A 121,115-nucleotide genomic window follows, 5' to 3' on the forward strand; every position below is an offset into this window, starting at 1 on the left:
TAGATAACCAATGAGTATCAAGCCAAAAAGGAAAAGATGAAAGCCTACCTGCAAAAAGCCTAAGAATTGATCAGGAAATTCTCGAAGTGCAACATCAACCTAATCCATAGGTCGAAAAACTCTAAGGTAGACATACTAGGAAAGCTCGCCACAATAGCAGAGGAAGATATCCTGAAGTCAACCCCAATCGAGTTCCTAACCAAACCAAGTATCAATGAGACTGACCCAAACGCAATCCTTCCAGTTAATTTGGGGCCGACTTGAATAGACCCCAATAATCCATTATCTCAAAGAAGGGAAATTGCCTGAAGATCGACTAGAAGCACGCACACTTCGGTCCAGCGTAGCTCAGTATACCATGGTTGAAAACATTTTGTACAAAAATTGATACTCCCTGCCCTACCTTAGATGCCTCCAACCTGATAAAGCTAATTACGTCCTGAGAGAAACCCATGAAGGCATCTATGGCAACCACTCTGGCAGTCGGGCCCTCGCTCATGAAGTTACCCGACATTTATATTACAGGCCAACCATTCAGATAGATGTTAGACAGTACCTAGAAATGTGACAAGTGTCAGCGATTCGTGGCAATACCATGTTAACCCCTCGAGCAGCTAACTCCTATGACTAGGCCATGACCCTTTACTCTGTGGGGGATCGACGTCATTGGCCCTCTATATGACCCGTATCTTAGTCCGTACTGTTCCTTCGAATTCTGCGATCCTTCCCGATGAATTCCGGTAACCTGCGACTTATAATCGACGTTTGCGCACGACCCTAAGTCATATCCTGTAAATTTGAGTCAGATTAATCCGAGACTTGTACCATTCCGATCGCATCGTCGCCGCGTCTTGCATACCAATCCGATACCCTGGCAGGGAGATATGGGCCAACATTTATTTCGAAGAAAACACCGCGTGTTTACAATCCCAAGAGAATCTTTACAACATGTCTCATCAATCAATCACTCAAATCAATCAATCAATCACCTCATGTCAAGTACAAAAGCAACCCAAGCTTTCTTTCTTCACAAGTCAAGCAAACCCCAAAAGTCAACAAGTCTCTCACCTCAACCATCACTCACCTCACATCCATTACTCACCTCACATCCATCACCCATCACTCTCTCTCCCTTACAACCCTCTCTCTCTCATTTCACAAACACATTTTCCAAGCACCCAAAGGAGTGCATGTCCAGGCCTTTCCCAAGAGAGAAGAGTGAGATTATGTGGCCCACTTCTCACCCCAAAATCCTTCATCCTAGTCATTCAACTCTCATCACCTTACATCAAAGTGAAGCACAAGGAGACCGGCATTCCATCAGACTAAGAAGATCGAACGGTGGGTGCTTTATAGGCTAGATTTTTCATATTTTGATGATGGGCTAAGTGAGGCCTACCAATTGATGGTATGGATCTCACTTTGGACCCTAGATGTGGCCGATGGCCCACCTTGATTCTCATGATCATTCCATGATGGGGCCATTCTCCATGGACCTCATCATGATGTTTATTTTCCTTGCATGAAAAGAGGTCATCTAAATCGTCCATTTTGGGTGAAGAATAAATCTCCACCGTTGATCTTTAATTTGGTGGGCCCACAAGTATTGGGACCCACTTGATGTATGATTGAATGCAAGGGAGGGCTCATAGTGGCGGAGCCGTCCATCACACGTGTCCCTCTTCTCTCTCTCTCTCCCTCTCTTTCATTTTTTTCCTATTATATGTGATGATGTGGCCGTGTGGCCCACCCGGATGGACCCCACCATGAAGCATGTATTTAATCCAAGCCATTTGTAGGTGGGGCTCACTTTATATATGTGTTGCATCCACACCATCCATCATTTAGTGGCCCACCTAAGCAGGGCCCACCTTCCATACTTGAAATGCCCAAACCATCTAGCGTCCCTAGACGCTGGACATTAATTAAAAATACAAATATTAGCTTTGGTTCAAAGCTATTTGGGTGGACCACTTGTGTAGGCCCTGCCTTAATGTATGGACTTAATCTCAAAGAGGATTGGCAGACTACTGGTCAGGTGGATAGTGAGGTCTATTCTACTCGCTGGGCTGCGCGGCTAGGGAGGCGGCAGTCAGTGTGGAGTGTACTAACCCCGGTGATATCCCAGAAAGGAACTGTACTAATATGTGTACTTGATGAGTACTGGCATGCTTACTTTGCATCTCGCATATGACATTTGGCTACATAGGCCTCGCATCGCATGGCCTTGGTATGGCCGATAGCATTCATGCTTTGCATCACATAGCTTTGGTACAGGTGATAACATTCATGGACTTACCGCATATTTCTGTATTACTCTGATATTGTATACTTGGCACTTGCCATGCGCACACACTTACACCACCCTCTAAGCTTTTTTAAGCTTATGCACGACCGTTGCGTGCAGGTGTCGTTAGATCGCAACAGCGCTAAGGCAGGAGTGCGTATAAGATTATTTTGGAGCTTTTTGATCACCTTGTATTTCCCTTTCCGCATTGTACTTAAAGTTTTTGATATAGTGGATATGTGGTGATGTTGTTTTGTGACTTGGTTATACTTATGGTTATGCTCCATTACAAAAAAAAAAATCATACTGAAAATCCTCCTTGTTGGATCCCATGATCGGAATCTGGCATGTGAGTGACAGGATCCGAGATTGGGGCACTACGGAGGCTATCGACACCGGATTTGGCGATCAGGAATTTTGTAAGCCTGTTTTCCCAGCTTGGGGTGTGACACCCTCGGCCAACCGGTAAAAGGCAGACCACATTGGTAGTCATCGCAGTCGATTATTTCACTAAATGGGCCGAGGCCGAGCCCCTGGCCATATTTACCGAGTAGAAGAACACCTACTTCGTCTGGAAGAACATTATATGCCTATACGAAATTCCCCACACGATCATTTCAGACAATGAGAAACAGTTGGATAACAACCGATTCCGAGACATATGTGAAAACCTCAAAATCTGAAATATCTACTCATCACCTCGGCACCCCCAGGCCAACGGATAAGTCGAGGTAGTCAACAAGATCATCAAGGGTCATCTCCGAACAAAGCTTAAAAAGCCAAAGGATCATGGGCAGAAGAACTCTATGTCGTCCTCTGGGCATACCATACTACTGCCCGAACAGCCACGGGAGAAACCCCTTTTTCCATGGCCTTCAGCACTGAAGTCGTTGTCCTAGTCGAGATCGGACTCCGAACTGTTCGAACTGGCTCCTACAACGAACAGCAGAACATCGAGCAGATGGCGTTAGACATGGACCTTATCAAAGAAAAAAGGGAGTAAGCCCAACTTAGATTTGTATCTCGGCAACAGCAAGTCACGCATTTCTACAACTCTAGAGTAAAGGTGAGGAGATTCCGAGCTGGGGACCTAGTCCTCCATAGGACCTTATAGAATACCAAGGAGCTCGGTTTAGGAACCCTAGGACCAAATTAGGAAGGCCCATGCACAATGACGAGCACGAGCCGACCAAGAACATACCTCGAGGACATTGAGGGATGACCCTTACTGCATCCATGGAATGCCGAGCACCTAAAGATCTACCATGCGTGACTGACTGGGCTCGAGCTCAAAACCACTTTTTATACTACATTGAATTTACGATATTAATATCTACATACTTCTTTAAGAAATTACAATAAGAATTCCAAGTCAATGGAAATTTACACTACATTCTTGTACTCGATCTACGAAATCTACCAAGGGCTCTCCTTTTTACAAGGGAAAAGACGCCCTTATCAACAGCCCGACCCTTAAAGAAGAGTTCGGGCCAACAATCAAGTCTACCAAACACAAAGGATCCCCCTTTAATAAAAGGGAAAAGTAGTCCCCGACCAGTCAAGCAACCCGTAAAGGGAGGTCAGGTCTCCGAATATCATTACTACAACAACGCGGCCTGAAAAGGATCAACCCGACCATTAACAATATGTTAAACCAATTAGCATACTTAGGAAATTTGCACAAGCAATCGTCACAATAAAAAGTTTTTCATTGATATGATTGATGAAGTACAAAAATAAGTACACAAAAAATGGCAAAGCCGACCCTCAAGGAACATCCCCAGCCCTAGGCCCAGCAGTGGTGGGAGCTTCGGCACAAGCAGGAGTCTCAACGGCATCCTCAGTCAAGTCGTCCAGATCTATGCTTGGATGCTTCAGCTTGACCAACTCCTCACACTGAAGTAAAACCCAGATTAAAATAATCCTCGAGCTCCTTAGATGCCTTAAAAGCTTTCACCACAGCCAACCTTATGCCGAGGATAGAGGCTTCAACCTCGGCCAATCGAGCTGAGGTCTCCGTCGACTTAGAGACCGCCTCCACAAGAGCAGCCTCCAACCTCAACTTCTCGGCTTCCAAGGTAGCATCCGACCTCGGCTTTCAGGTCCTCCAGAGCAAACTGACTCAAGACACTCTCCAGGAGGGCCTCATCCAACTGAGTCCTCAAGATCCTCCAGTCCTCCCCCAGCACCTGCAGGGCTCCTTGTAGAGTCTCCAACTGGGCCATGGTGGCGTCCCTAGCACTCTCCAAGACCTTGTGCTCGGATGTCATTGTTTGAAGATTGGCCTCTAGCTTCTCATAACTGAAGCCGACTTCCTTGAAAATCAGCTGGGTTAACAAGAGAGTGGAAGCCACCTAAAAATGAAAATAAAGTTTAAAAAGAAAAATACTACGCGAATAAAATTCAAAGGACTGTCCGGAGACATACCTTCAGGAGAGAAATGGTTGCCTCACGTAGTGCATCCATCGGGTGTTAGGCGGACAAAGCAACAATCTCCTGCTCATCCACGTGGTGAGAGGCCCACTCGGTAAGCTTTGCCAACAGGCCCAACTCAGAAGTACACTCACTGCCCTCTGCCTCATGGGCGGGAGCCCTAACATCAGGAGCAGAGCAAGCTCCTCCCTCTGCCTCGGGAGCAACAAGGATCGCCCCCTCGAGCTCCTGAGCAAGAGCTTCCTCCATGGGAATATGCTCCAATTCAGGAGTAGCAATAGCGGTGGGATCCCAGGCGAAGGGTGGGTCACAACCCGAGCCTGACCCTTAGCCCGACGAGGGGCTCCCTCCTTCATCCACTTCCTAAGCCGATCTACCTCGGCCGGGGAAGGGAGCTTTAACTTCTTTGGAGGACAGGAGTTGCTAGACATATCTATAAAGATAAAAACATCATTAAGGAACCAGAACTCGGTAAAAAAAAAAAAAAAAGGAATAGTATGACCATGGACCATATCATACCTAGCAGCTCAGGAGCAACCTCGGAGATCCCAGCCTAGAAGAAAGAATGAGGGGTGATAAGCACCTTCTAACTCCGTAGGGCGGGCTTCACTAGCCATGCACGTGCAATGCATTGAAGCTGTGTAGAGGAGAGCTTGGGTTTTACACGGGAAGAGCCCATTACACAAATAAAAAGGAGAAAGATTAGCATAAATCCGAACTATACCCAACCTAGTTGCAACTCGACAATTCTCGACCTAGAATCGTGAATTTAGCGGGGATACTGATCGCCATATCCGCCCATTCCCCAAACACGAAGAACCACTTGTCTTTCCACCCTTTGTTAGATGAATGGTTGTCAGTGATGAGAGCCTAACTTTGATTGGCCGAGGCAAAAAAGTAATACCACCTTAAGTTCACATAGTTAACCTTCACTTTCTAAAAATACAAAAATTCAAATACAGATATCTCAGGAAAGTCAATCTGCTACCAAAGGACGCAAGTCCTGATCAACGCCCTCCAGGAATTTGGGGCCAATTGACTCGGAGCCAACCTCACAGTCGCAAGGACTCTCTAAACCATAGGATGCAGGGGTAAACGAAGCCCGCACTGCATAGCTACGACATAGACAGCTAGCTCCCCACGCGAGGCTAGCCCGATACCTCCCCCAATTCAGGAGCTCAGAGTACCATCGACTCAGGGATCTGATAATTCCCCCTCACCCAAACTAGGTTGGCCTCCGTCATGGTAAACCCGAAGGTGCCGACCTCTCTAACTTCAGTGGCAGGACCCCCTAACCCTGGCCGAACTCCCTCATCGCTCAATCCCTGGAACTCCACCTCTTCATCCCCCAGTTCAGAAGAGGAAGGGATAAGCCTATTTGCTCGGGTGTCCTCAGGGGAATGATATGAATCATTGTGGAAAGCCCCTGACACCAACCTAACCATCAACCAGTCCGACATCCCGGCTAAGCAAAAAGGAAAAAAACAGGCTAAAAAAAGAAAAAAAACATACTAGAAAAGGGAAAACAACCGGAAAGAGGGAAATAAAAAGGATTTCCAAAAATGCCTAGTTCAGTGGAGAGTAAAAGAAATGAAGCAAGTGAGGGTCTCTGGGCGCTCCTCCCCCATCTATAGCCACATCCAAGTCAACGCATTTATGGTCCTAATCAATGCATCAGCACGAGGAGCTGCAACATCGCACGCTACTGTCATCCCTAAGGACCATGTCGCAGGCTCTTGACCCGAGAGTGATCTCGAATACTGGCCCATAGCCAGTTGGTGCCCAACTGTACACTAAGCAATCAAATGATGAGGTCTCTTTAACTGAGCCAGAAATGTTATCGCCACTAATTTTGCTTCGAGTCCCGCGCTAGCCGCCTCCCATCATCTGTAATGACTAATGACTAATCCACCTTCCTTGACCTCCCGACTTGCTCAACGGTGAAGCTCAGTCCGATCTCAAGTTTGATTCCAACCACAGTCTGACCTGGTTAAATTCAATATACTTATCAAGTTCGTTACATGGACTAGAAAGTAGGGGGTTTGCTGTTATGGGAAAAATGGACCGACCAAACTATATGCAGACCAAGTCAGCACTTCAAACAGTAGCAGGCACGACCCAATGATCTCAACCTTGTCTATTCATGAGCCAGGGTCTTCCTCGTTTATTCTTTGCGCAGGTTAGTATGATGTTGGAAGGGATAGTACCCGATTAACAATTCTAAGGGGATAGTACCTGATTAATGATTCGAATTTAGATTCTACAAAATAGAAGAAACAGTGTTAATATTTAAAAATCTTAGAAAAACCTAATCTGGAAATGCAATGAAAACTAACCATAATCCTACGCTATTTCTTATACTAAGGTGTATACAGCCGAAGTCCCCGACAACGGTGCCAAAAACTTGATCGAATAAACCCAACATGTATGGTTGTGATGTGGTAATAATTCAGTTAGACTAAGGTCATACCCACAGGGACTTATGATTGTGCGATTTCTTGAATACTTTTAGAACTAGATTTGGTCTAAGCTAATTTATAAAATCTGAATTAAAGAGTAATGATGTGATTGTGAAGGAAATTAATAGGAATAAAGTACTAGAGCACAAAGGATCCACTTATAACTATTCCTTAATGTTCAATTCACTTGATTCAATTGGATTACTCAACTAGAATTGAAGTCTTATCATATCCACCTGGGTAACGGAGCAGTTAAATCATCATTCTCATATCAAAATAGATTTGAACTTCACTTGAATTAGTTCCCACATAAAGCATCAACGTTTTGATTGCAAGGACTTTAAAGCACCTATTATGCCCTTAGTCTATGATAGATTGATGGATTTTATAGATCAATCCTTATAAAACAAGTAAGTGATTACTCTTAACTTTCCTGAGCATCCAATTTGAATAGAGTCGACAATGGATAGTAAACCGAAAATAAACCTTCATTCAAACCAATATCAATGAAATTGTTTAATAATTAAACCAATTACTTGAATCAAAGTAAACTAAGACATTAAAAATAACTACAAACTCAACCTTTTAGCCCTATTTAAGAGATTAACAAATCAAAGACATGATTGAACTAAAACTCAAAAAAAATTTAAAATTGAAATAGAACTGAAGGATTTGAGAAGGAGGACTCCGTAGAATCTCCATAACTCCTTGTTTTATCTCTTCTACCCTAACTCGTATTTAGGAAAGCTAAAATCACCCCTTTGTATAGGAAAAATCTGCACCAACTTGGAACCAACTTCAAATTTACGCACTTTTGTTACGCATTGGTCTCACCAAATTCCACTTCGGTCTCGCCAAATTAGCCTCTCGATTATAGCTGAATTTCTTTAAAATACATCTAAAATCTTTGTCTCCCTCAGGTCGCACCAACTTTCCATTTGGTGGCATCAAACATGGCTTTAGTCGCACCTAAGTGTCGAGCCAAATTTCCTCTCAAAATCACAATTTATTGTTGTACTGTTTTGTGCACATTCAGACAGACCGAACCAACCTCAGGTGGGACTAAATAGTCTATTATTTCTGTTAATGGACTTTGTGATTTTTCAATCTTTTTTCTCTTTTGCACTTAGTTTTCTTGAATTTTTGGTACTTGAAATCTTCATTAATCACATCCAAATATCCAAATCTTAGTTATTCTTTGAGTATTAAATCTTATTTTTAATCATTATTTTCATATTAGCTCTCCAAATCATCTCGCATAGAAAAACATATGTAATTAGATCAATTAAGCACGTTTATACTTATAAAACCAGTGCATAATAATGGGAAAATATACAATATTTTACACTCAACATAAAACCATTAAACTAAGTTCTTTTTCATCAATCAATATTAATAGAATACCCTCGAACATCAAGTTCTTAGTATGCTCAGAGAATTCAAACTTATAATTCATAAAAGTCAGCCTGCCCTCCATAATGTTAATTATGATGATTACTTCGAAGTTGTCAGATCAACACAAGTCACTGATTCTGAACCCATCTCTCTTTTTACTTATTTTTTCAGTTTTTATTTTTCATCGATGGCTTTCACCTATCACTTTTCTTCTCTTTTCTTCTCATTTTTTTCATTTAAGCACATGTAATAGGTAGCCCTTTTCGATTCCACTTTTTTAGTTAGTCATTTTCTTGTTTTTATATCAAGTTAAATAAGGATATTTAGGCTTGCTTCCTAACACTTTTAAGTAATCATAAAGCTAAACTAAAAGTTCAAGTTAACCTTAAAGAATATGAGTTGTATGTGAATTGTGAACTGGACTCAATTGATGTTTAAATCTTCCCATCAATCAATTCATTAAAAGAATTTTATTCAACATTCTACTAATCAACTAGACTCTAGAATTTCAAAGATTACCTTATATCTCGTCATCCTACACTTACACATACCCAAGTATACAGAAAATCAATCTTCAAAAAGAGTTTTGAAATCTGAGAATTAAAATTTAAAAAAAAAAAAGGGGTAAAAAATCGAGAAAAATACTGATGATTCCATCATCGAATCTCACCCCCTAACTAAAATCTACATTGTCATCAATGTAAAAAGATATACAATACATCATAACACAAGACAAAGAAAATAAAAGATGAGTGAGTAAGAGAGAGTACTTGAGAAAGACGACATCATATAAGTGTCAGTGCGAACTTCCTATCAATTAGTGTTTCAACAACCAAAGTAAATTAATCCTAAGAAAGCAATAGACTCCTAATATACGTAAGCAATGGAAAAACTACTCAATCTGGATAGACGGTTTCCTCCTCTGGCCAAAATCTTGATAAATTTCTCAGCAAGTTTCTTAACAAGATCATCCAAAAGCCTATTTTTCCATAGGCTTGGATGTTCTGGAGCTTGCATGTCTAGAAAAATTTATAAACCTCAGTAAAATATGTCAGATCAAAATTTTGAGGTATCCAGAGAATATACGATTCACCTGTGGCCTAAATTTTTTTAATGTCAGTACACCATAGTGAATTAGAGACTATAATTAACTGTAATTCAATAAAGTTATCTTTTATTATTGTAGTCTCACTAACTTTTGAAGTTTTAGTCTTGGGTTTAGATTCTAACACCTCCACCTCTAATGGTAAACATTCAAGATTGGTGGAGGAAAGCACTTCAGAACAATTTCCCCCCCAGTTAGTTCAACTACTGAGGTAGAGTTCAACAAGGCATTCACTATATCTTTAATCATGCCATCGTCATAATCTTCAAAGTGTGCTAAGATAACTTCTAGAGAGCCAGAACATTCAGAGAAGAGGGACTTATTCTCCACGATGGAATCATGCCTGTTAAGTAGGTGGATTGTATTAGTATTACTATGTCTGAAACTTTTTAGTATTTCTTGATCATTAACAAGAGTCTTAATTGAGATCAACCTTTAGGGGAACTAGACCATCGGCTCATGAACACACTCTGACTCATCATCAAGTTGAACATAACTAATTCCATCATCACCCTCAGACTCAATATGCTCAACAAATAATTTGAGAGAACTGAGATCACTCTCCACGCATTATGCTTCTGGGTTAGCCTGAGGTTGACTCATAAAGGTCTTGTCCTCATTAATTAGGCGTGTCTGTAAACTTTTAATGGAGGATTAACCACTCCTAATGATGTCTTGATGTCTTATAACGTTTGCATGTGTTGAGACTTAAATATTGCATATTCATCCTCTCAACCACATTTGCTTTCCACGAATTTGAGTGTTAATTTGATATACTTATGTGTGTTTCATGTATACTAAGTGATTCGAGACTAAATGATGAAAATATGCTTAAAGTGATGGACTTAAAGCTCAAAAGAAGACACAATGAAGAATTGATGATTCCAAGGTCACGAAGAAGGATTTGAAGTGCCAAAGGATTAAGGAAATCAAGTGCAAAAAAGAAAAAATAAAATCAAAGACTTCAAGTAAAGTTGCAAATGGAAGAAGTTCAGACACATTCGATCCCATCGAGTGACCTTAGATGCCATCGAGTGGACTTCGATGGGAGATCGATTCTATCGAGCATAAATCAAGAAATTCTGGATAGTTGTTGGACAAAAACTTGTGTTATTACTCGATATTATTGAAGGAGCTTCGATGTCATCATCAGACTTTTGAAATTTCAAAAACCATTGTTTGACAATTTTCATGTTCCTACTCGATCCCTTGATGAGATCTTCGATGCATCGACGAGTGTTCAAGGGGAGTTTAATGCCATCAAAGACCCATCAATTGTGCATGCAATTGCGTAAATTTAAAGTCGGTGTGAATCAAGTTTAATGAGGTGATTTAGGCTCTTCTAAGTACTATTTAGGGTTTGGGAGAGGAAAGAAGGAGTTGCGGAGCATCTACGGAGCTGTTCTTCTTTGCCAATCTTTCGGTTCTAAGTTATTTTTCATGTTTTTCTTAGAGTTTAGTTCAATCATCTATGGTTGACTAAATCTTTTAGTTATGGCTAATAGTTGAAGATTTTAGTGGTTTTAAATGTTATAGTTTACTTTAATTTATGTATTTAGTTTAAACGTTGAACAATTCATTGATATTCGGTTTGAATGAAGATTTACTTTTAGTTTACTTTGATCCATTATTGATTTCTGACACTATAGATGCTTGGGAATGATAAGAATGTGTGCTTATCAGTTTTACAAGGAATTGATATGTAAACTTCATTGATCTATCGTAGACTAAGAGCACAATAAATGCTTTAAACTCCTTACAATTAATACTTTGGTACCTTATGTGGGAACTAGATCAATTAAAGTTCAAATTTATTTTGGTTTATAAATTATAATTTAATCGCTCTATTATCCGACTAGATAGGATAAGACTTCAATTTCAATTGAGTTATCTAATTGAATTAAGTAAATTAGACATTAATAATGATTATAAGTGAATCTTTGGCGCTCTAGTGCTTTGCTCTATTGATTTTTTTTTTAATTATCTTAGTTTCAATTATATTACTTTTTAAAACTCAATCTTATAATTAATTTTAGTTCTAAGTTCTAGTTTTAAAGTATTATAGAAAACACACAAATATGAGTCCATGTGAATTCGACTTTGGTTTCACTGAGTAAAACTACATCATAGCCTTACACTTAGCGTTTGCTTAACAGCATGACATCTAGATTGAATTGTTATTGAGCGTTCATGAACCTCTGAACTTGATCCTCTTGGGTCTTCTTCAATGAGATCATATAAGTAGAGGGCCTAAAGGGTTAGTTGTCAGCATCTATAGTTGGTCCACCTCTCCAACTTAAATTATGATGGTTCCTCTAATCAAGAGCATACATGTCATATATGGGTGTACTCAATGATTGTTAATAAGTATTCTCACCTATATAATAATCACGTATTGTCTTTTTAACTGGTGGAACATCATCTACTTTGTTTTCATTGTAAACAGGTTGGTTCTCAATTGTAGTTCCACTTAATTTTCAAGATAATGGTGTTTCCTAATATAGTGAACTGATAGCTCTCAAACTAATATCCTGTCTCTTATAAGTTGATTATAGTAGTCCCTTGTTCACTCAGGCATGAACATGATAAAACCTTAATTCCAAGCCTAAACTTAAGAACAAAATAAAAATTCTACAAAAAAATAAAATTCCTACAACAATTAAGAAAGCAAGTAGAGGGGAATGGTGTTACCAGAAAATGAACTAGAACTAGATGACTCTATAAAACCGGAACAAGTAAACAATGTTATCGATGTTAGAAAATCTGAAATAAAACAAACCCCTTAAAAATTTGAAATTCTAAGAAAACCCTTAAAAAACAAAACCCTAGGTTAGATAATTTTGTAGAAAAATAAAAACCATAATATAAAATACAGAGAAAACTAATACTAATACTAAACAAATTCTAAGCCCGGGGTATTTCAAAAAAATACAGTTAAAGTCCCCGACAACAGTGCCAAAAACTTGATCGATCCAAAAATATAATAACCCTAAATGTAAGGTTGCTATGTAGTTTTAACTCGGTGAGATCGAGATCGAATCCATAAGGACTTATATTTGCGTGTTCTCTAAAATACTTTAGAACTATAACTAGATCTAAAGCTAACTATAGAATTGGATTAGAAGAAGTAAAGAAAAAAAAATCAATAAAGCAAAGCACTAGATCACTAAGGATCTACTTATAGCCATTCTAAATGCGTAATTCATTGGATTCAATTAGATAACTCAACTGGAATTCAAGGCCTATCCTATTCAGCCGGTTAATAGAGCGGTTAATTCATCATTCACAAACCAAAATAGATTTGAAACTTCAATTGATTCAATTCCCATATGAAGTATCAAAGTATTAATCATATGAAATTTAAAGCATCTATCGTGCCCTTAATATGTGATAAATCAATGAATTTTATATATCAATCCCTTGTAAAAGAGATAAGCAATCAATTTTAACCTTTATAAACTTTCAAAGTGTCCGAAGTTAACAATGGATCAAAGTAAACTAAAACTAAGGAGTCATTCAAACCAATATTAATGATTTGTTTAACAATCAAACCAATAACTTGAATAAAAGTAAACCAGAATATTAAAAACTACCACAAGCTTCACCTCTTATTCCTAACTAAGAGATTTAGCTAACCATAATCAAGATTGAACTAAACTCAAACAAAAACATGAAAAATAACTTAGAACCGAAAGATTGTTGAATAAGAACGACTTCGTATACGCTCCACAACTCATTGCTCTCTCTCTCTCTCCCAAACCCTAAATCTTACTTAAAAGAGCCTAAATCACCCCCTTACATAAGAAAATCATGCACCGACTTTGCATTGACTTCAAAATTTTCGCACTTTTGTTATGCTTCAATCACATTGACTGTAGCCTTCGGTTGCATCGAATTAGCCCTCGGCTGCAGCTGAATTTTCTTAAAATTCTTCTTAAGTCTCTGTCTCCCTCAGGTCAAACCAAACCCTCATTCAGTCGCACTAAAGAGTCGAATCGATTTAAGTTCGGTTGCAATCGAATTAGGACTGAAAATTACAATTCTTTGTTGGACTGTTCTGTGCACTTTTGGTCTGTCGAACCAACCTTGGGTAGGACCAAACAGTCTGTTATTTCTGTTAATGGACTGTGCAATTTTTCAGTATTTTCTCTCTTTGGTACTTGGTTTTTGTAGATCTTTGACACTTTTAGATTCTTTAATATTAACCTCAATGGATTCGATCCATCACTTGGTCATTCTTTGAGCATTAAATAATCACTTTAATCATCTTTTTTCTCTTAGTCATTTAAATCACCTTGCATAGCAAAACACACATAATTAGATCAATTTAACACATCTATATGTATAAAACTAATGCACAATAAGGAAGAAATATGCAATATTTCACACTCGATAGATGCTCCATTAAGGCGACCAGGGTGATAGGAGGTTATGTGAATCTCCTATACCATATGAGCATGCTTTAATTTCCTAGGGGATTCACATATGTGGGTGTTGTAGACAGTTTAGATAAGGATTTGACTATTGGTTTGAGTCTAATCTCCAAAACAATGTGGTGATTAAGTTCATCTTCTTCATTGAGGTTGGAATTCTCTTTCAAGTAATGAATCATAAGGAAGATGACTTAAATCTTATGGTTTTAGAGGCTTAGAATGTGGGATATGAATGAAGAATCTCTTAAGATTCTATTGTACTAAAAAACCTATCCTTTTACCCAAGAACCGGATGTCATTTTATAAGAAGCTGATTTGCAATGACTATAAAACGAATTTGTCGATGTGACCAAAATGGACTTTGATAGGATCGAATCCTTCGTCGATCCATCGAGAAAATTGAGAATTTTATATGATGGTTGTTGGACTCATTTTTCGATCAGATCAAGTGGTCATTCGATTCCACCAAGTCCCATTGACAACTTGTAAATGAGATCGAGAACCACTCGAAAGCTGATGTTTTGGGCATATGATTTTATAACAGTTTAACACATTTACTAGCTTCACTTATCATGTTCCAATTATACTCTTAAGGCTAATAGATAATCAAACAAGATTTACCTATTAAGCCATGATCATCTAAAGGTTTAAAGGGTTCTTTTGGGTCAATGTTTAGGGTTACCAAGACACCTTATTTATCTGTTCTTTGCTCCTAGATGCTCCATGTCCTATTGCGTCTTCGGTCTTCAGCCTTCAAAGGCTCAACTGACTACATGACATATGGACTCACGTGATTGACAAATAGGGTACACAAATCGATGCACTAATAAAGCTAAGATATGATTCAAGCTAATATAAGATAAGTAGTATTGCACCGTAGAGTTACATTGTGTGGGGTTGGCAAGGGCTTGAGCTTTTTGATATTCCTCTTATTTATAGAAAATTTAAGTTGTATGTGAAGAGAGATTTTATAGTCACTCCTCAAGTTGGTTGATGTGAAAATAACCATCTGGGCCCATAGACAATTGTGGCTTATTATGCAATGCCACGTGTGCTAGTTGTTTGTCGTGGGTTGCCTATTGGTTGCGCCCACATCCTACATACATTTTGTGAATAAGAGCTATTTTCATGATGCCATGTGTTGATGATGATTATCATTTTCTTCACTCAAACATGTGTTATGCGTTATGAAGATTGATTAACTTAGTGTTGCTATTACATTGCTTTATAGCTCTTCAAAACGGTTCTGGCTATAAGGGTTTCTTTTATGTGATGCTATAGTGCATCAGATGAACTCATGACTAGTTATGACTATACTTCAGTTGATATGTATTATTGGTCATGAGGTCACTATGGTGAGTAGTCGACTTTACTATGTAAGTAAGACACGTGACACACATCTCACGACATTAACCAGCGGCTGGATGTATTTTTATTTTTATTTTGACTATTCATGCTTTTCAATTTTCATCAAATTTATTTATAAGAGCAACTGAAAAGATCATTCATTTATTTCTTATCAAATCTTGTTGCCCAGTCGCATGATCTGATATGTAAAACCACTTGTCATACAGCTTGTTATATGAAAAGTGACTTTTAATAGGGATCAACAGTCATGCCCCACATGATGGGCGGCTTAGATCACTGATCCAAATAGTAGCCAATCCAATCACTGATGTTGATTGCCAATCTCTTATTCATTGATCAGAACATTAGATTAGAGTGGATTTTTGGATAAATGGGAAATTGGCAATAGCAATAGATATTAGCTGCACACGTAGATGTTCTGCTTGTAATTAAATTTAAAAATACCATAATTAATGTTAAAATAATTACGGGAAAATAGAATCTAAATCTAAAAAAACAGTGAATCCTTGGTGTCCAAACGGGCCTGATACTGCGAGACTCCCCTTGACTGTCTTCTGTTGGAAGCTAAGGCGCCGTACCCTTCGTTCGTATTTAGCGGATGGGCACTTTCGGAAATAAGCTCATCGTGGACTATCTTACTCTGCTATATAAACCACCGCCAGGAAGGCAGACCTCTTGCTGATAAAAAAGAAATCCATTTTCCCCGCCATTTTCCCTGCATTTTCTCCTCCCAATTCCTCTCGCTCGTTAGGGCTTTTTCTCTGTTCGAAATCTCCCTCTCGAAACCCTAACTCTACCCTCAATTGCCCTAATTCCGTCCATTTTCTGTTCGAATTCGCAGGCCATGACTGCTGTCAGATGCTCTGCACTGATTCTGACCGCCGTCTGATCTATGGCGGGTTCCAGTGATGAGATTTGTCGAGGTCTCGGCCATGAGCGGTCTTGCCGGCTATCAAACACGACGCATACGGAGGTCGCTCCATGCCTCCCTCTACCATCGCTCCCAGTTTTCTGCGGTGCTCCTGATCGGGAGCTTCGGCTGTTTGATGAGCCAAGCAGCAGTGCCCGGTCACTGGACCGGCCGGAGATTGTTGCACAGGCCAGTAGGATTGCGGATCTTCTTAGAGACACCGACATTTCTTACCTGTAAGCATCTCTCTCTCTCTCTCTCTCTCTCTCTCTCTCTCTCTCTCTTCTGGAATTCCAATTCGTTTTTGTTTTTAGGATGGGGTTTGGTGGATTGCCTGCTTCTTTTGGTGTATCAATATATACTGAAATTGCATTCGAGTAGCAACCACGAGGCTTTTCTTATATATGAGTGCTGCATTTTCAGAGTCTTTAATTCAATTGAATGTCTTTGAAATAATAGAGAGAGAGTTCGAAAGAATTATAAATTTGCAGCTATTTTTCTTAGCATATTTAGATGCGTATAAATTTTGATGATTGGCTTTATTAAGAGGAATGAAATAGGTAAAAAAGAGTGGGATTTGAACATGTGAATTGACGTGACAGTTTATGCTAATGATCTTCACAACTTCTGAAGTATAATTTTGAAGTTCTATACTAAACTGCTCATGACACTGAAATTGAAACTTGCGGAAAATGAAGTTCGGATTTGTGACTGTTCATATGTTTGAGTTTACGAACAGTGGAAACAAGAGATTTGCACAAAGCATAAGAGACATGTGGCAGTTTCTCATGAGAATTTGATCAAGGAAGAAATAAGATAAGAATAAGATGAAGGAGAATTGAGAAAGATTATTTCAATATAAATTGTTTGAAGAGAACATATCTCTCTTTCTCTGTCATTACTCCCTTGCTCTCTCTACCAAAGCCTTTCCACTTGATACAAAATTAGCTCTCCATTCATTCAAAGTTGAAGATTGAAAGTGTCACTAATACTTGAACATTTCCTAAAGAGAAATGTGGTTCAAACATATCATTTGTAATGAGAGAGAGCTCACTGGCCGGTGGATCGTCGATCGGAGATGAGGGATTGGACCAATACTCCCTCGCCGACGATGAGAGTCTTAAATCATGTGAAGTGCATGTATTGGGTGGCATATCTGGTCCCGCAGGCTACCGGACGTCTCTCAAGTGGATCTTGCAAGAAATTTTGCCTTAAAAATCCGCCGCCTGGATGACTTCCCCAAACAAACTGTCAGTGGAATTGATCTCGCTGATTTCTTTGAGATACGGCATATTCTCAATTGACGTAATTATCTCATAATTACGTATTTACCCATAATTATGATGATAGTTTCCAACCAAAACAGGCCCTAAAAAGGCCAGTGTCGGAGGAGGAAGTTAAAGTTTCGGTGGAGGCGCTGAGAAGGGATAAAGCCCTATGCCCGGATGGCTTTACTTTAGCTTTCTATCAGGAGTTTTGGGGGGTGGTAACAGGTGATGGGATCAACTTTATAGTTGAGTTCTTTTAAGGCTGCCGGCTGGCACTAGGGTTGGGCAACTCCTTCATAGCGATTATACCAAAGAAAGGAGCCGGGTCTCTTAGGGACTTTAGGCCTATTAGCCTAATTGGGAGCTCGTGCAAGATTCTCGCTAAACTATTGGCGTTCAACTTTCGCGTTGTTCTCTTGAGCGTCATATCCAATGTTTAAAGCACTTTGATCTTGGGAAGACAAATTTTGGATTGTGCATTCATGGTGCACAAATGCATTGACTTGCATCACAAGGCTGATGAAAAGGGTATCATTTGTAAGTCGGACATAGAAAAAGCTAATGATCACGTGAACTGGGCGTTCTTGGATTTGTTTGGTAGGTTGGGGTCTGGGAAAAGATAGAGGTGGGTCCAAGTATGCATTCGGTCGGCTAAGTTCTTTGTCTTAATCAATGGATCTTTCAAGGGCTTCTTTAAGGCTATGAGGGGGTTGAGCCAGACTAGTCCGTTGTCTCCATTCTTGTTTATGGTGATCGCGGAAGCTTTAAGTGAAGTGCTGGATAAAGAGCAGGTTGAGGGTCTCATTAATGTGTTTGATACGGGGAATGGGTGGCCTCATATTTTCCATCTTCAATTCCTTGAAAATACCATTATATTTTGTGAAGTGGAGGAGAGCATGATGGATAATCTGAGGAAAATAGTAATGTGCTTTGAAGTGGTTTCGGTCTTGAGAGTCAAGGCTTGAAGGTGGAAGGTCGGGAATACACATCCAAGGAGGAGGTGGAGAGGTTCACTGGGGTGTTTGAGTGTGAATGTCTTTCTTGTCTATGTATCTTGGCCATCTGCTTTGTGTGGGCAAACTGAACCAAGCATCTTGGGGATAGGGTCATTAAAAAAGTCAAATGAAATTGTCGAGGAAGAGCAGGCATTTATCTTTGGGCTGTATGATTATGCTCGTTAAAGCAACTCTTTCAAATATGCTTCTTTATTTCATGTTTATGTTCAGGTGCTCGAAGTCGATGTTGGCCCATCTTAAAAAATTGAGACAAGATTTTTTTTATGGGAAGGAGTCGCAGACTCTCAGAAGTTCCACTTGTTGAAGTGGGAGAATGTATGTCTGCTTCACAAGGAAGGAATAGCAGGTATTAAATGGTTGGAGATGATGAATCTAGCATTGTTGGGGAAATGGCTTTGGAGGTTCAGTACAAAAGAAGCGAGTTTGTAGAGGAACGTGATATTTAATAAGTACGTGGTCAAGGTGGGTTAGGGAATCATCTTCGTACAAGGCTTCAGGGTGTTGAAAGGTGATGGAAAGTGTAGCCCATAAGTTCAAAAAGGACGTTAGCTTATTGGTTAGGAATGTTTTGGGTGGATGTGGGGTTAGGTGAGGGGTTGATTCATACCAAGTTCCCAAGGTTAGCAAGGATTGCTTCGAACACCAACATTCCCATCGCTCGGTGCTTTGCCCTCTCAGTTGACGAGATGGGGTGCGTGGTCACCTCCTTTTAAGAGGAATTTGATGGACGAGGAGTTGGACGAGTTCATCAAGATTTTAGCGTGGCTTCACGTCTTTCACTCTTTGGCTGACAAGAGGGATGCCCTAGTGTAGAGGTTGGAGAAGTCGGGCCGGTTCTTGGTACGATTCTTCTATGGGCTGTTTTCTTAAGCATCATTGGATTGGAGTTCGAGTCATATGGCTTTCGTGTGGCAGTATGGTGCTCCTCCAAAGATTATTGCTTACTACTGCCTTTGCTTGGTTGGTGGGAAGAAACAAGGTACTTATTATTGATAAGCTCCGAGAGAGGTCTATGGTCATTCCTAACACGTGCCCTATGTGTTTTTTTTCGAACATTGATAATTTTATTGATAAAAGGCCGAAGCCAAAAATATGCAGGATTGTAGAGCCAAAACAGAAATTACAACTCAAGCTAACTATCTAGAAAAGGAGTAATCACCTTTGATGCAATTGCTTTGTGGGCCCCATGTGTTTGCGATGCATAATCTGTAAACTATTTGTTTATCCATTGTTTGTTTGCTAGATCGGTGTGGGAAAGATTCTTTGCTCTCTTTAAGGCACCTTGGGTCATGCCAGGGATCATTAATGGCTTGTTTTTGGCTTGACACGGAGGCGGGTTTGGGAAAAAGGCAAGATTTTGTGGAGGTTGTCCTTGTTGGCCGATGTGTGGGCTATTTGGGGGGGAAGAAACAACCAGCGTTTCCATGATAAGAGCAGCCTAGTATTGGAGGATTTTTCAAGGGCGAAGATGGGGATGATGGATTGGACTGTTGCTCTAAGGGGACATTTGGCGCATGGTATTAGATGAGATTAAGTGGGATGCAATTGCATTTGGTCCTGTGCAAATTCCATCCGGCTTTTGGGGAGGATGGGAAGGGTTGAGATTAGGTGGGATGGAATTGCATTTGGTCCCATGTGGGATTTCCATGAATTTTGAAATCCACTACACGTGGGCCCCACATTGATGCATATGTTTTATCCATGCCGTCCATCCATATATGCCCTTTACACATGGCATTCTAGTTATATACTTGTACAAGTGACTGACATTTGTTGTGAATTTGTTTTGTTGATTACAATTCCATAGTCCACCAAACGGGGTTTTGCCTAATCCAGTGTTTTTCCCATAGCAAGAATTTCATCCCAAACATGGGGATTGGATGGCCAATATACCATGGTATTTCTAGACATGCAATCATTGTGCAATAATGGTGTTAATCCCATCTAATACAATTCCATTCCATACCATTTAATCCCATGGACCAAACAGGCCCTAAAAGCCTCTTCTGATTGTATTTCTCTTTCTTGAGCAGAGTGGTTGTCGTTGTAGCGCCTTTTGGAGTTTTTTGAATAAAAATATCACTTATTCTTAGAAAAATTCATTTTGTCCCAAAATGCCTACTGATCAGATCTGCAAAATGTAATTATATTGGTCAATTTATCCCTAAATGCCCTGCATAAATCATTTTTGACTCTCCTTCCTAACCAAACACCCCTCTCTACACATGCCTTGCATGTGTTAGGTAGATAATACCAAAGAGCTTTTTCCTAAAATGGACCAAACAGAAAGCTTCACTAAGGAAACCCTTCTATATTCAGATTCCTCTAGCCACTTCTAATGCACCTAATTGTTATGCATTAGCTCAAACTCATGGAAACTTCATTCCTAGTTTACAAATTAGAAATAAACATGGAGCTTAACAATGATTTCCAACCCTCTCTTAGTGCAGAGTCACGCCAGTCCCTATGCCATCATTCATATCGGCTACGAGTCTGTGACTTGCCATCTTGAATGTTGTATCTATTATCCATTCAACATACAGCTATCGATACGAAAAATGCTTCAAAATGATATGTCCATGTTATATTAATGCCTGATATTTCAATAGTAAGTGTAAAATCCATACTCACGCCATATCCATACCGAATCTTTGACGTATGTGGATATTGTCACCATGGCATATCAGTTGATTCAAACTTTCACGTTTTTGAATAGCTATCTTTTGCTCCCTTTGGCATGCAGCTTCAACCTTTGGGATAAAGTTTATCTCCACTTGCCAATCCTTGGTCAAATCATACGTGTTGTCCTTATCCCATAGAATTGGAGAAGTCAACCATAGTCTACTAGTTGACCAACCTGATAACTTGTTTCATTACTACAATGCCCCTGATAATCCCAAGCATCATCTCTATTAACATACGTCCATGACATCTAATCATGGAAGCTGGAGAAGAAGAAGATGGAGTCTGGATAAACTAGTGGGGCACGATTTCAGTCTCCATGATTGAATTGTTGGCACAAGATGCCGAGCTCAATAAACAAAAAGTCCAAGCATGTTAGGTCTTCCATGCTCAAATTAGTGGCATTTTGATCTCAACTGTTTGAGTCCATGTGAAATGGATATGTGACACAAGCACAATTGTAAGGATGTGTAATGCAAAACACAGTGATTGTCAGAAGAGATCAATGAAGAAATGAGTCCCAAAGACAAATTATGGGTCTGATGTGTGCTACTTATGTTTGGGTTCATAAAAGGGCCTAGTTTTTATTCAAATAATATTGTTATTAAATAGTTTTTCTTTTCTTGATTCATTGGAGGGTTTTAGAAGTCTCTTCTATAAAATTAGGATTTTTTTTTTTGGCTAATGGGGATTGCTATTTTTATGCGCTACAGTAATGTGCCAAAGGTATGCTACAGTACCCGCTGAAGTACCTCCACAGTGGCAATGGTATTTTTATGGATATACGAGGGCTGAGGTTCCCTATAGCGTAGGATAGGGTTTTCTAGTATGTAGACAGCTTCTAGATGTCATATGGCTTGGAATATTGAATACGAAAAGGAAGTTTTCTTTTACAGAAGTGATTTCTCTTATAGAGGGCAACCCAAATGTAATATCTCAAACATGTGATGGTGGTGCGTCATTTCATCCATAGCCCTTTTGTTCCTCCTAAGATAATTGGTCTATCTTACATCTGGTGAATTTATACAAAAAGATGATGGCAAAAGAAACTGTAAAATAAAAGAAATGAAGGAAAACATTATTTTAAACATCAAATAAGAAGAGGATATGACCCTCCCCCTACTTTTATCTAAAACCAGCAACTGGCATAGAAAGCACTCAAAACTCAACACACTGAAACCTCTTTATATAAAAGAAGAAAGAGGTCATACCCAAAACATATCCTAACCCTGGAAGCCACTTAGGGGATCATTTGCATTAAAAAATTTCAGTAGCCATCTCTAATAGATGATCAATATATCGAAAATAGCAAGGCTCAGTACATATCAACTTAATGCCATGCAGATCCATACCTGTAAGGGTAACAAACTCCTAACTTGCAATGACTTAATATTGTTTTATTATTATATCTTTCTTTCAATTGATTTATAATTTGGGTTTCTTTGATGTTATCTAAAATAAAGCGATCTAGTGATGATTGCGTTGTATTTTGTTGTTAGCCCCCAGCCTAATCCAAGTGTGATATTTTAGGAATCTTAGGGGTGGAGTAGGCCCTACTCCGTATATCTGTTCAGAGCCTTTAAACCTTTATACCAAAGTTCTACAATGCAATTCCGACGCATTCGGATACTTCATTCCAGGTAACAGTAATATTTATTATTTATTTTTCTCTTTTAGGGGTGCTTTTTTTCACTGTTGTCAAGTTACTTGTAGGTTTCTTTTACCTTTTTGATCATGCAACTTATTTTACATTTTTTGTTTGAAGTTTATTTTGCTTTTTGATATGTTTTATATATATTGCAGTTATTTAGTCCCTTTACTAAGGCGCATGGTTATCACTCTTAAGTCATAAGGATTCATTGAGGCAAGTAGCTTATGGTCAAAAGATTCAAAATATTCACGATGAGAGCAGTAAAAGTGCATGATTGTATCTTTTCTTTTTTTTTTTCCTTTTTCTGGACATCAACAAATCATTGAAAGAAGAAAAGGCATAATGCAATGGATCAGCCACATGTAGAAGTGACCCTGTCATCACTCAGCTTCAGCCAAAACAACAACAACTGGCTAGAACATGCCCACAAACCGTGGGGCGAGGAGGCAATTGAACACCTACGAGAATCAATAGATGATTCTTTGCCCTCAAGGATTCTAGCATTTCTCTTTCCAAAGACCACACAAAACAGTGAACGGGAACAACTTCCATATGAATCTTTCCCTAACCGCAAGAGGTCCATCTAACCAACTAGAGATCACATTGAAAACTGACCTGTTGAGCACCTAACGAACCTTGAAGAGCTCAAAGAAATGCTCCTGCACAGCCTTGTCTATCTGACAATGAATAAGTAGAAGTGATCCTCATATTCTTCTTGCAGTCTACACGTAATATGCATTTGGGATCATAATGTTCCCCTTCTTAAGGTTGTTGACCGGAAGAATTTTGTTTGCAGTGGCTCTCCACACTTTTGTGCACTGGTGGGGAGGATTGCAACTTGTGCGAACAGGCCCTTCTAAAACCCTAAATGCTCAAAAACTGGTTCCATGCCTCTTCTACGTCTTTGCCAAAATATAGAAACTTGGATCCCTAACATGTGCCCCAGGTGGCAAACTGACATGTAGACAGCTTGGATCAGTGAACACAGGCCTATGTATATGTTTGGATCCTGGAACATGGGCCCCGTTTGTCGTGCCAACATGTAGATGGTTTGGATCAGTGAACCTAGGCTCACGTGCCAATGTATAGATGGTTTAGATCATTGAACATGGGCCCCATGTGCTGTTCCAACATTTAATCGGTTTGGATCAGTGAATGTGGGCCATGTGCCAACATATAAGAAGGTTTGGATCTTTGAACATGGGCCCACGTGCTGTTACAACATTTAGACAGTTTGGATAAGTGAACATGGCCCCATGTGCCTACATATAAACAGTTTGGATCCCTGAACATGGGCCCCACATACTGTGCTAATGTGAAGATGGTTTGGATCATTGAACATTGTCCCCACACGCAAACATATAGATGGTTTTGACCAATGAACATGGGCCCCACATACTGTGCCAACATTTAGTTTTTTGATTTGTGAAAATGAACCCATTTGCCAACATATAGACGGTTTGGATAATTGAACATGACACATCTTAATCTTTCTCTTGATCATTTAAAGAATGCCTCCCACAACAGTCCTATTTTGATTGTTTAATGCATCAGGGCAAAATCATCCTTTACTAGTCCTTAATGGGGGTTTTATGTGAAAAATGGGGGTGGGGGTGATATATGGGAGGTGGGCCAAAAGGTAGGAAGGTATATATAAAATTCCCCTTCTTTCCAGACTAGGATTTGAAAAGATTGAGGTTAGGAAGAAGATTTGATTAGGATAGATGGGAAAAACAAAAAGATTCGGGAACGTCTTTGGTCGGCTACTTATTCAGTGTTGGACAATGGTTCTCCTAAAGGTTTATTTGGAGGGTCGAGAGGTATCCATCAAGGGAACCTGCTTTACCTGTTCGTTTTCTTGATGGTAGTGGAGGCACTTGGTAGGATGTTGGAAAGAGGACATGAAACTAATCTCATTCATGGCTTCAGGGTGGTGAATTTGTGCCCTTCTATCTCCCATCTTTAGTTTGCCGATGACACCATTTAGTTTTGTGATGCAGACAAATATGTGGTGGATAATTTGAAGAAGATAGATGTTTTGAAGTCATGTTTGTCTTAAAGTCAACATGGCCAAAAGTGAGAAGCCGAGGTTATATGGGAGATGGGCCAAAAGGTAGGAAGGTATATGTAAAATTCCATTTCCTTCGAGACTATGATTTGAAAAGATTGGGGTTAGAGAAGAAGATTTGATTAGGATAGATGGAAAAAACGAAAAGATTTAGGAATGTCTTTGAAGAGCAGTGCTTATTAGAGACGAGCGTATTTCTATAGTTTCCACAGTGGAATCTTCTATTGAATGAGGTGTGGAGTGTTCAATTTGGTTTCATATTCTCTTCTAACTGATGGATGACATCCTGGTGTTTGGGAACGTGAGAGTTTGTCTTGGTAACATCAGTAGGTTCTACCTTGGTCTCTTAGGGTGTGTTTGGATACATGAAATCCAAAGGTAAATGAAACCAGATTTTCCTTGACAAGATAGCAAAGGCTGTTTGGATAGATGGATACCACAAAGTAATGATTACACTTATCCATGGTTAAGAATTCTCTGGTACAAGATGTAAGGCGACTGCTGCCTAATGAATTTGGATTTCCACATGCTATCTAAACAAGACCCCTAAAAATGACATCCCTTGTTCAATAGTGTTGATGGAAATAATCATTACTTTTTCCATGTCCATACCTTGGATTCCACATATACAATGAGCTATATAAGTTTTATTGAAGCAAACACCTCTAGGAGGGTCTTCAAATGTTCTCCAACCCGTTTTCCTGTGTATGAAAAATTGAGAGTTTGCCCAAGAGCATTTGTCCTTAGATGAGAAGTGATTGTCCAGAACTGTGGAGGTTATCCTATCCTAGAATCATTGGGCCCATCATTTGCATGGCTCAAATGCCATACATGTGTGAAATGTTGGTACATGTCCATCCATTGCATGTGATTTGACATGCAACACATTGTAGGTGAAAATTAATCACACAAAGTCATGTCACTTGCACACTCATTGCATGTGAATTTCACATGCAATTCATTGTAGGTTGAACTTTTCTTACACTCAAACAAATCTTTATGCATATATGTGCAAGGGTGTGGGTGTGGGGTGGGTGTGAGGTTGCAGGGTGGCTGGGTACCTAGGCATGTGCATGTGCATGTGGATTTGGAATTTTGAGAACTCTCTCTCTTTTATTTATTTATTTATTTGTTATAATAGTGGGTCAAAAAAATACTTTTCAAGAGTAATAGGGAACTTTATGGGAGATGGGATATTCCCCCCACGTAAGATTCCTCCCTTTGTTTACTAGCTTGTCTCCTGCATGTCCTCGACGAAATGTTGACCTTTCTAGGAATCTCTAGATCTTCAATTACTTGGAACTCCTTGAAGCATTATGTCCATTACTGTGCCCTTGTCTCTAGGTGCCTAGGTATCCATTGGAGCCTTGTTTGAAGTTTGAACTTAGGCATCAACATTGAGCTATGCCATCCAAAGGTGTTCCTAAATGGATCTTTTCGATATCCATGAATGATAAATCATAGATCCAATTGCTGGATCAGGAAAAAATGGGAGATATAACATGGGTTAATATAAGCTGGTGGATATGGTAATTTGGTATAGGAAGATAGTATAACACAAAGGAATAAGGGAGAAAAGAGACGGATAATGAAAAAATGATAAGGGTTAGGTTTGGACACAACCCCCTCTTTGCTTAAATACTTTAAGTCATAGAAAAAAAAAACAAAAAAGACCATTTTGCTCGTTGTTAGAATATGCTTTTTACACATTACGTTCACCAAATAACACAAAGTGTGAGGGTACATGACCAAAACGCCAGAGACAAGGTGGGCCATACGATTCAGCAACTCTTATTACCATCACCTAGGTGGGCTTTCCAATTGTAAGGGTCACACCTATCATCAATAATGGCCCCCCTCTAGGTGGAGCATATATATCATCCATGCCCAATATGTTCTGAATGCTTGATGATCGACTTCTTCCGAGAACTTTGGTAAAAATGTCTACAACTTAATCCTAATATCTGATGTATGCTAGAGATCTCTTTAGAGGACACGTTCTCACAAATAAAGTGATATTCCACTTTAATGTGTTTCGTCCTCTCATGGAAGTTCGGGTTAGTAGCAATTTGTGAAGTAGCTTGATTCACAATGTGAGGGTATGGGACCTTCAACTGGAAATTAGTCTCATGAAGCAATGTTTTTAGCCATATCATCTCACAAGTCATATGGGCCATAGCTTTACATTATGTCTCTGGCTCTCTATACTTGATCTCACCACCACATTCTGTTTTTTTGCTCTTCGAAGTCACCAAATTACCACCAACATATGTATAATAACCGGTTGTCAAGTGTCTATTAGTAGGGGAATCTACCCAATTTGCATTTGAGTACCCTTCAACATGAATGCGCCTATATTTCTCTTAAGTTATACCATGGCTAGAGGATCCCTTCAAAGACCTTAGTATACGAGTAACTGCATCCCAATGGGAGGTTCTAGGAGCTTGCATGAATTGACTTACAACTCTAGCAGCAAATGTTATGTCAGGACGGGTGATTGTGAGGTATATATGCTTGCCAATTAGCCTACAATGTCTGCCTGGGTCATCAAACAAATCACCTTGATCCACAATCAACTTCTCATTAGGATCCATAGGAGAGTTTCAACAAGTTTGGCCCAAAGCATACTAGTCTCTGGTAGTAAGTCCATAACATACTTACATAGGGAAAGAATAATCCCTGCCTATCCATTACCCTTCACTATCTATGATGATCTACCAATTGGTTTATGTAAAGGTACCCGGTCTTGCACTCTTCATCATATCGCCAACTACCTTTACATAGATCACTTATCTCCTTCTAACAATGTGTTTGCTATCATCTGTATCTATTCGTCGTTCCTTCAGTAAGCCCTATCTAATATTGGTTGGAAGCAATTAATGGATGACGAGATGCCAGCCTTAAATTTTAATGGGACATGGGAATTGGCATCATTGTCATCTGGTAAGCAAATTGTGGGCTATAAATGTGTTTATTAAGTATCTTCCAGATGCATCTATTGACTGGTTAAAGGTCTGAATTGTTGTTGGCAGGCAAGGTATTCCATAAATGGTAATGGTCCTCACCATTATTGTTATGTTACAACTGTCACGGGGGTGTAAGTAATGGCCGTTGGGATTATTTTTTGCCAAAAAAATAACAATGGGAAAATCCCATATATTTAGACGATTCCAAATATGTATTCCTTTTCTTTTTTCTTTTTTTTCTTTTTTTACTATGTTTACAATGGCGTAATGATCCACTCTTAATGAGAATGTTGTCTTGGCCTGTCTAATGATTTTATGAACTTGACAGGCTTAGGTAGTTCATTTCATGGTACTCATCTCATGAATGCATATCTTTAAGCATTTTATACCGTTCTCCCAAAGTAATTTTAAGAAAAAATAAAAATTGAATTTGGATGAATAGTGTCGCCAATTTGTGGGACCAATCGAATACCCCAAATCGGCCCAAAATTTATGCAATCTATGGACTCATCCCACTTCCCTAAGTAATTATAAAAATAAAATAAAATAAAATTTGGATGAATAATGTCATTGATTCGAGGGACCGCTCAAATGCCTCAAATTGGCCTGAAATTCATGCAATCTATGACATTATCCTACTAATGCATATCCATAAGCATTTGGCATCATTCATTCAAAAAAACTTAAGAAAAATTTTGAAATTAAATTCGGATTAATAGTGTGGCTGATTTGGGGGTCGATTTGCAGGACTAAAATGCCTCTGAATTGGCCCCATATTTATGCAATATATGACATTCATCCAATTAATGTTTGCTCCTAAGCATTTGACAATAGACACATCTCCCCCAAAGAAATTTTAAAAAAATGATATTAAATTCAGATGAATAGTTTCGCCAATTTGGGAGCGACTTGAATGCCCCCAAATCAATATGAAATTTCTACAATCTATGACGCACATCCCATAATATAGTGGGTCCTAAATTTTGCTCATTTCATCATCTGATTGTTAGGTTGGCGGGACATTTATTGGACGATGAAGCATAAAAAAATGCCCAACAATCATATTTCAATAAACTAGTGTCCACGAATCAACGGTTAGGATCATTAAAAAATTCTGATTTTGGGACTATGACTTAGCAATAGTGGGTCCCACATTTTAAAAGGCTTGATTTGATTTAATATATGCCATGTGTGCAATTTTTGAAACGCTATCGGAGGAGTAGAGAGAGAGAGAGAGGGTTTTGGAAGAGGGGGGATGAGAGGAAAGAAGAAGAAGAAGAACACTTTTCCGGGGTTTTTTCCCTTCCTCTAATCTCCATAGAGGTACCCCTTTTCTTTTAATTTATCGTGCGTAATGGCCCTCGCTGGTCTATTACAGACCGTTTTGGGCCGTGTTGTAACAGCCCTTGCTAGTCTGTTAAGGGTCGTAACGCGTAACGGCTTGAATCGTTTCCCTCACGTAACCGTTTTTTAATACCTTTCTAGAGGGTTGATGCAGGACATGAAATTTTAAACATAATATGCGAGATTCCAGGCTTTAGATCATATTAGTTCAAAACAATCACACAAAATTCCACATCCCACATAAAGTCAAGCACTCAATCAAGGGGAATCTATGCGGGTCCAGGCCTACACATGCTAGGGCCGGATCAATTAAAGTTATAGACCAAACAATGCTCAAAGGAGAGTAAATTCATCCACACATGCACAAAAATATTTTCCCAACCCAAGGGATTCACAGGTTTCAATTTGAGGAACCCTAGAGTTGAAGAAAAGGGTATAAAAAATGGGATTTAAGACAATCTAGTGTTAGGGTTAGAGAAATCAAGTAAGAGAGGAGTGAAAGAGAGGAGAGAGTGAACTTGAAGCCAGCCTGCACGTGTTGACAACAGGCTAGGCCTGACGTACGTGCGCTGAGGGCTATCCGCACGTGTGTGGGGACCATGAACCAAAAAAGCCCCAACTTGGGTCTGGTCGGCCAGGGCTGGGCCACACAACCCCCAAGTTTCGGCCTGATCCGAGTTCTGGTTCGCGCGTGGTGCTTCACCGAAGTTTCAACCCTCTTGCAGTACCAGATTCTGGAAATCTGCTGTAGGGAATGATTGACTGCAAAATAACAATGAATTCGAATCGGGATGGGTGTGGCTTCGCACCACGGTAGTAGCCCTTCGAAGAAAGGAGGGCTTCACACCCAAGTAGGTTTTCACACCTTAGAAAGGAGTAGGAAAACACAGAAATTTTATTCCAATCATCAACGAGAAAAAAAAGACTATAAGGGGTGCCTATTTATAATAAAATCGTATACCCCAAAACTCGTGCCATGTGCGCACCCTATTACTTGGAGACGAAGTAATAAAAAATAACAACTAATCAAAGCAATCTAAACCGTCCATGATATTCCTAATAATAATAATAAGCAAAACCCAAAGTACTAGATTATTTAGAATAGTGGGCCATGATCATGAGAGCCCATGGTGGGATTCACATGACGATCAGGTCCAATCCAATGAACCAAAACGCAGTCCTCTAACTAGGAGGCCTTCCTTGGACGTCGTCATCGATCCAAATCGATGGCGGGGCCCTCCTTGCGTACATGCGTAGGGGGGGCGTGCGTGTGAGCGTGATGTCCCCATCAAGGGTTCATACAAACTTTTGGTGTGGATTCTTCTAAAACTTTTTCTCCTATGGAAAAATTAAATTCTATCCAAGTTATCATCATTATTATTTGGAATTTGAACTGGCATCTACATCAGTTGGATGTTAGAAAAGCATTCTTGGATGAAGATTGTTTGAGGTGTGGAGCAACATCCTGTGTATGTTGCTTAGGGGGAGTCAGATAAGGTGCACAAGCCTAAAAAATCTATTTACAAACTGAAGTAGTCATATCTTGGGCATCATTCGAGAAATTTAGCCAGGTGGTGTTAGAGTTTGGGCTAGTAGGGAACCAAGTCAATCACTCAATTCTTCTTAAGAAAGTAAGGGTGCATGTGAGATTGTGTTGGTCGTTCGATGACATTGTGATTATAGGTAGTGATGATAGTGGCATAAATCATCTCAAACAGCATCTCAAGCATCATTTTCTGGCCAAGTACTTTTGTGAGTTGTAGTATTTTCTAGGTATTGAAGTAGCCAGGCCCAATGGAAATGGAAGGCGATGGTTGAGAAGCATGAGGGAAAGGTGGCTTACCGCCACCTTTTCTTCCATCTAGTTTATAGCTGGAGTGGTCAAGTAGTAGAAGCCACCTTTTCTTCCGTCTAGTTTATAGCTGGAGTGGTCAAGTAGTAGATGGACCAATAGAGAGTGATTGGTTTGGAACAGGTAAAACAACATGAGGTGATGCATCTATGTCCATGCCCATAGACTTTCTGATGCTTAGATGGAAAGAACTAAGTTTATTCAAAGAAAGTAACATCAACGCATATAAACTGTTTACAGAGAGCGATAATAACACTTGAGACTGCAAATATCTAAGAAAGATACTTTTCAAAGAGCGAGGCTCTAACTAGTCAAACTTGGGTCCCAAGTGGTGTAGAAAACATGCACACCCAAAAACTTTTGGAGGGAGAGAATAAATGACGCCAAGGACTCAAATTTTGAAGAGGAACTTTTCCCTTTAAAACAGATGAGGGCATACAATTGATGAGAAAACATGCAGGTAGTATCATCTCTAAAAAATTCTTAGGTACATTCATCTGAAATAAAGGAGCGTAGGTTACTTCCAAGTAGACGCCTATGCTTGTGTTCAGCTAACCCATTTTCTTGTTGAGTGTGACCGCAAGATGTCTGATGCAAGATTCCATACTTTTGTAAACATGATCGAAACTCATTTGACATGTATTCTCCCCCATTATCTGAAATCAGAATCTGATTATTTATTTATTTATTTTTTTGTTTGAATTGATTTTTAATCTTAGCATGAAATAGTTGAAAGACAGAAAAACTTATGCTCTATCTTTCAATAAATATTGCCAAGTAATTCTAGAAAAGTCATCCACAACGATAATACATTACTTAAACCCTTGACGACTTGGGATTGACGTGACCCCATGCATTAGAATGAACTAATGAAAAAGGACTAGATTGACAGACATTCATGTGGGAAAGACATACGATTATGTTTACTATATTGATGGACTTCACAATCAAAATTGGAAATAGAGTAATTCCGGAACCATCATGTAGTGGAGGATGACCAAGAACACAATGCCATTGGAATGGTGTCACACTAGATTGAACTACTATGCCCGGTGCATGATCCAGATAGTTTAAAACTCCTGCTTCATTTCTTGAGCCAAATTGCCCTCTTTGTCATTAGATTCAGAAACATGCAATGAGAAAGAAAGAAAGTAATTGAGCAATTTAGATTTTTGATAAGACGATTAACATAATATTGAATGGAAAGTGGGGTATATACAAGATAGATGGGAGTTTTAGAGAAGGGGATGGACAAACAATGCCTAATCCCTTAATCTAGGATGGGTACGACTAGTGACAGTAACAAAAGTAAGAGTTGATGGCTTAACAACTATTCATAACAAGTGAAACAAAGCGATGCCCAATCGATGCGTCATGTGCAAGATTGGGTTGGAAATGTGGATCACTTGTTTGTTCATTGTGAGGTGGAAAAATCAGTGTGGGCTTTCTTCCTTTCTAGATTCGGTGTCTATTGGGTTTTCAATGGATCGTTGGGAGAAGCAATCTATGGATTCAAGGTCCTTTCGAAGGATGCACAAAAAAAAAAGAGTTCATTTGGGGGTTTGTTTAGCTTGGGATTATTATTATTATTTTTCCCCTTTTTGTGTGTTGGGGGGATTGATTGATTGGAATCTTAGGATCTTTGGAAGTAGAGAATCCTCGATGGTGGCCCTGTCCAGAGCATTTTCGCCATGATCATGAATTAGGCCCTTGTGTCCAAGAAGTTCAAAGGTTAGTTGATTGTGAACCTTTAGGGTGATTGGAGTGGCGAATTCAACGGGCCTAGATAATGCTCCTGATTCTTGCAATCTTTACTTTAATTTGTGGTTTTTTGTTTTGTTATTTTTGGGTGTCTATTTTATTTGGCTTCGTCTTGTGACTGGCTGTAGCCCTAAGTTTGGGAGATGGCGAGAGGGTCACTTCCTGAGTTACCCTTTATTCCTTTTGGCTTTAGTAAATGATAAAATTTCATCATCATTCACAAAAGAGTTGATGGCTTAACAAGTGTGGAGAAAACACGTGAATTACCTGACATGGGATTTGATGCACCCGAATAAATGACCTAAGGTTTTGATTGGTGAGAATGAGGATGCATATTACCTGACTTGATCAGTGTGGTAGTGGAAAAACATGGCCGACTCGTGCTAGCCTGCTGAGAAGATAGAACCGAGAATACGCATCGTGAAACATGGTGAGAGTGACACACTCACCTATAGTAGGTTGAGAAGAAGCTGCAGGAGCACCAGATGAATCATCCTAGTAGCAATCACCAAATGGTGCAACTTGGTTATTGAGTCAATGAGATCTTGACACTCGAATTGTAAAGAAATGAACAAGAGTACACCCACAAGAATAATGGAGTAGAGAGGGAGAAATAGCTTTGTTGATGTTAAACTTTTTACAATACTTGAGAAAAACTTGCACATAGAAAAATTTGGATTCCTACCTCTTACACCACACCGCTTTTTATAGAACCTAATGATTCTTCAATGAGAATCCCCTCAACTAAGTGTTTGATTTCAAATCAATCATAGTTGATTTCAAATGGTAAAAGCTTAACTGCCTAAGATGGTAAAAGCTTAATTATATTAAAAGAAAATCTTAGGAAATAATCCTCAAAATCTTCAATCACATCTTTAAATTAGCCCCCATATGTTCAATCACATCTCCCCATATCTCCCACAAATAGTAAATTGCAGTTCTTGGTATCTAGGCTCCAAATCTTTAAATAAACAATTCAAAATCAGTACATGCTCGGCCCTATGGTGGGTTGTGGGTTTGTATCATTTCCCCTGGGTTGGATAGAACTCGACTCTGGTGAGTTGGACACTTCATACAAGTAGTAGAGGTTCAGATCCAATCGTTTCAATCCATTGCTTGTGATCTATGTGCATTCAGAATTAGGCTTGTTCTTCCATTTCACCAACCATTGCTTGTATTGGCCCCTTTGAGTGTCATTAGTCTACATGTGCAACACCTGTTCAACTTCTTCTTTCTTTTTCTTCAGGATCTATTTTTCCATATCGATAATAACTTCATCTTGTGTGTTAGACACTTTGCCATGGTACTTGAACAAATCTGCCACGTTGAAAGTTGGCGGGATATCTCAAGTCATCTGGCAACTCAATCTTATAGGCATTGTCACCCAACTTCCTCTGAACCCGGCATGGACCAGTCTTCTTAGACTTGAACTTCTCAAGTTTTGGGGACGTGGTTTTGGCGTCTTGGGGAGTATGACAGGGCTTTATGGAAAGGGTCCTGAAGACTAAATACAGTTCCTCACTAAGGGGATGGGGGACTAGGGATTTGACATTTTATATAGGCTTTTGCTTTATGGGAAGGAGTCTGCTCGATTAAAGCGAGTTTCATGCAAGGGGTGGGGTTTGCCGTTGGAATGGAGAAAGGTTTAGATTCTGGGAAGGTCGATGGACAGACAGAGCAAATCTGAAAGATGACTTTCCTTTGATTTACAGACTTGCACCGGATTCGAACATGGTGGTGGCCATTGTTTCTCTTGGATTGGTGGCGTTGTTGTTTGGGAACCCCCTTCTAGACGTCTTCTTCGGGACAACGAGGTCAAAGACTTCACAAATCTTTTGGAGCGCATTCAGGGAGTGGACCCTGCTGAAAATGAACTGGATAAAATGATTTGGAGATTTGATAAGACCAGCTCCTTCTCGGTAAAATCCTTTTACAATACTGTTCGAAGTACTAATATCCTTAGAGAGGTTCGGGGCACCTGGTTCCTGTGGTCTTATCCCGCTTGAAAGTTTCAAGCATTTGGATGGCTCGTGGGTAGAAAGAAAGTCTTTATGGTGGACAACCTTGGGAAGAGAGGTATGGTGATTCCGAATGTTTGTTCCTTGTGTTGGCAAAACGAAGAGTTTATAGACCACCTCTTCTTGCATTTCCCCTGGCTAAATGTGATATGGGCTGATCTCTTCGGGCGCTTTCAAGTTAGGTGGAGCCATCTAGAATCGTTCAACCAGTGCTTGCTTGCTTGGCATGAGGTCAGACTTAGCAGCCAGAAGACTTCTCTTTGGAGATTATCCCTCTTGGCGATATGGTGGGTAGTCTAGGAAGAAAAGAATGGAAAGTGTTTTAATAACACCTGCAAGGAAGCAACGCCTATCTCCCAAAGAGTCAGATGTTTAGTCATAGAACGGGCCGTTGTCTCTTCCAAGCTGAAGGGATGTAATCTGGAGTTTCTGGGGCTATAGTGGAGTCGCCGCCTTGGCATCTTGCTTTATTTTGTCTTGCTATTTTGCTTTGTTTTGCCTTGTCTTCTTCTTCTTCTTCTTTTAATAATATTTTTGTTGCCTTAAAAAAAAACTATAGTAAGTCACCTTCTTTATACATCCTCCTGCCGATTTTCATTTGTAGTTGCTTGGTGCTTGGTCTTGCTCTCTTCAATCTTCTTATTTATTTGAGCTTGCAAGTCTTGGATGTGCTTGGCTAAAGCATTAGTATCTTTGCTCACTTGGTCTTGTAGTGCCATAATGGTCGTTACGTAACGGTAACAATGGCAACCATTATTTGTTATAATGGTCTATGGAAATAATTACTTGTTATGGCCCCGTAGCAGTCATAACGGCCATGAGTTTTTTTTTTTTTTTCAAAAAAAAGAAAAAAAAGAGATTGCAACGGCCATTACAGTTTGTATCATAACAGTAATAGTGGTGGCTGTTACCATCACTAAATACCTTGATATTAAGTCAAATACATGATGTGGACTTCTCTAGTTTACGATCTCAAATGGGGATTTTCTAGTGGTACGATTTACGAAGCTTTTATAGGTAAACTCAATTTGCAGTAGACCCATGTCCCACGGTGATACGTTGTTCCTATGATACTCCTGAAAAGGTCGCCAAGGATCTTGTTGCTACATCGGTCTGCTGTCTGTTTGAGCCTTGAGGATGATATGCGCTACAGAATTGAAACTTGTTACCCAACAACTTTCATAAAGTGCACCGTAAGCACCTTGAAAACTTCGAATCGTGGTCCAAAGTTATTGTTTTCGGTACCCCTTGAAGTCAAACAAATTTTTTGAAGAATATGTTGGCGATATGCGTAGTGTCCATTGTCCTTTTGCATAGAATGAAGTGGGCCATCTTCAAAAAATGGTTGGAGTGGATTTTTATTGTGGCAACTAATGGTTGGAGTGGGTTTAATAATAATCATGGTGGGCCCTTTAAAAATCAAGGATGGACGTCTCTTTACCAACTGTTTCTTTTGGTGTGGTCCACTTGAATCACAAGTCAACCTGATTTTTGGCCTTGGTCCTAACATGTGATTACACATATAATGGTTGGAGTGAATCTCATGTACATATTAAGGTGGGCCACATAAAAAGTCAACTGGCTGATAAGTACAGACACACAAAAAAAAGAAGAAAAAAACTCAAATGAAGGACTCCCACCATTCATTTTTGGAGGCCCCACCGTGATGTGGTATGTGAAATCCACTTTGATCATTAGATATGTAATATCACTTTAGGCCCAGGGCCAAAACTTCAGGTTGACTTGTGATTCAAGTGGGCCACACGAAAGGAAACAGTTGGTAAAGATGCATCGACCCATGATTTTTACTCGGCCCACCATGATGATTATATAAAATACACTCCAACCATTAGATGACACAATAAAATTTAGAAATGGAACCCCAAAATCAAGTTCATTTGTGATTCACATGGGCCACACCAAGGAAAATAGTTTGAAGGATGAGCATTGCCTGTACACTGTTTGTAATCGTGTGGTCCACCTAAATCAATGATGGGGCTGATTTTTGGGCCCTAGACCTAAAATGGGGCGACACATCTGGTGAATGGCTTGAATTTGACATAAACATCATGGTGGAGCCCACCTAAGTCGTTGACAACATGTATGGGGCTGACGCTTGTGGCGAAAGGGTACATATTTGGTCATGTTGTACTTGATGAAGTTTTGTTAGGTCTTTTTTATGGGGCCCACCTCAATGTATGTGTCATATATCCATGCCTATCCATCTGTTTTGCCAGCTCATTTTATGGCATGTGCCAAAAAATGAAGTATATTCAAATCTAAGGTGAGCCACACCACAAGAAACACTGGTGATTAACCATTAAAATCTTTTTGTGGGGTACAAAAGTTTTGGATCAAGCTACTATTTATGTTTTCCCTTCATCTGGGTTTGTGTGACATTATCAACAGGTTGGATGGCAAATAAACATTACGGCGGACCTTAGGAAGTTTTTAATTGTGGGCATTCAATGATCATTGTTTCCTGTGGTGTGGCTCACCTGAGATTTGGATTGGCTTCATTTTTGGGACCATGCCCTAAAATTAGTTGGCAAAACAGATGGATGGCGTGGATATACAAACATACATCGAAGTGGGCCCTAGGGGAAATACCTCGAAACCTGTGCTGAAACCCACTTCATTTTGTATCCAATTCGAAAAGTCTCCTGGAGTTTGAGAGAGAGAGAGAGAGAGAGGAAAAATCGCACGGGTATATATATATATATATATATATATATATATATTTTCATTCTCTTCTCTCTCTCCCCCCTGTCTCTCTCTCTCTCTTTTAGTTCTCCTCTCTCAAAAATGGAATTTTTAAAAAAAAAAATTATTATTATTGTTATTATTTTTTGGGTTTACATGAAAGAGGGGTGTGCTGTCTGCAAATATTGTTGATATCGACAATGCATCGACAGTGTTGTCAATACATTGTAATAAAAACAAAGGGCCAGCAGTGATAGATTAGGATGTATCGTGATATCTGCGATATATTGCAATATCATATGATATTCACTACGGTATCAGAAATTTCAGAGACTAACCGGGCATACCATCTCACTGGAGTGTGATAACAATAATATTGGCCAATATCGTTGATATTGCAAACACTGATCACAACCACCACCACCACTTCCTTGTCCCGATGTAATAACAAGAGCAGATCTGTCCTGAGAAGCAAAGCTAGTGCAGCTCCTAATTGACGCATGTTGAATTCAAGCAAATGCCTCAGTAATAATATGGATCTCACTGCCTCGAAGAAGTTGAGCATGGTTCAGCTCAAACTCATATTGTGACCCAGAAAGAAATTTCGCAATCCGAAGCTCCTCATGCTGCTTCACTATAGTATTATAGTCCAACGACAGTGGTTGATATATGTTTAGTTCTTCCTACTTCCCCCAGGTCAGGGTAATACTCTCCAACACTTTTAGCACCTTGTTTGAGTTCAAAATTTTTTTATACGATCCATATGGCTGACTTACATTTTCTCCCTCGAGTACATTTCTTTGAAGTGTTGAAGAATATAAAGTTGGCACTTATTGGGTTCTGTATTATTCCGAAACAGAATACGAATCTAGGCATCTTCTGCTACCCAATCATTATAACCAGCAGTACTTTCATGAGGTTTAGAGGATGTAATATATTTTAATTTTCATCAGCCAACCAAAAAAAACTTCAATAGATGTGGCCCATTGTAGGTGATTCATGTCATTTAATTTTGTGGATGTTATTTGGAAGTCATGAGACTTAGAGGGAGTCAAAATGGAATCACTTGTCTCACTTTTATTTTCCATCTTGAAAGAAAAGGAGTACTAAAGAATGCACAAGATAGCAAAGTAGATATGAACTAGAGGTGGAATCAAACACATATAATAACTAACCAACAAAGTCCATGAATCTAATGGTCATCATACAAAGATATGACTGACACCACATGTGCAAAAGGTCACAAGTTCGAGTCACGTGCCAACACCACATAAGCAAAAGGCCGCAAGTTTGAGTCAGGTGCCAGCACCATATGAGGAAAAGGTCTCAAGTTCGATCCTGGCAGCAGCTCCACACAAGATCCAAGGATTCTCATAAATCAGATCTACCAAAGGAATTGCACCAACTAAGGGAGGAAGCACCACGCTACATAAAAACTCAATTCACTACCAAATATGCACATCCCATTACAATTCTAGAAACATAGGTGGACCCTCCAAGTATGAACTCAAAGAGGGTTGGTATTAGACGACATCATCACTGTACCACACATAAGATCCCATATAGAGATCGTTGCACAAACATAAGAGAAAAGAAAGACTTACGGAAAAGGGAATCAGGATAGAGGTACTTCAAGAGGGATTTTAATGAGATCTTGTTAGAAAGAAGAAAGAGAAATGAGAAGAAAGTGTATTAGAGTTTCTCTGATACCATGTAGTTTGATATAGAAAGTAAAAGAAAAGGACAAAGGGAGAAAATAGATGGAAAATAAAAGAAGAATGAGAAGGATTAGGTTTGGATGCAACCCCCTCTTTGCTTAGGTAATACAACAACAAAAAGATTAGTTTATCTCTCACAGTCACTTGTTACAGACTTACAATATGCTTTCTACCCCCTTGTTCACCAAATAACATGTGAGAAGCTAAATGACCAAAACTCCAAAGACTAGGTGGGCCATATGATTGTATGGCCCTTATTACCATGCCTAGGTGAGCCGTACAACCGCATGTACTACACCCATAATTGATAACCATTGTCAACCATCATATGCTCATGGGGGTGATTAATGATTGGTTGTGGTTATGCTTGCAGCAGTATTCCACCTCATATAGGATCTTTTGCAGCTTTTCTCCATAGAATATTTGTTGAACCACTTTGCTTGAATGTGAATTGCTGGACTATTATTTCTAGAATTAACATGCCCTTACACTCGTTTGGTATTGTATTCATTATGACGATGGCTCAATTGGAACTAATCTGGTGTTTCTATGCTTATCACTTGTTGTATTGTTCAAGTTTCTCAGGTCTTGTCAAAGAGGAGAACTGTCATGATTGGGTATCTGAAAAGAATTCATTTCAGCAAAATGTAACCATTATTAGCCACACGCAAAGAGAGTATGAAGAAGTTATTGATCATTCGAATGGGAACCTTACTAACGTGGGTCACGTTTTACTTTAACCGCCGCTACATTTGGTTTAGTTTTCTTGTCGATAAATCTATAACACCACTGCCCTAATTGCAGGAAACACCTAGTTCAGTTTCTTCAAGAAAACCAAAAATAAAGAAGAAAGGAAGCAATGATGCTTCTTTCCCAAAGGGGCCAGATTCCCCTGAGCTACAAGGTCAGTGCATTTTTCTCTGATTTGTGGTATTATCTCCTTTTTCTTGTTTTGTATGCTTAAATCAACGCATGTGGCATTGAATTTTCAGATGGCATTGTAGGAGGATTTTGTGAGATGTTGGAGGATTTCTGTGGGAGAGCAGAAACCACTAATGATGATCTGGACGAAGGGGAGGGTCCATCTCTACCTCTAGCTGATATTAAATTGCTTGTAAATGAAATAATGTCCATCCGTGGAAAGAAAATCCTACACTTGGTTCCTGTAGATGCTCTTGTAAGACTTTTAAATGTTCTAGATCGCCAGATTCATCAAGGACAAGGCTTGTCCATTGATGAAAATGAAAATGTAAGTTATTATCGTTCTATTAAATTCTCCATATCAGTTTACAGCACCCCATTATTTTATCCAATCAAAGATGCCTTTTTTTTTTTTTTTTTTGGCATCTTTGCTTTCTATTAAATTCTCCAGTGTTTTACACTATTTTCGTGTGTTATTCATGTTCATTATTTACATTGTATCTTGGAAGAAATGTGTTTGCGCGGGGAATTGATACTTGAGTTTTGGAATTGTGATTATGTCATTTTGTTGTTACATAAAAAGAATTAGGCTGGAATATAGCTTGATACTGTCTCTGATTTCGTGCTTCATTTATTTTGCCCAAGTTCTACTCCATAACTGTTTTAGGCTACATTCATTTCTTAGTTCTTTTTGTTTTGTTTAAGCTTTAGGATACTGCTATTTTTGAGTCATATTATCATGCCTTTCTCAGTTGCAACTCTTTCTGTGGTAAATCAACTCAGACTTCTGATCCTACAAATATGTTCCACATCCTTACCTATAACAGCATTTTGTTCAGTCACCATGACAATGAAAAGCTATGTGGTGCATATATGCACTTTTTCTTGGTACTAAGAAAGTTTTTATGTTAAGAAAATCTAAGAAACACCAAAGCAGAAGAGTCCAAAAGTTGATTATTTACAATAACGCTCGGAGTTGAACCTCACCATTCTTGACATATGCTAGCTGCAGACTTAGGCAAACTGTCTGCAGTGCCTTTTGCCTCCCTATGCATATGAATAGCCTTCCATTGCTCAAACCTCCTGAACAACTTGTATTTCTGCTCAAAATTTGGTATTGTTTGATATCTCCATTAGCGTATGTGATGTGCATTCTTACTACCGTTTTAAATAGTGAGTAGCGTGTAGCCTAGTGCTCAATCCCCTGAAGCATGAGGCATGAGCTGCGTAGCGCATAAGTAAGCTACACCTGATTTCTAGATTTTCATTACAATGGTGGGAAAATTAGGGAAATGAGTAAATTTAATATAAAAAATAACAACGGAACTGATTTAATACTGTTGGTTATATTATTTCACTAAAATTATTGAAAACATTAACTTGTTCTTAGTGAAAAATAGCAAATTGTAACAGATCATTGACAACATCTATTGATTTTACTGTTTTAGCGAAAAATAACACGTAACGTAGGCTATGTAGCATCTAGTTAGCCACTAGCATATGCCTTGTAGCATGCGGCATATGCCATGTAGCATGTAGCATTTGATACATGTGACTTGAGCTATTTTCAGGCGCTAAGTAGTGAAGGTTACCCTACATCATGTAGCGTAAGCTACTTAAAGCACTAATTCGTACATTATTAACCTTCCGCAGAATATTAAAACAGTACTGATATTACAAGCGGCTGAATTCTGTTATTTAGGATGCTTCTGCTATTTAACTCATGAATCAACTTTGCATTTACAAGATTGATTAGGCTGCGCCAATTAAACCAGCAGCTAGTTTGATGGAGCGGAAAATCTGTAAATTTTTTGAGAAATGTATCTTTAATCATTGGGCTTTAACATGCGGGATGTATTGTGTGCACAATCTTGAACTAGGGAGCAATGCCTAGGGGTAGTAAGGTCTAAAGATTGATGGTTGGGTTACGTTTAGGGTTAGGAAGAAACTGAAGACAGATTTAGGCGAGCTATCTGTACTCTTTCATGGGAGTGTTGATGAGAACAAAGATCATAAGAGACCAAATAGCTGAAGATGTTAACTTTGGGTATTGGATTAGTTTGCAATTTAGTTCTTAGAGGGGAAATACTAATGAGAAAAACTTCGATCCTCTGTCAGAGTTGATGGATTACAGGAAGACACTTTAAAAGTGCTTAGAAATTGCATACGTGGAATTACTATTTCAAATTAAATTGTCCAAAATCTAATGATTAAACTTCGATACTGTCACGGTGTGATGGATGAATCATGATATTAGAGAACAGTTACATAATGGCCGATGGGACCCATTACATGATGAGGGGTTGTAATGCCTGTTCTGAAAAAAAAGGCCCATGATGGTCTTGTAATGGCCATAACGAGTCTTTAATGGTCTGATATGGGGCCTATACATTCCTTTGAAATTTTTTGGACTGTTACAGGGCCGTAAGTGTAACAACCGTGCAGCGGCCGTAATGGCCATTATGGCCCGTATCCTAACAACCATAAGGCTGGCCATTATGGTCACCATTAGAGTTATTGAACGCCTTGTGGCTGATAACAAATATTGTACACGAGGAAGTTTCAATAGTAGAGGCAGGGTCAACAACCTTGAGCACTCTAGAGCGAGAGATGGTGAAGGCGTCAAGGTCAGACATGATGAGTCTTTCTATTCAGATGTGAGTAAGAGGTTTTGGACCTTGACACTACTTTGGTTTGCATGGTGTGGTTTGAGTTGGAAAAGTCAAAGTAGAGGCAATGTTGGTTTCTGTTGAAGAGGTGTGGGTGAAGCGTGAGATTCCTTGTGGCTAGGAAAAGGTTGAATCTCCATGGGTTAAGTGGAATATGGAGCAGAAAACAAAGATGTTGGGGGTGGGGATAGTGAGTTAGAAAGAATATTTTAGGGAGATCCTCTACCAAATAGATGTCTGTAGAAGTCCAACAGTAGTAGTTTCCTTGGTCTCATTGTCTAAGAAGGTTGGAGTAAAACCTGTCATGAGTTTGGGCGAACGGCTTCGGTCGTAGGTTTGCTCCCTATAGACACGAGTTCAATTCTTCACCCCGTGTATTACTCGATGCACGTTGTTGGCAGGTGATTGCGTGCATCTGCAAGGAATAGTCTCGCCTTAAAGGGGCGGGGACACCCTGTCGTCAAAAAAGAAAAAAGAAGGTTAGAGTAAAGCGGGAGCTTAATTTGAAATCAACAATCAATTATGAGGTAGGGAAGATGGAGGGAGAAAGGGCAAGGGAGATGCTTCACTTAGTTTATTAATGGTTGTTTTATCTTGAACATTAGGGGTTTGGGTTCGATTGATAAAAATTGGCAATGAAAGAATTGGTTAGGGCTTATAAGGTGGGTATTTTGATGCTTCAAGAAATGAAGATGGAATCCCTGGGTTTGCGGGATATCAAGGAATTGTGGGTGTTTTTTACGTTGATTGGGTATATACTAAAGGTGAATGGAAGGGTCTAGGGGCATGGTAACCATATGGGATCCCAACTTGTTTAGAAAAGAAATCTGAGGAGGATGACAGATAAATCGCTCTCAATGCTATTCAAATGGGTGGTTGACAGTCCTTCCTAGGCTTTTGCAGTTGTTGGTGGCCCTAATGATCCGAGTTTGAGTTAGGAATTTTGGGAAGATCTCAGTTGAGTACAATGTCAATGGAACATCTGGGGGGTGGTGGGGTTTTCAATGTCGCGAGCGTTGCTTTTGAGAAACAGGCGGATATATGATGATAGTGAACATGCAAGGTTCTAATGATTTCATCGAGAATTTGGGGTTGATTGATTTTCCTTTGCGAGGTGTCAAGGCAAGATAGATCATTCTTGCTCTCCTATTCTTGGGAAGAAATTTTTTCCTACTGGTAACCAAAGGTGTGTAAAATGTCTGATCAAAAGCCCATCTGCTCAATTCCTAAGGTGGAATCTATTGATCGAAGATAGTTTCACTTTGAGTAGATGCAGATGGATCACCCAAAATTCGTCTCTACTGTTCAGAAATTTTCTTTAGGGAAACAAAAAGGATGATGAGAGATAATCTAGCTATTACAAAAAAGATGAATCCCAACTACTTGGCACCAAACAAATATTTGTCAGCCTAAGCTTATTCAACAACCTACCACCTGATCTTATGGAAATTCTGGATTGGGTTTAAAGACTAGTCTGTGATTGTCCTTCTATTGTGGTTCCAACCAAATTGACTGTTCAAAAGTTGATGTATCTTTCAAAATTGTGTGGAATGCAGCGTATTGTGATATGATGAGGCTCGATTGTAGAAAGATAAGCTGAAGGTATGGAACGGAGCGGGGTTCATAGAGTTGAATGCATTGAAGTCCATGTCACAAGCAGAGGTATCTGAGTTGGAAAAATGTTGAAGAAGGTTGCACCTCGATCTGGCGTCTAGACTTTAGGCAGGCAGAAGTGTCAGAAGCTTTGTATGGTATTATGAGGGAGGAGGCATGTTGGAGATGGCAGTCACGCGGTTGTTGGATTAAGGAGGGGGACAGCAACTTAACGTATTTTTATAACATAGAGAATGCTCAGAGGAGTGCAAATAGGATCTCTGTCATTCGATGTGGAGATCATTATCTTCATAAGAAAGAGATTGTGAATGCCTTGTAAATATTTATTTTCTTTTCAGTCTGCTTTACTTGAAGAATTCCTCTGAAGACCTACTCTCCAAGGGATCTCTTTTGATAGAATTCTGAACAAGCAGGCTGCAGAGTTGGAAGACCCTTTCTATTTACTAGAAGTTGAAGTTGCCATGTTTGATTCAGAAGGGGATTGGGCCTTGGGCTTTGATGTGGAGATCATTATCTTCATGAGAAAGACATTGTGAGTGCCTTGTAAATATTTCTTTTCTTTTCAGTCTGCTTTCCTTGAAGAATTCCTCTGAAGACCTACTCTCCAAGGGATCTCTTTTGATAGAATTCTGGACAAGCAAGCTGCAGAGTTGGAAGACCCTTTCTTTTTACCGGAAGTTGAAGCTGCCATGTTTGATTCAAAAGGGGATTGGGCCTTGGGCCCTGACGGGTTTCCTCATTTCCTTTGAAAATACTGGGAGATTGTTAGCTCAGACCTGATGGTGGTATTCTAGGAATTTTATGCTCAGACTTGGATCAGGAATTGGTGGGTGTTTTCTTGATTTCTCTTATCCCTTAGAAAGAAGCGGCTAAGCATGTCATTGACTTTAGACCAATTAATCTCGTTGGAAGCACTTATGAGTTAATTGAGAAGGTCCCAGCCTCTAGACTGAGGAAGGTTATAGATAGGATTATTTGTGTTTTCACTTGTCAAAGATCTGTCTTGGACGGAGCCTTTATTATTAATGAAATTGTTGATTTGTACAGTAAGAAGGGATGTCTCCCACTTGTTAGTAGAGCTGGCAGAGATAATGCAGTGTGTGTGAGTTATCCAAGGTTTGATTCCTGGTTAGGTTACCTTTCAAAAGAAAAAAAAAAAAGAAAAAAAAAGAAAAAGAAAAAAAGAAAGAAAAAATAAGAAGATAAAAACAGGGATTAAAGGCTGTCTTTTTAAAGGTGGATATGGAATTTGCATGCGTGTGTAAACCTGAACTTTCTGCTATTTATGCTAAATCATATGAGTTTTGTTACTAAATGGAATCGGTGGAGAGTTGCGTACATCTCATTCTCTTGGTTCTCGATCCTAATGAATGGGACCCTGGGCTGAGGCATTTTTCATGGCAATCCTAGATCTTCTCTGTTGTTCTTGATTGTGACTGGAGCTCTTTCTCAGCGTATTGGTAAGGAAATTGCTGTTGGGTTAATCAGTGGTATGAAGGTGGAAGACAGTGGCATCAAGGTCTCTTACGCTCTTTGTGCAGATGATACTCTATGCTTTGGATCTAGATTGGAAGCCCAATGTTTTGGTGATGTGTCAATCTGCTTCGAGGTGATCTTCGGTCTCTGGGTCAGTTTGAGTAACAACAGCATTGCTGGAACATGGTATACAAAAACGGTTACGTAACGGTAACGGCCATAACCGTTATGTGTTACGGAGCCGAAATGGCTGTAACAGTCGTTACAGAAAAAATTGCCAGTCAGGTCCCCGTATCGGTCTCGAAACTGGTTTTTCCTTTAAAAAAAGAAGATTAAAAAAAGTAATAAAAAGGCCTAATGGCGGTGTCTATTACGGCCACTCTTATTGTTATGGAACACCTTGGCTGGAAGTTGCTTGAACCGAGAGGCAGTTGTTGGGATTGCGGGGTTGATCGGGTAGCCGATTTTTTCTTTGATCCATCTTGGTATTCCGGTGTTAAAAGGTGGAGCTGAGTTGAATTGCTGGGATCTTGATGCTTGAGAAATGTAGAAGGAAATTGGCGATTTGGAAAGGCAAATCCCTATCCATTGGTGGGCGTGTCACTCTTCTCAACTCAGTCCTGGCTTCATTTCCGATTCACCTCCTATCAATTCTTGGATGCCTTGTGAAAATTGTTGCAAGGATTGTGATTTACGGAACAGTTGGAAGGCTTACACAAATCCCACCTCATGCATGGGATCAGGTATGTTCAATGGTGGCCTATGGGGATTTGTGTTTGAGAACCATCAGAACTGTTAATCTAGCTCTCCTTGGGAAATGGTGGAGGTTGGGGAATCAATCAGTAATTGGGGATGTTCTTGTTACTAGATATGAGTTGGGGGACATCAATCTGGCATCTATTAGATTTCGATCCCCACCTTGGAGAGCCATTTCATGGGCTCTTTCCTTTTGTTCGATTTTCTTTTTTCAGATTCTGAATATGTAATGGGTAAATGTGAGGTTTTGGAAAGATGATTGGTGCTCTGAGACCTCTTTAGCGGAAATGTTTGCTGATTTTTGTGGTATTTCAGTAGGTAGAGGGTCTTCAATAGATCACTTCGTCCAAAGAATGGGAAGGGCGGTAGTTTGGGGGCCCACATTTCTTTGCAATCTTAAGGACAAGAAATTTGTTAGGTTCCAGCATCTTCTAGCACCGCTGCAGAATGTGTATGTTCCCCTCTCAGGCCAAGATAGAGTAATTTGGGTATTGGAACCTGATAGCATATTTTGATGAGCTATATGGAAGATCGTTAATTGCTCAGATGGTGACTATCCCCCTGATTTTCCTAAGATTTTGGCTGCCCCAGTTCCCTTGGAAATCAGAGCTTTTGTCTGGATTGCGTCCCTTGAAAAAAATTCTCACTATTGACCACCTGAAGAAAATTAGAGGTTGGTAGTCGGCTAACAGGTGCGTTATGTATTGTTGCAATGAAGAAACAGTAAATTCTTTGCTGTTACATTGCAGCTTTGCAACTGGTGTGGGATGTGGCGTTATCTACGTTTAATATGAGATGGATCTTCCCGTGTTCAGTCAAGGAGATGGTCGAGAGCTGGTTGTTTGTCTGCTTTGGGTCCCCATGGTAGCATTCTCCATTCCATGCCTTTATTTTGACAGGTTTTGGAGAATTTTGTTGGAAAGAAACAATCATATTTTTAACGAAAGTCCCTTTCAGTGTAGCATGTGGTGAAGAAGATTTTCAACCTTTCGTTCTCTTGGGTTAAAGTGTATTAGAATTCTAGGGACTGCCTTCTGTAATGCTCTGTGCTGGGTGGAGGGATATTCTTAGCACTGTCTGGGTTAAATCCAGCAGTATGGTAACCTAGAAAGCTCCTATTGTTGCTGTTGCGAAGCTGAATTTTGATGGGTCCTCGTGGGGGAACCCAAGTCCAGCGGGCATTAGGGAATTCTTTGTCATAATAACAATGATGCAGGACATGAAATTTAAATATGATGTGCAAGATTTCAGGCTTAGATCACACTAATTTAGAAACAATAACATAAAAATTCCACGTCCCACACAAAAGTTCAAACATTCAAGCTAGGGGAATCAGTGCAGGTCCAGGCCTACATAGGCTAGGATTGGATCAGTAAAATTATGGACCAAACGATGCTCAAAGGGAAATAGAGATCATCCACACATGCACAGTAACCAGTCCCTAATCCAAGGGATTTACGAATTTCAATTCAAGGAACCCTAGGGTGAGAAAATGGGCAAATAAATTAAGGATAATGCAATCTAGGGTAAGGGTTTATGAAAAACTGGTATGAGACGTTAAAATAAGAAGAAAACATGAACCGAAAGACAGTTCCCGCGCGCGGACAACAACAATGGCCCGGATGTACGTGCGTGTGATCACGGCGACACGTGCGTGGGGCCCACTATTCAGAAAAAGACCACTTTGGCCCTGGTCGGCCAGGGATGGACTCTAAAACCCCAAATATTAGCTCGATCCGATGCACGGTTTGTGCATGGTGCTCCGCCGAAGTTTCAACCATCCTGCAGGGCTAGATTTTGGAAATCTGCTGTAGAGAGAAAAACGGCTGCAACTATTGATGGATTTGCAGATGGAATGCTTGTAGTTGAAGAGAAGTATGAATGGAAGAAGGTGGGGGCGAATCGGGATAGGTGTGGCTTCGCACCACGGTAGTTAGCCCTTTGAAAAGGGAGGGCTTCGCACCCACTTGAAAATTTTCCACAACTCAAAACTCAGAGTAGAAAAAAACACGCAGGAATTTTATTTCTTCAAAAAAAAATCAAAAGAACTACGCGGGGTGCCTATTTATAAGAAAACCCTATACCCCAAAACTCGCACCTTGTGCGCAACCTATTACTTGGCGATGAAGTAAACCAAAATAAAAACTAATCAAAGAAATCTAAAACGTTCATGATGTTCTAAATAACATAAATAAGTAAAACCTAAAATATGAACTTAATCCGACTAGTGGGCCACGATCATGAGATCCCATGATGGGCGTTACTTGACTATTGGGCCCACTCTTTTGAACCAAAATTCCATCTTCTAACTAGAAGGCCCTCCTTGGACGTCGTCATCGAGCCAGATCGGCAGTGGGGCCCTCCTCCGTGTGTACATGCGTAGGGGGGCGGCGTGCGTGCACATGTGCGCGTGATGTCCCCATCAAACAATGGGCGTACGATCTTGGAATTTTCAGTGCCAATAGGGAATAAATGTTCATTGTTTGCAGAAGTAGTGGCGGCGCTGCTTCAAGCTCTAAAATTGCTAAAGAATATCACTAGCTATATTATTGTTGAAAGAGATTCCAGTAACAGAGTCAAGCGAGCTAGCAGGTCTGCCTGTCCTTTGATGGTGCTGTTGTTATTGAGATAGTACGGGATCTCTGTCGTGGCTATGAAGTGTCCTTTTTTCATGTGCCTAGAGAGAAATTTTGAAGTTGGTCACATTGCCAAGGCTGGAGCCAGCAGGTCTGTATTGAATAGAACTTACTCTTGTTTGATTATTTGGCTATGGGATTGACAGACATTAATTGGATGGTTAAAAATGAAAAATATCCGATGGTCAATATAGGACTGTTGAACCAATCTGATTTTGGGTGACTTAGCAACAGTTGGTTCTGCAATTTAGCCAGTTCAAGTTTAGTTAACGAATGACACACGTACAATTTCTGAGTGCCTATATATTGAGCGTTAATGCATCAAACTCTGCAAAAGGATCAAATAAATCCACATACTGTATAGTCATTGAGGTTTTGGAATTTAGGAAGGTATGTAAGATGCAAGAATGACAAGGCTTAGATAATGATGATGATGGTGATGCAAGATGAAGAATTTGAAGGAATGGAGGATCAAGTAGAGGTGAGTTGGCGTTAGCAGTAGGTAGAACAAGAGATTGAGGGTGAAGGATAGAGGTGTGGTTTTGCTAATTTTGGTTTAATGATGAGTGTGTTCAAATGGGGAGAGGGTTGTGTGCGCAAATAAGTTTCTCAAGGAATTTCTAAACACTCGTCTAGGCAAAGAAAGCGTTGAAAATATTTAGAGTCAACTGGAAGGTACACTCTGGCTTTTGCCTAATTATCCAACCTAGAGTGAAATGGAAAATCAGTCAATTAAAAGTCTATTGTGTACTCCTTGGGTTCAATGCATGCAATTTCTACATCAAACATCAATGTTACCTAAATCGCCAACTGCCATGCATTTTTGGTTCCGACTCCTATGATACGGATTATGGGCCATTTATGATTGGGATCCCCATTTTTACCAACTTGAAATTCTGGTTTGCACTCGTATTTTTTTTATTAAGTTGTAATTTAAATGTAAATTTAGAATGTATGTATTTTAATTTGATTTGTACAACATTGCACGTATACAATATGAAATCTAGACATGTCGGATTTATAATAATAACATTCACCCTTCTATATATATATATATATATATATATATATATATATATATATATATATATATATATATATATATATATATATATATATATATATATATATATATATATATAATCATAATTTTTCTTGTTAATCTAACATGTAGTTTTAATGAATTTTTATTTATTTTTGGCAAGATGACAATTTTATTAGAAACATGCAAGACGCGGAAAAAGAATACAACCCAACAAAAAGCGAAAACACTTGAGAGAAAGGGACAGCTGGGGCTGCCATAACACACAGTGCCCAATCCGAAACGAGATTTTAAGGATGAATCAATACTTGAAAAACTGAGTAGAACTTTAATGAAAAATGAGTGAATCAATACTTGAGGATAATGACCTTTTTGTATCTGAGAAGAACTGAGATTTAACTTTCCAGGACTTGTGGAAATTGGAACCTTGTCGAACTGATCAATTGCAAGAACACTGAAGTGCTAGTTCTATGTTTGTAACGTTTGGGTTTGAACTCCCTTTGATTAGATCAGTTCTCTATATATTTCCAAGAGATGGTCTGTAAATATTCAAGGCCTGATCATTTAGGTCTCCTTTCTTTCTCTCTCCTCTTCTTCTTCTTATTCCCCTTTTTTTCCCCCCCATTTCCTTTCTAGATATCTTTCCAAGAGATGGTCTGTAAGGTCTGCTCTTTTGTCTCCCTTCATCTTTTGTGCATTTTCTGTCTCGATAATTACAGGAATGTCATCAATTAAGTGTCAAGATGATGTACTTCTGATGTTAGTTGGACTGATTTCATGAGCATTCGCACAAAGGAACTTCCAAACCAGAATTTTAATGATTCATAAACCGTCCATATTTCTAGTTAATTGAGTTCTTATATTCCTTGTCATTTTTAGGTTTGTTTGTTATGGAGAAATCCAAAGGAAGTCTTGATATAAGTTGAAATTGGCACGAAGTGTTCAACATGCTGCAACAGGTCTTACTTAGGGCATACTAATTCAATACTATTGTGATTGCAAAATTAGCTAAAATTCAACTTGGCTGTTATTAGCCTTCTATGGGATGGAAATGACTCCAATCTCCCCTTTGCCTCGGTGGCATCATCAGTCACGTCTGACTATGGGATGGAAATGACTTGCAAGCTGCATGGATCATGCTGTCCTTTCCTTTCAACTGACTCCTAACTGGTGCAGTTCGTAGTCTCCGTTGCACATGCCCAAACCATCCAAGTCTACTTTTCCTAATCTTGTTACCTATTGGTTTTACCTCTTAAGTTCCCTTGAATGCATTCATTCCTAATTCTATCCTTGTCTTGCCACTCATCCCTCTCAACATCCTTATTCTGCTATGCTTATCCTATGAAAATGTTGTTTGTTGACTGCTCAACATTCTGTCCCATAAAGCATGGAGGTGATCCAGAGAGAAAAACCAACGGAATCAAGCCATGTTGATGATTGTCACATCTGTCATTATTGAGTGCAATGCTTTTAGATACACCATGTGCTTATTCTCTTAACCGTATATAATGTGCATTATCTATATTTTGGCAAGGAACGAGTTACTTGTTTTTCTTTGTTGGAGGTTTTGAGATATCCTTTTCTGGAAATGTGCTCGCATGTGTTCCATTAACACCTTTAATTCTTGTCTGCACATCTATATGATTTTTGCTGTCATCTTGTGCTTCTCTCCATGTGCTGGGCTATTAAATTTGTTCATTTCACTTTGTCACAGTACACATGATGGCTAGTAAGAATGATGCTAGCATTCTGCACTAACTTATATTTTTACTGTTTAAGCTTAGATTCAACTATGAGAAGCTTGTGGTTTTAGTCTCGTTTGATAAATTTTTTGTTTTGTTCCAGTCTGATTCAGACATTGTGTCATTGGTTATTTGCGCTTTGGAGTCCACTCATGCATCTCTAGCAATTATGACTCACCATGACATGCCAAAGCAGCTCTATAAAGAAGAAGTATGTGTCTACTTCCTACATTTTTAATTTTTCTTTTCTTTATATATATATATATATATATATATATTCCATCTATCTGGCTGTTCCAGTGGTTAGTTCAGATTGTCCTGAGATATGCGTTTCTTTTATCTGTTTTATGTTTTTTTTTTTTTATTTATTTTTTTTTTTTTTTATTTTTTTTATAGAACAAATATGCAAGATAGTCATATATGCTGTTGTAATTAATGAATCCATGCTGATTTTCATGATGTACACACCAGATCATTGAAAGAATTCTAGACTTCTCCAGGCATCAAATTATGGAAAGCATGCTAGCTTGTGATCCATCATATCGTGCTCTGCATAAACCAAGGGAAAATGACATATTTGACGGTGAGGTTTCCACTCGTACCCTTATTTATACATGGAGGAATTCTGGAAAGAGACTTGGCCCTGGGGCTGCACGACCTAGGCCCGCGTCCAACTGCGCTTTCAGAGAGCTTTCTTATCATTATTATTATTATTATTATTTCGTGACAAAGCTGCCCTTAGAAAGGGCTATTTGGAGACACCCTCTAGCTACCTTCTTTATATAAGCATGCTAGTTTAATCTCTGTCTGCTTATTCTGAAGTCTTTTGGTATTATGCATGTCCTCTTGCACTTGAGCAAAGTGTGTAGGGCTTACAGTCCTATCTTATAGTTTCATTTGCCATGTAACAGTGGATTTGAGTTAAAATAGGTAGCTACAAATTGAGTACGCCTCACCCTGCTCAAGGGGATTGCTGACATCTATCATTGTTAAGGTATTCAGTAACAGTAATGGCCGTTGTAACAGCCGGCCATGTGACTATTATGATACAGACCGTAACATCCTTTAGGACCCTTGTAATAGCCGTTACGGCCCCTGTAATATTCAAAATTTTAAAGGAAAAAATGACAAAAAAAGAGGAGAAATTCAGAAAAATGTGAGCATCCCTCTTTTTCTTTTTTGGTTTTGAACATATAATTGATGGTGTAATGGGCCATTCTTTAGTAAGAAGCTGTCTCGGGTTGACTGATACTATTAACCTGAGACTGGCTCTGAAATTGTAAAACTCCTATCTTTAAGTTTCTAAATATCTAATATCAATGTATAATTAAGATTATGAGTTTACACGAGTTGATGACACAATTATAGGGCATTATGTAATCACTATATTTCGGCTTCAAACACAAGTCAGGCATGATTTGGCAGATTAGGGGCCCATTACATAATAAGTACAACAAAATGAAAAAGAAATTGATAGTTTAGCCCATTGATATTTCCCAACATGGTCCACTTCGCTTTGATTCATTGAATCCCATTAAATTTCATGTTTTGACCCTAGAAATAATCTAATGTCTAGTTTAAAGTTTAAACTTAGTTTCTAAGCTTCATCCAAGGTTGAAATGAATGAAGAAGTGGAAAAACAAGGGAAAATTTAATAGTAAAATTTTCAAAATGGGGTCTTTATGGTCGTATCGGGCTGTAACAATGTATTGGGCCTGTAATGTCGTCGCTACAGGGCGCATTGGTACGTATTGGCCGATACAGCCCTATCTTTTTATGATTGAATGATTCACTCTTGTATTACATAACCCAGGTGATCTTTTCCTTTTGTAACAACCATTATGACAGTAATGTAACTATATCTTAATACCATGGTCATTGTTCTATTTAAAATATGTGAAGAGAGAATCTACTAGGAATAGATAATAAAGAAGAGAATAAGAGAAGAAAAGAAAGGAAGAAGAAAGAGAAGAAGAGAGGAACAACTGCACTCACTATGCCTCCACACATCCCCACTCCCTTTAGTTCTATTAGGACCTCAGTAAAAGATCATAAAATTACAAAAATACCCCTGTTACTTAAATTAATGAGGCAAAATCTAATCACATGGGCCTAGCCTAAATACTATCCAACATGTACAATAAAGCTCAATAGCCCAAACAGTGCAGCTGTATGACAATTTAGCACTCCCCCTCAAGCTGGAGCATAGAAATAATACATCATGCCTAGCTTGGATATAAGCTTTTCAAACTTGGGAAGTAGCTTGGTTTTAAGCTTTTCAAATTGAGACTTCCCAAGTGCTTTGGTGAATGAATCTACAACCTAATTATGGAATGAAATATATGGTGTAGATTTCCTTTGTTTATATGCTTTGTTCTCTCATGGAATACTGGATTGTGGGCAATATGTATAGCAACTTGATTGTCACAATGTAAAGGTATTGGACCTTGAACCACAAACGCCAATTCTTCAAGAAGTAATTTATGCTAAACAAGTTCACAAATGGTGTGCCATTGATCTAGATTCCGCCTTAGTACTTGACCTAGTAACCACATTCTGTTTCTTATTTTTTTAGGTAACCACATTGCCACCAATGAAGGTGCAGTAACTATAGTTGACTGTCTGTCATATCTTGACCCTGCATAGTCTGCATATGAATAACCATCTATTTGAAGATAACCACGAGATCTATACAGGATCTTTCCCAGGTTAACACTTCAAGTACCTGGGGAATCTCATAACTGCAGCTAAATATTGGTAGAAAATTCAATGTCTAGTTTGCCGACGGTCAAATAGATGAGCTTGTCTTCTGTACATTCCAGGATCTGCCAAGTGCTAATAACTCTTCTTCTTCAGACTTAAGTTTGAGATGGGGATCCATCGGTGTATTCGCAGGCTTGACACCTACCATATCTGTCTCTTCCAATAAGTCACAAACATATTTCCTTTGATATAGATTTACTTTAGCTTTATATCTCGCCATTTCGATGCCCAAAAATATCAAAGGAGACCAAGATCTTTGATTTGAAACTGAGATTGAAGATATACCTTTAGTTTCTCAATTCATTATAATGTCATTGACATAAACATCAAATACAATATAGATGGATGTAGCATGCTTTGAGAAAACAAGTGATTTTCTTTACTCCCCCTCAATCCATATGATACCACCATGTTGTTGAAAATTTCTCAAACCATGCTCTTGGCGACTGCTTCACATGTATAGATGTATTTAGTTTCTCCATGCAAGAATGCATTTATTACATCTAGTTAAAAGAGGGGCCAATCACGATTTGTAGCTACTGACATAACAACCTGAACTGAATTGAGGTTGGCCATTGGCAAAAAAGTATTTAGATAATCTACTTTATAAACTTGAGTATACTCACAACGGTTGACCTGCTGCTGATATATTCCATTCTGGTCTCTCCATGCAAAAATGCATTCATTACATCTTAGTTAAAAGAGGGGCCAATCACGATTTGTAGCTACTAACATAACAACCTGAACTGAATTGATATTGGCCACTGGTGAAAAAACATTTAGATAATCTACTTTATAAACTTGAGTATACTCACAATGGTTGACCTGCTTCTGATCTATTCCATTCTGGTCCAATGAAAGTTGTTCCATTCCTAGCTTTGAGCCCCACCCCAAATCAATGGAAGGAATTGCAACATCACTTAGTCATTTCTTTGATTTCTGCATTGTGCCCCCTTTTTAAGAATCAAAGAGCTAGCTTGTGGAGAACCTGAGGTAATGTGAAGGTATCCCTTTGCTGGCTTGTATTTGCTGGTTCGCTGGGTTAACTAATTCAGTTAGAGCGAAGGGAAGGTGCCCCTGATGATGCAGTGAACAGTGAAGGACTCCTTGGCCCCATGAAGCTAGAGTTTGTTGTTAAGGGGAATGTGCCTGTTGCCTTGGCCACAAACCTAGCCATGTAACGATTATGGTGTGAAGTAAAGGCTGCTACAGGGCCGTAAAGGTCATTATGTAAAGGTAATGGTGGTAACCGTTACCCATTACGGGGTTGTAACGGCTGTTACGTAAAAAATGACCCGTAACGGCTGTTACAACTCCCGTAACTGCCCGTTACGCTGTAAAGGCCGTAATGGCCCTGTAAATGGTCCATTAAGGGGGCTCATATAGGTTTTTCGGGTTTTTATTTAATAATAAAAAAAGATATCGCAACAGCCGTTACAACCCATATCATATAGGCAATGATGATGGCTGTTACAACCACCATTACCATTACAATATACCTTAATTATGATCAATCGATCCATCAGGTAAAATTTTTACCATGTAAACCTATGTACACTTGACTGGTGTCTTATCCGATGGCAGATTAGTTAGTTCCCATGTATCATTGGAATACACAGCGTTCATCTCCTCATCCATAGCCCTTTTTTCAATTTTTATCCAACAATGTATTTTCAATGGACTTAGGGACAAAAACATTAGACAAGGCAAGAGCAAGCTTTTGATAATTTGTGGAGTAGTGGTTAATGGTAACAAAATTGGAGATTGGATGAGAAACACATGAACATTTACCTTTACGAATTGTAATAGTCTCATTGACAACTTCTAGACTAAAAAAGGTGAGAACCTTATTAGGTGCAATACTTGATGGTGTGGACTGAGAGGGAATAGTTTGTGATACTTGGTCTTTTTCCTTTTTCTGTAATATGTCTGCGTGAAATCCTTTTGAGGTGGTGGTCCTCAACAACAAAATCTGGAGGAAAAAACATCATGTAAAAGAACTTCCATAGATGTGGCTTCTGCAATCCATTTGGTTTTATCATATAACGGGACACGTTCAAAGAATGTAACATAGCTGTCACAAAGTGCGTTTCAAGTGAAGGGTGCAATAACATGGATAACCTTTTTTAAGTGCGAGAAGATATTATAAAGATACATTTAACAAAACGAGGTGCAAGTTTATCTTGACCAAACTTAGGTAGATGAACAAAGCAAGTACAATCAAACAACTTTAGGAGGAACAAAAATATTGGTCGATTAGGAAATAACAATGAGAATGGTGTTTTGCTGTCTAAAATTGACGAGGACATCTTGTTTATTAAATAACATGCAATAACGACTGCATCATCCTACTAAGACTGAAACATTCATTTCTAAAAACAAAGCATGAATAACTTCAATTAGATGTGTATTCTTGTGCTCACCCCCACCGCCACCCCCAAGGTGTACCAAAATAGTTACATTTCAGTCGTAACGGCTGATTCATACCAGTAACAACCAACGTCGTTACACGATACGGGTCGGAAGCAGGGTGGGGCGGGGTAGAAAAAGAGAACCGTAACGGCGGTTACAAGCTATAGCAGCCGTTGGAAGTCCTGTGATAGAGAAAACAAAAAAAAAAAAAAAAAGAGTTAAAAAACCCTACCTTTTCTTTTTCTTCTTCTTCTGCTGCTGTTGTTGCTATTGCTATTGTGGTAGTTGCGGCAGGTCGACAGCTCCACCTCTTCTTCTTCTTCCTACTACGGTTGTTGCGATAAGCATCTCTCTCTCTCTCTCTCTCTCTCTCTCTCTCTCTCTCTCTCTCTCTCTCGTGTCTGTTCTCCAAAAACAAGAATGGCAACATGGCCATTTCACAACTATGTTAAGTATTTTTTTTTTTTTTTCTAAGACTCTGAAGGCGCATGACCCTAAGCACACTTACATTGTTTCGTGGGGACCACCTTGATGTTTCTTTTATATATCCACGCCGTCCATCAGTTTTTCTAGCTCATTTTAGGCGATGGTCCCTAAAATGAAGTAGATGCAAATCTCAAGTGGACCACACAATAGGGATTGAATGCCCACCATTAAAAACTCCTAGGGCCCACTGTAATGTTATTTGCCATCCAACCTATTGACAAGATTACAGACCTGGATGAAGGGACAACACAATTAGTAGCTTGATCCAAAACTTTTGTAGTCCCAAGAAGTTTTTAATGGTGGGAATTCAATCACTACTGTATATGGTCCACTTGAGATTTTGAATTGCCTCATTTTTCAGACCTTGTCCTTAAATGAGCTGGCAAAATTGATGGATGGCATGGATATACAACACATACATCAAGGTGGGCCCCATGTTCAAGGCCTCACCTGGATTACGTAGTGTAGCACACACCACCGACCTCAGTGGTGTGTTAACGTGGCAGAGTTCTGTGGGCTCCACCATGATGTATGTGTTATATCTGCACTGCACATCCATTTTTTTAAAGATTATTTTAGGGCATGGGCCAAAAATGAGGCAAATCCAAAGCTTAAGTGGACCTCACCACATAAAACAGTGGGGATGGAATGCCTACCATTGAAAATTGCTTGGGGCCCACAAGTTTTGGATCAAGCTGATTTTTGTGTTTACCCTTCATCTAGGTCTGTGTGACCTTATGAATAGGTTGGATGCAAATACACATCATGGTGGGCATCATTGTCCCGCTACTTTTTGTGGTGGGGTCTGCTTATGCTTCGAATCTACCTCATTTTTGCGTTCATGCCAAAAAAATTATCTAGGAAAATGGATGGATGGTGTGGATATAACAAATACATCATGGTGGTGCCCACAAAACTCTGCCACATCAACACACCATCGAGGTCGGCGATGTGTGCTACACTATGCAATCCGAGTCCGAGCCCTAAAAAATTGTACACAAGGCGTGTATTAACTCAAAATTAACCAATTAAATTATGGAACTGTTGTTGCTAAGTCATAATTCCAAAAATCAAATTGTTCGAATGATTTTAACTGTTAATTTGTAGAAGCGAGTCATCCAGCCCTGCAGAAGGACGGGCACCTTCAAGAACCCTTAGAAGCTTCAAAAATTCCTCAAGCCTCTGAATCTGACAACCCTCTCATGCATGGAGGACTCCACATCCCTGAACCAATATTAGAGAAGCAATTAGCAATTGATATGGATAGGTTAGGAGATGCCCTGGTTAAACCAAGAAAAACATACACTAGAGGTCTATCAAAGATCCACTGATCTAACTAGAAGTTGATCGGAGACCCATCTCCTAGATCGAGGGAGATTCCTTCCTTGAATTGTGGCAAGATGCCCTGTAGAGAGGATTTGGTAAACCAGTCACCCTCCTCAACAACATATTTCGAAGCAATAATATCTCTCCACCAATTACCAGATTTTGAGTTAAATCACCAAAGCCATTTCCCAAGGAGGGTTGAGTTGACATTAGAGAGAACTTTGATCCTTGCACCACCTTCCGAGTATGGCTTGCAAACCTTAGATCAACTAAATAGGTGAAACTTTTGGCCTTTGGAATGCCTTTGGAATTTCCATTCCAAAGGAAGTCTCTCCTTAGTTTATCAATTCTGGAGAGGATGGATTTAGAACAACAGAATAAGGATAGGAAGTAGGAGGGATGTTGGACAAAGCCACCTTAATCAGGGTAAAGCGACCTCTAAGGGATAGGTAACGACTTCTTTAAGGGGATAATTTCCTCTCCATTATTTCTAAAACGACTTCTTAAAGATGATTGGCAGCTTTGCTTATACGAAGTGGGGGGCCCAAATAAGTGGAAGGCACCTGCTTTGGACCCAAACACCTTAGCAAAAGAGGACAAATAAGAATTCGAGATGTTGATTCCTAACATTTCACTCTTAAAGGGATTGATTTTGAGGCTAGATATGGCCTCAAAGCAACAAACAACCTTTCTTAGATTAGACACTGCAGGGTCAAAGCTTCACAAAAAACAGAATGCCATCTACAAATTCAATATGAGATATCGAGTGATTGGAGGTGGCCACTTTGAACCCATCGAATAGGTCAATGGATTCCCTGGTTTTTTTTTTTTGGTTTTGTTTTTGTTTTTAATATTTGACGAAGGCCATCCGAGGCAATCATGAAGAGAAGGGGAGAGAGGGTGTCTCCTTTCCTGGCCCCTTGGAGTGATTAAAAAAATCCTTTGGGGGATACATTAACAAGCATAGAGCATGCTGTTGAAGACAATTAGGAACTAATCCATTTACGCCATTTCTCTCCAAAACTAAGCCTTTGCAAAAGGTAATCAAGATAATCCCAATCAACATGATCAAACACCTTTTCAATATCTAGTTTGCAGACTAGAACACCCAGTCATTCTCTATGCCTAGAGTCCATGCATTCATGAGTTAACAAGGAACAATCTAGGATCTGCCTATTAGCCAGAAAGGCATGGCTTCTAGAATTACATTTAGGAGAACAGACTTGAGCCTGGAAGCCAAACTTTTTGCTAGAATTTTATAAAGGGCACCTAATAGGCTAATAGGATGAAAGTCCTTATGATCGACAACACCATCAATCTTGGGGATAAGAGCAATAAAAGAGGCTCCCATAGTTTTAAAGATGTTATTAGAAATGAAGAACTTTGAGAGAAAATCCACTACATCCTTTTTAACAAGATCACAAAAAAGCTAGAGGAAATCTTAAGGCCTGAGACCATTCAGATTCGAAAAGGCCTAGTTAGAGATTGAAGGTTCCGGGCAACTGGTAGTAGACTAGTGGGAATCCTTCTTGATTGAAGGTTACGCTAGGTTCAAAAGAAGCAAGAAGCTTAAGATGTTGTAGGAAAAGCTAAAGCTATGGAAGAAAGAGGTCCTCGGGGCTCGCGAGGAAGAATTTGACGGGTTTGCAGAAGAGATTCGTGAGCTAAGATATGATTGAGGGTGGAGAGCTCTTAGCAGAGGATAGAGAAAGAAGGGTCGATCTCTCTCTTAGATATGCCAATCATACGGAAGAAGAAGAGATTAAATGGCGCCAGAGGTCTAGAGCATTGTGGCTCAAGAGGGTGATAAGAATACTTGCTTCTTTCATAGTATTGCTAGCGCTCGTGCTCAAGGCTACAGGATCTCAACTATAGTGGTTGGTGGGTCAAGAACCTCAAATAAGGATTCAATCTATGATTCTATCGTCTCCTTCTATAAATCTTTGATGAGCAGAGATCAGTGGGGAAGGTTGAGATTGGATCATCTTCACTTAAAAAATATTCTTGCAAAGGAAGCTACCGGTCTTAAAGAATCCATAAAGGAGGATGAAGTCATAGAAGCCCTGAGTTTGATGTGTGGGGACAAGGTGCCTGGCCCAGATGGTTTTCCCTTATTCTTCTTTCAAAGGTTCTGGTGTATTGTTAGAAAAGATGTACTGGACTTTGTTGTTGAATTTTCCGAGTGGAACCACCTTTCTTTTGAGCTTGGGGCTACCTTTATAGCCCTCATTCCTAAAATGAAAGGGGCGGAGCAGCTTAAAGGCTTCTGGCCGATTAGTCTCATAGGAGGCCCTTACAAGATTCTAGCTATGATCCTTGCAAATAAATTCAAGAAGGTTCTTTCAAAGGTCATCTTGGAGTATCAAGGTGCTTTTGTGTCAAGGAGACCGATCTTGGACAGCGTGCTTGTAGCTCTTGCATGCATTGATTCAAGGCACAAGGAGAAGAGAAGTGGGCTAGTGTTTAAGTTAGATATTGAGAAAGCCTATGATAATGTAGATTGGGGGTTTCTAGACTATGCTAGACAAATCGGGTTGTGGCCGGAAGTGGAGGGAGTGGATAAAAGCGTATGCTCATTCGGCTTCCTTCTTTATTATGGTTAATGGATCCCTAAAAGGCTACTTCAAAGCCTTTAGGGGCCTCAGGTAGGGTGACTCTCTCCCCCCCGACTTGTTTGTAGTGGTTGGGGAGGCTCTCAGTATGATGCTTTGAAAGATTGGAAAACGGTCTATTCAATGGCTTCAAGGTTGTAGCTCATGTCGATCAAATTACTGACCTCCAATATGCTGATGACATGCTTCTCTTTTGTGAGGAGGAAGCGAAAGCAGTTCCATAATCTTTGGAAGTTAACTGTTTGTTCTGAAGCAGGTTTTGGTTTGACGATTAATGTGGTGAAATCGGAAATGTTAGTTATTCATGTCGAAAGTGAGGACCTCATCCGTCTTGCGGGTATGTTTGGATCTTTCCCTTCTACGTATTTGGGGTTACCCGTATGTATTGGAAAGTTGGACAAGCATTTATGGGATAAGAGTTGTTGAGAGGATTGAGGGGATGCTTTCCTCTTGGAAATGTTATTATCTGTCATTAGGAGGGCGTTTAACTCTTATCAAGGTAGCTTTTTCCAACATGCCAATGTACTTTGTCTCTTCAAATGCCCTAAATCAGTGTTGGTCAGACTTGAGAAGATAAGAGAGATTTTCATTGGAGAGGTGCTAATGAAGTGAGGAAATTTCATCTTCTTAAATGGGATGGGGTTTACAAGCTTATCAAGGAGGGCGGGGCTGGTCTTAAGTTGCTAGGTGATATGAATTTAACTTTGCTTGGAAAATGGATTCGTAGATTCGGGGCTGAGTTGGGTGTCTTTCGGAGGGAGCAGATTGCTCATAAATATGGCACTCAGGCAGGCGGGTGGTTTTTCGAGAGATCTTCCATTAACAGGACATCGGCGATCTAGCAAGCGATGGATGCTACTGAGCAATTCATTCATAGGGGGATATCTTTTGAATTGGGTAATGGGCATCACATGATTCACATCTTGTTTATGGGTTGATATTTGGTGTGGCAGCCAGGTGCTTCAGGTCCAATTCCCTAGGATTGCTCGGCCTGCTCCCAATCGCTTCGTCTCGGTGGTGGATTGTTTTTATTTGGTTAGAGAGGGGGTGGTGTGGGCTCCCCCTTGCTAAAGGAATCTATCGGATGTTGAGAATTGAGACTGCGGAGTTTGCTTAGTTGTTGAACGTCCTTTGGAGTGTTAAGCTTGATGGTTTCCTTGAAGACTCGATGGTTTGGTATAGAAATCGATCCGAAAAATTCTTAGTTAGGTCACTTTTTGGTTTGATTTCAGACCCCCCCATCCCCCCCCCCCCCCAATTTCATTAGTGGTTTTATTGTACCCCTTATGTGGCCTTTTTTTTTTTTTTGGTTAGTGAGCTAGAAAAAAAAACATACTCACACTAGATAACCTTTAGAGGAGCATTGATCCTTCCTAACATTTGCTTGATGTGCATGGAGAATGAGGAGACAATCGATCACCTTTTCATCCATTGTCAGTTGCCGGGAAGAATTTAGAATAATTCCTTCTCTTCGCTTCATATTAGTTGGGTGATGCCATGTTCGGTTGAGGAATTGCTTTGGGCCTGGCATGGTGAGAGTATGGTCCGTATGCAGAACTAGAAATGGGCATTGTTTCAGCAATGTTGCTAATGGCTTGTTTGGAAGCTTGTATTTGGAATGCGTTGGATTCTACTGCTCAAATACACTGGAATCAAGGTGATTTCGAATCCTCAATTGTGTTTGGCAACTTGTAACTGGAATGCACTGTAATCTAAACCTCCAGTTTGGGAGCTTGTATAGGAGTGCACTAGGATTCTTTAGTATATTCATAGGTCTTAAATGTGATCAACTTAGTCAGCTTTAATGTCCTAAATTAGTATACATATGTGATATTTGATAGAATTATTGTCACAAGCCCATTAAAATATATACTTTGGCCAAAAGTCAAGAAATTTTGAGCTTTGGGTGGGCCACAAATGTAAGGATCACATACAAGCAACTCATCGATGCTTTTTAATCGTCCATTTACATGACTAACATTTGGATAGTTCAGATCATTCTATCGATGCGATTTTAATATTGCAACCGATTATTGGATTGTTTTAGGCATCATCAACATGCCATGTGTACATCGGATTAGTAGCCTAGGGACCCCACTTCACACCTGCTGCAACTTTATTGCATTTACAGAGGGAGCCAAAAAGGTGCTTCCCTCCAAATACACCCGAATCTCAGCAAATACCTGAGATTTCAAAATACACCTTAAGTGTGTATCTGGAATACATTCGATTCCATTTACCTGCTAATACATGACGCCAAACAACTGATTGTATTCAGAATACACTCAAATACCTCCTACTACAAGGTGCCAAATGGCCCCTGAGGGAGTCAATCAGGTTATTAACAAAGTTAGGGGCCTTGTTAGGAATGGTCTGTCTTTGTTAAAGCTGCGTTGGTTGGTCTTTGAGGTAGTTTTTGGTCTTGTTAGGTTGTATTCTTTTCTCGCTTTTGCGATTTCTAGTAATATAGCTGTTACTTCTTTAAAAAAAATCCATTGGGCCCAAGAGCCTTATCTCTGCACTGCTAGTTTCATTTCTTCCTTGGATAAGAGAGATTAGAGAGTAAAGATTTGGCAAAAATAGAGGGGAACCCCAAATTATCTAGTCCAGGCCTGATCCAACTTTTAGTCGAACATAAGGAAGAGTAAAAGGAAACAATGTGATTGGTTATTTGCTGACGATCCTCTAGGATAGAACCACTAATCGTGATGCTACTTATCTTATTCGAACGAGATTTAGCACTGGCAATGGGGTGAAAGAATCAAGTATCTTTGTCTCCCGCTTTTAGCCAGAGGGCCCTCGACCGTTGCCTTCATTTAATTTCCTGTTGTCTAACCAAGATGGAGTACTCAACTTTTAGGGAATCCCTAAGAGCTCAGATTCGAACATCCACAAATTTGCACTAAACTGAGTTTTTATTTGATTATTTTTTTGAAGAGTACTTAAAAAAAAAAAATTTGTATTATGAAAATTTCAAAATACATGAAAGATTTCTGACCTATGTTTCATGAGATCTAACTAAGTCGTTTTAGAAAAATCATCAATAAAAAGAACAAAGTATTTAAAACCTAACAAACCAAGGACTCGAGTTGGTCCCACACATTTACAATGAACCGATTTAAATGGTGCATCACTCCTAGTTAGTGTTCGAAGTATCGGTATCGCTACAAGTTTCACTGGCCGGGGATACAGAAACAATATCGATATCGTCGATAATATCACCAATAACCAGAAATGCGAGGAAAACACGGGGAAACCAGTAGAATTTTCAGTGAAACTTCAAGAGATGCTAAAAGACACATATTTGCATATTTAAGAATAAAAAATTTGCAAAAAGAATGAATACATAGTAAGTTTCCATCTAATGGGGGGCTTAAAAGCACGTGTCGTCGTAAGAAACAATCTAACCATCCCATCCATCTCTTCTAACCATCCAATCATCCATGCGACCATCCATCCAAACATCCATTGATATTGCAGAATATCAATAACTCACTATATTTTGCCAAGAATCATTGACAATTGAAAATGAAACGAAAGATTGTGGTCTTGATATCGCGCATGTTGCGATAATGATAAATTTGAGATATTATCAATATTAGCAACGACAAATTGAAAACCGCATACAACAATGTCTCATTAAAAAATTGAAATATATATATATATATATTTTTTTTTTGTAACAAATTTTTTGTGTTATCTCTACATTGGCGATATTATTGAAATATACACTTGTGATACATGCGTCACCTAGAATTTACACAGTAAAAAATATTGGCGATATCGATACATTGGCAATAAAAGTGACCCCTGGAATTTACATAACTGAAAATATTGGTGATATCGATACGTTGGCGATACATTACTGATGCTTGTAATTTCTAATACTACCGGTGTTATTGGTATCGCCAAGCTGGAGAACGATAATATCAGAGATATTTCGATAATATTGGAGATAATTCAAACAATGCTCCTAGTATTGACCCTAGATGGAAAATGAGTTCAGTGATTGCACTCTAAATACGACATATTCGAAAGGGATGGAATGAGAGTGTAATTTCAAGAGAGATGGATGACCCAAACGACGATGTCATTGAATTGTTGGATCCTTGGGAAGCATTGTAGCACCGATTGATTTCCTCCCCAAATAATATAGACTATTCCTTTCATTACCTCCACCAATTGTCTTGTTTGTCTTGAGGTTCTAAAAAATACAGTAGGAAGGAAAGAAGGAGACAAAAGAATTTAAAGATTTTGTTAGCTTACTTAAAGATAAACAACAAAAGGAAATTTGGGGGCATACAAGACTACTAAGGACACAAACGCATTAGGCTCGAGTTGTACCAAGTCCAACAATAGTGGATGATGTGCCATTAACTAAAGTAGTAAGAGATGGCCAAAAGAAGAAAAGGAGCTGTGATTACTAGAGATATGATTTGATGCCCCAAAATTGTTGATGTAGGGAGATGGGTGAGATGACAAGACGCACACTTTACCTAATTGAGCTAGAGTGGCTCTAGAAGTGGAAGAAGCATTGTTGGATGTAGAGCCACTAGAAGAGACAAACTGTACATTTTCTTCTCGTGATAGTGTGGCACGAATATGATCACCACCGACATTCGACGAAGTAGAAGAAGTGGGTTACCATCAGTAAAAACATCGTCCATCACGAGAGCTTGATTATCCTTTGGAGCCTTTTTTAAGGAGATCCCAACAAAATTCCATGGTGTGATTCGTCAAACCACGGTGAGTGCAAATGCGATCTCTTCTACCTCCATGATTATCTCTACCTCTACCTCCGCTTGGCAACCTACCACCTTTGCCACCATGGTACATACCACGACCTCCATGCAAACCAGTATGACTAGATGAAGTTGCCAGCAGCTTTAGCAGAAGCATCAACATAAGCACTTTCAGATTAATTTGCAAGAGAGACTCTGAAGCCTAGCATAAACTTCCACAACTGAAGGGATTAATGCAACAATCAAGATATGATCCTTCGTCGACTAATATTCTTTTGGCAAACCAGAAAAAAGTTTCACAACTTTCATATCCACCAACTGCTTCTTCATAAGAGTGACATCTAAAGTAATAGGATGATATATTGAGAGCTTCTCTCATGCCAGGAGGTTTGGCAAAGTACTCAGCAAGGAACTTGTCCTCCTTTTAAAACGAGAAAATTTCCTTGTACAGTGGATAGACCGAGAGATGCTCTACTCTTAGGAGTACATCTTTTTCACGGTATTCCAAACATCTTTTCATAGTGTTCAAGAACACCAAATTAGAACTCACTTTGGGTTCTACGCTGTTCCACAACCAGGATCTAATTTGGGCACCATCATGTATCCACTGTCTATATATAGGATCGGAGTCTTTTAGTTTATTCTGTGAAGAATTGATTCTTTTCCTGAGTTGAGGGAAACACTTCAATAGATTTAACCTATAGAAGATGGTTCTTCCCATTCAACTTCATGGATTTTATGGATGCATTAAACGAAGTCCAAAAACTTCTAGTGGTGAGGGACCACTAACCACACCTTTTGGTTCCATAGCTACTTTGGAACTGATTTACTTCAGTTTATATGGACAAACGCTGATCTATACTCAGATTCATGTACAGCTATATCCCTCAATAATATTACACAATTTTATTTTATTTTATTTATTTATTTTTGAGTAGTTACTGAAATTTTATTAAGGGAGATGCCCAAAGGAAGGAAAAGAATACAAACTCGACTCTAAAGCAAAAACCAAGACTCAAGATTAGCAGACTTGGCTACCTTTACAAGAGGGACCCATTCATAGACCATATTTAACTAACCAAATGATCTCATCGACAAAGTTACACTTGTTATCAAAGCACCAGGCGTTGCGGGCCTTCCAAATGTACCACAAAATCCCCAAACAGAGAAGCCCCCAAATTTCTTTCCGAGGACTCTAGAGAGTAACTCCGTGCACAACCCATAAAAGAAGATCCATCGACAACGGCATCATGCAAGGGACTTGGAAAAGCAAGAAGAAGTGGTTCCACACCTTGCGAGCAAACAAACAATGTAAGAAGAGGTGATCAACCGACTCCACATCTTCCATACACATTAAACAAATGTTGGTGAGGATAAGGGATTTCTTCCATAGATTGTCTAGCGTTAGAACCCTTTTCCTACTAACAAGCCAAGCAAAAGTGGAAATTCTTAGGGGTGCTCCGTAAGGCCAATGATGGAACGAAAAAGAGATCTAAGTGGCTGGCTTGGAGATGAAGCCATAGAAGGATTTAACCGAGAATACTTCTGAGCTATGTATTTTCCAAATCATTGAGTCTTCTTCCTGGGGAGAGGGAATGTAGATCTTCAAGAAATTGAGAAGACTAAGGAACTTGTCAAATTCCGCATTTGAAATATTTCTCCTACACGGGGGAGACCACACCATCGAACCATCCACCATGGAGTAACATCAATCAACGGAAATGAAGCGGTCCGAAGAGATATTTGGCAATGCCCAGAAATCTCTCTTGTAAAGGGGTGTCTCCACACTAAAGATCGACTTAGGAGCGAATCTGGTTCCCCTCCGCCAACAAGGAGACAACTTGCTGAAACTTAGACTCCATAGACACTATCGCCTTCCAAATGTGAGAAGCTCGGTAGAGGGAAGAAGATTTTATGCTCCAATCTCCACCTTGAGTACCGTATTTAGAAACCAATACGTTCCTCCATAGCTTCCCACCCTCCAGACCAAATCTCCAATGCCATTTGCCAAGGAGGGCATTGTTCATGAGATCCAATCTTTCAAACCTGCACCACCTTTCAACAATAGGCTTTTACATGTCCTTCCAATTGAGCAAATTGAACCTTCTGCTTCCTATGTCTCTGTCATAAAAAATCTCTTCGAATTGTGTCGAGTTTGTCTAACACTGATTTATGGCATTTGAAAAGAGAAAGTATACTGGCATATTAGAAAATGTCATTTTGATAAGAGTCAAAACGACCACCAAGAGAGATTCTGGCATCTCCACATAGCTAAAATCCTTTCAATTATCTCGATAACCTTATCCCACAAATGTTTAGGGGGCTTCTCAATGTAGAGTAGCAATCCGAGGTAAGAGGAGGGGAGGGAGCCCCCTTTGCACCCGAAGACGCTCGCTCCGCTTGGTCCATGTGGATTGCCAACACCTCGCATTTAGATACATTAACATTTAACCCAGACACCGCCTCAAAGCATACAATGATCTTTTGAAGATTATCAACCGCCACCGAATCAACATTACAAAAAAGGATTGTATCATCCACATATTAGAGGTTACTAATTTGAACCCCTCATTTGCTACCTTGAAGCCATTTGCCTCCGCTGCTTGAAGCCTTCTACTAGGTGCCTTCACTACAAATAAATAAGGAGAAAGCGGATCTCCCAACCTGATACCATGCAAACCCTCGAAAAAACCAAAAGGAGAGCCATTCACCAAGACAGTACGCTGGAGATGAGACATAAGATTGCATCCAACCTCTCTATTTGGGACCACATCCAAGCCATTGAAGCATATAATCTGGGAACTACCAGTCAACATGATCGTATGCCTTCTTAATGTCAAGCTTACAAACAATTCCTTTCTTTCCCTCCCTATGCATGGAGTTGATGCACTCATGAGCAATGAGAGCGCTATCTAGGACCTGTCTTCTCGAGATAAAAGCTCCTTGATTTTCCAAGATAACATTGGACATGACCTTCCTAAACCGTAAAGCAAGGACCTTTGCTAGAATTTTATACGGGCCTCCTATGAGGTTAATGGGCCGAAAGTTTTTTTAAGGATTTTGCATGCTCAAGCTTAGGGATAAGAACAATAAACGTCGCACCGAGATCCTCGGAAAGGCGGCTTCCGGCAAAGAATTCAGATACAAAATTCATCACATCACTATGAACCGCTTGCCAAAAAACCTAGAAAAGGAGGCATACTTTGCTTTTAAAGCAACCCAGTTGACCTTTTCTTCTTCCGAGAGGCCAAACGATTCTTCCTTACTATTGTAATCATTGATCTTGGATAAAACAACATCGAACTCGGCTTCTCTAGCTCCCATAACCTCTTCTTCCGAACCTTGATTCTATCTTTCAACAATATGAAGTTGTGGTTGAGGACATAATCAACATAACCTTCAACTTGAAATTATGACCACCAATTTGTAACCAAATCTTTAAAACCGTTAATCTAAAGCCAAGCGTGTTTGAAGCGGAACGGTTTAGGACCCCAATTAGTTTTAGAGACTTACAAAATAATAGGCCCATGATCCGAGATGATTCTTAAGAGATCACGTTGATTGACAAGTGGGAACTTTTGCAAGCAGTCATACAAAACTAGAAATCTGTCGAGATGGCACATTGTGGGGACGAACTAATTGTTGGACCAGGTGAATTTGGCCCCAGCTAGCGGAAGATCGACCAATTCGTTGGAAGCTATCCATTCCGAGAATTTATGCATACTGGTGGTGGTGCGGCCTCCTGTTGACTTCTCCGAAGAGTAACACACTACGTTAAACTCACTTCCCATACACCACAGTAGATTCCATCTCGGTATGATTGTTGAGAGTTCCTCCTATCACTAACTGCCTGTGAATGGACGGCAGACAAGGACCACAGATTGCTGTAAAAATCCATTGAAAGCCAGAGTTTACATCTTGGAGGACCAAAGATATGGAGAAGAGACTAGTACAGGAATCAACTAGCTTCCCCCACATCCAGAGAAATCCACTCCGAATTTGGCCTACTCCATATGGAATTCAACATAACTCTGTTGATGTTCCGAAGTTTTGTTTTTTGAAGAGCGATGATGTCTACCTTCTATTTCTTATAGATCTTCTTAACGTGGGCGACTTGCTGCCCAAACCCCTAACATTCTGGGGGAGAACTGACATTAACCACCAGGTCCCCCCAATTGCAACCAACCTTACTAATTGAGTCATAATTGATGGAGCACTCCAAGCTCAGTAATTTTCTCCACCCCTTAGGGGACTTTTTTGTCTTAAGGAATTGTTCTTCATGTAATCTCTGAGCTCCTTTTCTTTTGACGAATTGGAAGAAGTCGTTGACATCTTCCTCCTTGGCCTCAATAAACGTTCCGACCATTCCACCTACTTTGTCAAGGATGTCCTGCGACCATTTGATTTGAGCTTGAGAGAGGCGAGGGTTATTCTTCATGTCTCTCTCCTAAGGCGAAGTTCCGTTAGCTTGATTCGTCGCTTCTGATATTGGAAGCCCTTTCGAAGCACAAAATGTTGTAATAATCAGTGCCTCTTGAGTAATTTCTCTAACTGCATAGCTTCCAGAGGGAGGCCCTCTTCCCCTGTAGATGAATCTTCTTGGTTTGAACATACACCCTAAAACTCTTGTAATATCCTTTACAAAAAAAAGAACCCATTTCAATATCATTCATACATCTTCCGCAGTGTATCGGATAGATGAAACCACAAAAAAAGAAAAAAAAAAAAAAAAACTGCTTGCAACACGAAGTAACAAAAGAAAACATCTTAAGCATCACTTTAACAGAAAAATAGCAAGCCTTCATCTTTAAGCTGAGGCTTCCTTTTGCAAGTGATTCCATTTACTTGATGAAAAACACGAAATACGTGTTGTTGTCTCCGCAAAAATATGAGCTTTTCTTAGTGTATGATCAGCGCACTAGGGTTTGGGGGTCCTCCAATCTTGATCTAGGAATTAAGGATTCAGAAAGATGAGATTTGGGGCCCAAATCACATCCAATGGTGCTCTGATACCATGTGAACACATGTGAAGAGAGAGAATCTACTAGGAATAGGGAATAAAGAAGAGAAAATAAGAGAGGAAGAAAGAGATGGCTGCACTCACCATTCTTCACACATCCCCTCTCTCTAGTTTTATTATGGCTTCATTAAAATATCATAAAATTACAAAAATATCCAAACAGTGTAGCTGTATGACCATTTAACATCTAGGATATCATTGTTTTCATGTTTCTTGTGAATCATATGATTACTAGAAGATGTATGAGTTTTGTCAAATTCATACCACCACATATTTTCCCATTTTTTTGGCGAACCATTAATCTATGGAAAACAGTAAATGTATTTTATAGATAAAAACTACTAATGCCTACACTTGTAAAATATGTATAAATTTGGTTATTTCATTAGAGTCAACTAGCCATACATCCATGTTAGGAATTAGGACAAGGAAGGCTTGCTATTTTAGTAAATAGTTAATTGTTGCTAATTCCATGCAGTTCTAAATTGGTTCTGAATTTGTAATTTCTTAGTGCGAGATGAATATATATATATATCAGTGTTTTAAATAGCTGTAGCGTGTTGCGTAGCGTAGTGTTCAACCCTCTGTTACTTATATTTTTTTAATTTAAAAATAGAAAAAAATATGATAACTAGTAAAAAAAAGCAAAAAAATATAAAAATGCCTAACAAATGATTCATTTTTTCAAGCATTATGTTCAAACAAATTATTAATTATCATTTATCAAAAGCTAATCTACATATATAAAATTATAAAACAAATCAAATAATTATCACATCAAGTTTCTAAGAAAACCACTTTAGTTAATAATGTCTAATTGAAACCACAAGTCACAACCCACTAGTATGAAAAGAAATAATAGTCCCACAAGTTAAAGAGTATAAGTACATATATATGTCATCTATACGAGAAGGGGTTTTCAAAAACCCTCTTTCGAAACCCTTTTTATTTTTAGTTTTAAAGGTTTTTTAGTGTGTGAGTTTCACGCCTAACTTTAACAAAAGATTACCACCATTTTAAGTGAAAATAAATATAAAAAAGTTTGGTTTTAACTTTACTTTTTAAGGTTTTATTATGATGTGAATTTTACATACATTTTAAAAAACAAAACTTTAAAGAGAGAGAGAGAGAGAGAGAGAGAGAGAGAGAGAGAGAGAGAGTCAAGTCCAATTAGCATAGAAACCAGGGGTTAATTAATGTTAATAAATATACCCAAGTGGAGTTGACTATGGAAAGAAGTGGCAGCTCGTGTGGGCTCCACTATGATGTTGATGTGAAATTTACCCTGACCATGAGGTGCGCCACCCTGTTTTAGGCCCAGGGCCCAAAAATCAGCCCCATCTATAATTCAGGTGGACCACATGGTTGGAACAGTGAATGAGGCAAACCCCACCCTCCAAAGTTTTTCCCTAGGTGTGGCCCATCTGAATCACTAATAGGCTTGATTTTTCAGCCCTGAGCCTAAGTTTTAGTGTGACATCTAATGGTTAGAATGGATTCATGCCTTGTAGCATATGCTACATGCCATGTAGCTTACGCTACTAGGGAGCTATGATACCTACATACGCTACATACTGTTTTAGCTACGCTATGCTACGAGTGCTATTGAAAACATTGGTTGAACCCATCATGATCATCACCTTTTGAAAAATTCCGTAATAGCCACTCATTGAGTGGACCACACTTGTAATTTGCTATTTACCAATGTCTACATGTTGTTTTATATATTGTGGCCCATATGATGTGTAAATAATAATGACCACTGCATTAGGTGATCCTCATGGTGGGGCCAACTTGTTGGAAGGGCTAGATTTTACATTCACTTAATACTTTGGATGTTATCATATGGGTGTACTATAGCTTTTGGTACAACAGATTGGACTTGGGAACTCCCTTTTGGGGAATAAATGTTGTTTCTTGGAAACAGGTGGGAGATGGACGCCCACCCTTGATTTTTGAAGGGGTCCATTGTGATGTGTGAGATCCATTCCATCTATTAGATGTGTAATCCCATGTTAGGCCTAGATCCCAAAAATCGATCTAACTTGTGATTTTGGTGGGCCACAACAATGAGAACAGTTGGGAAAGAGACGTTCACCCTTGGTTTTTACAGGGCCCACCATGACTACGCTCCAACCATTAGATGCCACACTAAAACTTAAGTCCTAGGGCCAAAAAATAGGCCCATTAGTGATTTATGTAGGCCACACCAAGGGAAACAATTTTGAGGTTGTGCTTTGCATTCTACACTGTTTCTAATTGTGTAGTCCAACTTAATTATAGATGGGGGCTGATTTTTTTGTTCTTGGGCCTAACGTGGGGTGACACACATGGTGGTCGGGGTAGATTTCAAATAAACACTACAATGGGGTTGACTCGAGCCGGGGACCCCTTTTTCTTCCCTCATATTCATTAACATTAATTGATAGTCAATTTTCATGTTGGTTTGACGTCCAACTAGTTGGACTTGAGAGTTTCTCATGTGTGCGTGTGCGCGCGCGCGTGCGCATGTGTATAATTGCGAAATGAAGATACATATACATGCACACACACACAGACATGTTATTGTATATAATTGGAGTGATCCAATACAACCGTCTGAATGGTAGCTTACCATTTAGTTGACCAATGTGTGCTTCGTCAGTGACATCTAAATCGACCATCAGATGTGTCCAATCATATTAGGCCTAGGGCCTAAAAAGCAGAGTGGTCCATGACTTGGATGGACCACATGAAGAGAAATAGTTGGGAGGGGGATACTGACCCTTTGGTTTTATATAGGCCCCACTACGTTGTTTATATGGAATCTAGACCATTTCACCCCATCATCTGCCTTGGATGTAGGGGCATGCCAAAAGTCGGGCCATTTTGCAGCATAGATGGGTCTTGTTGAAATCAGCATACCATCCCAATGGCTTCCTGTGTTGTGGCTCACCTAAATCACTAATTTTCGCAAGGGCGCATTTGATAGATGGATTGGATCTAATGCACACATCACGGTGGGGCACATTACTAGACTAAACGGTGCGACCATCACTTTACAATTCCAACATTGATGAGTGCTAAAACTTACCTTTTGGCAGATCAGAGATGGACTGAATAGAGAAACCATCCATGCTTCCTTTTTTTAGTCTTCTAACGTCAAGACCCCTAGACCCTATGCCATAGCTTCCCATCTCAGCCCCCTTCTTAAGGGCCTGAATGAGTCTCAAGTTGTATTTAAGGCTCATTAGAGTCCGTTAGCTTTCTGGTTGTCTAGTTGAAAAGCCCATATTACGTAAGGTACATTGTAGTTTTGAAGCTGGTAGTAGACTGGGGCCCAAGAGTGCTTTGTGCTTAACTACTTGTTGGTGGCCCTTATCTTGGACAGAGCCCATTCGGATGGCCTATCTTGAAAATTGTACAAGACAAGGGGTCCCAATACCATGAGACCACAACAAGTTTGTGAGACCTTTGGCTGGTTTGGCCAATACCCTAGCCAGTCGACATCCTTGTATTGATATATTAACGAAGCCTGTCTAGGAGAATATTCAAGAGATTGTGTTCTAGTGCCTTGATATTTTGACCAATTCTAGAGTAGTTGTGGATCTAGTCCTTAGCCTTTCCAGTATACCATTTAGTAGGTTGTATTACACATAACACACACACATATAAATATGGAATGCTTCGATGCTTTTAGAGTACTATAAGTTATAGTGCTCCTAGTTGCATTTTGGACCTATTTTGTCGATTTCCTTGGTAATGGAAAGGAATTGTGTCATTACGATTTTATCATCGCCAAACCAAATATGGGGATGGTCAGTCAAATGTAAATATATTCAGGAGAAGTAATTTGTAATCATTGTACTTTTTCATGTAATTATTGTAAAAATCTCGAGTCCAAACAATGACATTAGTGTATTTTGGTGATGATTTGACATTAAAATAATGTAAAAATATCATCATTGCGATTTTACCGGCGATAAACCAAACACGGGAATTGGCTGTCAAATGGAGTCGTCGTGATGCGGGACGGTCTAAACTAGAATGCATGTGTGAGCACAAAAATTATCCAGTGAAATAAACTAAGCAAATCAATTGAAATATTCACATTCTACGTCATAGTAAAAGATAATAATAAAGGGAACATGCAATGGTTGCAGACCATAATCACAATCCCGCAGTACCGTATTCAAATCATGCGTGCATTGGCTCCAGCGAGGGATGAGACCTCCCGATCTTGCATTAAATGCAGCTTCTCTAGTCTAGGAAATCAAAGGATTTCTGGAATAGGGATGGTCAGAAAATCTGAGAAAAGGTTGGGATCAATTCTCGGATTTTCAGGGTCAATAACAGTAAAAAAAAGAAAAAGAAAAAAAGAAAAAAAAGACTAGGCATAGAAAGAGAAGAAAAGGTTGAAGGGCTAGAAATAGAATTTAGAAGAAGAGAAGAGATTAGGGGAAGAGAACTTACCATAGAGAGAGAGGGGAAGGAGGCACTAAGCTTTCATTAAAAAAACATTATTAGGTTTAGGGTAAAAAGCACCATATTTATAAAATTCAGATTTAAAAGAAAATGACTAAACTACCCCTATAACAAAAGAAAAAAAATGCGCAAAACAAAGCTCTCTAAAAAAAATTAAAAAAATCCTGCGTAACAGATCACTCTTCTAACTCATCCTACACTTGTGTCCTCCTAATGTGGGGCCTTCAATTAATTCAAGGACACATGTAAGGTCTTCAAACTCCTCATTGATTGTGCCACAAACCATCATCGAGCCATAAAGATGTATTCGTCGACCGCCTTCATCTTTGATAAACTTTGAAGGGTCTGATGTCCTCATCAACTCCCCTCGGGTGAGAAGAACTCGGCTCCCACGAGTTAAAACTTTTGTGCGTATCGAGAAGGTCCAGATCAATCCGTTGCAGTTCCGCTTCTCTAAGCCACGTGGAATCAGATGGTGGTTTGTTCTTCCATTTGACAAGGTACCTTTGGAAGCCCCCATCTCGTGTAGAAACAATCTCTTTATCCTCTATCCCTTTAATCTCTTCCTTATAGTCAATTGATTGTGGAAGGGGTGGAGTGGGTTGAGAAGTAAAGTCGGAAAGTGGCCAAGGATGGGAAGAAAAAACAATGGAAGAGTTAGGACAAAGGTGTAACAGCCCGACCAGCACAATATGATATTGTCCGCTCTGGGCTTGCGCCCAGACGGTTTTGTTCTCAGGGCTTCCCCCAAAAGGCCTCATGTGGGGGAAGGATATTGGTAGCTCGCCCAAACCCGGTGCTCCCGTGGTCCCGCCCACATCAATACCTATCCTACATGAGGCCTTCCTGCGGGAAACAAAACCACCGCTACGTACTCTGATGGGTTGTCAGTTAGGTTGGACAATATCTTTTGTAACAGCCTGACCAGCACAGTATGATATCGTCCGCTTTGGGTTTGCGCCCGCACGGTTTTGTTCTCAGGGTTTCCCCCAAACGCTGAGAACAAAACCGTGCGAGCGCAAGCCTAGAGCGGACAATATCATACTGTGTTGGTTGGGCTGTTACAAATGGTATCAGAGCCGAGAACGGCTCTGCCCTCGGTGGGGGATATTGTGACACCCCATCACTATTGGACATGTGGGCAGGCACACGTGGGCGGACGCTGATGTGGGCGGGGCTTAACGGCCCGAGTGAGCTACCAGTGGTTGGCAGGCTACTGTGTATGCAATGAGAGGTTGAACGTTGTCCCACATCAGAAGCGCTATCTGAAGTAATGGTAGTTATATGTGGAGTTAGTACCTTCATAATATGAGGCCTTTTGGGGACCAACACAGTATGATATTGTCCGCTCTGGGCTTGCGCCCGCACGGTTTTTGTTCTTAGGGTTTCCCCTAAAAGGCCTCATACTATAAAGGTACTAACTCCACATATAACTACCATTACTTTGGACAACACTTCCGATGTGGGATAATGTTCAACCTCCTACTGCATACACAATAGCTTGCCAACCACTAGTAGCTCGCCCAGGCCTTTAAGCCCCGCCCACGTGAGCGTCCGCCCACGTGTGCCCGCCCACATGTGCATCAGTGACGGGTGTCACAAAAGGACTAGATCTTCCACATTAATCATCGGATTTATTCCCATTTCAGGTGGAAGGTCTACCCTGTATGCATTAGACTTAATTTTACGCAATACTTTGAATGGTCCAGTACTGCGAGGTTGTAATTTCTTAGTAGAATACAGAAGAAACCGCTCTGGTCTAATTCTAACCATTACATAATCCCCTTCATTAAATTCTGTGCACCTACGATGTTGGTCAGCTGAACATTTGTAATTATCATTACTCGCATTTATTATCTGTCTAACATGTGCATGCAAGTCATGAATGTGTCGTGCAAATGCAACGGCTGACTCAGAAGATCTTTGGGTAACAAGTCTATGGGCAATTGAGGTTTGTACCCACTAACAATTTTAAATGGGCTCAACCCTATAGATCTATTGACTGAACTGTTGTAGGCGAACTCGACTGTAGGCAGAATCAAATCCCAAGTTTTCACATGTTCACCCACTAAGCATCGTAAGAGGTTTCCAAGGCTACGATTAACCACCTTAGTTTGGTCATCAGTTTGGGCATTGTATGCAATAGAAAACTGCAAACGTGTTCCCATCATGTGCCATAGTGTCTTCAAAAAATAGTTGGTAAATCTGACATCATGGTCAGACACTATAGTCTTAGGTAAACCGTGGAGACGAACCACACCATCGAAAAAGACCTTAGCAATATTAGACGCGTCCAAAGTTTTAGAACATGGGATGAAATGTGTCATCTTAGAGAAGTGGTCCTTAACAACAAAAATGGAATCATGCTTTTTAATCGTTTTTGGAAGACCAAGCACGAAATCCATATTAATTTCTTGCCACAGAGCATGTGGCACAGGTAATAGCGTATATAATCCAAAAAATTTCTTTTGTTGCTTCACCATCTGACACGTTGTATACAACATTAAAATTTTGGCGACATCTCACTTGAGACTTGGCCAGTAAAAACGATCCTCTGCAAGGTTAACAGTCTTATCACGGCCAAAGTGTCCCGAATGAAGCTCCCAAACGAGGAATTCACGAAGGGACGTTCAGAGAATACATAAATGATTTCCTTTTAAAAGGAATCCATCTCTCAACACGAAATCCCCCGCACTTAGCTGATCACTCGAGAGTGACGTATAGGTACCCCCAAAATATGGACGTGGGGTACTTGTCTCTTAGTTGCTCAAAACCGACAACTCTTACAGTCAAAGAATTGAGCAATGCCACTTTACGGCTAAGGGCATCAGCTGGTGTATTCTTTACTCCGGCTTTGTGTTTTAAGACAAACAAATACTCTTAAAGGAATGCAACCCACTTAGCATGCTTCTTTTGGAAGTGCAGATAATGTAAGGCCTCATGATCAGAGAATAATACAAATTCTTGCGGTAGGAGGTAGTGGCGCCAATGTCTCAAATACTACACTACCGCATGTAATTCCTTATCACAGGTAGAGTATTTTTGTTTTGTGCAATTCAATTTCTCCCTGAAATAGGCAACAGGATGACCCTCCTGACTCAGAACTCCACCTATACCAACACCAGTTGCATCACACGCAACTTCAAAGACTTGAAACGTCGGGAAGGTGCATGACGGGAGTTTTGACCATCTTGCCCCCTTAATTTCTTTGAAAGCCTTAACTGCGGCTTTCGACCACACTAATTCTCCCTTCTTCATACACTCTGTAATGGGAGCCATAATCATGCTAAAATTCCTAATGAACCGACGATAGAATGTGGCCAAGCCTTGGAAGCTTTGCACTTCATGGATGTTCCTCGGTTTAGGCCAATCAACTATGGCCTTGACTTTCTCTGGGTCTGCACGCATCCCTTCTGCTGACACTATAAACCCCAAGAACACAACTTGATTAGACATGAACGAACACTTTTTAAGGTTAGTGTATAATTTCTCCGTCCTAAGGATGCTACAGACTAACTTCAAATGTTCAAGGTGTGATTCTCTAGTGGTGCTATAGATCAGGATATCATCGAAGTACACCACTAATAATTTCCCCATGAACGGTTTCAAGACCTGGGTCATCACCCGCATGAAAGTGTTTGGTGCGTTAGTCAAGCCAAAAGGCATGACCAACCACTCATATAGCCCATCTTTCGTCTTGAAGGCTGCCTTCCATTCATCATTGGGACGTATACGGATTTGGTGATACCCACTCTTGAGATCTATTTTGGAGAAAATGGTGGGTTTAGCCATCATGTCTAACATGTCATCAAGCCTAGGTATGGGAAACTTACACTTGACCATGATTTTGTTGATGACTCTAATGTCCACACACATGCACCAAGTACCGTCTTTCTTAGGTGTCAGTAAAGCGGATACGGAATTCAAGCTCATGCTCTCCTGGATGAAACCCTTTCGCAGGAGCTCATCTACCTGCTTCTTCAACTCTGCATGCTTTGCAGGGTTCATCTTATAGTAAGGAAGGTTTAGTAGAGTCGACCTAGGGACAAAATCAATGGCATGCTGGATGTCCCTCATGGGTGACAACTCATCCAGCAAATCCTCAGGGAATACATCTCTATACTCCTCTAAGACCGGGGCTACCTCGTGGGGTAACTCTACTGGTACTTCTAGTGTAGCCTCTCTAGCCACTAAGGCATACACCGTTGAATCCTCAATCTTTCTTTCAAACTCTTTAGCTGTGATGATATGGAGAGACTTGGGTGTGGATTTCCTCACTTCTTTAGGCTCACTAGCCTTCTCACCTTTCTTCTGTGTAGTGTGTTGTGGTGGCATAGGATTAATTTTGATCTTCTTGCCGTTATGCATGAAGGTACACGCATTAGAATGGCCGTAAATCGTGACATCATTATCGCGTAGCCACGGTCTGCCTAGGATGATGTGACCTACATCCATGGGCAACACATCATACCACAGAGACTCCTTATAAGACCCGAACTCGATGGGTACAAGATATTGATGGGTGACAAGAAGGGAAGTCTTGTTTACCCATGAGACTTTGTACGGGTCAGGATGAGGGGTGGCCTCTAACTTTAGACGGCCTAAGGTGCTGGTGGAAATTATATTCTAGCAACTCCCACTGTCTACTATCACCTTATAATTTTTCTCGCCACACTTGGCGATCGTGTAGAAGATAGTGTTGCGACGCCAGTCAACACTACTTCTAGTCTGGGCTAGCACACACCCAACAACTGCTAGTGTGGCATCATCACCCACCTCATCCTTATCACTCAATGATCCTACGGGCTGATATTTTTCGACTTTAGAGTCACCCTAATCATAGTCACTATCCCTGGAATCGCCTATGACTAAGGCTTTTACTTTGCTCTTAGTGGGACACTGAGTTGCAAAATGGCCAATATTCTCACATTCGTAGCATCGCACATTCTGTTCCCTTGTCATCCCTAGGCCTAGGCGGAACATTCGCCTGCTCCCTGGGTTGATTACCAATGTTAGGTCTAGTTCCCTGAGAACTAGTCCTAACATTAGAGTCTCGGGAATCGAACCATCTTGTGACAGGAGTTTTCAGATACTGCTCTAATTCCTACACCACTTGGTACATCTCGTCCAAATCTGTCACTGATCGAAGGCTTGTCTTGAAACGCGTGAGCGTTACTAGAGGGTCTTCCTCAATGTCACACCGCATCATGAATTCCTCAAATTTTGCGATGTATTCCGTGACAGGCATGGATCCTTGGCGTAAAGGTTGCCATTGTTCCAGGAGCTTTTGGCGATAAGAGATGTATGTACATCTCTTTTAGCATAGTTTTCATCTCGCTCTATTGGATAACGGGAGCTCCTCTCACCCATTGAATCCTACGCTCTTTACTGGTCCAATACATCTTCGCTTGCCCCACAAGCTTCATTTTGGCAAACTGCACTTGTCGGTTCTCTGACATCTCATGTCACCCAAAATAGTAGGCCCTGTTAACTAACCAATCAAGGAATGCCTTGGGGTCAAAGCGACCATCAAAGCTCGGGGCATCAATCTTGACATTCTTCATGGCCCTCTTGTCAGGATCAAAGCGGTCCTGATAAGTCCAAGGGTTGGCTCCTCACCAGTACCACCTGCCTGCGACTGCACATCTCCCCCAATAGTGGGGTTTTCCTTTTGGGATGCCTCTAATCGCTCAAGTCTAGCTTCGGTGACAATCAATTTCCGTTCGATATTTTTGTTGGATGACTCTATGGCAGTTGTCTTTTGGAGTAATTGAGAGAGGTCGTTTAATTGCTCGTTACTCATGATGGGGTATCGGTCAAAACCCTTACCACTTCTAGTGAGCATACACCAAAAACTCGAACTTGATTTTCCTAAGCTCGACTCTAAGGTTTGAACAGACCTCAATATGGATGTATGCTCCAATTTATATATGATGTATGAATGCTTTAGATTTTCAGATTTAACTAGAATGAAAACACAAATCTGGAAATTCAAATTTATATCTCACAAGACTGAATATGAAAAAACCAGGTTCGCAATTTCTGCGGGATGTAGATTCGGAATTATCTAGACAAATCCTAGATGAGAAAACATATGATCCTAAGTTCAGATAACTCGATCTAACAAAAACCATGCAAAACCTAAAGCTTTGATACCAAATTTGATGCAGGATGGTTTAAACTAAAATGCATGTGTGAGCACAAAAATTATCCAGCGAAATAAATTAAGCAAATCAATTGAAATATTCACATTCCATATCATAGTAAAGATAATAATAAGAGAAACATGCAACAGTTGCAGACCATCATCACAATCATACGGTACCATATTCAAATCATGCGTGGATTGGATCCGGTGAGGGATGGGACCTCCCGATCTTGCATGGTTTCATTCCAACAATCAATGCAGCTTGAAATAAAAGGATTTCTGGAATAGAAACGGCTGAAAAATCTAAGAGAGGGTTGGGATCAATTCTCAAAATTTGTGGGTCAATAGCAAAAAAAAAAAAAAAAAAGACTAGGCATCGAAAGAGAAGAAGAAGGTTGGAGGGCTAGAAATAGAAGTTCGAAGAATAGAAGAGATTAAAGGAAGAGAAGAACTTACCACAAAGAGATGGGGGAAGAAGGCACCAAGCTTTTATTAAAAAACATTATTAGATTTAGTGTAGAAAGCACCCTATTTATAAAATTCGGATTTAAAAGAAAATGACTAAACTACCCTATAACAAAAGAAAAAAAAAACGCACAAAACAAAGCTTTTTAATTTTTTTTTTAAAATCCAGCATAACAAATCAGTCTTCTAACTCATCCTACACGTGTTCTCCTAATTTGGGTTCTTCAATTAATCCAAAGACACGTGTAAGGTCTTCAAAATCCTCCTTGGTTGTGCCACGAACTATTATTGAGCCATAAAGATGTATTCGTCGGCCGCCTTCGTCTTTGATAAACTTTGAAGGGTCTAATGTCCTCATCACCTTGTTAGGAGACTAGTAATTTGTAATCATTGCACATTTCCTTTACATTATAGCGATAACTGGTGAGACAAGCAGGCCCCTAGTTTCATTAGGGTGCATGGAATGCCCAATCCATTGATCTCGATTGTTCATTAGGTCCAATGCACATTTCATGGGCGACCATGCAAGTGTCATACCAATCCGACAAATATTAACCATTCAATCAATGGTCTTTCGTATAGACTATCAAGATGATTTACACAAAACAGGTCCAATGCATAATTTGATCCATTTATTTGTTGGACACCATCATGGATTTGTTTATGATTCTTAATAATCACCATTGTTAAGCAGTCTTAGCCATCCCATCCATGGTTTGGTAAATGGATGGCTATGGAAAATGTCTAAAAAGGATTCATTGGATCAACTGATCAGTGGGATTTTTGCACAGTAGACTGAGAAATATGTTCCGAACATAATGGACAGTTCAGATCAATTGATAGGACTGTCTAACTGAACTTCGGCAAGTCGCATTTTGTGTGTGTGATATATATGTATACATATGTATATATATGTGGTGCGTGCATGCGTGTACGTGTGTGCGTGCGGGCATGCATTTATATATATGGGGAATGCAAATGGCCTCACCTTCATGGGGAGGTTAGCAACATCCCTAAAGCTATTAAATGCCTCATGGGGTGATCAACTATTGATTTCAGCCGTTCATTCATTCATACAAATGGGGGAAAATACAAATGCGGGCAACCTATGGACTGTGTGCATGTGTACATATGTATATATGGGGAATGCTAACGTCCCCACCTTCATGGGGAGGTTAGCAACGTGCCTGAAGCTCTTCAATGCCACATGGGACGATCAACCTTTGATTTCGGCCGTTCATTCATCCATACAGATGGGGACAACTCATGGTTCAAAAATCACGCCAATTGGATGATCCAAAAGATCTGATCGAGAGCATGGAAAATGGACAATCAAGATAGAGCGGAGCAAGTTTGCACTATTTGATAGATCAGCCCTTTATGATGAACATATTAAATTTGCACACATCCACTCTCAATTTGATGGATAAAAATTAAGTGTGACACACACACATGAGGTTTTGCTAACATCCCCTCCCATGCTTGCTACTAGTTGTACAAATGAATAAATGGTTTCACCTCTAAAAAAATGAATAAATGGTTTGGATTGACAATAGGTCACCTTGACCTTTTAAAAGGTTAGGGGACGTTTTCACCTCTAAAAAATGAATAAATGGCTTGGGTTGACAATAGGTCACCTTGACCTTTTAAAAGGTTTGGGTACGTTGCTAATGGCCCCATGAAGGTGTGGACATTAGTAGAACCCTACACACACACACAAGATTGGGTGAAAGTGGACGTTACCACCCAAACTTTATTGATAAAGAAAAACTAAATACATCAATAGTTGGGGGGATAGAAGCCTTTTATTATATTATATGACAAGTAAGATTCTATAAAGAAGAAACACAAGTATAGCAGGAGAAAGTATGCTTAATACCTAAAATCACTCTGACACTCCTTCACAAGGTAGCTGACGTTGTGAGTCAACCACCAAGGAGCTAGTCTCTTCTCCAATAAACAACAATTCAGCCAATTCTTCAGTTTGCCTATAGCTTGTTTGGATACATGGGATCCAAGAGAAAGAAAGGACAAAAAAAAAAAAAAGAAGCAATTATGCAATGATGATTTCCATGAGAACTATTGGAACATGGAATCTAATTTTGGGTTTTTGTTTGGATAGCAAGTAGAATCTCATATTCCTTTCACAATACTCACCTAGTTTCTTGTGTTAGGAATCCAAAATATTGAAGTAACGATTGTTTGGTGGAATTCAACACAAATCTTCACATCGAAGGAAAACACTTTTCCTTTTCCATTGTTTGGCATGGAATCCATGGTTTTCAAACATCGAATTTTCTATTTCATTTATCATGTTCTTGGGAAAAATCAAATTTTTATGAAGAAATTGTGTCATTCATGACAGGAAATTATTTGGAGGAAATGTGTTGTTTGGCATTAAACAGGCAGAGAACCAAATCCTTCTATCCATTATTTAGTCCATTATGCATTAAAAGAAGACATCATTAAGGGTTTTTTCATCCTTTTCACATACCTTGATTGTTGAGGGTGATTTAAGGAATATTATGTCATTGGCATCTTTCAAATATTCCACACCAGTGTATGCACATTATAGAGGTTCAGTCTTCAGTTTGTTTATGATTACTGTTTTCAAGCCGTTCCAATTAATCTAGTGTGTGGAACCATATGCGTCATTAGTTTGATGAAATGAGTGCAGTGTCATAGGGCTCATTATTGCCTTTCACAAAAAAGGAAGTCACAGGCTCATTTTTTTGTTTACTTGTTCATAGGTGACGAGGATGAAGAGTTTGATGCTGATGTTGGTCCAGTGGGCAAGAGGCGTCGTAATTTTAGGAGTGTTAAAATGAAGAAGTCAACAGGGAACAAGTGTGGTTATTACTATTACCTGATTGTTTGTAACTTTGTATGATTACTGTTCCAAGATTAGGTCTTTTTTAGATGAAAAAAAAGAAAGAAAAGAAGAGAAGTTTTCTAAATTTGTGTGGCTTTCTGTGCTAGGGTTACTGCAGCTGTCTATGCCATTGTTCAGAAACTTTGCACTATTCTTGGTTTTATGAAGGATCTACTGTCAATAGAGCGTCTATCAGATAGTTGCATCCTGCAGTTAGTGAAGACAAGCTTTGCGACGTTTCTGGCAGATAACATTCAACTCTTACAGTTAAAAGCTATCAATTTGATCTGTGGGGTACTACATTTATTCTGCTAGTTTGTTGTTGATAGCTTCACTTTATTTTGATTCTTGTGTTTATGCGGTTTGACATTTTCACCCCTGACAACAGGTGTTTGCTTCATATGAACAGCATAGGAATTTTTTGATTGATGAAACATTTCAGCTCCTTTGGAAGTTACCATTTTCAAAGCGTGCTATTAGATCTTACCATCTTCCTGATGAAGAACAGAGGCAGATTCAGATGATAACTGCCTTGCTGATTCAGCTGGTTCAATGTAGCGCAAATCTTCCTAAAGCATTAGGACAAACATTAGATGGTAATTCCATCCTAGAGGTCTCAGTTGATGCCAACTACCCAATTAAATGCCACGATGCTGCTACTGAGGCATGTTGTATCTTCTGGACGGGTGTTCTTCAGCGATTTACAGCTGTGAAATCTCAAGATGTGTCTGAGTTAAAAGTGATAATGGAGAACCTTGTTATGGATTTGTTGACAACATTGAACTTACCTGAGTATCCTGCTTCTGCTCTTATACTTGAGGTGAGGGTTCTCAACAGTGTTTTCTTTTAAGCGACTTGTATTATTTTTGTGTTAATGGGGAATTACTTTCAGGTTCTTTGCGTCTTACTGCTCCAGAATGCTGGTTTGAAATCTAAAGACATTTCTGCTCGTTGCATGGGTATTGACCTTCTTGGAACAGTTGCTGCAAGGTTGAAACGTGATGCTGTCCTTCGCAGCAGTGATAAATTTTGGATTTTACTGGAGGTGGTTGGTGAACATTCTGATGTGTCCACTAATCCTAGAGATGTATGCTCTATTTGTCTTGATGGGAGAGGTGGAAAAAATTTGATCGTTTGTCAAGGTTGTGAGAGATGCTTTCATGCAGATTGCACAGGAGCTACAGGACAAGAAGTTCTGCCCCGTGGTTGGTCTTGTCAACTTTGTCTCTGTAAGAAGCAACTTACTGTTCTACAATCATTTTGCAAGTCACACTGCAACGTTTCTGCATCAAAGAATCAGACTGTAACACAGAGTGCATCTGAAGCATCAGATGGGATTACCAGATTGGAAGTTGTTCAACAAATGCTTTTGAATTATCTGCAGGAAGCTGGTTCTACAGATGATGGGCACCTGTTTGCTCGCTGGTTTGTGAACTTGACGGAACTCATTTTAGATATTTGTATTGTTTCATGAGCGCCATTGATGAACTAATACTGTGCAGGTTTTATCTGTGCCTATGGTACAAAGATGATCCCAAAGCTCAAGAGAAATTCACTTACTATATTGCTAGACTGAAATCAAAAGCAATTGTCCGGGATTTTGGGACTATTTCGTCATTACTGACGAGAGAATCAGCTAAAAGAATATCCTTAGCATTGGGGCAAAACAATTCCTTTTCGAGGGGATTTGATAAAATTCTCTATGTGCTTCTGGTACGTAATTACATTACTTGCTCATTGTTTTGTTTTGATGAAGCACATCCTCTTATTTGTATACATATTAAAAAAAATAAAAATTGTTCCAGGCCAGTTTAAGAGAGAGTTCTCCTGTACTAAGGGCCAAAGCTTTACGAGCAGTAAGCAGAAACTACTTGTCTTTTAAATTTATTTTGGATGCATAAGATGGCGAGTGGCTCCTGCATAAGAACAAGTTACCATTCTCACTTGTTCTTTCTTTCTTCTCCTTTTCTAATGCTCAGGTTAGTGTGATAGTTGAAGCCGATCCTGAGTTTTTATGTGAAAAAAATGTCCAAAGTGCTGTTGAGGGAAGGTTTTGTGACTCTGCAATCTCTGTAAGAGAAGCTGCTTTGGAACTTGTTGGTAGGCATATTGCCTCGCATCCTGATGTTGGTTTGAAGGTATCTAGAAATTTGCTTCTGCTACATGTCATTGTTGCGGGAAAATTTTCTGCTGATTTAAAATTGAGTTCTCATGTGTCCACTCCTTTGGCTCTCTAGTATTTTGAAAAGGTTGCTGAACGAATAAAGGATACTGGAGTGAGTGTTCGCAAACGAGCTATCAAAATTATCCGGGACATGTGCACTTCAAATGCTAACTTTTCGGAATCCACGAATGCTTGCATTGAGATCGTTTCTCGTGTCAACGATGAAGAAACTAGCATACAGGTGTGCGATGGAATTATCTGTGCAGTATAAACATATTATACCTATGCTGTGTCTTGGAATTTAGCATTATGACCTGCCTCTATGGTTTCTCCTTGTTAGTTATTATAGCAAATGGAACACTTTGGGTTAGATTTTGCTATTTTGTTATGCTTGACGTTGACTTAGATTTATTTTCAATTTCATGATGTTAGTTCTTAGTTGGGTTACTATTGGCATGAAGTTCATCATCATTGTTGGAGTGATAAAGTCCCTTGATATACATTGATACACCACACTCTGACAGCTTAAGCTTTTGGAGTAAATGGTTGTTTGACATGGTATCAGAGTGGAAAGTCCTATGTTCGAATCTCGAGAACAACAAATATGCCTCGTTAATATGTTATTCTCCCACGGGGGGTTAGGAAAAATCAGATCTGGCCCAGGGACCAGGAAATCAAGCCCAGCCTATTTATGGTGTGAGTGTCCCTCCACCTTTGTTAATATGTTCCCGTGTGGAGTTCCCACCCCGCACATGCGGGGGAGTGTTGGAGTGATAAAGTCGCTTGATATACATTGATACACCACACTCTGACAGCTTAAGCTTTTGGAGTAAATGGTTGTTTAACAATCATCTAAGCCTTTTCCCAACTAATTGTTGTCAACTGCGTGAATCCTTTTCTTCCATTCCACTCTATGAAGGGCCATGACTTCAATTATACCCATTGTTCGAAGTATCCCGATATTATCGAAATATCCCCAATATTATTTGTATCTCCAGCTCGGCAATATCGATAACACTGGTAGTGAAATTGACAACATTGGTAGTATTAGAAATCTTAGGTATCAACAAGGTATCACTAAGTATGGCCAATGTATCAATATCGCTAATATTTTCGATTATGTAAATTTCAATTGTCGCTTGTATTGCCAATGTATTGATATCACCAATATTTTCGATTGTGTAAATTCCAAGTGTCACTTGTATCATCTATGTATCGATGATATTTTCATGATATCACAAATGTATCAATATCGCCAAAAATCTGTTTATTAAAAATATCCATTTCAAATTTTTTATTTATGGGCGCATGGTTATATGCAATGTTCAATTTGTCGACAATAATATCAATAATATCATGGTATTATCATTATCTCCACATGGGTGGTATCAAGTCCACAATCTTTCATTTCCTTTCCAGTTGTCAATGATTTGTCGGCGAAATGTCGTGATTCTGAAATATATATCAATGTTTGGATGTAAGGTTGGATGGTTGGATGGACGGTTGGTGGATAGATTAGATTGTAGGATGGATAGATGGGATGTATGGGATGGTTGGATTAATTTCTTATGACAACACATGCTTTTAGCCCCCATCAAATGGAAACTTATTATGTATGTAGGGTTTTTTTTTTTTTTTTCCGATTCCTAAATATGCAAATATGCGTATTTTTGCATCTCCTGAAGTTTCACTTATAGATTCCATTGTTTTCCCATATTTCCACAATGTTTCCCTGCATTTGCCGTTATCAGTGATATCGATATTGTTTCTGTATCTCTGGCCAATGAAACTTGTAGCAATACCGATACTTCAAACACTGGCTATACCATAGGCCATGTCTTTTCTTACTACCTCCACCCACGTCCTTTTGGGCCTTCCCCTTGCACCAACTTGCTCCTTCTAAATGGCTTGTAGGAAATAATTTTCTTGTCGCTTTCTTAACTATTTTAACTTTTAAATGCTAGGTTTCTATCTTTCAAACTCTTGGCCTTTGTTATAAGAGAAGCTTATTAGTTGAGGGTACAGTTTTGGTTTAATTTATGTCAGTTCTACGATGGAAATTTTTTAACCCAATTCATCTGCTGCACAAGTAGGGAAATACCTAATATGTTCACTTGCTGGTTCATAGTGACAGTTCAACCTCCAGCTAACCACTGGAAACAGATTGGATGGGACACTCCAAGATTTATCCTTGAAACACAAGAATGTGGTGCTACTCTCTTCCCCACAAGATCCTGTTAAACGATATTCTTAAAATACTTCTCAAAGGCTCCTCATTCATACAGCAACATCTATCATGAGCACTGCTCCCTCTGTGGGCATAACTCTTCAAGTGATTGTCTTATGTTCCTCTGTTTAATAATTTTATAGTATAGTTGTCTATGTTCTGGTAACTAGAACACATAGTTTTGTTTGATATACCAAAGTAATCTTTTGATGTATTCATGCCTCTTCCGTCATTTGGATGGCTTTGTACTCTTAAGGCCATGTTTGGAAACCATGGATCCCATGCCAAGCACTAGAAAAGGAAAGGATTCCTTTGATGTGACGATTTGCATTGTTTGGATCATAAAGAAAAGGGTGAATTCCACCAAGAAATCCTTTTACACTTTTCCATAATTTGGATTCTTGCCACAATACACTAGGCGAGTATTGTGACAGGAATATGAAATTTCCACTTGCTACCTAAACAAGAATTCAAAATTAGAATCCGTGTTTCAATAGATCTCATGGAAATCATCATTAGATAAGTTTTTTTTTTTTTTCTCTTCTTTTAACTTGGATTCCACCAATCCAAACACGCACCAAGCTTTATCATTATCGGAAGAGTCCCCGCCCCCACCCCCCACTTTCGGATCTTCAAAATTGCTTTATCTATATCTTCATTACAAGTAAACCCTGGTTGTAAGGTCTTATTCTCATCTAATACCCTTTTACATGTTAATTTTACTATTGACAGGACCTTGTCTGCAAAACGTTTTATGAATTCTGGTTTGAGGAGCCTTCTGGTGCCCAGACTCAGTTTGCTGGAGATGGTAGTTCTGTGCCTTTAGAGGTGGCAAAGAAGACGGAGCAGGTTGTTGAGGTGTTGAGAAGGATGCCTAACCATCAACTTCTCGTCACTGTCATAAGGCGCAACTTGACACTTGATTTTTTTCCACAATCAGTCAAAGCAGTTGGGATCAATGCAGTATCACTGGCATCTGTACGCAGGCGCTGTGAACTAATGTGCAAATGCTTATTGGAAAGAATATTGCAGGTATAGCATGTTATCAGCCAAACAAAATATGATTTCGATGCTAGATAGGTTGCATTTCAGAAGTGCTTCTAAGAAAGCTTCTGCTTTTCAGGTAGATGAAACAATTAATGAAGAAGTGGAGGTGCGGGCACTTCCCTACGTGCTGGCTTTGCATGCATTCTGTATTGTGGATCCAACCCTTTGTGCTCCTGCATCTGATCCATCACAGTTTGTCGTGACTCTCCAGCCATACCTTAAAAGCCAGGTTACTAACAAATTTCTCTATGAGGATTTTCTACTACTCTGTTACAGTTGTTTATTACACAAAATTAATATTTAACAATTGGTGTGATTTCATTCTTTGTGTTAGAGATGCACCCAGCAATCGCTGGTAGCATGAATGTTGAAGAGCTGACATAGTTCTATCTAGTGTTCGAAATATCGGTATCGCGTTACATATCGTATCCTTGGGATACAGATACGTATCAGTTATCGCACGGGATATATCGTTTGTATCGAGTAATTTATCGTACTTTTTAGAAAACATGGGGAAACATTGGGAAAATGGTTGAATTTTTCAATGAAAGTTCAGGGATTGTTAAAAAAGACATTAACACACACTTTTAAATCATAACATATCAAAAAATAAGTACACATAATAGGTTTCCTTTGTATAGCGTCCTAAGCTATGCGCTGTCTGACTAAACTAATGTAACTATAGTCAAATTGAATGCATAACATTTAGAGTGTATGTGATGATCATTTCATCAAACATTCTTAAATACTTCAAAATTAGCCTCAATTGACAACTTATTGAAGGGAAATTTTGAAAAAAATAATATTTTAACAAAACATTTAGTAATTTTTAATTAAAAATGATTTTTATTTTTTAAAAATTGACAAAGACTTAACAAATCATTAGATTAGCTGTCATACATACTTGATTTCATGTTTGGAATGCCAAATTGCAAGCAATTTGGGAGAAATTAGGGAAATTTTGAAATTTCCCTAATTTCCCCAAAATTGGGCCACCTACACTCAAATTTCGAAATTAGAGTGTACGTGATGATCATTTCATCAAATATTCCTAAATGCTTCAAAATTAGACTCAATTGGTAGTTAGTTGTAATAAAAATTAAAAAAAAAAATAAAAAAAAAATAGAGAACATGAAGAACCAATGGATATCGAAATCAAAGCTCCAACTTCATGTTTTTTTCATACAAAACATGAAGAACCAATGGATTTGTAACCATTTGACATTGATTTAACATAATTCCAACCAAAAAAAGGGATCGGAAATTGAAAATGCTCACTGGATCAAATGTGTGGGATATACCGACACACTATATGTGCATTTCGTATCGCACAGGTGGGATACAAGATATATCGTGGGATATATCAGATGATATCGTCGATATTTAAAACATTGCTTCTATCTACATTGCCTTTGGTGAATATTCTCTTCTTTTAGGGCAATCATTTTCTAGTGTTCTATAAAAAATTTGTCCATGTATTGCATAATAGAAACCAAATGTAGTGAGGATTTGTTTGATACTTTTGAGTATGATTATGGTGTGGATGTGGGTGGTAGTTTTCTGCATGAAACAACCGTAGTGTTTGGGAGTGGAGGAGATTCTTCTTTCGTGACTGAGCAAGGCCTTCCACAATATGTTGGGGAATTGTTAAACCGTTATAGGATGGTTGAATGATTTGAAATTTGGTGGTGGCAGACTCTATTTTGGGGGCATGACGCTTTTCATGCGAACATGCTGAAATGTAGCAGTCTATTTATGTAGTCGTTTTTGTTCCTTCGAAGTAAGAAACTGCTTTGAATGTTATTTCATGTGGAATGGAGATGAAGACAGTCATAGTATCCACTTTGTGGAATGAAGCAAAGTTTATAAACCAAGGAAAGTTGGATGTTTGGGTATTAGGAGACTCAAGGATGGTGGTACTAGAGAAAGAAGGAAATTATGGAAAAATGTAAGATTGTAAGAATTATCCGCTTGGCTTTGGAATGTGGAACTATTGCCTTTTTAAATACAATAGTTGTCCCCTCATTAACAAGAGAATATGGATTGCAAGAGGGCTTTGGAAATTTTGCCTCTAGGATACAATGAAGCCAAAAAATGTTGAACAACAACTTTGACACTGTTGAGGCCAACACTTAAAATAAATGTGCCAAAAAATAAATTCAATTATTCAATCTTGAAATACTATCATATATTCTCACTTGAGAATGCTACTTCTACATATACTCTCACTTCTTTTCTACTCTCAGGTGCACCCTTGGAAATACTATGTTCTTTGAATGTTGTATGCAATGAAATTAAAATGGGGTGGTGGACCAAATCTTCCTTGCTATATTGTGCATCGTATTGCTAGAAGACGGTGGCGACGCTAAAGCATTGGGTATGGGAAGGGATTGGTTTCAATTTGGGGAATTGAAAATTATTAAATTTTGGGAGGATAAATGGGTGGGAGACATAAAATTATATGATGTGTTCCCAAGTTTAGCAAGGATATCGAGGGAGGAGAGTTTATTATTGACTTCATGTTTTTCCATGAGGGAAGATGAGGTAGTGTGGGCTCCCCCATGTAGAAGGAATCTTGATGATGAAGAGTTTGAATAATTTGTTTGCCTCCTTCATTTGTTAGATAAGATGTCTCCAAAACAAGCTAGCGTTGATTCACTTAGATAGTTAAAAGACAAATCAGGTAATTTCTTGGTGAAGTCTTTCTACCGATGGATAAGTGGTGGGGGTGAAGGTGATCAGTTATGTCTAATGAAGTATGTATGGGGATACGGTGCTCTGCTGAAGGTGGCGGCCTTTGTTTGGCAAGTGGGGAGAAATAAGGTGTTAACTGTAGACAATCTGCGCAAAAGTAATTTCTGTCTTCCGAATATTTGTTTGCTTTGCTTCCAAGATGCAGAATCTGTGGACCATCTGTTCATCTACTGCTCTTTCATGAGTGAAGTTTGGAACACCTTCTTTCAGCTTTTTGGAGTGGCGTGGGTTCTCCCTGGTTCAATAGATTCCTTTCTGTTATAATGGCATGGTGGATTTAGTGGGAAAATGGGGTAAAAAATCTGGAGGATGTCTATGTTAGCAGGGTTATGGGGTCTATGGCGAAAGAGGAATGATCGATGTTTTAGAAACTGTAAAGGGAAAGCCATCGACGTTTTCATCAGGGCTAAAAGTCAGGTTATGGATTGTGCTTTTGTGCTGAATCTTTTGCAGCCAGTCCCCAGTTTATTGGCAGTCGTTGTAAATTGCTGTTTAGATGTATTCTTGGCTGCGACCTTTTTTTTTTTTTTTTTTAATAATAATAATGATATCATCAATGTTAAAAAAAAATAATTAAGGACCAATTCTTCCCATGGAAGAAGCATACCCTTCATATCCTAATAAGCACTTCCCCAGGACAACTTTTGCCTCATATACATCTCTTTTCCTTAAGTGACACCTTCTGTTTTAAATTCACCATTTTTGTGTCATTTCTTCTTCTTCTTCTTTTCGTAGTGGTTTCCTTTAGGGGGTGTTTGGTTTTCTAATTACAACGGTAAATAGCTGGAAATGGGTAATGATTACCTACTCTTGTAATTGTGTTGTGACATCACCTATATTTGACTGCAACGATGACTTTGCTAACATAGTCTGTTTCACCCAGAAATCACTGTAAAAATGGTAGTTTTATAATGTTAAAATGTAGTGATTACAATTTCCTTTACAAGTGTATTTGACTCTCGATTTACAAACCGCTGTTCTTGATTAAACAAACATCTTGAAATGAAAATGATGGCTCATTTACTTTGCATTACATAGGAAATTAGAAAACCAAACACTCCCTTATTTGAATTCAAAGACAGCATCCACATCAGCAATCACATTGACAGACAATCGCTGCTAGCCAAGTGGCACTCACCATCCCATGAACATGGTATGTGGCGCACATATGACATCCACACATGCAAGGCTGTGTCAAGGTGTTTGTGGCATGGTGCACGTGTCATATGCACATGCACCGAGTGGCATATATCCAAAGATTTCAAAATGCATTGGGGACGTTCTAAATTCTAGGCTTTATGGGTGAAAGCAAGTAAAACCTAGCTAGTTATGCAACTGACGTTTGTAACAAAACGGTTTTTGTATTAAGTGATAATATTTTGAAGATTAATTTATTATGAAAATGTTTCAAAATAAAACAAGTGGTGGGTTGGCAAATATCTTGGAGGCATGTGGGGGTAGTTTAAGCTTTAAATATGGTCACAAAAAGTGAAATGAGCAATTTAAAATTTGATACGTAGAAATATCACGAGATATCATCAGTATTTCTTTACAAAGTTCCTTGATATCGTTGATACATGTGATACATATCACGATATCGAGGCAGTGCATGGGAAGTGGAAAAAACCGATTTAAAAAAAATAAAAAATAAAAAAACAAGACAATTCATTTTTTCCAAGGATTTTCTCAAGGGAATCTCTTGGTGAGATGTAGTGGGCACATGTATTTTTGCTTCTTGATTTGGTTTTTTTATGTATTGTTTATGTTTTGGTACTTGTATTGTATGTTTTATGAATTATATGAACTCTTTTTGGATATGATTGCATCACTTCTGTCAGACAACACATAGTTTAGGACTTTATACGAGTGAAACTTCTTACGCATTCGTGTTTCTGGTAATGTTTTGAGTTCTAAGTGTGTAATCATGTTTCTTTTAATATCTCTTGAAGTTCCATTGAAAAATTCCATCAATTTCCCAATGTTGCCTATTGTTTCCTTTAGATAGTGATACATTTCCCATACGTGCGATATTTCCCATGTAATAGTTACATGTTTCCATATCCCACGGTTGTAATACATGCATCAATACCAACACTGAAAACACTGCCCAAACGAAGGCGTTTAAGAGGGCACAACTAGATGTAATAGCCCGGTAAGAGGCATTGATGTCCTCGGCTAATTGTTCTCTCGGGGATTGTCATGTTCATTTTCTCAAGTGTGTTTGTGGGCTTGTGTTTGCTCTTTGTTTCTTTTCTCTTCTTTTCTTTGAATAAAAATCATTTAGTCTCAAAAATAAAAATAAATAAAAATAAATAAAACACTCTAAGAGTAATTCAAGTCTCAGCTCACATAGGATTGGCGTTCTGTTGGTAGAGGGATTAGGGATGCGACAACTACGATCTTCAACGATATGAAAACAACTCCTGTGATGATGGAAGAGGAGAAGAGAAGGAGAAAATAGTAGGAAAATGAATAAATTTAGCACCAATTTTCAAATTTTCTATTAAAGGAACATGGAAAGTAAAAGTGAATAAACCTTTATTTGCTTTTCTTCTGAATTTTCATTATCTTTATGGATTTACTCATTTAAGCATTCATATTTGTTTATTAAATATGAAAAAAATCTTGATTCGATTGAATTAATGAGTCAACTCGCCCGAATCCTTTAGCGGGTTGAATCAACTCCAAGTCTCGTGTTTCCCAACCTTGTTACTCAAGGAGGGCTGTATAGTCTCGGATCTTCCCTGAGTAAACAAGATACAACTGGGAGTTGAATGTATAATTACAAAGGAGGCTGATCAAATGATCAGGTGGGCATGCACGCTATTATATGCCCCAAAAGTCTCACACTTATTGGGTGACCCTAACCCTTTCTAGGTTGGTCCTTTTTTTTTTTTTTTTTCTTTTTTTCTTTTTAACTGGCCATTTTTAGAAACCATAGATCAGATGGTTCGTAACATCTAATTAAAGTGCTTCTTTGTAATTATAAGAAATCCGGCCTATAGTATAGATGTTTCAGGATGGTGATTTGACCTATTAATGAATTCATGTTTTTAATTCAAAGAAAATATCTTAAGCCCTGATAATGATACTTTGGACTATGGCTTGATTTTCCTAATATGCAGGTGGACAATAGAGTGGTGGCACAATTGCTTGAAAGTATAATCTTTATAATTGATGTTGTTCTGCCATTGCTTCGAAAGCCTCCAACAAGCGTTATTGAAGAACTTGAACAAGACTTGAAACATATGATTGTTCGGCATTCTTTCCTAACTGTCGTGCATGCTTGCATCAGGTATCTTGTTGTTCCCACTCACTTATTTTGTTAAATTGTTTTGTATTATGACTTAATAGAATGGTCTGATGCTCATACATCACATAATTTATGGTTGGTATTGTCTTGCTTATAGTTCAGTTCTTTGTAGCTAGTATGTAACCATGTAACTTTTGATCAAAATTTATATTGATAAACTTAAAATTGCTGTAAATGAGCTAGAACAGTTGAATTTTGTTGCATTCACGATATGTTGGTCTCTGATCATGTAGTTCGGCGAGTTGATCTATATGGTTTGCTTACTTCATCTTCCCTTTCGTGTTCTTTATATCTTTTATTTTCCAATTAATACCTTCAGCTTTTGTCAAATCAATCCTTTTTGTCTCTCTCCATCCTTTTCATACTATCTTTTGAAAAGGAAGCCATGATTATGTGGCTCTAGGTACCTTCTTTTCAAAAGTCAACATATCCCTATTGTCTATAATCATGATCTTATGGGTTTTGTCGATGATTGTATCCCCCCTTGTTTCCTTTCTTCCATCATCCAGAACAATTAAGTGGCATATTTCATGGGTTAAGTCTGTCTAACTACTTTGATGTTGGATTAATCTTATTGACGCCAAAATGTGTTAGCTCAAGTGGTGGGACATGACATCTCTTCTGCTGCATGGGTTTCTCTTGAAATGTTCTCCTCTCAAGCTTTGAAAGCTGGCATTATTCAAGTTCCAGGTCCAAATGTTAAAGCATGACTCCATTTTCAAATATGTAGGACTTCTTAATTGTATATGCGAGTCTTTGGCAAGAATTCGACAACCATTTCCTAATGAGGATGAAGTTTTCCATGACTCTTTAACTGTTCTGGACCAAAATATGTATCTTTTGTTACATGTGTCAATGTCCATGTCACGTTCCTGTCAATGTTCACTTAGTACAAGGTATTCTATGCTCTTCTACATTTCTAACGGATGACTCAATGGGAGGAGAATTTTGAAGTTAACTTTGATGGGAGTTTGATGGGAGACTTCAGTTTTTGGTAGTAGGGAGTGGTGGTGCTCCTCTGGTCCTTCCTTCGATCCACCGCCTCTTCCATAGTCTTTGGTTGATCAGACCCTTTGCTAGAGGTCTGGTAACGCCACGGGGGCCAAGGTACCAAGCCCTCCCACGTCATTTGTGCTTGGAAACTACTGGCATAAACCCATCTTGATCTATCTTGATCACCTTTACTACTGGCATAAACCCATCTTGACCTATCTTGATCACCTTTACTACTGGCATAAACCCATCTTGATCACCTTTCTCCTGTTCAGCATCGACGGCCACAACATTTAAGTGCACACCCTTTTCCTAAACTGCCAAGCATGCACCGATATTAGGACACAAGCTTGTACTTTACAAAACATCTCAAGGTATACTTGAGGTTTAGAGCTCAAGAGAATAATGAAAAAGATGAATGGGCAATCCTAAAGTTACAAGACAGTGAGGAACTTCCCATTTGAAAGCCTTCACCAAGTTAGTCCTTTCTAATTGTTCCAGTAACTCACTAGGAGATTATCATCATCATCATTATCAAAGCCTTGTCCAACTAATTAGGGTTGGCTACATGAATCCTGTTTCCACCATTCCATTCTAGCAAGGACCATATCCTCAGTTGACACTAGGAGCTCAGGTGTTATGGCGAGAAGGGAAAGCAAGAAAAGATCAACTTGCTTCAACTGTCTTTAACTTCTGAAGAATCTGCAAGGGATCTTTAAATACAATGACGAATGCATCAGTCTCATTGTATTATTTTATTCTGCTTGCCTAGATGGCCAAAATCTATCCTCAATAGAAAATAATCCAGCAAACCCCCTATGTGTGGGCATAAGCCTTATCCACATTGACTTCTCACTTCATCATATCTATTTGTTGAATATTAACCACTCGTTGCAGATGTTACTCCATATGTGCTTTGTTTACCCTTTGCAAATGCTGCCTGAGTCAATAAATAGAATCCATCATCTCCTTTTACCTCATAATGCATGCCTTTGCAATAACCACCATAATGATGTGTCATGCATTACTTAAGGGGCAGACGCCAGTGGTACCAGTACCACCGTAGTTTATGGCGGCACCATACTGTTGCGGGGCCCACATTTTGTTTGCATGATATCCAACCCATAGATCAGATGAGTCACCTCACCTTACCTCTAGTGCCCAACAATCAGGCGGATCCAAGACTCGGGTGGGCAACAACACAGGTAACAATTTGAGAGGGGACACCCACCGTGGTGTGCATATGGCCTACATGAAGGGCTGGCACAAAAATGAGGGGGGTTTTGCAATTTGCAACTTAGGTGGGCCCCGGAGCAAATCAAGGGTGGGTGTCCCCTCCCAACCATTTCACTTTGGGGCCCACCTAATTCACTGATTTGGCTGATATTTGGGACCCGTGGGTAACACGAGGGTTGGATGTCCTGCATACATCATGTGGTCCCACGACATCCTGGTACCACCATTTATGGTGGTACCTGTACCGCTGGAGCATGCCTCTTAATATGTTAGTCATATATTGTAATAGCATGAATCATGTTGTCATGGACTCATGGTCCTTCTGTAATTAAGTTAGACCAGTCTTAAGTCTCAGTTTGGTGTCTACTTGGCCATGGTTAGAACCTACTTGACTCACCAGGTTTGATATGACCAAATTTGTTTCTGTTGAGGCTTCTTTTTTTTTTTTTTGACAAAAAATGAACAAAGAAAAGTAGAGTATGGAAAAGGGACAACTTATGAAATCTTGGTACTGGTACCTGTCCTTGACGGTGAGTCATGCATGTGACTCAAGAGGCACTTTATCATATGAGTTGCCCATTAGACTCAATATCACCTGAGTCACATCAAGTCAACACGACAATGGGCGTATCATATCTCAATGGCAGATTACTGCAGATCAACATGGCTCTAGGTTGGACGCAATTAGGCCGCAATTTCTTTGCTCACCAATAAGTTTTATTGATAGAGAATAGTCTAACTCGATATGAGTCGTCTCATTTATTCTTATTGCTGACTGCCAATACCTAGTCAACCTAGGAGTCATGAGCCATTTTGTACCATTCAAGTCTCTATGTCATGAAGTAGGCTTTACATTTATGTAGTAATTTTGTCAGTAAGTATCAATTCATTTTACATAGTAACCATGTCAATAAATATCAATTGTATAGTGCATGATTAATATTAACTGTTTTATGTTCATCAAGTTCAAATTTTGAGTTCTGAGTTTACAGTGTTTCTACATAACATCTTAGTGCTAACTGATCTTCTCAAAAAATAAAAATAAAAAATCGAAGAAGAAGAAAAAGTAAGCAAGGAAAAAAGAGAAGGTAGTGTTTATTGCATGCAGCACGCTAGCCTTCTGAGATTCAACAATAACTTGTGTACTTAAATCTCCTGGCATGAGATCTCTTTGACATATATAGATACGTTTCAAATGTTAATGAAGCTGGCTACTGTATGGTTTCATATAAAAAGAATTTTTGTATGATTACTGGTATTGTATACCAGATTTACCAGTCATTTTCTTTTCTTTCAACCCAAGTAACACTATCTGCACTTTTATCGAGTATCAAGTAACTGTATTTTGCTTTTTTCATCCAAGGTGCCTTTGTTCACTAAGCAAAATCGCTGGAAAGGGGGCGACCCTTGTCGAGTATCTCATTCAGGTTTTCTTCAAACGTTTGGAGAGCCTTGGAGCTGATAACAAACAGGTCCTGAACTTTACTTGATCAAAGTGTATGTGGTTTACATCATAAATGGTCAGCCTGTTTACATATATTGAGATATTATGTTACATTTTCTACGGCCTCACCTTCTTCTGTACATATCATATGACTTGAGTGGTGGTGAAAAGAATATCATACGGTATTATTACTATGAAAAGACATGCCTCATATTTACATTTCAAGAGCTATAGAAATAAGTTGTTTTGGTTATTTCTGATTTTTCCTTTTCAATTTGGATGGATTAGATAACTGATTAAGTTGAATTTTAACCTGTTATCCAAAAATCAACCATGTTTGGTAAAAGCAAAGGAAGTGGAGGAGTTTTTAAGTAGGTTATTTTAACCATAAAGGGCCTATTTATTTAACTGTTTAACCCTTCTTCATGCCTTCATCAACCCTAACACCACTACCATCTTTTTAGAGGCATGGGTGATCAAACACCACCACCATCCCTTATAGGCAGTCAAACATGGGCTCACATGATTGGCGATCCACGTGGATGACTAGAGCTAATCTATTATAATTAATATGGACAGTCAATTTTTCCCCAATGATCAAATGTCTACGATCATCTAATCAAATCAAATTTTTTTTTTGGGAGGGGTTGACATTCACATGATCCAGATTTATGTTTAGAGCTTCTCTTTATAATCACTTTGGACCATTCATTTTTCTAGCCATTAATCAGATGGTCAAGAGATTCAGATTAAAGTGTCTTTTGGGAGGGATGCACAATCAAAGGTGGCCCATCATGATGGACCATTCAGATCACTAATTGGACTTTTTTTTTTAATGATCAATATAGACCATTTGAGTTATTAGCTACTGGTCAGATGGTTACAATCATTAGATCAAGCGTCTTTTAAGAGGGACTCTCAAAGGTGAGCCCCAATGATGAATGGTCTTGAGCAATGGCTAGACCACTTGTATAATCAATATTCATGATCCAATTTCCTAGCCACTGATTGGATGGTCAAGATCATCTTGTAGAGATGTCTATTAACAAAGATGCACAATGAATGTCAGATCCACATGATGGACAATCTTGATCACTGATCAAATCCTTTTCATTTTTGTAGGAGAGTAGAGTACATGCCAACGTATGTGTGTCCGAGTGTTTGGGATTTTATGTGTATGAAGTCTCATTTATAAGGGTGTGTGAATATGCTTTGATGCTCCCTCAGTACACCATTCCTTTATCTTCATTAGGGTTAATAAAATATCATTAGGGTGTGCAAGGAGAGGTTATTCTCTACACAATCCTTTCTCCAAAGTTCTCATTTCTTCGCCTTCTCTTCTTTCTTCTCTGCCATGTGATTTATTGCATAGAGTTGTACACGAGTCGAGCTTGGCACAGCCCGGCTCGGTTCAGCCAGTAGCCAACCCCAGCTTGAACTCGGCTCAGTCCTCAAACCTAACTGTCCAACTCAGCTTGGTTCGATCAGCAGCTTGGGCCAGCTCGAGGCGAGTTCAAGCCTATGCGACGTTTTCTCAAACACAAATTGCATCTTCAATCTCCTACACTTTGAATGCAAATTAGTAAGAGCGCTATGTAGGCATTTCATCAAACACTCGGCGAGCAGCATCAAAATCAAAATGACTGAGTCACCGAGCAGATTTGACTTAGGGTTCAAGTCGAGTCGAGCTCGAGCAAGCTCAAACTCAGCTCGAAATTTTTTCAAGCTCCAAAAACCAGCTCGACTCTGTCTAAATCCAGTTTCAAGCCGAGGCGAGTTGAGCTTTTCCGAGTTGAGTTGAGCGAGCTGACCGTGCTAACTCGACTCGTGTACAACTCAATTATTGCATTATTTCAAAGCATTAAAATCCCATGATGTGGTTTATTGCATGATATCAGAGCTTTAGGATCCCCACGGCCTCCCTCCTTTAGTTGCCTGATCCTTCAACTGGGTGTTGCTCTCTCTTTGAATCACGCTTCAAACTCATGCTCTCACTTCTGCTTTGTAACTAATTTATAAATTTTGAAACAAATGCTTCCTAGCTCTCACACCCAAGCCCATTGTTGTATCACTTCACGCTTCATACAACTATCCTACCTCCTTTCTTTCCCTTTTGTTCCTTTTCTTTTCCCTCTCTTTCTTTCCATCCTTAATTTTCCTTTCTACCCTCACCTTCTTTCTACTCTTTTTCCTTTTGTTTCCATCATTCATCAAGAATCAGATCTTGTAGAGTGCTACAATGAAATGCTACAATACAGTACTGCTATTAGTGATATGCTATAGTACTATAGGTACATGCTGCACTACCACTATAGTACTATGCTATAGTAACATGCAGCTTGTCGGGTTAGCTGGTATGTTACTTGAGTAAATGCAATAGTTAATTTTTTTAATTTGTCACGTTGTTAGTTCAAGTTTGTGTTTCTTTTGGGGAGATCATATGAGTTGAAACGAAAAAAAATATATATAAATATATACAGGGAAGTTATGGGCCCACAACCAAATCACCATCCAACGTTAATGGTCACCATTATTAGACTCAATGACTGCAACTACCTTGAATGGTCTCAATTTTCCAAGATGTTTGTTGGTAACAAGAGAGTTGGGGTATATTATGGGTAATAAAGCATTGGCCGTAAATGACCAATACCATGATGATTGGGAAAGCGACAATCTAGTGGTTATGTCCTAGATTCTCCATTCTATGGATCCAGTATTAGTTGTTGTTTGATGCTCCTCAAAATAGGCAAAGAAGTATGTGATAAGGTTCAGAGGACATTTTCTCATGGGGATGATATGGCTCGTATCTATTAGTTGCACCAAGAGATTAGGCATATCAATCGGTTGGGCATGAGCTAGGCAAAATCAATATTTTGGACAGGCCTAGATGCCCAGCCCAGTTGGTTTGGCCTGACCAGTTCAAGAGCTTGAACTAGCCCTATGCCTGCTTGTTACCAGGCCTACATTGGATCCAACTATACAACTCTGTAATTGATTGTGGATTTTGATAATTCATTCAATGAATGGATGGTTTTTAGTTTCGGTAAATTCTTGTTAAACAATGAATTAATACTTTTCTTGACCCAACTTTGGCACCAATGAGAATGTGTCTATTTTTGCATCTTAAATTCACACACCATGGTGGTTCTTTTCTATGTCATGGACATGTATCTTGTATTGATCAGTGTTGTTGTGCGGGATGCCTTGGATTCTGCCAATCTGAAGGTGCAGAGAAGGCCACTGTCGGTTCGACCGGTATCACATCGGTCCAACCAAATTAGTGGGTGAATCTCAGTTTGCACGCCATGAAGATTTGCACATTTTCGATTTGACCGAAGAGTGGGAGTTGGTTTGTTTCAGTCCCACCGACGGGTTACATAGATTAGCTCAAATTAGGATATTTAAGTTCGTTTTCGATTAGGGCTTGGTGAATATGAGTGTTTTCTCTCAAAGGGCAAGGGTTTTGTGAGGTCAGAAGGTGAGTAGAGTAAACTCTTAAGGCTATCTTATTATAGTGGATCTCTGTTGCTTTATGCTGTGGTTTTTTTCCCACAAGGGTTTTCCGCATAAAATATCTTGTGCTTTGTGTGATTGCTTTATTGGTTATTGTTTATTCGATTATTCTATCTCCGTTGAGTGTGCTTCCACAAAGCGCACAGATTAACGATGGTATTAAATCCGAATTTCTAATACCTAAGGTTGATCTGGGTTTGTGGTGGCTTGGGATTACATATAGTGGTGTAAGATAAGAGTAGGAACTCCAACAAAGTGGTATCAAAGCGTCAGGTTTAATGACGTTCAAGAATTTAGCGAAGATATCAGGGTCGAAGTTCAATATACAGAAATTCAATGGGAAGAATAATTTTAGTTTGTGGCAGTGGAAGGTTAAGGATATTTGAGTATCACAAGGGTTAAGCAAAGCATTGTTGGAGACTAAAATAATGCAGGGGCATTTTCACACTAGGCTCGAGTGGGGTGGGCTATGGGATGCAGGGGCACACTCAAGGTGGCTGTCTTGTGTGAGGCAATTTGCTCGTGTGAGGCAGAACCAAGGTATTCCGTATTGGTAACGGTGGCCGTCACGGTCACCACCATTACCGATACTGGTATTGGCCATAACGGCTGATAAGGGGGCATAACGACCGTTACGACCCCCGTAACGTTTGAAAATTTTCTTTTGCCCAAAAAATTTTGAAAAAATATCTAGAAAATCAATAATAATGTAAATATTTCAAATATGTATTCATTTTTTGTTTTGAACATGTTTATGGTAGTGTAACGGTCCACTCTTTAGTGAAAGTGTTGTATTGGATTGTCTAGTGAATTATTTAATATGATTACATCTCTAATGTTTACATATCACAATCAAGCCTTAGAACTAGAAATCAGAAAAAGGCATAAATACAGCTTTTTCAGAAAAGAGAATCTATTCACTCAAATCACTTCAATCCACAATTTTAATCTTAAAAGCTATATTAAGAGTGGTTGAAATTTGTTGTAAAATGATATAGGAGAGTTTTTGGAATGAGAAAAGTGAAAAAGAGGAGAAAAATGAATTTAAATAGAAAAAAAAAAGTGATCTTTTTTCGACCGTCACATGAGTAACGGTCGTTATGCCCTATAACAGCCTTTACGACCACCGTAACGGTTGATTTGGTCTCAAAAAATTAACTGCCCTTTTTCACCCCCGTATCGCGTAACGGTCATGGCCGTTACCTATACGTATCGGCCTTTACGGGTGTATCGTAACAGATACGGAACACCATGGGTGGAACCCTGTGATGTAGGGCCCATGAGGGGGGTTCGGTTGAGGACCTAACCGATGGGATGTGGGGCCTAGGCTATGAGATAAAGGGATTGATTCGCCATGCTCTATCAGTTGAGCTTTTAGAGCAAGTGGTTAGTTGTCCTACATTAAAGTGGTATCAGAGCGGGTGGTCTTGTGTTCGAGACTCCTCAGCGAGGTGATTAATGCAGGGGCATTTTCACACTGGGCTCGAGTAGGGTGGCTTGTGGGATGCAGGGGCGCGCTCGGGCTGGGTGGCCCGTGTGAGGCAGAACCCATGTGATGTGGGGCCCACGAGGGGGGTTTAGCGGAGGACCTAACCAGTGGAATGTGGGGCATGGGCTATGAGATAAAGGGATTGATTCACCATGCTCTATCAATTCAAGCTTTTAAAACAAGTGATTAGATGTCCTGCATCACTAAACCGGAGAAGATGTCGGATGATTACTTGAGTGAACTCGGGGAGAAGGTTATGCGTACCATCCATTTATGTCTATCGGATGAAGTCATGTTTAACATTCTCGATGAGGAATCTCCATTAGAGATGTAAAAGAAACTAGAAGATTTATGCATGGCGAAGTCCCTCACTAATAAGTTTGTGAAGAAACAACTTTTCAGGCTACGGATGAAGGAAGGATCCGATCTCCTAGAGCACATGCACTCGTTTACGAAGGTGTGTAGTAAGTTGTTAAGGCTCGAAGTGACGATCGAGGTTGAAGACAAAGTGGTGATACTTCTAGCATCACTCCCCACATCATACGACCATCTCGTCACTACTCTGCTGGATGGGAAGAATACATTGAAGCTGGAAGAAATCATTATGGCTCTCGTTTCCAATGAGATGAGGAAGGAATCAGGCGATGAAGACTATTAGGCAAAAGGGTTAGTTGCAAAAGGGTTCAAGGACGTGGGAGATCCGTGGAGCGATCTTGGTCTAACGTGAAGAAAAAGTCTAGATCGAAATCAAAGGCTAAAGATAGATGCTTCTATTGTGGCATAAAGGGGTACTTTAAGAGAGACTGCTAAAAACAAAAGGATGACCTAGAAAACATGGGTAAAAGAAACATTGGTGAATCGGCTAGCGTAGTGGAAAAGAGCTCAGAAGGAGATCTCTCGGTCTCTTCAGGTACGAGTCATCCATTTGATACATGGATATTCAATTCAGGATGTTAGTATCGTATGTGCCTGGATAGGACTTGGTTTGATTCCTACAAGTCCTATGATAGTGGAAGTATTCTGATAGGGACTGACGCAGCATGCAAGGCCATCAGAATAGGGACGATTAGAGTAAGGATGTTTGATGGAATCATACAGACTCTAGGTGATGTCAGGTGTGTCCTAGATCTGAAGAAAATTTTAATAACCTTGGGGGTTTTAGATATGAACGAGTGCACGTTCACCACATCTGGCAGTGTTATTAAAGGTCACCAAAGGTAGATCAAAGAAAAATGGAAGATGGGCTCGATTTTCGAATTTCTCTATTTCGCCTAAAATACCATGAAAGGAAGTCCAAAAAATTCTGAAAAAATCATGACAAATCTTTTAAAATCAAGATCTATCAAACCCCTAAACTTTTAGCTCAAACGGAGTCCATGCGTTTGGACAACGCTGACGTCAGCCGTACGGCTGCTGACGTCAGCAAGGTGACGTGTCGCCTCTCAATCTGTTGGATGCGGAATGCCTAGATGTATGCTCTGATACCAAATGGAGAATAGTTTGATGATTATAATGTGAAGAAAAGAGGAGAAGATTGAGAGAGGAGGAGAGTTTGGGAAAGATGTTGTGTTAGGCTTGCTTGCCCTAACACACAATATTTTATTATAATAGAGCAAATAGTACACCGCAGGAGAAGAGGAAAGTGTGCAAATGCACTTACACTAAAAGGGTCAAGGACCACTACTATACACTAACATTCTCTATAAGAACTCCATAAATGTATAGTGTTGAAGGGAGTTAAGGCATGCAATGTGGATTTTTGTAAGTATTGCATCTATGGGAAGCAGTGTAGGGTAAGGTTCAAGACTACTACACATACTAGCAGTGGGGTGCTTGATTATATACATTCCGATGTTTGAGGCCCAGTGACAGTACCGTCTAAGGGAGGAGCAAGATACTTCGTGAGCTTCATAAACGATTACTTGAGGAAGGTTTGGGTCTACTTCTTAAAGCTTGAGGTATTCGCCAAGTTCAAGGAATGGAAGGCGGAAGTAGGGAAGCAAACTGGGAGATAGGTTAAGTGTCTCAGGTCAGATAATGGTACGGAGTGCAGAGAGGCGGGATTAATGGAATTCTGCAAGGAACGGGGCATCACAAGGCACTTCTCAACTCCAGGGACCCCACATCAGAACGGGATGGCAAAGAGGATGAACATAACTCTATTTGAGAGGGTGAGAAGTATGCGGTTGCATGCGGGGCTGCCTAAAAGCTTCTGGGCAAAAGCGGTTAACATGGGAAGCTATTTTGTAAATCGATCACTATTTACAGCGCTTGACTTCAAGGTTGCAAAGGAAGTTTGGACATGCAAAGACATCGATTACTTAGGAGTGAGGATCTTTGGGTGTCTAGCATACGTCCATGTGCAAAGTGGACAAAGGACGAAGTTGGATCCCAAATCTAGGAAGGGCATCTTCATCGGGTATGAGAAAGGTGTTAAGGGCTACAAGTTTTGGGATTCAGTTTCATAGAAGGTGCTCATTAGCAAAGATGTCATCTTTGATGAGGCATCAATGTTACAAGCCAACAAGAACATTGCAGAGAAGTCGAAAAAACTTGGTGAGGCGGAGAAATTGTCGGTGTAGGGTGGAGCTAGTTGAGTCTGTTACTGATGGTGAAATTCAGCAAGAGCAAGAAATTGACCGAAACAATCAGCAGGAGAGTATAGCCACGAATAGAGAGAGAAGAACCATTAGAGCTTCGGTTCGATATGGGTTCGAAGACATGGTTTCTTTAGCATTGTTCACAAGTAATGGAGATCCCTCCACCTTTCAAGAGGCAAAATCTGGAAATGGTGGCGACAAGTGGATGTAGCCATTGCGGAGGAGATGAAATCTCTACATAGTAATCAGACATGGGAGTTGGTGGAACTTCCAAAAGGTTAGAAGATATAGGGTGCAAGTGGGTTGGAAAGGATCAAAGTGAGATATTCTTGCTTAAGTCTCTATTAAGCAAGGAGTTTAACATGAAGGATTTGAGCCCTGTGAAGAAGATCCTAGGCATAGAGATTCACAGAGACAAGAGTCTGAGAAGTTAGGGCTGTCTCAAAGGGTATATGCACAAAAGGTGCTAAAGAGGTTCCACATGGAAGGTGTTAAGCTAGTTAGCACACCTCTTGCAGGTCACTTTAAGTTGTTAGCCAGGTCGTGTCCAAGTACAAAAGAAAAGATTTCAAATACGTCACGAGTGTCGTACGCAAGTTCATTAGGGAGTCTCATGTATGTAATGGTTTGCACGAGTCCGAATATCTCAGAAGCAGTTAGTGTGGTTAACCAATATATGGAGAATTTAGGAAATGAGCATTGGAGTGTTGTTAAGTGAATTCATGGATTCTAAGTTATCTCAGGAGCATAGTTGACACTGGAATCATATTCGGAGGACATGGAGCTTCGGGTGGAGTTATAGGCTACATGGATTTGGATTAGGCAGGTGATCTAGACAATGGGAGTTCCACTATAGGATATGTTTTCACATTAGTAGGCGAATCGATATGTTAGTGATCTACGTTACATTCTACGATAGCGTTGTCTATAATCGAGGCGGAATATATAGCTGCGACAAAGAATGCTTTATGGTTAAAAGGTTTGACAGGAGAACTCGGTATGAAGCAGGAGGCGATTTGGTTGCATTGTAATAGTCAGAGTGATATCCATCTAGCGATGAATCCGGTGTATCATGCGAGAACCAAGCACATCGACGCGGGGTTCCGCAAGATATTGGAACTCATTACTTCAGGAGAGATTTTGTTTCAAAAGATTCTCACGGATGAGAATGCCATGGACATGTTGACGAAGTCGGTGACCACAGAGAAGTTCAAGCATTACTTGGCTTGATTAATCTCTCAAGCCATTGATGGGATTGGGCACCCTTACACAAGGGTGTGGATCAAGCTGCGTTCCAGGTGGAGAATGCAAGAAGCGGTCTCCACTCAAGGTAAAGGTTGCACAAGAGATTCAGAGTGACTTGGCAAAATGCAAGTCAAGGTGGATATTGTTGTGCGGGATGCCTTGGATTCTGCCAATCTAAGAGTGTAGAGATGGCCACCGTTAGTTTGACCAATATCATATCTTTCCAACCGAATTAGCGGGTGAATCTTAGTTTGCACGCTGTGAAGATTTGCAAGTTTTCGATTCGATCAAAGAGCGAGTCGGTTTGATTCGGTCTAACCGACAGGTTATGTAGATTAGCGCAAATTGGGGTATTTAAGTATGTTTTCGTTTAGGGCTTGGTGAATATGAGTGTTTTCTCTCTAAGGGCAAGGGTTTTGCGAGGTGAGACGGTTCTAAATACTTGTAAGGGCTCGGGAATGGATTTTCTCAAGGGCTAAGGTTTTTCCTAGGTGCTCATCGCAAGGGAAGATCAGGTGATCCTGTATTCGAAGAAGGCGAGTGGTATAAACTCTAAGGCTTTTGATTATTCATAGTGGATCAATGTCGCTTTGTGCCGTTGTTTTTTTCCTGCAAGGGTTTTCCGCGTAAAATATCTTGTGTTTTGTGTGATTGCTTTATTGGTTATTGTTTATTCAATTGTTCTATCTTCGTTGAATGTGTTTCCACAAAGTGCACAAATTAACAGTGGTATTAGATCCGAATATCTAATACCTAGGGTTGATCTAGGTTTGTTATGCTTGGGATTACATCATAGCGGTATGCAATGTTTTAAATATCGACGATGTAGGCCGATATATCCCACAATACTTCTTGTATCTCACTTGTGCGATATGAAACGCACAGGTTGTACCGATATATCCCACATTTTCGATCCGATGGGCGTTTTCAATTTCCGATCCCCGTTTTTGTTAAAATTATGTTAAATTAGTGTCAAATGTTACAAATCCATTAGTTCTTCATGTTTTGCATGAAAAATCATGGAGTTGGATCTTTGATTTTGATATCCATTGTTCTTCATGTTCTCTAGTTTTTTTTCGAAAATTTCCTTTAACTAGCTGTCAATTGAGACTAATTTCGAAGTATTTAAGAGTATTGGATGAAATACTCATCACATACACTCTAATTTCGAAATTTGAGTGTGGGTGGTCCAATTTGAGGAAAATTGAAAAAAATTCAAAATTTCCCCAATTTCTCCCAAATTGCTTGTAATGTTGCACTCCAAACATGAAATCAAGCATGCATGAGGGTTGATCTACGAATTTGTTAAGTCATTATCAATTTTTGGAAAATAAAATTCATTTTTTAATTAAAATATTATTTTTTTTCAAAATTTCTCTTCAACCAGCTGTCAATTGAGACTAATTTCGAAGTATCTAGAAATGTTTGATGAAATGATAATCACATACACTAAATTTTATGCATTCAATTTGAATATAGTTGCATTAGTTCAGTCAGACGATGTATAGCTTAGGACCATATACAAAGGAAACCTATTATGTGCACTTCCTTTTTGAGATGTTATGATTTAAAAGTGTGTATTGAGGTAATAAGGTTTTTTTAACAATCCCTGAAGTTTCGTTGAAAAATTCAACCATTATCCCAATGTTTTCCCATGTTTCCCAAAAAGTGCAATAAATTACCTGATACAAATGATATATCCCGTGTGATAACCACTATGTATCTGCATACGCAATACTGATATTTTGAACACTGGTGGTATGAGATAAGAGCAGGAACTCCAACAGGTGTTGACCTGGGTGTTTCCTAGCACTGATTCTCTCTACCCCGATTCTGCATGAACCTAAGATGTTTGAATGTTTGCAGGCAAATGTAAATCCACATTTCCACATGTACATGCATATGAATACGTGCATTGAACTGGTTTGTATGGATCTAAGATGCTAGAATTCATTCATTGCAAGAATGAAACTGACTTATTTACATTTTGTATTGAAATGCAACTCCCAGACTGACATTTCTTTTCAATTTTCAGCAAGTGGGACGGTCCCTTTTTTGTCTTGGACTTCTTGTCCGCTATGGCAACGAGTTGATGGTCACCTGTGATAACCACAATTTAACTGCTCTTAAGAGTGTCTCCTTGCTTAAAAACTATCTTCGTGAGGAAGATTTTAGCATAAAGGTCCGATCTTTGCAGGTACCCTTCTATTCTTTTTGGTCCCGAAAGATGTGCATTTGCTATCCAAGTATTCTCTTCTCATGTTATCTTCTTCATTCCTGTAGGCACTCGGGTTTGTTTTAATAGCGAGGCCTGAGTATATGTTGGAAAAGGATATAGGAAAAATATTAGAGGCCACTCTGTCTTCTAGTTCTGATGCTCGGCTTAAGGTGGTATTTTCTTTTTATTTTTTGCTTCTTTTGTGGTATTTTATTTTGATGCCTATTCTGAGTTTCTTGTTAACAGATGCAATCACTGCAAAACCTTTACGAATATCTTCTTGATACGGAAAGTCAAATGGAAACTGAGCATGCCAGTAATACTGTAACCCATTATCCTGAAGAAACTGGACAGAGAGTACCTGTTGCTGCCGGTGCAGGTGACACTAACATCTGTGGAGGAATAATTCAATTGTATTGGAGTAACATCTTAGGAAGATGCCTAGATGCAAATGACCAAGTTCGCCAGTCTGCCCTTAAGGTAACAATGCAGCTACTGAGATGTTCTGGTACCCAAATTGCATTCACCTTGAGGAAATGTTATCAAATATGTCAATGGGTTGCTTGGTTGACTTATAAATCTTATGCCACGTGCTTTAGTTCTTTTTTTCTTTTTCTTTTATTATGATTCTATTTATTTTTACCTCCTCTGGAGCAGATTGTAGAAGTTGTACTGCGTCAAGGTCTGGTTCACCCAATTACAGCAGTTCCATACCTTATAGCTCTTGAAACTGATCCGCAAGAGGTCAATTCAAAGTTGGCGCATCACTTGCTAATGAACATGAATGAGAAGTATGCAAATCCCTGTATACTTTTTGTCCTTGCTGTTGACATGCAATCGTCTATTAATCTCAACTGATGAAAGGAAATTTTGCAGGTATCCTGCTTTCTTTGAAAGCCGATTGGGCGATGGCCTTCAGATGTCATTTGGTTTCATCCAATCCCTTGCTAGCTTTTCTGTTGAATCATCCAACCAAAATAAGGTACCTGGAAATGTGAAAGGGAAATCTGATAGCAGCATTTTTGCTCATTCAAGGCTTGGGATTTCTCGAATCTACAGGCTTATTCGGGGAAATCGTGTCTCAAGAAACAAATTTATGTCGTCTGTCGTACGCAAATTTGATTCAGGAAGCTCGAACCAATCATTCACTCCCTTCCTTGTGTAAGTACCTATATGCATGTCTCAGAATTCTTTCTATTATTGGTTGGGAATTTGAGATAAAAGTTGCTTCTGCTTTTACAGATACTGCACTGAAATTCTTGCTTCCCTTCCATTCACGTTACCCGATGAGCCTCTTTACTTGATCTACACAATAAATCGAATCATACAAGTTAGAGCTGGTGCACTTGAATCAGAAATGAAAGCCTTGTGTTCCCGCTCCTTGCAAGGGGATGCGACAAAAATATCTCAAGAAAATGGTGTGGTTCAGGACATGGGAGCACTCAGCATCTGTGATAGCAATCACACAGAGGTTGCAATGATGCATGCCATGAATTCAATTGATTCTTGTGGCATTTCCAGAGAAGATCTGCAAAAATTTCAGGTGATGTTGATTCTGCTCGGTCAAATGGTCCCTATTGCACTAACGCATATGCTCTCGTGAACATTGAGGAGGCCATTTAATCTACTCTCTCCTATTTATATATAATTTCTGTTGCCTTGTCCTGGCTATTTGATGTCAGCATACTCTCTCCTATTCATAAGCAACAAATTTATTGGCAAAGGAGTACATTTACCAAGTCAGAGATTACACTGTACAAGAGCCTATGTAAATGCTCCATAGGCAAGGGCGTGCACTCCACATTGTTGTTAGGGAACTTTTTTTTTCCTCTAAAACTTATCTACTGCTAGAAAAATTGGAAATCTCAATCATAGTACTTTCTAACTTATGTGGACCCAGACACATTCTCTGTTAAGCAGACTTTGTCTTCTTATTGCTGAAATAATTGGAAGCCAGTTATGTTCAAAAGTATTTTTACATGTTTACTGGTTTCTTTTCTACCAGATCATTGTATTTTCCACTGCTAGCCCTGTCCAGTTTGGAATGTTGTTGTTCTTTTTATCTTTCAGGGCTGCTCTGGTTTCTAATATGGCCAACTGCCAAAAGTTCTTCTTAGCATGACTTATTTTCTGGACTACAGTTTACTTGCTTAATTAACGGTGTTGTCCATTCAGGATGCTTGTCATGCTGCAATAGCTTTGCAACTTCTTTTGAAGCTAAAGAGACACTTAAAAATTGTCTACAACCTAAATGATGCACGCTGTCAGGTATGCCTTTTCAATCCCTCAAGCAGTCCTTTTAACTTTCATAAACCATTGGATTGGATAACTTAATAGTTCAGATAGGTTTATGTAACTTTCTCTAACGAAAATCTCCATGTATGTCACAGGCTTTTTCTCCAAACGAGCCTCTAAAGTCAGGAGAGACTCTCTCCAGGCAAAGCATTCCCTTTAACATCAACGGAACTCCGATCAGTTTGCCAACCACATACAAAGAGATGACTGAAAAATACCAGGTGAGTTTCTATATCTTTGCTTTCATGCAAAATCTCAATTTTCTTATTATTATTAGCATTGCTTTAAGAGGCATTGCATTGGGCAAATGAGCAATGAATAAAGATGTGATCTATCGATTTTGCATTGCTCATGCACAATAGACATGTTAGGAAGAACCATCAATCTCTTTTGAAGATTGTCTATTGTTAAGATTCATTTTCGACTTACTAGCCAAGCAAAGGATGCCACCTTAGGGAGCACCCTATAGAACCAGAATGCATGGAAGAATTCTAAAGAACTCGAAGTCGATGCCTCCTAAGCAAGGTGTTTCGTAACGGTAACGGTGGCCGTAACGGCCACCACCGTTACCTTTACGATATGGGGCATAACGGCTATTACTGCACCGTAATGGTCGTTACGGTCTCTCTTTTTTATTTTTTATTTATTAAACAAAACCCTGAAAAACCTGTATCTGCCCCATAATGTTGATTAAAAAGTATGAAAACATTATATCTGCCCCATAATAGACCATTACGGGGTTATTATGGCTTTTATAGGGGACGTAACGTGCCGTTAACAGCAATTATGGGTCTTTTTTTCATAACGGCTGTTACGGCCGTTACGACCCCATAACGTGTTACGGTTGTCACCGTTACCTTTACGTAACGGCCTTTAAGGCACACCATGCTCCTAAGTATCTTGTAGGAGGATTTAACTGAAAATTTCCCATTAGGTGATATCTTCCATATCAAGCGGTCTTCAAGAGTCGAAGAAGGATGAATATTGTTGAGCCTTTCCAAAATTGATGCTAAGTCTATCGCCTCCTCATCTATTAAAGCTCTTCGACAAGGGAGGCAACATACACCACCCCCACTTATATGAGAATAACAATCAGCCACTGAGATATTCAAATCTTGCCAGGGATGAAAAATCTACCGTTAGAGGCCTTTTCTCCACACACCAAGATTCCACCCAAAAACATATGCAAGACCCGTTCCCGAGAGAGAGCCACATCAAGCTTGAACAAAGGAGCAACTAAATTAATGGCTTTCCAAATGCCCAAGGCTCGATAATGCATTGACACCTTGACCTCCCAACCCCCTTCTTGGACACATATTTGGATGCAAGAACTTCTCTCCACAACTTGCCGGCTTCTGATCCAAACCTGCATAACCATTTTCCTAGGAGTGCCATCAAACTGTTCTTCAGTTTTCATCATTGAATATACTTAATTTGTGACTAGTATAAAAGCTGAATACTCGGCTTGTTCGGTGCTGGGTTGACTCAAAGACTCAACCAAGTCTTTACTTGACCCAATATTTAATAATTAAATTGAAAATAGTTCGAGTAAATATTTAAAATATCCATGGTTTGTTTTGTTTTTGTTTTTGATTTTGTTTTTGTTTTTGTCATTGTTTTTGTTTTTTTTGTTTTTTTTTTTTTTTTTTTGGAAAATTAACTGAATTTTTTATTTTTTTAAATAGAAAGGATGCAACTATAAATGGACCACCCCCAAAACAAAACCCAAAACATCTCTAATACAACCTCATTACAGCCCAAAGAAACTAAAGACTCGACTTTCAAGGCCTTGGAACAGGACACTCATCCCCCACATCTAACTTTAAGTCTTGCCAAACACTTCCAAGACACTCGCACTTTTGTTATGGAAGCACCTACTATTTCCCCACATTATTAATAAAATTGCCAAACTCCACACCACCTTGTCATCTTTCCCCACTCTACCCTGCCAAGCCGACAGGAGCATCTCAATAGAGTCTGTCATGAACCACGAAACCTAGAATTGGAAACGGAAACTTATCCATATCTAATGCGCAAATTGGCAATGAATAAATAAATGGTCCATTGTATCCACATCGTGGAGACATAATAAACAAACGTTGGGAAGAAACAACACCCTCTTCTACAAATTATCAATAAAACAACAAAACTAATACTTCTTTCCGTCAGTTTGAAATTCATGGGCCTCTTTTATAACTTGTCTAAGGAAAAAAAGAAGAAAATGATAATATTTTGACCAGGCAAGTTAATTCAAGTCACAGTTGCGTCGAGTCAACCGAGTCAGCCGGCCTAGTCAACAAGTCTTATCAATACGGGACCAAGTGATGCTCACGAGCAAGTTTTCTAGTGGCTTAGCTTGAAATCTTGTGAAGTTGAGTTCACTCTACTGAGTTTTGAGTAGTCCCCGAGTTTTAAAACTATGCTCAAGTCTCTATGAGGGCTAACACTGTTTCTTAAACACCAGTGAATGCCAAATAAGGATTCAGGAATATCCATCAATTGGGTACTGGATGCTCAGAAAGTCAAATCGTGTTGTCAATGACATGTTGTTAAAGCTTTTGAAGACTAAATATGTCAACAGAATAATCAACGGAGTTTTTCATCTGTTTGTAGTTGGGGCAAGGTTTTGAAGTGTCGTCTGAAATTGATACGTATCAATTGACATGTACCTTTTTCGGACTAGGGAGTAGGGAGGTACCATATAACCCCCTTTACTCATGTATCCACTGTGAATCAGTCTCAATCATCATCGACTCGAGTATCTCAGTGCGAATCATCTGAGTCAAATGATTCGGATTTGATACATGGAGCATCTGACTCAGTCCATACAAAGATAACAAGGTGCTACATGAAGCCCACCATGATGTGTCTGAAATCTGTACCTTTCGTTGGGTGCCCCCCCCCCCCCCCCCCCGACTGACCCAGTGAGAGGCACCACTATAGAAAAATATCATAACGTGTTTGGAGCCCATCACTGGTTTGCATATGCCATCCAACCTTTTCATTTGGTGTGCCCCACCATATTGAAAGATGTCCAAAAACTAAGGCCAATCAAAATCTTAGGTGGGTCCCACCACATGAATTTGGAGTTTTTGGCCATGTTTTTACATTTTTTCTTAAGGTTTTTTTCTGCTTGAGTTTTGCATCAACCTGATTTTTAGTGTCTTTCTTCATGGTGAGGCAACCTATTGAACAGTTTAGATGCTATGGACAAATCACGCTGGGCCCACAAACAGCTCCAAAGTATAATAAATTTACATGCACGCCAACTGATCTAGTACCGGTTGTTAAATCATGGGTTTGACTCATATGCTAGTGTAGAAAATGGTGGTGACTTATCCTCACACATGGCACTAATGTAGAACTATCCAGGTCATCCAAGTTGTGGGTCCCATTGTGGATCATGCACATCTCTAAAATTGATCAAGCAATCCTATTCACCCAATTAATGGCTATCAAAGGATGGTTAAGAGTAAAATAGTGAGTGCCCCAAATTCTATGGGAAAAAATCAGATGGTTATTATTATTATCTTCTTAGTGCATTTTTTCGGTTATACTCCATCCATGCTTGAGTTAGCAATATGGATGGTCTGGATTGTCGTAGAACTATGCCGTGCCCATCGTTGAAGATCACCATTTTTTTTAAATGATGCAAAACTATCATAGGAGTCCGGTGCCTGTTTCCAGATTTCACGTGTAATGTTTAAACTTGACATATTTTGTTGATCAAATGGTGCAATTCATTGGAATGCATAAATAGAGTAGTCCAAACCGTTGATTTGATCTGGCCCCCTTAGATGGACAATTCCCAAATTTCATTTTAGGTTGGAAGGTCTCAGATCATCAAATATCAACACTGTACTTCTCTTTTCAACTGTCTAATTGTCGGCTACAAATCCAAAGGTTTAGATCGTCTCATGGATGACCGCTTTGGGAATGGTTGATCCTCAATGGGATATAATCATATAACAATGAGCTGTCTGAATTACCTCGCCATAGGCCCCACTTGTTGGAATTGAAAGCTGCTGAGGGAGGGAGGGAGCGGGATTTATAGGTACACCGAACTGATTTTTAATCATCGACTTGGACCATCATTGTATCTGACTAGGGTTTTTAAGCATTCAAGCCAGTCTTCTGATGGTTGAATTAGTCTCTATGTAATTCTCGTCTCTTTATTTCCTGGATCAGTCACTCCTCACAAGGAATTTGGGTTGTGAGACACAGTGTACCCACTGTATTCTCTTACCCCTTTATTTCCTGGATGAAGGAATTTGGGTTGTGAGACACATTACAGTTCAATATGAATCCTGGAAATAAAAATAAAGAAAAGAATAAAATGGGTTTGTTTTGCTACATTGCATTAATGCCTATTCTTGGCTATGCATTTTGTAGGACTTCAAGGCATCTCTGAAGGAAGACACCATAGATTACTCTGCCTATACGGCTAATATCAAAAGGAAGCGTCCGCCTCCCAGAAGTTCAAGAGGTGGGAAATCCATCCGTGAAACAGGTGATGATGAAGAGGATGACGACGATGATGGAGATTGGACCAGTGGGTCTCGGAGGCTTAGTGGTGGTGGCCAGAAAAGCAATGGTGGCAGGAGGACCCGGCAACGGTTATAGGTAAACAAATAGCTAATCTGTACATTATCTTCGCAGTTGTAGGACGTAGGGGAAATGAAATTGAGAAATATAGGGAAAAGAGGGGGGGAAGGAAAATAGCTCCTACTTTAGTGGAGCTGTATCCATTCTGTATTTCATGTGTGTGTGGCAGTGCCTCCATACAAATCATATTCCACTTCCCTTTTTAAATGAAATCCATTTTCATCATATATTAGAGGCTTGTGTGTATCTTCATTAGAGTTACTGCTGGCACAGGTAGGTCAGAATCACATGTATAGGGTAAGGTCTTTTGGCATATTCCTTTTAACCATTGGAAACAAAGAAAATAGCTTCTGGTTTCTGTTGTTGGTTGCATTTTCTTCCATTTGTTCTGTATACTTTGTATAGTAATACAGTCGAACCTGGGAGAGCAGAGGGCGTGGATAGATATCACTCGAATTAAGGAAGTCATGTCAGGTCAGAAAAGTGTATTTCAACTTTTGAAATAATTGTCAAATTGCATTGAACAATGGCTGGCACCAATACTGCTACTAAATAGGGCAATGGAGGCCATCCTATCCTGTCTGGTTACTCTTTTGTTTCTCATTCCTCGTGGTTGTTGACAGCTGGATCAAATGTGACACGTTACCTTTCCACCTTTGCGATTCTTTAGATTCTTTATTCTATTGAAGAGTGATTTTTATTTATAGAGATGCTTAATGACTTATCCTTTAACCCACAAACTTTTACCAGAACGATGGTATTCATGGATCATTCGTGGACTGGAGTTTTGCTTAACTGTCTATGGCTTAATTGCATGTGCTTTGAGCTGCAAGTCTTAAATTATATCACCATGTTATCTAGTATTTTTTTATGCACTCCTCTATAAAGCGGTGTAATAAAAGAATCCAGTTTAGGTGCATTGCATGGGTAAGGGTTTTAGACAAAAGAATCGGGAGCATATTAGTACCCGGGTATTGGAACTCTACACCAGCAAGATGTTAATGACCTCTCATCAAAATTTGTCCATCTCCATGGTATTAAAAAGACGGTTACTTAATGGCTGTTACATAAAGGTAACAGTGGGACCCTACTCGATATGGAGCTGTGATGCCTGTTGTGAAAAAAAATAATTCATGTAACAGTTACAGCTGTTATGGCCCATTACGGTCCGATACAGGAGTGCAACAGGCTGGTTCGATCCGAGTCCGTTTCAAGCTGTGTTTGATCCAAGTTGAGTCGAGCTGGGGCCAGCTCGAACTCATTTTCGAGCTCAAAAAATCAGCTCAAGTCGGCTCGAACTCAGCTTCGAACCGAGTCGAATCGAGCTTTTTTGAGTCGAGTCGAGTGAGAAAAAAAGTTGTATGAAGACAACGGTGATCCCTTTTGCTGCTGATTTGGCAGACGTCCAAAATGCAATGTTAAATAGGGCAAAAGGTTGTGTGCCTGCCACACAACATTAGATTTTAGGGAAAGGTCCTGTGCACTATTGAATATTGGACATGCACTCTCTAATTTTGCACACATCACACTCGTCCAATCATGGTGCAGGAATCTCAAAATGTACTTAGAAAATTCATATTTTGATTTCTTGCTTGATTCCCATCAACTATCATTTATGGTGGGAGAAGACGTGACCACCAACTCCACTTTGTTTTGCGTTTTCTTTTACATATATTTTTTGGTTTCTTCTATGTTCCTTTTTTTTTTTTTTTTCCTTTCAGTTTAAGAATATATGCATAAAGTCTCGAGCATAAGGCTCTAAACAGATGCAGCAATTTGCTTGTGGTTATATCAAAGAGATGTGTTGCATGCATTCCAAAGTAGCATGCACAGGCAGCGTCTGGACCTCTGGTCATATGTCCATTAGGTATTTAAGGATCAGTCATTCTACTGCAAATGGATGCCAACAACAGAAGTCACGACAGTCCACAATCAACCAAAAAAAAGAAAGGTCAGCAGGCAGGAGTTTTTTTGTTCCAATTGTCGGTCAAGATCAGATTTACAGTTTAACAGTGTAGACATCATGGGTAGCAACCTGGGATTAATCGCCAATCAGCAAGGTGACAACTTCCTGGCCATCCACTCACGTCTGCACTAAGCAAGCATTCTTTCTTTAGAGATGTTGGCGAGTTGGGTACACCATGGGCAATGGGGATTTTATTCTGCTGCTGCCAAAGCCCAAGCTGCTTGGTATGCTCATTCCAAAGAGAATGCCAGTTGTTGCCGCCATGAAGACCTGACTGCAACCACTCTAAGCAGCCAAAAACAACTGCCTTGTCTGTCCGTCCATTGTCTCAGTTAAAAGGCAGAGAGATACACAATGCTTACTAATTGACCAAACGGTGTTTCTGCAACCACTTCATCACATT

The 121,115-nt window shown here is 39.5% G+C and overlaps 1 protein-coding gene across 3 annotated transcripts; it reads left to right on the top strand.

Moving 5' to 3' along the window:
* Positions 1–16,105: 16,105 nt before the first annotated feature.
* On the top strand, positions 16,106–119,468 carry LOC131229004 (sister chromatid cohesion protein SCC2). 3 transcript variants are annotated; one of them, XM_058224856.1, is made up of 28 exons: positions 16,124–16,626; positions 22,887–22,996; positions 40,023–40,156; positions 40,242–40,341; positions 40,430–40,686; positions 52,397–52,504; positions 52,765–52,876; positions 85,482–85,578; positions 85,711–85,897; positions 85,992–86,423; positions 86,496–87,028; positions 87,106–87,316; positions 87,409–87,459; positions 87,583–87,741; positions 87,841–88,008; positions 90,727–91,026; positions 91,118–91,270; positions 96,921–97,090; positions 100,701–100,809; positions 111,664–111,825; positions 111,912–112,016; positions 112,093–112,326; positions 112,504–112,637; positions 112,723–113,007; positions 113,089–113,389; positions 114,022–114,114; positions 114,237–114,362; positions 118,534–119,468. In XM_058224856.1, exons 1-28 carry the CDS (start codon positions 16,373–16,375, stop codon positions 118,762–118,764), a joined length of 5,316 nt encoding a protein of 1,771 aa, XP_058080839.1. In that variant the 5' UTR covers positions 16,124–16,372; the 3' UTR covers positions 118,765–119,468. The 3 variants fall into 3 exon arrangements, with proteins under 3 accessions (XP_058080841.1, XP_058080839.1, XP_058080840.1); XM_058224857.1 differs by having other exon boundaries at positions 16,487–16,626; positions 40,015–40,156; XM_058224858.1 differs by lacking the exons at positions 114,022–114,114; positions 114,237–114,362; positions 118,534–119,468 and having other exon boundaries at positions 16,106–16,626; positions 112,723–112,828; positions 112,906–113,007; positions 113,089–113,226.
* The last annotated feature ends 1,647 nt before the right edge of the window (positions 119,469–121,115 follow it).

The sequence above is a fragment of the Magnolia sinica genome, chromosome 16, assembly GCF_029962835.1.
Source record: "Magnolia sinica isolate HGM2019 chromosome 16, MsV1, whole genome shotgun sequence".
NCBI classification, from domain to species: domain Eukaryota; kingdom Viridiplantae; phylum Streptophyta; class Magnoliopsida; order Magnoliales; family Magnoliaceae; genus Magnolia; species Magnolia sinica.

Coding starts and splice junctions, on each gene's coding strand:
- LOC131229004 (XM_058224856.1), top strand. CDS start 16,373: ATGGCGGGTTCCAGTGATGAGATTTGTCGAGGTCTCGGCCATGAGCGG. Junction 91,027..91,117: donor TATTGGAAAGAATATTGCAG/GTATAGCATGTT, acceptor TCTGCTTTTCAG/GTAGATGAAACAATTAATGA. Junction 113,008..113,088: donor TCATTCACTCCCTTCCTTGT/GTAAGTACCTAT, acceptor CTGCTTTTACAG/ATACTGCACTGAAATTCTTG.